Below are 121,896 nucleotides of genomic sequence, written 5' to 3' on the forward strand. Positions count from 1 at the left end.
TGCTCACCTGCAGAGTGGGGGTGACACGGCTGGAAAGATGGCGAGAAAGCGCCCGGCAGACGCCCGACCGTGATGCACGCTCCACGCACGGCAGCGTTGCTGCCACCCCCGCCGCCGTGCTCCCCGGGAGGGGAAGGGGCGTCGGGAAGGTGCGTGTCCGGCCGCCCCGGCCGCTCGGAGGCGGGTCCCCCCCAGCGCAGGGCTCCCCGCAGCACGCGGGGCTGGCGTCCTCACTCGGGCGGCGTCCCCGCCGCTCCTCTCCCCGCCCCTCGACACCCCTCACCGGCCTTGGGGCTCCAGGCCGCTCCTTCGGGCCGACGGTGGGGTTCATGAGCCTCAGGTGCAGGTGAAAGTACTCAGCAAACTGCTGTAAACCCTTCATGACTGTGACGCGTCCACCCGCCTCGGGACCCAGGGGCCCAGCTGCCGGGACGCCGCGCTCCCTCGCGCCGCAGCTGTCCCGCCGTCTTTCCGTACTTGCCCGGCTCGTGAGCGCCGGCAGAGCCTCCGATTCCTTGGCTTCCGCCGCGGCCGTGAGCGCGGCCCCGCCACAGCGGGGGCTTCGGGAGACCCCGCAACCGGATCCGTGTGCCGGAAGGCCGGGCCCGGAGGGAGGACGGGCTGTCCTGCGTTTCAGTGTTTCCTTCTCTGTCAAAGCCGGCGCGGGAGGGGCGGGCGCGGATGACGCCTCCCTGCTCTCCAGCCTGGCGGGCGGGAGCCTTCGCCTCCACGAAGGAGGCCGGTGTGGGGCTCAGGGCACAGAGCAGCCCCGCTCCCGGGGTCAGAGCAGGGTTCCCGCCGTGCAGTCCGGGCCGGCGTGTCCCTCCTTCTTGCACAGAGCCCCCGTCTTCCTCCCCGCCTCCCCTCTCCTGCACAGCAAGCTCAGGCTCCGCAGAGGAGCCAAGCCTCCAGGCTCGCGGGGGGCTCTGTCCCCTTTCCGCGGGGAGAGCCAGGACCCCCGCGCCTCGGCCGAGCGGGGACACCAGGCCTCGGGGAGGGCTGCTGGGTCACCCCGGGGTCTGAGCTGGGGGGCGGGGCCAGCTGCCTCTCCTGAACATCAGCCTCCTGTTTCCAAATTCCCGACTCGGCATCGTGCTAGGAGGCCTGGCGACGTGGCCACCACGACGGGCTGAGGCGAGGCGCACGGCTGCGTTGCCCAAGGCCCCACCCCCTTTTAGACGCAGCTCTGCCCCCACCCGAGCCCCACAGGGTCACCCTCTTCTGGGCTCGCATCGCAACCTGGGCTTTCCCCACCACAGCAGGACTGCGTTGGACCGTAGCCGCCTGTTTGCGTGGCAGACTTCAGCCGGTAGACGGCTCGCTGGAATCTTGCTAAGACGCAGGTTCTGATGTAGAAAGTCGGAGGGGCCGGAGACTCTGCATTTCTGACGCGTTCCCAGGCTGCTGGTCCATGGGTGACACTCTGAGTCGCAGAGAGCAGTCGCTGTCACCTTGGGCAGCGATCAGACTCTCTGGGCGTGCGGTGGTACCACGGCCCCCACGCGGGCCCCGTGGCACCAGCATCTCTCGGGGTGGTTCCCAGGCATTGGGGACGTTTAGACGCGCCCTGGGCGGCTCTAGATTCCAGCCAGGGTTCAGAAGCCCTGAGCCGGGCCGTGGGCTCTGCGGGGCGGCATCCGCCTGCCTTACTCCTCGCTTTTTTCCCAGCTCCATCTCCGAGCCTGGAGCTGGCGGGGCAGGTATGGGACGTGTGCTCACCTGGCGGAGACTCTCAGCCTCACTCTGGCCGGTCCGGAGCCGGCTCTGGCCAGTACCGTGTGCTGGGGAGGCGAGGGTCAGACGGCTCCTGATGAGGTGGGTTTAGGAGGCCCGCTGCGCTTGGACTGCGGTGTGGCTTCTATACAGGGACGGACCCCGATCTACAACTGATTGGAGTCCATGAGGAAGACACCGTCCCAAGAAGCCTCTCCGCCCCCTGCCACGTCCTCTCTGGGTCCCGCTGCTCCCTGCAGGGCCCTTCTCAACACGGAGACGCACCCCCGGCGGAGTTCACGTTCCCGCCTCCACCCCTCCTGCCCATCCCCCGCCCTCAGGCAGGTGTCCCCCACAGGCTCGTCAGGTTGCATGCTCACTGCTCCGGTGGCGGGGGGCCTCTGTCTTCTAGACGGGAACCCCCCAAGGGCGAGGACGGGTCACGTTCATCTCCGTCTCCCCTGGGGGGCACAGTGGGTTGCTGAATGAATGAACGAACGAATGCCCCCCCCCCCAAGCGAGGGGGACTCCCCGGGAGGACGAGGGGGCCCCTCGCCGTGGCCGGTCAAGACAGCTGCCCGTGCCTGACGGGGGAGGGAGGCGGCGCCTCTGTCCAGGCGGCCTGCCGCCCAGGGCGCCGGGCTTCCTTCGCCCGTCCAGCCCAGCGGGGTGGACCCTACTGCCCGAGGCCCCCCCTCGGAGCCGAGGCTGCTGCCACCGCTGACCCGCTCTCCTGCCCCCAGAGCCCGCTCTGCTGGCGGCACCACGGCCGCAGGCCCCGCGGGGCTGTGGGGGGATGGGCGCCTGCGGGAGGAAGGCGCTGACCCTGCTCAGCAGCGTGTTTGCCGTGTGCGGCCTGGGCCTGCTGGGGACCGCCGTCAGCACGGACTACTGGCTGTACCTGGAGGAGGGCGTGGTCCTGCCCCAGAACCAGAGCGCCGAGACCAAGACGTCCCTGCACTCGGGCCTGTGGCGCGTCTGCTTCCTCGCAGGTAAGGGCGCCCGGGGCTGGGACCGCCCTGCCCCCCGGGGAGGAGCAGCCCCACCCCAGCCCACACCCTGGGGAAGCGATGTCCCTGCTGGAAGGAGGCAGGTCAGCGAGGACAGTGCTCCTCAGCTCTGGGTGTGCTCCCTCCAGCAGCCAGGACCCGCTCCGAACTCCAGCCCCGACTCCTGTGTCCGCTTAGGCAAGTCCTCTCACCCCGGGACCAGGGTCTTCCCACCTGGAAGACGCATGTGCCCCCCCTCCCCAGCCCCACGCCTCAGCTCCCCGAATCCTCCATCCCAGCGCCGCCCCCTCGACGCTGCAAGGCAGGCCGTTACCACGTCGGCCTCACAGATGGGGACGGGCAGACGCAGGGATGTGGCACGCAGCACGGTCCCGGCCTGGCGAGGGCCCTCTTCCCGCCTTCTCCCTGTGTCCTCACGCGGTGGCAGGGGTGAGGGAGCTCTGGGGGGTCTCCTGTATAAGGGCACTCGTCCCATTCACGAGGGCTCCACCCTCATGACCTGAGCGTGAGGATGGGAAATACGTAGCCCTTGCTCTGTCCCCACGTCCATGAAATGTCAGGGAGAAAACGCAGGTGCAGGTCTTTCCAAATCTGCGGGCGGGTGCAGGCTTTGGGGCTGCCTATTGGGTCCCCCCACCCGCGTGCGGGGCTTCTCTGCAGCCCTCGGAGTTGCTGCTCCCGACCGCTCCGTCCTTTATCCCTTCTTCATGGCCTGGAACCAGGTGGCACGAGAGGAGCCTCTCTGTGTCCTGCGGGGCTGGCCGGAAACACCGCAGTGAGGCCACGGAGCCTCCCTTGGCGGGCTCTGTCAGCCACGTGTGCACGGGGCACAGGGACACTTGGTCCTCCCTGCCTCGTGGTAGGGCTCTGGTGGTTGGCGCCCACCGGTGTTTAGCAGGGAGGACACCTGGAGGCCCGGCCTCCTGGCAACACATTGAGTCTACTTTGGGCACGGCACCCACCACTGGCCTCACCTCCCACTGCCCTAGACTGTGTGGCATCCGTCTCTGCTTGCATCTGAAGCAGAGTTGAAGTCACCATGATCTGGTTGCCAAAGTGGTCAACAAGGCTTTGAGGGTTCTGCTCCACGACACCCACATCGGGGCACCTAAGCCAGCCCCGCTCCGTCCTCGGTGGAGTCTGCCCCAAAGCCACAGCGTGGCCACCGGATGTCTGACTCCACCTGGAGTTCGCAGTGCTGGTCATTGTTCGTGCAGCTCTTGTCACGTCTCTGGGAAAGATGTGCCATCGGGATGGGTGTCCACCTCCGCTGTGGGCCACGCGCCGCAGAAGGGCCCCCCAGGCTTTGGATCCAGCCCAGGTGTAAATACACAGAGGGTCAAAGATCCTAGAAGCACTTGGAAGTGCCACTTGAACGTGCTAACTTCACATCCCTGTTCAGAAGGACCCGGGGTGTAAGTGGCTCTTGTCTCCGTAGGTGAGGAGCGGGGACGCTGCTTCACCATAGAGTACGTGATGCCCGTGAGCACCCAGCTCACCTCCGAGTCCACGGTCAATGTGCTAAGTAGGTGCCTCTGAGTTTCCAACCTGGGCCACGGGCTGGACAGGGCAGCGCAGGGCAGAGGGGAGAAGTGGGGTGACCGGCTCGTTTCTCACAAGCTGATGCCCCGAGACTCAGCAGCGTGTGCTGGCCGGAGCTCACAGAGCTTGCTCTGCCGATTCTTTATCCGGGCTGGTGAAGGTTGCTGGAGTCTCCCAGTGCTGTGACCTGAGCAGGGGATAGGGCATGCACACCCAGTGTCTTCCTCTGCTTGGGATGCTCTAACAGAATAGCACAGACTGAGCAGCTCAGAAACCAGAGAGATGTGTTTCTCTCAGCTCTGGAGATTAGAAGTCCAAGATCAAGGCACCAGCATGGCCATGCCCAAGATCAAGGCGCCAACACGGTCACGTTCTGATGAGGGACCTCTTCCTGCCTTCTTGCTGTGTCCTCACGTGGTGGCAGGGGCAAGGGAGATCTGGGGAGCCTCTTTCCTAAGGGCACTAATCCCGTAGAAGAGGGCCCCACCCTCATGACCTAAGCACCTCTCAAAGGCCCCACATCCTATACCATCACCTTGGGCATTAGGTTTAACAAGTGAATTTTGGGGGTGGGGGGGACACAGACACACCATAGCACCCAGGGGACTGAACCAAGCTCCCCGGCCTCCAGCGAGACTGACGTCATGGCCTGGGCCTCACCAGAGCTGGTTCGGACCCGTGGGAACCTTCAGTACAGTTCTGGGTCGGCACAGACCCCACAGGCTAAGGGCCAAGGGATGAAAGCCCCACCGAGGAGGGGATGGAGCCCGGGCCACTCGTACAGGGCAGGGGCTCGGGGACCAGCTGGTGGACGCTGCCTGGAGCCCTCGGCCCAGGAGGCTGAGCCCTGAGTGCGGCCCCTGGAGGCTGACGGCACCCTTCCGTCCCCTTGGGCAGAGATGATTCGCTCGGCCACGCCGTTCCCCCTGGTCAGCCTCTTCTTCATGTTCATCGGCTTCATCCTGAGCAACGTCGGACACGTGCGTCCCCACAGGACCATCCTGGCCTTCGTCTCCGGCATCTTCTTCATCCTCTCAGGTAAGCGGCGCCGTCTCCGCTTGTCCGTGCTGCACTTCTGACACTTGGTTCTGAAACCACTCTGCTCTGGGAGGCTCTGGTCCCAGTGGTGAGCCAGTCCCCGCACGGGACCTGCCGCGTCCGTGGCTCAAGCACAGCTGGGTCCGAGTTGGAGGAGGGTTCCGTCCAGTGCCTCTGGAGGCGTAGTGAGCTGACAGCCCCCGGGGCACAGCTGGCATGAGAACCCGGGGTCCTCCTCGCGCTACACCATCACCGCTGCGTTACCTCTTAGTTCCCACTGGTAACGCATATTCCTGGTTTTGAGGGCAACATCTTTGTTTGTACATGAAGAAATACAGTCTGCCTTTGGAATAATGGCCTCTTCACCTGCCAGCTCTCAGCCTCCTCCGGAGACCCCTACCCCGTACCCTGGGCTACCCAGGCCCCTTCAAGACAGACCTTTGCTTTTGGAGGTAATGCATTGAGCCAAAAGCACGGCTCTCAGGGCATGGATGGCAGGTGCCCTGCAGCCCTGGATTTGCTGATAAGAGAGGGAATGCAGCTGGAAGATGTGAGGTGGATGGCTTGAGTAATGGACAGGTGGAAAGACAAGAAGATAAACAGCTGCTGGCACCAGGTGTTCTGGTTGCCACCTGGCTTCCACGCCACTTTAGGTTCCTTTCCCCAACATTGCTTGTCAGTATAGCTTGGGAACCAGGTGGCAGTCAAAACACTTGATGCCCAAGAGCTTTTCTTTCTTTCTCCTTCCATCCTTCCCTCCTTCCATCCATCCTTCCTTCCATCCATCCGTCCTTCCATCCATCCGTCCATCCATCCTTCTCTTCATCCATCCATCCATCCATCCATCCATCCATCCATCCATCCATCCATCCTTCTCTTCATCCATCCATCCATCCATCCATCCATCCATCCATCCATCCTTCTCTTCATCCATCCATCCATCCACCCATCCCTCCATCCATCCATCCATCCATCCATCCATCCATTCATCCTTCCTTCCATCCCTCTATCCTTCCATTCTTTCTCCCATTCGTCTTTCCATCTTTTTTCCAATCCACCCACCCACCCATCTGCCATCCATTCTTCCATTTATTAATCCCTTCATCCATCCATCCTTCCATCCATCCATCCACCCAACTATCCGTCCATCCATCCATCTAACAAATGTTCATTGAGCACCTGCCATGTCCTCAGCCCACCGTCTTCACAGTGATGTTTCCACGTAGTCCAAGAGGTACAGACCCAGGTTAACCTCTTTATCTATGAACTTCACAATAGTCAAGGCCACACAGTAGCTTTGAGCACCTGAGGTTTTTCCGTGTGGGCGGCAGGACCAGAAATCTCAGACTGAGCTGGGCCACGTGAAGTGTTTTAATGACAGCAACAGACAGGGTTCACTTGGGCCAGCTTGATTCCAGCCTGAGTTAAGTGCTGAGAAAGGCTTGAATCACACTGTTTTCCTCTAACGTGCATCCTTCAAGATGCCCCAGCTTAATCATGTGAATGGAATTAAACCCGAACAGCTCAAAACAGAGTAACTGTGTCCTGATTCCGTTACAGTCACTGACTGATGACCGATGCACAGTGGCGGGAGGCGTTTGGGCCCGGCTGGCCTCCTGATGTGACGCTGGCCCGTCTGGAGGGGCTCTCTTTCCCTCTCCTGCCTAACGGTCTCAGTAGACCACACCCGTGGGCAGGTGGGCTGCACAGACCCACACGCACGCGACCACCCACCCGGGGATGGAGCCCCCGGCGGCCTCCGGCAAGGGAGCCTGTGCCGCTCCTCAGCTTAGCAAAGGCCACTTGCTGAGGTGGTGTGTCACACCCTGAGTTCACATGAGCTTTGCCTGGGGAGCGTTCACGACAACACGGTGCCAGGCGTGACTCAGAAGGTCTTGGGGGGAGGCCCAGGGGATGTGCATCTAACAGGTGGTCCTGGGGTGGGTGGGCAGGGAGAAACCTCGGGCTCCCCTGGGCTCGGAGGTGGCTGGACAGGAGCTTCCTTACCTGCAACCGTCCGCTCTCTAGAAGGTGACGGCGTAAACAGGGTCTTCAGGAGGCGGACTGCCGCCCTCCTTGAGCTCCAGAGTGAGGTCAGGGGCCCCCAAGGCCAGCAGGGAGGCGGGCGCCCCATCGGCGGCTCCCCGGCCTCCTCGCCCAGCGCCCTGCCGCCCGCAGGCCTCTCGCTCGTGGTGGGCCTGGTGCTCTACATCTCCAGCATCAACGACGAGATGCCCAACAGGACCAAGGACGCGGAGACCTTCTTCACCTACAAGTACGGGTGGTCGTTTGCCTTCGCCGCCATCTCCTTCCTTTTAACGGAGGTAAACCCCTCCCGCAGGCGGGGCGGGGCGGGGCGGGGCGGGGCAATGCCTGGCCGAGGGGGAGGGGGAGGAGGAGGGGTGGGGGGAAGGGAGGAGGGGGAGGGGGAGGAGGGGTGGGGGGAAGGGAGGAGGGGGAGGAGGGGTGGGGGAAGGGAGGAGGGGCAGCAGGAGACCAGCTCCCCCGGGACCCCCGCTCTCCTGCCCTTCACCCCGCCCCGCCCCGTCCCCACCGCCTGCCCTCCGTGCGCTCGGCGGGCGGGTCCCAGGCCAGGCCCCCGGCAGCGAGCTCCCGCCCGCCGCCTCCTCCCGGCAGAGTGCGGGGGTGATGTCCGTGTACCTGTTCATGAAGCGGTACACCGCCGAGGACGTGTACAGGCCTCACGCCGGCTTCTACCGCCCGCGTCTGAGCAACTGCTCCGATTACTCCGGCCAGTTCCTGCAGCCGGACGCCTGGGTCCGGGGCCGCAGCCCCTCCGACATCTCCAGCGACGCCTCCCTGCAGATGAACAGCAACTACCCCGCCCTGCTCCAGTGCCCCGACTACGACCAGGTGTCCTCCTCCCCCTGCTGAGCCTCCCCTCCCCCGGCCCGCGTCCCCTCCCTGCGCCCCCGGCTCCCGCGCCGCAGGATGTGGGTCCGGAGTCTGGAGCCAGCGCGCGAGCCGATTGGCTGAGAGCCGGGGGCAGCCCGCCTCTGGAGGGCCATCCCTAGGGCGCTTTCCTTCCCTGGGGGAGGTGGGCGTCCCAGCTGCGTCTTCACCCCGCACCCGCACCCGAGGACATCCTGGCCACAGGCCAAGGTCGGCTCTGCGACGCCGGGTTCCTTCCAGAGACCCAGCGGGACGCGAGTGCTCGCGGGCGAGCCTGGGCCTCGTCCTGACCTGGGCTGTGCGGCCAAGAGGGGGCTCGGATACGGAGGTCTGGCTGGTTCAGGGTCGTCCGGCAGTGTCCTTGTGAAGCCCCTTCTCCTTGGTTGACACCCACTTGCCCCCATACGACCCCCCCCCCCCCCCCCCCCCCGTCTGCTCTGCCCACCTCCCCCCCTGCCCTGCAGGCTGTGGCTCTCCTTCCTCCTCTCCCACCAGCACTCAGTTCCCCACCAGCCTTCCTCCCTCAGGGGCTAAGGGGCGTCTGAGGCCACTCTGATGAAGTCACAAAGAGGTGTTAATGGCTGATGGTGTCTTAATACGCACGGCCCTTTGATAACATATTTAACAAGGGCCTTTAATGCCTTAACCCGAAGAAGTGACTCTGACCACTAGAATTTCAGAATGTGGCTGGTCCGGGTTAGTACTACCAAGCCCTGTTTCAGGCCCAGGGATACTGTTCACACGGGCACGGCCCTAAATCTAATCCTGCAGACCACTGTCTATAGCACCAGGTAGGAGGCAGCTTTCGAAGAGGCTGCCTGGGATTTGGAGCTGGCTTTGCGGACCCCTGAGTCTAAACAAGCCCGACTCAGACGGGTCCAGCTGCTCCCCCGGGGGCGTCAGCATCGGGGTTGCCAGTTCTGTCCTATGTAGGGCAGCATCTGCTTCCGGGATGCGGGCGTCTGTAGGCAGATGGGTGCCTCCAGGAGACGAGGCGGCGTGGTGCCCGTTTTCCTGGTAGGAACCCTGAAGCCCTTCTGTGACGCTCACAGAGGGAAGCAGAAAAGGCCATGCGGGGTCTCCACGTGTCTTCTCAGCATAACCACTTTTGGATTTGAGATTTTGAGTAGCAAAGCAACGCCGGGCTCTCGGCTGTGTATTTTTGCCACACCAGCTGTTCACTCTTTCTCTTGCTCTTTTTTAAGACAGCATTCGGTGCTGGGTGCCAAAAGCCACCCTGGGCAACACGTGGGCTCAGGAAACCAATACAGAACACGGCACCTGGGGCCTGGGGGGCCTTCAGAAGGGGAGCGCGTTGGTTTGCCGGGGCTGCCACGGGCCGCGTGGCTTACACAACAGACATTCTGCTCTCCCAGTTCTGGAGGCCAGAGGTCCGAGGTCCAGGTGTCGCCTGACTTGGTTTCTCTCGAGGCTGTTCTCCTTGGCTCGCAGATGGCCGTCTTCCCCGTGTGTCCTCACAGGGTCTTTTTTCCTGCACGCCTGGTGTCAGACTGGTTAAGAGCCCATCCTAACAGCCTCATTTTCACTTAAATCACCTCGTTAAAGGCCTGTCTCCAAATACAGCCCTGTTCTAAGTCGTGGAGGGGAGGGCTTGAATATGTTAATATAGAGCTTTGTGGGGGAGGGGAGGGAGGGGAATTCAGCCTGGAGCAGACAGATCGCCTGGTGGCTGGGTGGTTCCTTGTTTCAAAGGATGATAGGAATCGAGAGACGCCGACTCTGGTCCCGGGCCTGCCACTGTCCCCGCGTGGGTCCTGGGACAGCCCTCTTCTGCTCCGAGGGCCTCGGCCTAAACTATGTCCCAGCCCCTCCCCCCCCACCCCCAACTCTAAGGATCCAGCCTCCTGTAGAAAGCTCCAGACGGCCCTCCCGTGTGACTCTTCACCCCTCACCTGCACCCTGACAGCAGCCGTAGAGCCCGCCTCCCACCCCGTGGCACCTGCCGTGACTTGTGTCCTCGGTGATCGTTTACAGATGAACACGGAAACCATGTGCGCCCCGCAGCAAAGGACTCCATCGGTGTACTTGGAGACCATTAGGTAGCATTTCCAAACTGGACAGGTGTTTAGATGTGCTTCACTCCAATCTTTGTCCATGTAATTTGCCCTTCGGATGCACTTTTCTATCCCTGAAGTACTCTTTCTCTGTCTCTGTGCCAGGCTTGTTTTCGTGCATATGGAAAAAAATAGAATCCACTCCTGCACACAAGCTGCTTGTTGACTGTGACATTATCGGTGGGGGGGGGGCCTGTATCTGCCTGGATGCTGGGCTACGTCAGGTGTCTCTTACCCTGCGAGCGTGCAGTTCACACGTGCCTTCGGGACAGGTTCTGGGTCCGTGTCTCCCCTCCTGGGGGGTGGGCTGGAGGTATCGTTACTGTGCAAGCGTGACAGTCGCTTTTCTGTTTATAAGTGAATCTCAGACCTGGGACCTCTGAAGCCTCTTCACAGTCAAAAGATTTTTATCCAACATTAAAATGTATAAACTCAACCCAGAAACCATAAATTAGGGGCCCCTTCCCCAACACACTTTCTGACCTTTTGTTTCCTCGGGCACTTTTAAAAAAAAGACGCAGTTTTATTTTTTCATCCTCAAAATATGGGCGGGAGAGACTCGTACGTACACCAAATTCTGATGCATTATGGGAAAAAAACCGCTCGGGGCCACCGGCTGGGGCAGGGGCACAGTTCTGACTTCTGCTCCCTCTCGCCTGGAGCTCAGCAGCCTCCTCCTTCCTCCAGGCCTTGGTCCGTGGCGCCCCCTCACAGACCCCTGGAGGTGACCTTCAGAGGACTGGTCATGTTCAGGGCTGCACAGAACCAAGGGGAGCAGCTGGGGGCAAGTCCACGCCAGGTTATCGCTGATGTGCCCGAGGACCACGTGGCAGGGAGCCCTTCCTTATTGTTTGGGTAACGTCCTTCCTCCCTAAATAAAAGTGGTGTATCAGGGTTCTCCAGAGACACAGAACCGAGAGGACACATGGAGAAAGAGATTCATCCTAAAGCATCGGCTCCCACGAGGGTGGAGGTTTGGAAATCCAAAATCTGCTGGGGGCGGCCAGCGGCCAGAGACTCGGGACAGGCTGTCCTTTGAGCGGGAGGCCACCCGTGGGCAGGTTTCCCTCTTGCTGGGAGAAGGTCAGCCTTTGTTGTGTAGGCCTTCAACTGAGTGGACGAGACCCGCCACGCTACGGAGGGCGATGTGTTTTACTCAGAGTCCACTGATTTAAATGCTCATCACGTCTAATAACACCTGCGCAGAAACAGCCAGGATACTCTCTGAGCACCATGGCCCAGCCACGGTGACACGTATACTTCACCACCACAAGTGGATAAAGGGCAGCGGCGGGCAGTGGAAGTAGCAGCACGCCACCTGAAGGCTTGCGGGGCGGGTGGCAGGCGTGTGGGTGGGGGAGTCCACACAGCCGTGTGCAGCCATGTGCAGCCGTGTACAGTCGCGTACAGTCATGTACAGCCGTGTGCAGCTGTGTACAGCCGTGTACAGCCAGGCACAGCCGTGTGCAGCCATGCACAGCCATGTACAGCCGTGTACAGTCATGTACAGCCAGGCACAGCCGTGCACAGACATGTACAGTCATGTACAGCCGTGTGCAGCCGTGCACAGCCGTGTACAGCCAGGCACAGCCGTGTGCAGCCATGTACAGCCGTGTACAGTCATGTACAGCCAGGCACAGCCGTGCACAGCCATGTACAGTCGCGTACAGTCATGTACAGACATGTACAGCCAGGCACAGCCGTGCGCAGCCGTGCACAGCCGTGTACAGTCGCGTACAGTCGTGTGCAGCCGTGCACAGCCGTGTGCAGCCAGGCACGCCACACCGGGGCGCTTCTCCTTCCCAGGCTGCCCCTCCAGCTGAGGCCATTTGCCTGATGAGTGTGTGGAATCGCCTGCAGCTCCCCGTCTTGGCTTCTACCCCGCACTCAGCGCGTGCACCCTCACATGCTAACCTGACGCTTGGGAGGTTAATTAGCCTTTGGAAGGCAGACGCTGCACGGTGAGAGCGGGTGCGGAAGTGGATGAATGAGTGGACGCTGCCGAACGCCCCTGGGCTCAGGTGCAGGCGGGCCAGGGCCCCGCGCGCCCGGCTCGGCCGTGGTGCGGAGGCTCCCCGCCGGGCACAGGGCGCTGAGCCCCAGCCCCCCCAGAGCCCCTGCCCTCCTGGCAGGGCCGAGGTGCCTGGATTCCCACACACCCCTGCGCTGGGATCCTGGGCCCCTGCTCTGTGAGCGTCGGCGGGTCACAGCCTCCCAGGGTCCGCCTGGGCTTCCTCTCGTCTGCGCAGAGCCAGGGCTCCGGGTCTGCTCTGGAGGGAGGACCTTCTGCCCAGGTGGGGCCCTCTGCCCTGCTCCTTCCAGGGCAGCAGCAGACCCACCGGTGAGCGGCCCGGGGTGCCCTCAGGGTGCCACTCGACCCACTGTGTTTGCCAGCAGCTGGGGGATGTCCGCGTTTTCATTCACAGGTTGACAGCATTGGATAAGATCGTCCCCGTGCTCCGCCCCCGGGCGCGCTCTCCAGCTCTAAAGGCTGCAGGTGTTAGAGGGCAAAACGCAAGCAAGCCCAAGTGATTCCCCCCGCCCCCCGCCGTCCCCACCTCCTGCTTGGGGCACGCAAGACAGCACCCCAGAGAATGTGGAATGTACTTAAGAGATCAGGTCCTTGAGGACCCCAGGGAAGAACAAGATGGCCTGTAACAGAGCCAAAGGCAGCCCCAGAGCAGCAGGAGGGACGGGGAGGCAGGGGCCAGCAAGGCCGCCCAGCTCCTTCCTCTCAGCTGCGGGGGCAGCGGGAGGGGGCGTCTCCATCCAGTGTCTGCTCCCCCGCACACCGTTACGGGGTGTACGGCCCTAGTTCAGCCAACTTCAGAGGCTCAAGAGCAGGTTCAAGGTCAAGTAGCACCACTGTCACTCTGTAGGAAGGGCAGAAAGACGCTTCCTGGCCAAAAGATAGCCGAGACGCGACCGTCTTGTTAGGAGGTGAAAACTTCCAGGTGGGAGTTGGGTGAAGGGAGGGACCCGGTGGTTCCGGGTAAGAGCTCAGCCTAGAAAGGGGGTGAGGGGCTGAGCCTCTGCCTGGACCCGCAGGCCAGGTGCTGGCCAGTTACCTGCTGGGCTGAGGGCCCGGGGGCACGGGGTCTGCAGCGTCCTCTGCCGAGCCTCTCCTGGCCCTCCTGCGGGCCGGGGCACCCCCTCGGAGCCGGGCTTTGAGCCTCCGCAGCCCCAGCCCCTCCCTCTGGGCCAGCTGGTAGGCGGCCCACTTGGAGCCTCAGTTTTTCCATCCACAAGATGGGCAGCTTCTACAGGCCCCCTTCCCTGAGACGGAGTGAGTCTCCGTGAGAACCCCGATGGGGATTCTGCCGGTGCCGGTGGGGGGGATGTGCTGACCAGGGCTGGGCGCCGCCGCGGAGCTACCACCTCTGCGACCCGAGCTTTCCTGACGCGTCACTTGGTGTCAGCCAGGCCCTCATCCTGCTTACGGCCTAGGAAGGGCGTTCTTCCCCGCCCTCGCTCTCTCCTCACCCGCCGGAGGAGTGGTTTGGGGCAGAATACCTGAAACCCCATTGCCCATTGAACCTGGCCTTGAGATGGTCCCTTTTGAAAGCTGGTGGCGACTGGCTTCTGGCTTTTGCAACAGATAGGACATTTCAACAGTGAGTAACAGTTCGACTCAAACTGTGTTCGATGATAAAAGCACTGATTTTCTTCACGTGAGGAAGGGCAGGGGTTGCGAGGTCCGTGCCTCGGGGATGCCATCCAGCACCTGCTTCTTTGCTCCCCGTGGCTGCCCCATCCTCGGGGCAGCAGCGAGAGGGCGGCCGCCGTTCCAAGAGTCACATCAAGAAGCAACAACATCAGAAGGAAGAGACTGTGTCTTCTTCTGTGTCCTTCTTAGGCGCGAAGACAGCTTTCCCAGAAGCAACCGAACCATAAGGCTCTACCTCAGGGCAAGACTGGGTCACGTGCCTGTTTCTAAACCACCTTCTGGCAAGGGGAGCGGTAACTGTGCCCCGGTTACCTCTTGATACATAACACATTATCCCAAAATGCAGGCGCTTAAGGCGATCACAACTGTATCGTGATTATTCCTGACAGTTTTAGGGGGTTGCTGGGCTCAGCAAGATGGTTTTTACTCAGGACCTCTCAGGCAGGGGCAGAGGCCGTCATCCCCAAGGCTCCCTTGCTCACCTGTCCACCAGTGACACCCACTGGGACCTCGGCTACGGTCAGCGGCTGGAAAGGCACGCGCAGTCTCTCCTCGAGTCCTGGGCTCGGTCAGAATATGGCTGGTGGGTCCCGAGGGATAGATCGAAGCCTATGCCTTTCCTTCAAGCTACCTGGGAAGCGACCTGGAGTCGTTTCCATCGTAATCACCAGAGCTCCCAGACTTAAGGGAGGGAACAGAGGTCCTGCCGGTTCATGGCCTGAGGCTCCCATTCAGAGGAAGCAGGAGAGATGGGATCCTCACAGCAAACGGCCTGGGAAAACAGGAGCGGCTGCACCACGACTGGCTTTGTTCTCCTGGCCCCGAGATTCTGATTTTGTTCTGAGGTGAAACCTGAGTCTGTTTCTCAGGGCTCTGAATGCAGAGTTTAAACCAGTCTTCACCACTGGGCTTTGAATAATTCATCCCGTACTCAGCACTTGTCAGAGCAAGACTTGAGGGCTTTGGAGGTTTCTGGTCGGACAGCAAGGAGACCGTTATCACAGTCTTCTCAGCAGACTGGACCTGGGTCAATTTTTATCTTAAATCCACTTACATTCACACATCAAACTCCTACCACATTTCAGATACAAGAGAATCTGCATGAAAACATTATAAAGTCTGTTTTTTTAATGTAAACTGTAAAGTCCTCCTTGGATTGTTATTTTTGTAACAAAATGGTACCAAGACTAAATTAAACCAACCCCACAGGAGGCTCTGGGTGGGTACCACATATTAAATCCACAGCAATTCTTGGCGCCCTAAGTGATGAAGGACGGGTAGGTGGCTGTCCCACAAGGTCAGTCACAGGTTTGGGGAAAACAGATTCACCATCGCGAATCCACACTTTTCTGCAACATTTCATTTTCTTGTCCGTTTAGACACCACGACTGCAGCGTCAACTCCAGCAGACGGGCATCACCAGGTGCCTTCATCGTCAAGAGGCATGTAAAGCCCTAATTAGAGAGCCAGGCACATGGTAGGCGCTTTGCAAGCGTTATCTTAAACACTCTCAGTTCCGCACACAGAAGGACACGGACACCTAGAGGGGGCAGGGACGTGCTCACGATCACACAGGCAGAAACATTCGCAGTTCCCTGCAAGCCCTGTTTCCAACGGTTGGCGTCTGCAGGGCTCAACGCCCAGCGTGGCCAAAGCACCCACTTCCACAATCAGAGAAGTAGTCCAGGTTCCTTCCAAAGACAGAGGAGGAAAGCTCTCCTTACGTGGGAAAGAAGGGTGAGGCTTGTCCCCCTGAAGCTGCACGTGCATCCCGACTCCCGTCTCCCTTCCCTCCTCCTTCCTGTGTGGGGAGAGCTCACTGTTCCTTCCTGACTTACACACAACACTTCTGACACCAGATGGGTGGGGTTTTTCCGACACCAAACAATTCCGGGTGACCCTAGCTGGTTATCCTACAACTCAATTCACTCCTGACACTCACTGGTGTCAGCACAGACCCCGCAGGTTGAGGACCCGGTCCACAGGACTGCCCCCCACTTCAGACGCCAAGCACAAGACGTGGGTCCCCACGTGACCCACAACGTCTGCCCGACGTGGCTACCAGGTAGCCGTTCCCACGACTCTTCCTCGGAGCCGATCGTTTGCTAGAACAGCACACAGAACTCGAGGAAACGCTTACTTACATTTACCAGTTTATTATATAATAAAGGATGTGATAAAGGATTTAGACACATAGCCCGACGAAGAGATGCACAGGTGAGATCTGGAAGGACCCCGCGCACGCGGAGCGCCGTCCCTGTGGAGCTGGGGTGCGTCGCCTGCCGGCACGCGGGCGGTGCGCCGACCGGAAGCCCTCCCAGCCCCGCACTTGCGCATCGTTACGGCAGCCGCATCCTAAGGCCTGATGGGTCAGGGACGTAGTCTTCAGCCCCCCTCCCCCTCCCAGAGTGGAGGCGGGGGGGCTGAAAGTTCCAGGCTTCTGATCATGGCTTGGCCCTTCGGGTGACCAGCCCCCATCCTGAAGCTACCCAGGAGCCCACCCAGAGTCACCTCATTAGAACCAAAGACAGTCCTGTCGCCCAGGAACTCTCAAGGGATCTAGGAGCTCTGTGTCAGCAGCTGGGGTCAAAGACCAAATATCAGAACAAAAGATGCTCCTGGTGCTCTTATCACTTAGGAAAACACACGGGTTTTAGCAGCTCCGTGCCAGGAACTGGGGGCAGAGACCAGCGTATGTATTTCCCATTGTTTTGCACAACCAGGGCTGGAAGTGACTGCAGAACAAGTCCAGGGTTTCTGGACAAGGTCCAGTCAGTGGTGGATCCTCCCCTCGCCCTTCCTGCTTGGTAGCGTGTGGAGGAGGACGCCCAGCCCGCACGTGGACTGACCGGTGAGCGTCCTCCCAACCTGACCCGGGCGTCGGGCTCAGATCCTGGGGGTGAGCTCGCGGCCGGCTCTGCCCCCGGACCCCACTCTCCCAGGACGCGGGGGCACCGGGCCAGCGGCAGTGCGACCGCGCCGCGGGAGAGGCGGAAGGAACATTTCCATTTGCTCAGCACAGCATTTCTGGAAGCACCGCATGTGTGAGCTCTCGTCTTGGTGCTGCGTGAGGTGCAAAGAAAAAAAGTAGAGTGTAAATGAATTTCCCTTCACCACACTTAAATGCGACAAGTGTCACCTTGTTTTTCTAAATCAGATTAAATCTAACTCAGCTGGGTGGTGAGAAATTCAAAGTCCCCAAGGGCAGCTCAGAAGTCCAACGGGGGGTGGGGTGGTGGTGGTGCAGAGGCAGCCAGGTAGCTGGGACTCACAGCCCCACACGGGGGAGGCGCGGGGGCCTCAGAAACACCCCAGGGTGGTCCCCGCCGCCAGCCTCCAGGCCGCGAGGGGCTCTGGGAAGCCACCAGCTACACGTCCTGGCCCACTTCCTTCCCAGCATGGGGACGGTCCCCAGAGTCGAGGACCTCCTTCCAACCTGCCCCCTTGGGAAGATGCTCCATTGTCACTCTCAGTGGGTCCCTAGAGACACAATGGTGGGTATTTTCTTCTGTTCCTTCCCCTCCCTGTAAGTTGGTAGGTGGATTCTGAGGTCTGATGTGGTGCAGGTCTGATCGGCTGGCAGTGTCTCCTTCAGGAGGCGTGGAAACCAGCTCTTTCCCCCGAGACGTTAGTGGCCGATGACGGCCGTGGCCCGGGTCCATTATTTTACTGGGATGGCTGCAACACGCTGACCTGCTAATGTCACTCTCTTCTCCGTGACGAGCTGGAGGATGGCTGTCCAGGGAAGCTGCCCTCCTCCGCGCCCGGTCTCTGTCCCTCGGTCCTCTACCCGCAGCCGCACGTACCCTGTTGTGCAGAGGTGCCCGGCCCCCTGCGCGCGGGCACCTGAGCTTTTTCCAGCAATAAAACCAGGAGCAATACTGCGCCGCCCCTCCCCCAGAAGCCGCCCTTCCGTCGGATCCTCATTTCGGAGATATTAACGTGTTGTTCTCTCCAGCCGCCGTGCTTTCCCTCTGCTGCACGGGCATTAGCCAACCACATCACGCACTTCCCCTAAGAAGCCTACCTGACCACATGGCCCGGGAATGGCTACTTCTCTGTCAGCTTTTGGAGTGGCCCAGAGCAAGGCTATGTCATCCCCAGGGAGGCGGGGCAGGTGTCAAGTTCGTGCCTCCCAGGGCGAGGTTGCCAGGGCCCCACGTGCCCACGGCTCCCGCCCCCACGTGGAGAGGGGCCTTTCCTGGAGGCCCCCCCAGGTGTGAGTCACCAGCTCCCGAGTCCCCAGCCCCACAGGAAAAATGCAAATGGATTCTGGTGAAAGGGAACTAAAGCCACATCTGTGTGGGAGAGGATGTTATAATATCAGGCTGTCGCCAAATTAACGTCATTAAACAAATGTGCAAAAATAGCAGCCGTAATTACTCCCATGCAGTCGCTGAATCTGGAGCTTCCTCCTCTGGTCCTTCCTCCTTCCTTCTCACCAACATACTGCAGAGGAAAGAGGCCCCGCGCAAGCTCCCAGAACCTCTTTGTTTCACTGGGAAAGAAGAAAAGGATGGGAACTGAGATTTCTTCCGCACCTGCTACGTGCCAGGCCCTTTACACATGGAACTCCGCTGACTCTCAGAAAGGACGGCTGTTCCCATTGGACAGAGGAGCAAACTGAGTCAAGAGAAGTCGTGGAACCGCCTTCTGGTCGCCGGGCTTGAAGATATGGAAGCCTGCCTTTGACCAGCCCCAAACCGTGCCCTTTGCCCTTTGCCCTTTGCCTTGCTGTTCCACGTGTCCCCGAATGATGCCTCCCCGAGCTCCCCTCCCCCTCTCTACGAGGCACCTGCCCGCGGCCATGGCTTTCAAAGCTGGCTGGGTCCCAAGCAGGCCCCGTGTCTCCCTGCTCGCAGCCTGTCCACTGCTTCAGCTCACCCCACGGCCGGGATCTCTCCCAGGAGACCGGGTAGCGGGGGGAGGGGAGGGGGCCCGGGCAGAGGCTGTCCTCCTGGCAAGTTGGCGAGAGGACACCAGGTCATGGCCGGGGGACAGAGGCTCGGAAAGGGGTGGGCACAGATCTGCCTGGTCACCCGGCGGGCCTGCCTGGAGAGGGTGGTCCGTGACGGCCGGCGCGGGTGCCCTCTCCTCCCTCTGACTCAAGCAAGTGCCGTCACCTCTCTGAGCCTCCACCTCACCCATCAGACGGGAGTCAGACGCCTGCCTCTAGGTTACGTGTTAGAAACACAGCAGGTGATTCTGCCAAGGCTGTGTGTCTACGACAGCTCATTTCGGGGAGATACACAGGCCTGGCTGTGCGGGGCGGCTCGGGTAGCTATAGACCGTCCTCCTCTGTTCAAGATCTCCCTTGAGGGCCCTGGAAGGAAAGCACTGAGCCATGCGTTCTTAGGACAGGACCTCACATGGCTTCAAAGGTGCAAGTGGTTAAACTGCATTCTTGAGAGATGAGGGTGAAAGCGTGGAAACTTTTATTGACGTTCAGTTTTAAAAGCTTTACCCCTGTGGTACGCCAAGAGCAAGGGGCGCCTAAAGAATTGATTCAAAAGTGCAGCACTGGTTGCTGGAGACCGCCGTCGCCCTCTGCGTGGGCCTTGTGCCTTTGTCTGTTTGGTTTGTCAAGAAGATGACACAAACCTGTAACCTAAGGTGTACCCAGGCCTTAAGCCAATCTTTAGCAGCCTGTACCTGTCTCAAACTATTCACTTGTCCATTCAAACCAGAACTTGCACCCACAAAGAAGCTTTTTCTTTTTTCAAATTTCAAATGCTTCTCTAATTTTATAAGGAAAAAAGCTAACAACTCTGCCCTCTTATGGCCAATTTATTGACATCCCTCTCTTTAATGCGTTGCCTTGCGATAGAACGGAACAAGCTAATTCCCTTTGTGGCTTTTTCACTGCCTTACGTGCCTTTGCTTCCGAATAACATACGCCTGCTTGCAGAAATGCAGAGGAAACTGTGGACATTGGGGTTGATTCCAACAAAAAACAGCTACCAGTAGCATTTTGCCAACCCTCCCCCATGTTCACTTTCTTATCTTTGATCTGCATTTTCAAGACCTGTCTCCGAGCCGTGAATATCAGTGTCCTTTGGCTTCCTGGTCCCTTTGCTCCAGGGCCATTAAACACGTCACGAGCTTCCTCTAAGAAGCCTTCCCTGGTTACATGGCTCAAGAACGGCCACTTCGTTGCTAGCTTTGGAGAGCCCATCGGAGAGCAAAGCTGGAAGGCCATTTCCAGGGAGGCGTGATAGCAGCAGCCTGATAGAGGCTGCTGTGTTTCCCTTAGATTTTACAATATCCTGCGCACCCCTGGGGGTTCACTGCAGGGCTCTGTGGCGCCACAGTGCACAGTGTGGGAACCGTGGTCCTGGGCCAGTAAATCGGTGACTTGATGCCCTGTCACCCTCGAGCTCTTAGTGTGCATTTCCTGCAGAGGCGACGTTGCCTTAGCGCAGTGCAATCGTCACCGCAGGGAATTAGCAGTCACACGCTGTCACGACCGCTCAGCGCCAGCCTGGAGGTCAGTACACAGGACCACAGTGGACGGCGGAGGGGCCCGGGGGGCTGCTGGGACTCTTTGCTAAGGGGCGGGTGAGTGGGGGCGCCCTGGTGGGACGGGGCTTCCTAGCGGAGCCACGCAGGCATGGGCAGCGTTGTGTGTCGGGAGTCGGGAGTTCACTGGGGCACAGAGACTAGAGACGTAGGCAGGGGCCAGAAACTAAAGAACCCTGAACTCCAGACTGAGGATCCTGGACTTCCTTTTGGAGGCAACGGGGAGCCAAAGAGGCTTCAGGGAGGGGTCGGTCAGGCTGGCCTCAGGTTTTTTTCATTGAGGTACGATTGACGTAACATTAGAGGCGTTTCAGGGGTGCCGTGTAAGGACCCGATGTCTGTATACCCCGCACGACCATCGCCACAGTAAGTGCAGCTAACCCCCAGCACGACACAGGCATAAACGCGCTTTTTCTGGTAGTGAGAACATTCGAGACCCGCTCTCCCAGCTGCTTTCAAACATGCAATAGTGTTGTCACCGTGCCGCACGTCGCGTCCTTGGGACTCCTTCATTTCATAACTGGAAACTCATGCCCTGGACCCTCCTTTACCCACCCCTCACCCCGCACCGTGTCAGCCACCGATCTCTTCTCTGCACCCGTGAGCGCGTTCCTTTTTGCTTGTTGTCTTTTTGGTTTTTGTCTTGCTGTTGTTGTTTTAAGTTCCACAGTAAGTGAGATCACACAGTCTTTACCTTTTCCTGTCTGACTTACTTCACGTAGCACAATGCCCTCGAGGTCCATCCACGCTGCCACGATGGCATGATTTCACTGTTTCCTGCGGCTGAGTGATGTTCCGTTGTGTGTAGAATACACCACGTTTTCCTTATTCTCTCATCCATTAATGCACAGCTAGGTGGCTTCCATGTCCTGGCTATTGTAAATAGTGCGCAAATGAACATGGGGATATATATATCTTTTCAAATTAGTGTTTTCATTTTCTTCTCATAAATACCCAGAACTGACATTGAATTCCTGGATTTGATCTTAGTCTTATTTTTAATTTTTTGAGGAACCTCCGTCCTGTTTTCCATAGTGGCTGCACCAACTTGCATTCCCGCCAACGTGGTTCCCTAAGGAACTAAGGTTCCCTTTTCTCCACATCCTCGCCAACACTTGCTGTTTGTTTTTTGTTTTTTTGTTTGTTTTTTAGATAACAGCCATTCTGTCAGATGTGAGGTGACCATTCACTGTGGTTTTGATTTACCTTTCCCTGATGATTAGTGATGCTGAACATCTTTTCATGTACCTGTTGGCCGTCTGTCTGTCTCCTATGGAAAAATGTCTATTCAGATCCTCTGCCTATTCTTTTTTTCCTGCTGTAAATTGTGTGACATTTTTGACAATGGTCCCCCAGGCCACAGCCCAGATGGAGGGAGGAACAGGGAGAGAGGCTGGGCTGAGAGACAAGAGCGAGGCTGTTCACCTGCCCGGGCGGAGCTGACTGGAGGCCCAGTGGGGATGGAGGGGTGACCCCCCCCCCAAAGAGCCGTGTCCTGCTGACTTCTCCTCCCACCCGGGCCCATGAGGATGGAGTCCCGTCCTCTGCGTCATCTCACGAACCCCACAGCTCGCCTCACAGCAAGAGATGCTCCACACACACCCTTAATGATCTCAAAGCAGACCTGTCCAAATGCAGACCTGAGGCCTAAACAGAGCAGCATCGAAGAGGCCCCCCTCAGGACGCATAACATCGCAGTTAATTCTGGAAGCTCTGAGGTCAGACGTCATCACACCTCTTGAAAGATCCGCGTCCTGACGAAGGGGTGACTTTCATCAGAGGCAACATAAGGACCAACAATTTGTTTAATCAGTAAACTCTCAGGAAATAGATGGCTGGGCTCGGCTCTGGGACCTTGGATGGAGACAGAGAAGGGGCAGGGTGGGGAGCTAAGGGGCGGAAAGATTCCAGCAGGGAGGCTGGCGTCCAGCACCCAGCAGAGCGGTCAACAGATGCTTTGACTCGAGGGGCCGGGCTGAGAGGCGGAGACTAAGGAGAGGCCGTGGGTGGACCAGGAGGTACCGGACAGGACAGACGGTGTGGGTGGAGTCAGGAGAGGCTGGCGGACGTGAGTGGGGGGGAGGCAGTCACGTGTTTCCATTCGCTCTGAGCACAGGGGACCTTCCTGCTGATTCCCGGTGTCCTCAAAGGGGAAGGGCTCCCAGCTGGGGTTCAGGCTCAGGGTGGACCCACCCCGGGAACCTGGGGAGAGGAGAAAACGGCCCCAGCGAGGTCTCAGCTCCCAGGGAGTCTGCTGGTGTGCACCCACACGGCGGGGGAGCGGGACAGGCGGGAGGCCATGCTGCACCATTTCCTGGCTGCAATCACTCACATGCTGCTCACAGGAGAAGGGGCTTTCCTCTGGGGCCGCCGTCCAAAGGTGATTACACTCATTTCTTTAAAAGCAGAAGCACCAAAAGCCCATCACAGTTCAAACGCATTTACCTAAACAGAGGGAAAATTTTTAGCAGGGAAAAAAAAGATAGCTCACACACACACACACACACACACATACACACACACACACACACACACACACGCAAACACTTCCCCCGCCCCAAATGCCAAGCTTCTGAAGGCAGAGCAGGTGTGCCCCGCGGGGAGACGGTGCAAGCAGGAGGCTGATCATGAAGCTGCAAATATGTACGGAGACGCTTCTTTGGCCACAGACCATTGCAGGTTGCTCTGAAATCCCATCCTCTCTACAGAAAGAGGAGACATGTGGAGACTCTAGCAATGACCTCCCAAAGCCTACCCTGTGATGGGCAGAGGGGGAGGTCGGGAGAGGGCAGGCCCCAGGCACCAGGTCTGAGCCAGTGTCTGCAGCAGCGGAAGGGGAGGCAGGGAGCGTGGGGGTGGCGCGCGTGGGGCTGCTGCAGGCTCTCCCATTCGTGGCTCACAGCCTCGGATCCAGAGAGGCACCCACCCATCCCCTCCCGCAGTCTTTCTGTCTCTGAGAATGAATTTCTCGACAGCAGAGAGATCCAGATCTATGAATTCACAAACCAAGACTTCACGATGAGTTCCTGCCTTAATAGAGGCACGTCTGTGATTAGCTCGGGGGCCGTTTAGAGAAACAAATGCTCTGCACCAGGGCCCCACTGGTTGCCATGGAAACGCCCAGCGCACAGATGTAGGTTCTGGCAGGTTCTGGGACGGAGCCTAATGGCCCTGCTGTTCTGATGCAGCCATCTTGGTGCTGCAGAAACTCTGACTGCGGCTGAGAACCAACCGCTTCAACTGTCAGATACTGTCCACCAGCAAGTGCTGGATCAGCCGGTAACGGGAGAGCTGGCGCTGCGGGAGTGAGTACTAATCTCAACAGCTGAGCCCGAAGAGGCAGCCGAGCCAGCGGGGCCAGGGATCAGGGCAGGCTTCCCCGAGGAAGCGGCACTGACGCCCAGCCCTGACCAACAGGAGTCCCCGGGACAGGCCTCGCACAGACGCTTCTAGACGGGGACCCGCCCGTGCAAAGGCTCTGAGGTGGGCTTGAGAAGCTGCAGGAAGCCCAGGTCAGAGAGCAGGAAGGAGGGCGAGGACCCTAAGAGATGGAGGTTAGCGTGGAGGAAGGATCCGGACTATAATAACTGGGCACCTACCTGGCATTTTTTGGAGGGAAAAAGCACTTTGCAGAACCATTTTCCATGAAAATGGTCAAGTCAAAACTGCCCAGGTCAGACAGACCAGTTCCCAAGGGCCCGTGTCATCCTTCTCTACCGTGCGTTCTGAGTCAACTGTTTCTGAACAAGAGAACTCAGCAGAGAACAATGCTGTCACGTTTTTGGTGTCACATGTTGTGTTTATTCTGAATTACTGCCCCAGAAAAGGATGGAGAATCACTGACATGTGTTAGCTGTCAACCACCTGCCACGTGCCGGAGGGGCCACTTGAGGTGCGTGGTCTCCAGCCTTCTCTCTGGCACGACCCGATGAAACAGTGACTGCTTTTTCCATTGCAGTCACGAGAAGCTGGGGTTTTGAAGAATCCAAATAACGCTCCAGGCACCCGGCCAGCAGGTGGAGGATCCTGATGTTGGAAGTCAGGTCTGCCTAACACCTGTCAAACCCCCAGGTTCACCTGCCACCCCCAACTAAGTTTTTTTACTGAGTTGAAAAATAGTTGAGACGTCCCTGGTGGCGCAGTGGTTAAGAATCTGATGCAGGCCACACAGGTTCGATCAAGATCCCACATGCCTCAGAGCAACTAAGCCCATGTGCCACAACTACTGAGCCCACAAGCCACAACTACGGAAGCCCGAGTGCCGAGGGCCGGTGCTGCTCAACAAGAGAAGCCACTGAAACGAGCAGGCCTTGCCTAGTAGCCAATACATAAGTAAATAAACACATAAACGGATTGATTTTTAAAAAAAGAAAGAAAGATACCTGTTGAGCGCCCGCCCTCCAGGAACCCGCCCTCCAGGGCCCGGGGTGGGGGCGGAGCCGGTCACACCTTGGCAGCGAGGCTCAGGTGCCGCGAGGCCGTAACACAGAATGGGGGGGAGGAGGAGGGGGCGGCCCCTCGGAGGGCGTGACCTTCGGGCTGCGCCCTGTCCAGCAGGGACTATACGGAATCTGCTAGCAGGAGAGGTTTGGGTGAAGTTCAGAAAAGGGTGGCGAGCCTCTGGGCGCGGAGCCAAGGTCAAGGCGGCCGCTCGGACACGCGGGGAGCGCCGCCATCTCGTGGCCGCACTCCGCAACTGCACGGAGGGCGCGCTCAGCACCCGCCGGCGCGAGCCAGACCCGCCCTCTCTGAGCCCCTGCAGCTCAGAGACGGCACCGCGGGGCCTGCAGGTGAGCAACCCCCTGAATAAGTAAATAAATGCGATCGCCAAGCCTCACACGGAACTGCACGTGTGTGCACGTATTTTATGGCCACGTCTAGGCACCACTCGTAATGTTAATATGATTCACATTTTTTTCTGTAAACCAACTGACTTGTTTCCTGAAATGCATTTTCGTTTAAAAGAATAGTCTTTGTCAGCCTCGTACCGTACGTGGAAATCCAAATCATGCACAAAAGAAGTAGAGCGCATGGGTTCATCGAGGGGAACCCGTGGAACGTCCAAGCTCCTGGCTGACTTCTGGCTAGGTGCCGCCGCCTCCTGAGCGCTCGGGGCTCCAGGCTCTGCTCTGCTGCACGGGAGACTGGCGAGCGCGGCAGGGATGTCAGAGCCAGAGGAGCAGGACCGAGGCGTGCCTTAGTCGGAAGGGATGAAAGACACGAAGAGGAGAAAAACCTTCTCACTGGGAGAGGGGGTGTTGTCTAAGCTCACACCCTGCTCCACCTCACGTTCCGGGGTGCACCGCCCCGGGGCTCCAAAACACACGACCGTGCGTGTGCCTCTCTGGGCGCGCCGTCTTCACGGACGGCCACTGGACATGGCCCCGGTGACCACAAGCCAACCCCCCCTCCTGCCCAGGCCCTGGGAGGTTAATTGAGTGCCGTGAACCTGAAGCAGAAACTAGGTCTCTTTCTCTGCACCTGGGGAGGCGAGTGGCATCCACGGAGGGGAAGAAAACCCTCCTTTAATACAACTTTTCAGTCACTGAGAGCAGCTTTAAAGCATATCCAGATGGGATGTGTGATTCTTTGGGTACTTTTCACTAAATGTGTGCATTATGATTTGGTAGTCAAGGGGAAAACAGAGGAGAAATTATGACCCCAACATAATCTTTTTTCATTTTAAAATTTTTCAGTTTTTAAATAATAGCCTATGTTTTTAGAGCAGTTTTAGGTTGACAAATAAACATACATTTCAAAGTAAATTTTTCAGAAAAGTTATCAAGAGCAGTTGTTCTTCAAAATTCTTTTCACGACCTCATTCCTGATCAGTCTGTAGAAACAGGTATCTTTCTGATGCACCTGGGGACTTGGACGGGGTAGCTGGGTGCCGCCGCCAGAGTGGCAGCCTGGAGCAGGATGGGACCTCCTAGCAGGCGGCTGTCATTTGCAGACACGCTGCAGGATCAGATGTCGCCCCAACCAGTCACTAGCCGGCTCCCATTCTTGGCCCAGTTGCTCCAATTCCAGAAGCAAAAGATCTGCTTATAAAAAATCTGATTGGGAGTAAGAACAGGAAAAGTTGACCCAGCCTACAAGGTCAGGAAGCTAAAGCTGAGATTCCAAAGGCTACAGGAGGCCGGGTGGTACGTCTGCTGCAGGGTTCTCCGAGCACTGGGGACGCCATCCAGACCCAGACTGGCTCTCTCCCACCTTCTGTGGGTGTTCTCCAGTGGAACTCCGCAATCTGGCAGCCGGAAAACGAGATTTCCACATCACCCTGCTCTGTCTGCCCCTCTGTCTGCCCAACTGTGTTCTGAAAACACAGAATCTAAAAGGACAATGGCCTTGACTTCTCTGTGGGGGACGAGGGCAGGAGAGGCCTGTGAAGACCTCACATTTCTCAGCTCTGGGACTCGGAGCTTCCCCGACTTGGAAGGTGTCTTGTTTTCTCAGAGCACACATCCTAGCGGCTGCATGGTCAGTACATGCTGACTGAGGATGTACAGAGTCCCCTGAAAGTGACTATGAATTCCGCAGTGCTTTGGAATATTCACGCGGTTGATTCCTCACACCAGCATCCACACAATTTCAGAAGACAGTCGTCTGTGCAGAGGCAGACCTTGCTGTACTGCACTTCACTTTACTGTGCTTCACAGATATGGCGGGTTTTTTTGTTTGTTTGTTTTTTACAAACTGAAGGTTTGTGGCAGCCCTGTGTTGCGCAAGTCTGTTGGTGTCTTTTCCCACCAGCATTTGCTCACGTCACGTCTCCATGTCACATTCTGGTAGTTCTCGCCATATTTCAAACTTTTTTGTTATTACTATACTTGTCGTGGTGAGCTGTGATTGGTGATCTTTGATATTACCACCAGCAAAAAGATTACAGCTCACTAAAGGTTCAAATGATGGTTAGCATTTTTTAGCAAGAAAGTATTTTGAAATTAAGGTATGCACATCTTTTTAGACATAAAGCTATTGCACACTCCATAGACTACAATATAATGTAAATTTAACTTTTATATGTATTGGGAAACAATGTTTATCCACCCTGTACATAATAGTTTGCATCTGCTAACCCCAAACTCCTAATCTCTCCCTCCCACCCCCTCCCGCTTTGGTAACCACAAGTCTGTTCTCTGTGTCTGTGAGTCTGTTTCTGTTTTGTAGATAGGTTCATCTGTGTCGTGTTTTAGATGCCACATGTAAAATCATGTGGTGTTTGTCTTTAGTGTCTTTTTGAAACTCAGGGTTTGTGGCTCCAGACTTTGAGATCCAGCAACTGCTTTGGATTCACGGGATTAAAGAGCATCTCCTCAGTGTCCTTCACTTGCCTCTAGGACGCCGCCCTCCCTGGGCCACTCCCTCTCCCGAGCTGTGTCCCTGTTGAGTCCTCCTCCTCTCCAGAGCTCTGAATACCAAGGTGTCCCCGGGCTCAGTTCTTAGAACTTTGCTCTTTATACTTGCTCCTTGGGGACCCCATCCGGTCTTACAGATTTACGTGCCACGTACGTACGTGCCCTGGCACCTCCCAAATGAATGTCTCCCCCAGGACTCCTCTCGTGAGCTCTGAACCCCCACTGCCTGCTGACATCTCCACTGGGAGTGCGAGGAGACAGCACTTCTGACCCGCCCCCCCAGGCTCCTCCTCCTGCTCAGCCCCACCTGGTGACATCAGCACCATCCTTAGAGCCACTTTTAGCTCTTCTCTCTCCCCCACCCTCCCTCAATCCAGTCCACTTTGCTCTGTCTTCAACATACCTCCAGAAGCTGCCCACCGATGGACGGATGGTGAACAAGATGTGGTTTACCCACGCAATAGCATATCATTCAGCCTTAAAAAGGAAGGAAATGTGACATGCCACAACATGGATGAACCTCGAGGACATCACACCACGTGGATTCCACTTATATAAGGTCCCGGGAGTAGGGGCTGGGGGAGGGGGAGGGGGAGTTAGAGGGTTTGCAAGAGAAAGAGTTCTGTGGGTGCATGGTGGCGACAGGTGCACAACAGATGGACTTAATGCCACTGAGCTGTACACTTAGAAATGGTGGAGATGGTAAATTTTATGTTGTGTGTATTTTACCACAGTGAAAATTTAAAAAAACCCAACACCCAGAACCTGAGCGCTTCTTGTGCATTCTACTGCTACCACCCTGGTCCCGGCCACCACCATCGCCTTTCGGGCCAGCTCTGCCCAGCGGCCAGAGCACCTGGGCGCACCCGCCTCCCGCTGTGCCTCCCGCTGCGCCTCCCGCCTCGCTCTGGGTCCTGGTGGTCTTATGACCTCAGGGCTCGGTTTCCCGGGCTGTCCCCAAGCACACAAGTCCAAGGCCTGGGTGGGACGCAGAGGCACAGAGAGGAGCCAGTCCCAAGCCTGCACCTGCGCCTCTGTGATCTCCTTGACCTCCTTCCCTCCCCTCTGGCCTCCGGGGGGTCCTCCCAGCCTCGCAGCCCCTCAGCCTGCCCGGCCCAGGGCCTGTGCCCCAGCGGCTTCCTCTCCCGGAACCTCTTCCCACCAGTGTCTGCCGGGCCTACCGCTCCTCTCACCTCCCTAGGTCTTTCCCCACCAGCCTGGCCCGCTTTCCTCCTGGCCCGTTCCAGCCCAGACCTGCTCCTCCCTGGTCGAATTCCCTCCATCTTCCAGCAAACTAACGCACGCGGCTTCCTAACCCTCTGTGTCCACGGTCTCCCCCTCTAGAAGATAATAAGCTCACAGGCTGGGCACTTCGGTCGAGGCCGCTCCAGGAAGCGCCCCGCGTGCCCGGCAGATGCCAGGCGCTCCGGGAAGCCTCCGTAAAGGAGAGAGCGGAACCGGGGCGAGCGACCTCGGCCCGCGGCGCTTCCCTTCGGCCGCCTAGACCCCAGACCCTGGGCGGCGCTGCAGAGACCCTGGCAGGAGTCAGGAGCACCCGGAGAGCCGGCTGCACAGACTGCTGGACCGCACCCCGGAGCCTCGGGTGCGGGAGGTCGGGAGGAGGTGGGTGTCGGCGCCCCGAGGCAGCGCCCGGGCGCGGCTGGGGTGGAGGGTGAGGGGCCGGCGGGAGCGGCGCCCGGAGAAGCGGTCCCTCCCGGGCATCCCCGCGAGCCCCTGGGCAGGGGGCGGCGGAGGAGAGGGAGGCTGGGCAGGGCGCCCTCCGCGCCGCCTCGGCTCGCGGGCCCGGGAGAGGGAGCCCCTCGCCCGCGCTGAGCCCGGGTGGACGCGAGAGCGGCCGGGGATGCGCGCCCGGAACCGCCCGGCGGCCGGACCGACTGCATCCCATCCCGGCCAGGACGCGCGGGCAGGACGAGGGCCCTTTGCGCGCAGACAGCGCGACCCCGGGAACTGGATGGGAAGACGCCCCCCAGCCACTCATCGCCCGCAAAACCCGGCGGGTCTCACGTTAAGCGGTTCTGCACAGGCCTGGGTCCCCGCGCATCGCAGGCTCCGCACCTCGCGTGCGTTCTTCCTGCTCCCCACTAATCTCCCCTCCCCCCTGCTCCGCACCCCCTCCCCCTCCCCTCCCCCTCCTTCTCCCCTCCCCTCCCCCTCCCCTCCCCCCCTTCTCCCCCTCTTTCTCCTCCTCCCCCTCCTCTTCTTCCGCCTCTCCTCGCACACACGAAGGGCGCACACCCCTCGTCCCTCTGCACAGAATTAAATGCAGCAGCACAAACCCTGGCGTCTTACACCCTTGACCCCTCCCCACTACCTGCCCGTCTGCGCAGAACAGGAGGGGTCTCGTCCAACCTCTCACCCCACAGACACCCTCAGACTCCTCCCCGTCCAGAAAGACACACCCGCACCTCGCAGACCTCTCCCCTGTCTCCTCCAGGAGCTGTCGCTCCGATTTGCTCTGACAGTTTGAAGGCACAGGTCACAAGGAGACTTCCCCACGAAACCCCACGTGCCGCCCACCCCCACTCCTACGGCCTGGTCTTCCCACCTGGGCATCACCCCCTCCTTTGGGGGCCCACCACAGAGAACCAAGACCTCTCTTCAGGACACGGTCCAGGAGCAGTTAGGGCGTGGCCTTCTCGGATCAACCGAGTTATTTCTGCTGGTGTGTGGGCACCGGTGTCCTGAGCTGGGCCAAGCACTGTGCTGGACCGCGGGCAGGCCCTGCACGGAACGACCTCACCGTCCAGCGCGGTGGGGGAGCAGCTCTGGGTGTTGGATGCTCTCACACAGCCACCGGGTACCATGGACACCCAGAAGGGGGTCGTCAGAGATACCTGGGTGGGTCGCAGAGGAGTGGATGCTTGGGCTGGACCAAAGGGAATGGGCAGCCATGTGGCCAGGCCGGCAAAGAGGCCAAGACACCCCAGTGGCAGAGGAAGGACAGAGATGCAGGTGGCAGCCTGGCTGGGGGCGGGGGCAGGTGCTGAAACCCGGATCTCCAGCCCTCCCCCAAATATTCTGGGTTCTGCGTATCCCTCCAACAGGTTTTCTTCACTTCAGTTCGTCAGAGGAGTTTTTGTTGTCTTCTCCCCTCAAAGTACCTTCCTTCCAACTGTGAAACTAAAACTCTCTTAAAAAAATAGTCTTTAAAAACAAAACAAAACATCTCTTGCTACTGCTACTCTGTCGGTAGGACATACAGTAGTGAGCACGGTGAGATTTCAGGGGTGCCTGCTGTCTCTCCACCCTGCACACGTGGGAGGAGGAAGTTGGACTCCACAGCCTGATTTGCATGGAGAGAACTCAGCTGAGGGAGGAAGGGGAGGGCGTTCACGTGGTCACGGTTGTGGATGCCACTCCCAGCTAAAGCTGGTCAGTTGCACCTTCCTTCTTCTGTAGTCACAGAGCCCTGTCTCTTTGTCTGGACACGTGACTGCCGTGAATAAAGACAACATTTCCTAGCCTCTCTTTGCAGGAAGGCAAAACCCATGTGGCTAAGTTCCACTCAAAACAGAAGTGGAGTATGTAATTTTCACTTTCAGGAATTGTCCTTAAGTGGATGGCATGTGTTTCCTTTTCCCCTTCACGTCTTCCTCCTAACTGGAATGTAGATGTGATGCCTGGAGCTCCAGCAGCCATCTTGGATCACAAGGTGACTATGCAAATGGAAACCATTTATGGAGGAACAACTAGATAGAAGGAGTCCGGGTCCCTGTGACCAAGAAAACCACACTAGCCATCCCTCCAGATTTCCTAACTATGAAAGAGAAATAGAATTCTACCTTGTTAAACTATTATCTTGGCTTTTTTTCCTCTGTTGTTGCAGCCAAATCTAATCCTTGGTATATCCATGGGTGCCTCTGGGCCTTCCTGTCTCTAGTCGTGTTCCCATTCAGTCCCTCCTTCCCATCTCCATCAGTGTGACCCCCTCACAACACAAACCTAATGACTTCCAATGGCTCTCCTTTGCTCACAAGATATGAAATAAACTGGTTGGCTACTCATGGCCTTGGCTTGGACAAAACCAGTTTAATTCCCCCTCCTTGCCTGAGGCCCTGCTCCAGATGTTGGTGAAGGTGGTAGGGCTGGGCACAGAGCCCCTAGCTGATCAGGGGGAATGAAGATGTAAGATGAATCCTGGTGTGATCAGGGAGAAAGGGAAGCCACGTGGATGACTTGGCCCTGACAGGGGATACAGCGGGGAGAGAGCCCCACCCATCAGTGGGGAGTCCTGCATGCTTGGGCTCCTGGGAAGAACGATTCCTTAATTGGGGTGAAGCTAATAGCTTGTTAGATTACTAAGAAAGGAAATCACATGAGCCGTTCAGTCCCCACATCCTTTACTCTGGCATCTTAATTAGGTATTTGTGTGCCTGGAATGAATACTTGGGAAATTACAGCCACGACCCCGAGAGAGTGGATTTTCTGTTCTCATCCCTCATTCGGGGTGTTGGTTCTTGGCCTGCCTGGTGAAAGGGGCCCCGTGGACCCCTGGCCATCCTTTGGTTTCTTGGCGGTTGCTGGCACAGAATGCGAGCTGCGTTTCTAAAGGCTACTTGACCAGTCTGTCTGGGACAGAGATCCGATTTTATTTACTGTCCCAGGAGCCACGGGGGGGCCAATAAATGTCTGATGAGTAAGTACTGTTACTCACAGGTAACGATGGTAGCGTAGAGGGGGAGGAAACCTCTTCCACTCGCTTGCCCTTCCACTCGCTTGCCCCGGAGCTGCTCTTAGGGAGGGAGGGTTAGGAAGACACCAGGATGGGGTGGGAGGGGAAGCCTGGGGGATGATTAGAGAGCGATCACAAGAGCCAGAGAGGAGCAGAAGTCCAGGGTGGGTATGCACGGAGGACGGGGTGGAGGACCCCGGCAGGACGATGTAGCTCGAGTTGGTGGAAACAACCAAGAGACCATTTAAAACAGCAAAGTCAGCTTGCAGTGATCTTTCTGGAGGTGCTGAGATGTGCCTTCCTTTAGCCACACCCTTCATAGCCCACAGAAGTCTGTGTCATAGGGTGGTCCCCACACGTGGAAGTGTGAGAAGGACTCCAGGTAAAAGGGTAGTACACCACGGTGGGGTCAAGTTCAGGGTGGCCATCCTGCCAGACAGCAGGGGGAGACCAGGGGCTGGAAGAAACTTGCAAAAGGCTCGGAAGTGAGATGGAGATTCGGGTAGGTCTCATCTTGATTTTAAGGGGCAGAGAAGTCGTCAGTGGGACTGGGTGTCTCTCAGGAGAGCAGGTGCTCAAGATCGTTTCTCCAGGAGGATAAAGCGAGGTTGGATGAGCTGGGCTGGCATGGGACAGGACGCGTGCACACAGATGGGATAAGCCAGCAGGACTCACGCGCCTGGTCTTTTTGGGACCAAGCGTGCACGCTGGGGAAGACGCTGGTCTAGATTGGAGGAGCTTCCTGTGGTTTGAAGGAAGAAGAAAGTTAACTGGGCCATTCAAGCGCTGAACCCATGACCTTGACCTGAAGTCTGTACCTAACTCTGTCTATAGACAGTTCCCGCCTCCGAGACAGGTTCAGAGCTTAGAGGACGTTTTCCAGTAGAAATGGCCCCCGTACAAGATTCTTAGGTTCCCTGAAATCGTGGGTTGTGTCGAACCCGCAAGACCGGCATGAACTTCCAGTGTGTCTGGACCACGGAGCTAACAGGACTCGAGGTCCTGACTTCGATTTGACATATTTTTTTCCCACAAAGGAAAACCCAGTGGCAGCTGTGATTTCAAAACCAAACAAAGAAACGAGGAATGTTGCTTCTCCTAGCCCATCGTGCACGCGGGCACGTCCAGGCCCTCACTGCCAGCTCTCACGCGAGGGACAGGCGTGTGGACTCATGGAGGGAGACGTGGGGACTCGGATGGAGCGGAGGGCCACACGTTAAATCTGTGAATCAGTAAAACGGGCGCGAACGACCCCACAGGTAGCTCCACCCTGGCGCTGCTCACCTAGTGACGGATCCGCAGAGGGAAAGGCAGCAGCTCTCCTCCCACCCCCTCGAATCCGCCTTACACGTTCTCACCAGCTGGTCACTCAGCCTCTGCCTGAATATCCCCAGGGACGAGAGACTCACTACCGCGCCAGGGAACAGCTTTCTGCTCTGGAGAGCCCCGCGTGGCCGAAAGGGAACAGGAACACATGCACCACACTCCCTAGGCTCACGCTGCCCTTGGAGTTGGAACCCTCCAGCCCCTGGGGTTGGGGGACGAGGGGGAGGATGCAGGTCTAGGGTGGAGAACCCAAAGTCAAGGTGGTTCTCAAAGACCTGAACGTTGGGGCCCCTCTTCGCACCCTAACACATGCCGTGTCCCACAGCACTGTGACCGCTTGTCTTAGTTTGAGCTGCTGTAACGAATACCTTAGACTGGGTGACAAACATCAAACAGTCACTTCTCGCTGGCTGGGTGCAGGGTGCCAGCCTGGTCAGTTCTGGGGGGCACGCTCTTCCTGGATTCCTCGTGCGGTGGAGGGGGAAGGCGCGCTTCTCTGCCTCCCCCTGTAAAGGCATCGAGCCCATCTCGCGGCTCCAGCCCCACTCCCTCACCCAAATCTAACTACTTCCCAAAGGCCGCGTCTCCACATGCCATCGCACCGGGGTAGAGGCTTCAATATGTGGATTTTGAGGGGACACGAACATGCAGTCCATAGCATGGCTGTTTATTGCGCAATTAGCATGTGCTAACAGTTTAATAGTTATTATATGATAAATACGCGATTATTACATGCTCAATAGATACAACTATGTTTCCATTTGACAGATGAGGAAAAAGAGGCCGATGAGGTGTAGTCCCTTGCCTGAAGTTTGCCCAGTTAGTGAGGGGCAGAGCTGCTGGGGTCCCACGTCCACACGCTGGACCACGACTCACAGTCCTGCCAGGGCTCCCTCGCTGGCCCGCGACCCCTCCTCCCTCTCACCCGGCCTCCTCCTCTGTGTCGGCAGGCAACGCAGCGCGCTCTGCTCACGGGCCCAAGAGGACCAGCACCGGGCAGGGTCATCGCTGGCCTCTCTCTGCGTCCCGGAGACTCTGCAAGCTGTTCCTGTGGAGGGAGAGTCTGGTTTCTGGGCAGTACAGGTTGTGGCCACGCTTTTGTGGTCTTGCCTCCACGAGCGGCCGCCGCAGAAGGCGTAGGGCAGGCAGGCGGACGCAGACAGCAGACTCAGGCACAGCTGCTCCGGGCGGCGTCTCCCTGGAAAAGAAGGGGTCATCATTTTTTCTTAATAAATAAAAAACCCAAAGGAAACCAACATCTTCAGAGGCATTCTGTGTGCTGTTCTCAGACGTGAAAAGATTTGAAACTCCCACTTCTTTCCTCTCCCGCTCCCTCTCCCCCTCCCTCTCCCTCTGTGTCTCTGTCTCTGTCTCTGTCTCTGTCTCTGTCTCTCTCTTGCACACACACTCCCCCCCAGCCGCACCCCCTCTCTGGAGCTTGTTGGGGATGCTCAGCCCAGCAAGGCTGTCTTCTGGGGTGTCTAGACTTGCTATCAGTGGCAACACCAGAGGAATGTATTCTTTTCGTACGCTCGTGTGCTCGCGTCTCTCCTGAGTGAATAGATGCCCGCTAGTCCTTGCACTGGACCAGGCTCCTCCGTGACAGCTTAGCATCCTGTTTGTTCGCCTTAGAAGAAACCCTTCTTGGCTTTCATGCAAATTTGCGTCTGAATGATTTGCTTCTGGCCTGTACCACATCACGCCTGCCCGGGGGTAAGAGCAAAGCTGCTAGTGTGGAGGGTAGCCGGGCCCCAGGCTGTGCCGGCTCCCTCCCTCCCTCACTCCCTACACCAAGGTTTCCTGAGCAGCTACTGTGTGCTCCGCACTCCGGGTGGGGGAAACCGTGTCCGGGTGAGATGTGCGTGTCTCTCCCGCTTGGGAAGGAACGGCTATGGACCCAGCACAGCTCACGACAGAGTAAATACTTGTCAGATAAGTGGCTCTTCAGTGTCACTCTGTGGCAGCTTGTGGAAAGGACCACGATTCCCTGCAGCGTGTTCATCACAAGGTGACGTCATCGGTTCGCTGCCCCCGAACCTGGGCTGTCTTGCCTTGCTGTGAACAGCGGAGTGTAGTGAAAGTGGCCTGTGGTCTCGGGCTTGAACTTCAGGCGGCCTGGCACCTGCCAGTCCTCCACTCCTGCTGCCCGTGGAACCCTTACCCATCCTGTGAAGGGGTCCAGACGAGCCCCCCGGATGGTGAGAGACCCGCGCGACTGCATCGCGCCAACCAGACGCCAGCTGCTTCCGGAGACCGCACCGCCTCGCTGCCTTGCTCAGCACAGGCACCCAAGTCAGCCCAGCCAAGGCCCGCCGAGGCTCACCTGGCTGACCTGTAGCTGCTGAGAGAGATTCGTCCAAAAGGCCAGATCACAAAACTGTGGCCCAAAGAAATCATGATTGATTTTTAATCTTTAATGAAGTTTTTCCCAGCTTCTCAATTAAAAAAGCAACACGTGTTTATAGAATACTTTGAAAATAGAGTACTGCTGTAAACGTGGTAATCTTAGTTTTATGCCTGTGTGGATATATCACCTTTTCAAAATAGGATCACATTCTATACACTGAATTGCATCTTATTTTTTAACTTAATGAATTATGAACTTTTCTTTACAATAAAATACTATTTTGTACTATTCTTTGTACTTAGCTGCATGTACTCCATTACGTTGTTGTCATTTCCTGAAACAGTCCCCGGTGATGGGCATTTGTATTGTTTTTGTATTTTTCTATCTGAACCAGCATTGCAATGAATATACTTACAGAAATCGTTTGAGATATATTTCTATTTCCTTGGACAAATTATTTTAAAATGGAAATGCCGAATTAGAGAAAAACTCCATCTTCAAGGTTTGGGGCCATATCGTCTCCTTGCATTTTTCAGACTTTCTGATTTGAGGGCCTTTTATGCTCTTAAAAATTATTGAGCCTCCCAAAGAGCTTTTGCATGTGTGTGCTATTTCTATCAATACTGTCTTAGAAATCAAAGCACAAAGATTTTTAAAATATCAATTCACTTAATGACAATAAACTCATTAAATGTTAACATAAAAATACATCTAATGGAAAGTAAACATTTTACAAACAAAACAAAATTACTGGAAAGAGTGGCGCTGTTTTGCATTTTTGCAAATCTCATTCACATGTGACTTGACGAAAGATGCTGGATTCTCATACCTGCATTTTATGTTGCAACATCACAGATCATGAAGCCTCTGGAAGACGCCGTCGTGCACTAGTGAGAAAATGAGAGCAAAAATGTCACACAACACCTTAGTGTTATTATGAAAATGGTAGTATTCTGACCTTTCAGGTTCTTTGACAGGGAGCTGGGGGATGGGGTGGTTCACACGACATTATCTTTAAAGAAAGAAAAAACTATTTGTTAAGCAAGAGTAGGGTCTCTTTGTTGCTACTTTTAACCTTTATTGAGATATAAATTACATACAATAAAGCACCCATTTGACGCATATAAATCATTATTGTTTTAAACCACTAAATTCCAGGGTTGTTTGTTACGCAGTCAAAGCTAACTGATATAAATTGTATATTAATATTGACAGTGAAATAAATGTGTTGAATAATGCATGAGATAAATGGCTTGTGTGCAGCCAAGACAACTAAATCGAGACGTGGCAGTACTGTTGTTATTATTACTGTTTGTAACAGTCAAATATGTATTGAGTTTCTGCTGCAAGCATTTATCATTCTCCATCTTGTTCAGCTTGCTCAATAACCACCCTGTGAAGGTTTTGTTGGTTCAGTTTCGGTGCCCATAGATTTTAAGAAATAATTACTGTGCATTGCAGGCGGGCTGTGGGGAACCCAGAGGAATTAGACGACACCGTCTCTGCTCACAGGAAGTGGGTGAGGTGTACAAACGTGAAACGTCTCAAGAACGCCATCTATCCACTCTCCCGTTTATTTATTTTGTAAATGTTTGTTGAGCATCCACTTTACACAAGGCTCCGTGCTAGGCTGAGGGAAACAGAGACCAAGCGTGGATTCCCGTCCCCGCACGGCCCGCACCTACTCCCGCCTTAAGGGGTCTGTGTAGTGGTGGTCTTCCTGCATAAACACCAATCACACATCACAACACGGGGGGATTCCAGGAGAATAAAGATCAGCGAGGACCACGCTGGCAACGCAGATGCAGAGCACTATGATTTCAGACTCCAGACTAGGAAACCGAGACAGTCAAAAGGCAGGGCCGCAAACTCCCCACTGAGGGCAGAACTCTTTCACCTCAACCAGAAAATAGCCTACAAGCCAGTAGGAAACGAGCTGAAGGCTCTGATCACTGGAAAAGGCACTAAAAGTTCTCATGAACCTGCTCTCGTGACATGAGAAAAATTATTTTGATGCATCATGTTTCACCTAGAGGATGGGCAAAGAAGTAAAAGTTTGAGTATACGTTTGGAGACACTCTTCTGCAGTGAAGTAAAATGGTAGAACCTTGTCTAGATCAATGCGGCGACATCGAGGGAGATTATAAACGCACTTGCCCCATCGGCATTATGGTCGCATGCATGTGAAACGACACGTGCACAGGACAACGTGGCGTTATTTGTGCTGGCTACAGGTTAGGGACAACTAACGATAGGGGCTTAAATAAAAGGTGGTACATCCACATCACGGAGTAACACGCAGCCATTGAAAAGGAACCAGAAAGGTCTTGCATACAGAAATCAGATCACTTACAAGATATTTTGATAAGTGTTTTTAAAAAGTAAGATGTAGCATATCATTTATAGTGTGTTGTTATCTTTCTTCCAAAAAAGGAAGAGAAAAATATATTTGCTTGTTTTTAGAGACTGGCTCTGAAGGATCCACGCAGCACTCGGCCTCCTAGTGACAACCAGTGATGTAGGGATTACGTCCTGATTTGTAAATAGGGAAACTGAGGCTCGGAGAGCTTAAGGTAAGGTCAGGGTCCCACGGCTTGTGTGTGGTGGAGCTGGGATTTGAACTCAGGGCTGTCCGGTCCCAAAGGCGTTTCTCTCAGGCCCACTGCTCAGCAGCCACAGCTCTGACGCCTGTGTGTGTTCAGAGATGAGGTTTCTAGGAGGGGGTGCGTGTCCTCCTCAGGCCTCGTGTGGAACTGAATGCACTTGGCAGAAAGCTAAATGTCACTGGCCCTGGCCCTCGGTGAGATGTGAAGGTCAAAATCACGGCCTCAGGCATTTCCTCCAAACTGGCAACTTGAAGTGGTGCGGTCTCTCAGAAACACAGCTGCCCAAGCTTTTGAAAACGACCGGGACGTCTGTGCGGGCAGGTGAAGAGAGCGGGAAGGCAGGCCTGCTGTACGTCAACACCATGGGGCAGCTACTCTGTGTCTCTGCTGCGAGAGCTCATCTGCGCTCGCCGGGCGCTGTTGGGAGTGAAGGACCCCCAGACAGAGCATCAGCACAGCTCTCCGGCCCCAGCACCAGGACCCATTCCAGCCGCTTCCAGCTGGGAGGGGTTTATGCAGGACTGTTATGCAAACCGCAGTTTCTGCAGGAGGCCAGGGACTCAGACCTGCAGGAGGCAGCCGTCCCATCAGAGGCTCCCGGTGGAGATGCTCTCGCCACCGACACAGGCACCTTGGCTCACACCACGCGTGTGCTGGGTCCTGCACCTCCGCGCCGCGGGCGCGCCACCTCTCCCCAGCAGAGGGCAGCTGCGAGCAGGGCCCTCTGTCGCCTGATGGCTGCTCGGCCAGCGGAAGGCCCAGGCAGGCGCGTCTGGGTGTGGAGTCCGGGTCACATGGAGGCACTGGCGCTGCAAGGGAGGCTGGGAAAGTGAGTTCTGGCTTCTACCTGGGGGTGGGGGCGGGGATCTCATAAGGCGGGAAGCTCTCCGAACACGGGAGGGGCAGTCTTCACCAGGACACACGGAGGGAAGCCTAGAGACCGCACGGCGCCTGGCACTTTCCAGCAGCAGGTGAGGAACTTGAGAGCCGGGGAGACGGGATTGGTCCAGCATCACACGGAGGGTGGACGGTCACGACCAGCATCTTCACCCGTCCTGACTCCTGGGCAGTGTGTTCGGGTTGCGTCACAGTGTCTCTGTTCATTCTTTCAGCAAGAGCTGAGTGAACGCCCGTGGCAGCGAGGCCTCAGACACGTGGCTACGCGCATAAGGCCAGTGCTGAGATGGGGCCCGTTTCAAATGCAACCTCACCTCTGCCTCCAGGAAGCCGACCTGCCGTGGGAGGACTCTGGGTACGTGAGCCGCCGGTGTCACGTGCTAAGCCACCTGGCCTTATCCCATGACCGCTGAACACCAGCTCCCAGCCCCCTCCTCTGGGAAGCCCTCCTTCACCTGCTCAGCTTGCAGCCCTGGTCTCACACAGTTGCGCCTTCTTCAACCAGCATTTACCAAGCACCACGCATGCTCGGTCATGAGACGACCCTGGAAACCACTGAGATGCCTGATGTATTTACAGGTGCCAGGACGGCCCATAGAGGGGCTTAGAGAAGGACAGGAGGGGAGGACTGTGTTCTGCTCCTGAGGGTCTGAAGTCTTTCCCCAGAGGAGCTGCTGCTCGAGCTGGCACTTGAGAGATGGAGAGAGGTTTCCTAGGCAGACGGGTGAGGAAGTGGTCCAGGCAGAGGGCACAGCACGCACGGGGCAGGGGTGGGGAATGGCCTTCGATTCCACACCTGTCGTGTGACCCTTGGGCAGACAGTGCCCAGGGCTGAGGGCCTGTTTTTCCAGCCCCTGGGGCAGGGGTGCCCCTGTTATTCACACCTGGGGACACGGCTCTGCACGTGGGCCTCCCAGATACCTGCCTGTTGTCCACGTGGGAGATGATTTGGAGCCTCAGGGAGCGGCGTTCTCCTTTCCTTTCCCTTTCATGTAAAACCTGTCACCACATTGCCGCAGCCCCAGTTGCTTTCTGGTGAAAATAGATAAATAAATAATTTTTCACAAAACTAATTAGCAGAGAGGAAGATGCTAATCTGTTTCGCCAACTGTCTCTCTCCCCGCTCGCTACCAGCCGTGCGGGGTTGGGAGGGGCTCGGGCTGCGGGAGGCGGCGCTGTCGGAGACGGCAGGCGCCCCAGCCCACGGGCCCTGGACTCCCTCCAGCCTCCGGCCGACCGTCCACCTGCTGGCCAAGCGGACTCTGCCTGCTCGTTGGATGAAACCTTCAGCTGGTGGAAAAACCTGTGACAGGACAGAGCCCTGGCTCTGGAGTCAGACAGAGCTGGCTGGATGTCAGGGCACCGCCTTAGCCTCAGTGTTCTCGTCTGCAAAACGGGGTTGCTGAGGACGCCAGTCGCCCAGGGCTGTGGTGAGGACGCAGGGAGGTGAGGCACGGGAAGCCCCAGAGTGCCGCTCGTGTGACCTCCGTCTCTCAATTGAAGACCCCGAAGGTCTCGGGGTGACATCGTACTGTCGGGAGCGGTGATGGGTCTCTAGGTCTGCCTAGTGCAGTCCTCGAGGTCTCGCACTGAACCAGCCTCCAGCGTTACAGAGGAGCAGGAAGCCTTCCGCAGCAGCCCTGGGCCTCAGCTCCTGCCCGCGACAGAGGGCGGCAGGGGGAAGGACAGCTCCTCTCCCTCCGGGGCAGACTCGGGCGTCCCCCCCTGAGAGAGCTTCGGATTCGGGAGGCGTATTTCCCGCCTGGCGCTGGGACCTGGGGAGGACGGGGCCCACCCTTGACGGCAGGAGGTTCCTGGGCGACCTCGGGCGGAGGGCGAGGTAGGCCCCCCGGCGCTCCGTGAGCAGCCCGCGGAGGCCGTCTGGCTTCTCTGCCTCGCTGGCGTTTCCCGAGCTGGCCGGGTGATGGGGCCCAGCGCGGGGGGGCGCGTGCCTAGAGGTCGCCCAGAAGGTCATCCTGTGCACGTGTCGCTTCGGTGACTGTGTGGAAGCTGAGGCAGGAAGGGTCTGGCCTCCTGCTGACGCGGACCGTGACGGACGCCCCCCCAGCACCGTGCTGAGCCCGGAGGACGGCGCCACAGGCAGGTCCTGCACTCACTCGCACATCATGGTGAGAAACCAAGGCCCGGAGACGCGGGGACTTGCCCAGGGCCCCACAGCTGGTCCGTGGGTGCAGAGCCGCGATGCAAGCCCAGGCGGTCTGACCGCAAAGCTGACACCCCTCCTGCACCAGCAGGCGGCCTTCCCAGGTGTCACCCCCCCGGCTACCTCTCCATCGTGAGAAAGGAGAGCTAAAGGCCCGGCCGTTCCCCTCCTGGGAAGGAAGAGGTGAGACGTGTCATCTACACAAGGCTGTTCATTGCAGCGCTGTTTGAAACAGCACACCAGTCTAGCCGTCCATCTGGAGGGGACTAGTTAAGTCAGTTATGCTGCACTCATACCATGGAGTGAGGTGCATGTTTTAAAATAACTAGGAAGCTCTCTGTGTGTTGAAATAGAAGGATTTCTAGAATTTAGTGTTACGTGAAAAAAAGCAAAGTGCAGGAGGGTATGTTAACATACCGTTTTTGTATAAAAATTAGGGGAGAGCCCTCACCTCCATTTGCGTTTGCGTGTGCAGAAACAAATTCTGGAAGAATGAATGAAAAACTAAAGAGGTCTCCTGGGGAGGCCGGGGGCAGGCACAGGTCTGTGGGTAGGCCGGGGAGGCAGAGGGAGATCTGTAAGCTTTTACCTTTTCCTCTAGAATTGTTTACCCCCTTTTCTTAGCTTTTTATTTTGAAATAATTATAGACTCACAAGGAGCTGCACCAACAGTGCAGGGACGCCCTGTGAACTCTTTATCTGGCTTCCTCTAAGCAGAACATCTTACGTGTGGGTCCTACTTTATCAAAACCAGGAGATTGTACCTTTTCCCCCCTCTATCTCCTTTAAGAAAAAAAAGGGAGATTTTAAAATATTGTTGTAAAAGACACGTAGTGTAAAATTTACCATCTTAACCTTTGTTAAGAGCACTGTTTTGTGGCATTAAGGGCTTTCACACTGTTGTGCAAACGCCACCATCTTCCCCAGATGGCTTCTCTTCCTGTAAAACTGAAGCTCTGCACACGTCACACACTAACTCCCCACCCCCATGCCACCCCCAGGCCCTGGCGACCACGTCACACTTTCTGTCTCCGTGGGTTTGACGTGTGAGTGGACTCGGGCGCGACTTGTCCTGTTGTGACGGCCTCATCTCACGGGGCGTGATGTCGTCGAGGCTCACGCACGTGTCAGGGTCTCCTTCCTTTCCTGTGGATAAACCGCATCTCGTGTGTCCTCTTGTTCACGGATGGACACGTGGGTTGCTCCATGTCGGCGACGGCCAGTCCCGCTTCCCCGTTACCCACAATGACCCCCCGGGGTGGCAGTTCACCCTCCCTCCTTCTTCGCTTCCGTATGTAAAGGAATCCCCCGCTCCCAGCCGCAACTGATCTACAAGCCCCTCTGGAACTGGCAGCCTTCCCGCTCCTTCTCTCCCATCACCTAGAACACGGTAGATGTCCAGTTCCTTGCTGAATTAAGTGTCCTCACCCTTCTTCTTGAACTCGGTTTTTTTCCCCTGGATTCATCAGGGACCCATTCTCTGCCTGGACTGTTCTCTCTCTACTCTGCCAAGCCTGGACTGTTCTCTCTCTACTCTGCCAAGCTGTCCTGCTAAACCACCCCCATCTCCCCAGATGTCACTTTAAATGTGCCCTCCCCGGGAGGCTTCCCGGCCGCTGGGTCGGCCCAGCTGCCCTCTGTGTGTCCCACGGCACTCATGGTCCCGACCTGTCACGGCGCGTTTGCTGCCTGTCTGCCCTGCTTGGTGCTAACAGAGGTGAGACCTGCCATGTGGATTACCACGCGCCCTGTCCTCTCTCCCTGAGGACCGCGAAGTGGATGGTGCTGTGGGAGGTCACAGAAAGCCGCCTACCCTCCGGAGAGCAGAGCATACGGCCCTGGGCTCTGCCCCTGTCTCTTGGGGAGCCCTGAAGGAGCCACGTACAGGTGGACATCTGTACAACGCGGTGTCCCCCGATGCAGGTTCCTGGCACTCATGCTTCCTTCACGAGGGGCGCCGCCAAGCCCTAGCAGAGGCACAGCCCCGCCCCCGGCGCGCGGCGAGGTGGCACAGCCGCCCCGAGGGAGACCACGGCTGCTGGGGAGGGGCGCTGGCTGCTCGGGGCGGGCGGGAGGGGTGGGGCGAGCCCTCCTCTCGCAGGACGCAGCCGGGGCCTCCTCCCAGGAGCTGCCCCCTCCTCCCCAGCAGCACCGCGCAGGGCCGGGCACGATGTGGCCCCCGAGGGAAGGCGGTGGCCGCTCGCCGGTCATCCTCTGGGGCCTGGGAGGCCTGGTCCCTCTGGAGACGGGCACGACCTCTCGGCCGCGGCGGCGGGGAGACCCGTGCGGCGGGCGGTGGACACCTGCTCCCTCTGACCGCTCAGCAGGCTTTCGAGAAATGGCCTTCAACACTGACAACTGGGGACCCCACCGGACCCAGAGGAGCAGGAAGGGAAGGAGAGAGGGAGGGAAGGAATGAACACGTCTGACATCAGCCTGTGGACCACGGATTCGATGAAGACCTGTAACAGGACCCCGTGTGGGACCCAGGAGCCCCGGGAAGCCACGCCAGGGAGGCAGCCGAGCGCCAAGACACGGACGCTTACCCTGCCGCTTTGCGGCTGCGCAGCTCGGGGAGCCTTGCTGGCCCCTGTGTGCTCTGGCTTCTGTGCCTGGAATAGGAAGGCTAACCCGGTATTGGGTTATCGAGCTGTCGGGATGCTTAGAAAAAGCGCTGACTCGTGAAGAGCACTCAGGCTGTCTGCCGCTACGTCCATTTACTCCTGGGCCTCAATTTGCTCGGCTGTAGGATAAAAGCTTTGGATCAAATGGTCTCTGAGTCGCCCTCCGGCTCTGGAATTCGTAACTCTGTACATCAGTTAGCTTATTCTGGTTGCATGCAGCAGACCTGCAACTCTGGCTGAGCTCTGCAGAGAGGGATGGTGGAGGCACTCACAGAACTGAGCGACAAGAACCAGAGAGGGTCTGAAATCAGGGCGGTGGACCCCACTGACGCCCACCGCAGGGAAGAGGCCCCAGCAGGCGGTCCACGTCCTTAGCCTCGGGAGACCCCACTCCTTGGCACGCAGAGAGCAGGGCACCCGGATCCCACTGGACCCTGCGGCTGCACCCAGGGGAGACCAGGTCCTCCTGGGAAGGTGGGGTGCTGTGGCCCACAGAGAGGGGAACGAAAGCCCCGGGAGCAGGCCCAGCAGACACCCACCCCCGGGGCGTGTGGCAGAGGCCGGGAAGCACTGACTTCTGGTTCTACCTGAGATGATGAACAACCTGGGAAATCTAGGCCAGCCGCTGTTGAGGCTTTGAGATGCTCTCTCTCCCCATGGTCACTTCCCGTGGGTGGGTTTTCCCTCAGCGCCAAAAAGCTCTGTCTGGGAGGATCCCACTTGCTGGGCGTTCCTGGAGGTCAGGTCTGACCCAGTGTCCAGCACATGCAGGTCCCTGATAGAAGCTGATCGATGGCGACGGTCACGTCGTACCCTGCAGATGAAAGCCGCAGACTGACAAAGGGATGCGGCAGTGCCCTGCCTGGAAGGAGAGGCGCCTCTGCGGGGGACAGGAGACGAGCTCTCTGGATCCACAGGGGGTCGCTTCCCTGATGCTGGTTTCTGAGCCTGGGTGTTCAGCTCTGGTGATTGACTTGCTCTTGTGACCTCAACTGCTTCACCTAGAAAACGGAGACTATTACAACACCTACCTCCTCAGGGCTGTTGTGAGGTTTGATGAGTGAATTATTCACTCCACAAATACTTGTTGAGAATCTCATAAGTTGGTCACAGTTCCGGGTGCTTGAGATACATCAGTGATCAAAATAGAGACACCCGAGTTCACGCAGCTTACATTCTAATGGACGCACAGAGCCACAGCCACCAGGTGGGTGCTCTAATTCTTACTAAAGTGTGAGTGACTTTCAGCACGGTTGGCTGGCAGCTCCAGCCAGCCTCTGTTGGGATGCGTTCATCACGACTGTTCACAAGATTCCACCTCTCTTTCTGGGCACATGAGACGTGCTTTGGCCGAAGCAGCATGAGTAGAAGTGACGGGGTCCTGGGTGGAAGCTGCAGGAGCCAGTGCACAGCCCTGGGTCTCACGGATGCTGTGACCAGGGAGGTCCCTGGTGACAGAGAAGAGCAGCACCCCTGTGGGTGCTTCTCCGCTGCCCTCCCTGCTGGCATTTCAACTGGGCCTGCAGCGTGAGTGAGGCGTAGGTTTTTGTGGCATGAAGCCACTGAGAGGTGAGGGTTGCCTGTGGTGGCAGTGTGACTGAGCGGCACTGACACATAATGCCCTCCCCTCCCCGGGCCTTGCAGAGATCTGCACGGTCTCCTGGCCGTGTTAGCAGATGCACAGGCTGTGGAAACGTAGGTCACCAGGCGACGGCGCAGAAATCCTGCCTCGCGACGTCTCTCTACCCGCCCGGCACGCGGACGGCTGCCGCGTCTCACATGCGGTCTGTGTGTAAACGGTGGCTACCGTCCCAGCAGCCCTGGCTCCAGGAGGTCACGTGACTGCAGACTCCAGCACGGCCTGGAAGTGGCTGGACCGGTACTCGGTACCCCTCCCCCTTCCCCCAGCCTGCCGATGTCTCCCACCGTGGGTCCTTCCTGTGAGGTCCCTGATCCCTGTCCCCCCCAGGACACCTCCTGCCTCTTTGCCTTCCCTCGAACCCAGCCCGTCTCCTGCTCTCTCTCTAGCTCCATTTACTGGGGCTTCCTGTGGCCATTATTTCAGGAAACAAACTCCTTTGCCCCTCATCCCAGCCTCCTCAAAGCCAGGCGGCTTAGATAGGGTCCAGCCTGGAAAATGTAAACCATCCCGAATATTTAAAATAGAGAGAATTGAACCCAGGGAACTGGTTTCACGGGAGGTAGAACTGCGGGCAAGCCCACTGCACTAGTCGGGGCGCCCGAGGCCAGCGGAGCGGGCTGGAGGATGAGGAGCCTGGCTGGGGTCACCTGGGGGAACCTGGGGCCAGAGCAAGGACATGCAGGCCCTGCACAGAGAGGAAGCGGAGGAAGACCCCACTTCTCCCTTCCTCTCGCCCGCCAGGCACCTCCAGTGCCTCCCGTGGGTGGAATGAGCTGGGAGCCAGGGAGACACAGCTGTACAGAGCAGGGAAGGGGCACGCGGCGGACGGGAGGCAGAGAGACCTGGAACCAACGTACCGGGCACCCTCCACCTGGCACCCATGTCCCCATAACCCTGTTGGGCAGAGGCTGCTTTCTGTCCACGACCCACTCACCCCAGGACGTGGGGCTATGCCTTTTCCTCTGAACCTTTCCATCGCGGTTGGTGGCACTGCTGACTCGACACCCACCCGCAGTCGGCTTCCCCCTTACGTGCCTCTGCTGTTGGTGCTGCAAATTTAAAACCTCACGTTTCCAGCCTTCTTGCCGCTAAGGATGGCCACTGACCTATAGGTGCAATCTTCTGGAAACTTTGTTTTTCTTTTTTTAAATTAATTGCTTAATTAATCAATCAATCTACTTTTGGCTGTGTTGGGTCTTCGTAACTGCATGTGTGCTTCCTCTGGTTGCGGTGAGCACATGCCACTCTTCGTTTCGGTGTGGGGGCTTCTCTTGCTGCGGAGCACAGGCCCTCGGTACACAGGCTGTGGTAGTTGTGGCTCACGGACTTAGTTGCTCCGTGGCATGTGGGATCTTCCCGGACCAGGGATCAAACCCGTGTCCCCTGCATTGGCAGGTGGATTTCTTAACTACTGCACCACCAGGGAAGTCCCAAACTTGTTTTTCTCCATTAAAGGGAGCAGACATGGCTGTGACCACCTCTTTCCCCTTCTACCTGTCTTGAATGCCATGAAAATGTTTGGAGCTACAGCAGCCATCTTGCAACCATGAGGTTAAAGAGCCAATACATTGAGGATGGGGAAGCAGAAAGAAAGAAAGAAAGATCCTAGATCTTTAATGACACTATCTAGAGGTTAAACCAGCCCTCGGTGGCTCATCTCCAGACTTCCTGGTGTGCGGGATAAGCAAATGCTTTTATTGCCTATGTCACTGTTAGGTTTCTATGTCTTGCTGCCAAAAGCATTCCTGCAACAGATAGGGGCGACCTTACCTATCCAGCTCCCCAAGCCAGGATCCCAGAAATAAAGTCCACCCCTCCATGTCTCACAAGTCACCGAGGCCTGGAGACGTCTCCCCTTGGTGTCGGTCTCCCCTCCTCTCCTGGCCACACTCACCGCCCACATCATGGGTCAGGTTCTCAGGCTGCCCGTCTCCCTCAGAGTCGCACTCTGCTGTCGCCAGAGGGATTGTTCGAAAATGCATACATCGCACATTGAAGCGTGTCCTTTTTTGGCTTCAGAACTTGTACAGGCTCCCCATGGCCCCCAGAATAAAACCTAAACTGCTTAGCAAGCCGGACACAGCCCTCACGACTTGGGCCACGAACCGGAGCCACTCCTCTCCGTGAACTTCTGCTGAAGGTTCCCTCAGGTCTTCTTGAGGGCGTGCGCCCCAAGCCCTGGCCCCATGCAGGGGCCGGCGCAGATCAGGCGGTCCCTCACGCCCTCCTCCGGACCCACTTCTTCTGCTGGTCGCACCCTGCCCTGTTGCTCTTCTGCTGGCTTGCTTTTCTCTTCCTCCCTCAGCAGAAAGCCAGTTCCTTGACAACAGGGCCGTGTGGGTTATTCATCTCTGCGCCCCGGTGCCCGACACGCTGCAGGGACTTGATAAATGCGTGTGGAGTAAGGGAGTGCGCGAGGGAGTGAATGAACGGGGCCGTGCACCCAGGAGCCTGGGAAGTCAGCTGCTGGGAGGAGCTGACGCTCTGCGTCTTTGCAGGCGGGAGAGAACGGCCATGGCCTCAGCCTTTGAAAACCTGCTCAATAACCCGGCCTCCTGGAACTTCGCCCAGCAGCTCTGGGGAGCAGAGCACCCTGCCCACGTGCAGACAGAGCTGAGTCCTTTCTCCTGAAATAAATTCTGTCTCAAGCCAGCTGCCATCAGGGAACCATCTTGAAGCGTGATTTTCCCAGAAGTGTTACCATTTGCCTTGGAATGCCGGAGGGGAGGTGGCGGTGGTCCCGGCTCGTCTCTGAGGTTCCTCTGAGGCACCCTGTTCCCTCTCCGTCTTCTCGGAAGGGTGGACGGCTCCAGGTGCTCCGAGGTGCACGTGCCCGTCTCCGAGGGCAGAGGAGAGTCATGGGGGAGAGCTGGGGCCCCTCGTAGTGCCACCTGGGGCCCCTCGTCCGGCCGGGGAGCAAACGGTCCTCGTGCGGACGGCACAGCCCTCCTGTGACGCAGCCACACAGCCCCAAAGCCTCCCCGTCGCAAAAGAAGGCATAAGAAAGAGTTATGGGACCGGGAAAACGAACACTGGAATCCATTGGTTCCTTTCAGGTGAGAGCTGCTCATAGAACATCTGTGGTCGTAGCCGCGCCGTGTGCGTGTGTGTGTCTGTGTGTCCGTGTGTGTGTGTCTGTGTCTGTGTGTGTCTGTCTGTGTGTCTGCCTGTGTGTGTGCGTGCGTGTTGGGGGCGGGGGGACCTGTTTTCTTACCAGCGGCCATCGTCACCCTCTAAGGAGCCCCCCCTGCAGCTCACTGCCTCCCCTTGGCGGGGTGCAGGCAGCGCCAGATCAAAGGCGTGGGGGTGAACTCTAGCGACAGTCCCGGCAAGCCCAGCGCCACCTCTGTGGAAGCATTTGGACGCTTGGAGGGACGTGCTTCTCCGCCGCAGCTGCAGAGTCAATGTGGTTTTAGGTTTCGCGGAGGAAACCGTAGTTCCTTAGCTGACGTATTCCGCCCGTGAGATGCCAGCGGTCACTGAGGCCACGCCAGCTTCCTGAGCACCGGGCCCAGGGACCACGGGTCACACAAGCGTCAGGGTGGTGTCGCCCACTCAACTCCCAGGGACGCGTGCTGAGAGCTGGAGCTGGGTGTGACGATAGACACGGCAGGTGCCCTGGACCAGGAGGCAGTGAGGGGGATCTGGGACGTGCGGGGCAGCTGACCCTCTGCCGTTTCCTTCTTGGTTTGGTTCTACGGAGACCTCTGTCCGAGAGACACTCCCAGTGCCGCCCCCGCCCCTGCCGAAGCTCAGGTCTGCCCCCACCCTCCGTCCCCACCGCCCCGCCCAGCCCAAGCCAGCACCTCCTCCCGCCCGGATGCCCGCAGCCTCCCAGCTCAGGGTCTCCTTCTGGAACCCTCTGCTCTCTGCTCCATGCTGATGCTAGCTTCGGCTCTCTGAAATGTTTGCTCATGTCACTCAGTTTCTTGCTTCTAAATTCCTTCGATGACATCCCACCCTTTCAAGAAAAGATGCAAAATGCCTTGCGACGCAGCTCTTGAGTCCGTGACAGCCTCAGCCCTCTCCCCTCCTGCCAGCCTGCCCCCCCCCCCCACACCCCAAATGCTCCTCCTTCCCTGCCTCGAGCAGACCTGCACACACGCCGAGCACCAGGGCCTGGACGGCGCCCCTGCGCTCTGCTCATGTGGGGGTTTGTGTAACTGTGCCCGCCCTCCCCACACCTCCACCCTGTCTAGAAGCCCTCAGCCCCTGCCTTGCCCATCCCAGCACCTGGGTGTAGAATTTGTGCTCACCCATCTGTCTGTCTCCCCTCCTGGCTGGGAGCTTCCTGAAGGCAGACTCCAGCCTTCGACAGGTGTCGGTAGCTCAGCGTAATCTCTGTGTGTGTTACAAACGCAGGGAAGGGGCTTCTGGCGTCCTGGGCCCGGTGCTGCAGGGTGCAGGTGAGAGCGGGTGTGAGCCAGGTGGGGACAGGAGAGGAAGCCCAGGGGGAGAGAGGGACCCCAGAACCGGCAGCAATGCCAGACCTCTCACCTGCATCCTGCTGTTCATTTTGGCAACCACAGGATGACTCGGGAAGCGGTCTGGCTGGGAGACGACCCAGCTCTGGAGGCGGCCGCGAAACGCCGCCGCCCAAAGTGGCCGCTCCCCAAAGTGGTCGCTCCCCAAAGTGGCCCCCCCCAAACCCCAGAGGTGTCCCCTCTCGGGAGAGCAAGCCCATCCCAGGACTGGTCTGAGGAGGACCCTTGGGGCCTGTGGGGCAGAGGTTGGGATGGTGGCTCAGGAGTTGGCAGAGACCTGGGTTTGAATCCTGACTCTGCCTGGAAAACGGCTGGACCCTCTGAGCCTCGAGCTTCTCGTGTAAAATCAGAGCAACGCGCACCCGGCAGGGCCGTCAAGGGGTTTAAAGGAGGTCGTGCGCGCAGAGCAGGCGCTGTGATGGTATCTAGGGGGAGGGGTTGACTCGCATGCTGTTGTCTCCGTGGTGACGCAGGAACCCGGACACGCGGGGAAAGGAGGGACAAGGCAGGGCCCAGGTCGTAGAGCCGCAGAGGGCAGTGGGGCCTCGCTCGCAGGGGTTGAGGGTCCCCCAGGGCAGTCACAGGAGGAGAGAATGCGCGCCCTTCCTCCAGGCCCACCTGTGGGCCCCATGGCTTTGGCGGAGGAGGTCTGCACTTGACCTCCACCTTCCCGGGCCCAGCTGGCGGTCCTCCTCTGACCTCCCACTCGCCCACAGCCCTTCTGGCGGCCCAGCAAACGCAGACACAGAGCTGGAGCCAAAGCCCTGCCCACGCCCCCGAGCAGCCCCAGGCCCCGGGCGCCTGCCGCGCAGAGGCCGCTGCCGCTGCGTGGCCCGGCCGCCCCGACCCCGGGGGCGGCGTTGTCAGCAGCTGAGAAACGAATACCTGCCTCTCTTCCTTCTGGCTAGGAATGCACTCCCTGCTTTTCTTCTATTAGAAAATAACGGCAATGATGCCCTACATAATCAATGTTTGCAGTTCACGTTTAATCTCTGGAGGGTGGCAGGCCCAGCGCTCGGCCTGTGGCCACGGCTCCGTTTCCTCCCCTTTCTCCGGCGGGGCCTTGAGGGGAGGCACGTGCGGCGGGGCCGCGGAGTCCGGGACTCGTGGGAAGCGGGCCGGGCAACCCCAGGGGCCCCGACGCGGCGGGCTCGGCGGGGAGCGCGCAGGGGAGGGCGACCTGCTCGGCCCCGGCCCCACCAGCTTGACTCTGATCCGCTTGGCTCTGGTTTTGACGTGCTCTGCTTCGGCCTGCTTTCTCTGGTCGGGGGTTCATCAAAACACTCAAACCCTGCCCGGGCCGCCCTGCAGCTCTCGGGGGAAACGGCCGCGGGCTCAGCGCCCAGTGTCTCTGCGGCCTCCCCAGCCCCCACCCCTGCTGGCCCGTCCCCTCCCCGGCCCGGGCCGTCCTCCCCCAGCCCCTCTCCCACGGCCGGCCTCGCATCCACCCCCCCCGGAGGCCCGGCTGCCCCCGCTCTGGACTGTGACCCTGCGGCAGGGAGGGTGCACAGCCCACGGCCTGTGGCCCCCGGAACGGGCGCCAGGCCTGCCCTCGGAGTCCCAGGGCTGCGGAAACGAACGGCCACACGTTTAACGGCTTAGAGCCACGCGGGTTTAGCATCCCACAGCCGTGCGCGTCCGAAGGTGCCGGCAGGGCCGTGCCCCTTCCCAGGCTCTGGGGACGTCGTTTCCAGCCCAGTCCAGCGTCCGAGGCTCGCCGTCCCTTCACCTTCAGAGGCAGCGGCGGGTCCAGCTCTTTCAGCGTCACCTCTCTCTGAGCGCCTCTTCCGCCTCCCTCTTCCTCTTTCAAGGACCCCGTGATCGCTCGGGGCGCCCCCAGGAATCTAGCTGTCGAAGGGCATCTGGTTAGCAACCTCCACTCCATCCGCAGCCTTCAAGTCCCGTATCTTGTGGCGCACACGTCCACTCACGGGTTCCGGGGATTAGGGCCTGGGCGTCTCTGCGGAGCCGCTCTTCTGTCTCCCACAGCGGGGATTCCATACATGCACATTGAATGAACACAAAGCGTGAAATGAGCTGACAGACCCCACAGACCACCACCCACCAACAGCCTTCAACACGAACATTCCTTGTGCCTTTTTGTCGCTTAAAAGTGCTTCTTTAGGGGCTTCCTAGGTAGCACAGTGGTTAAGAATCCGCCTGCCAATGCAGAGGACACAGGTTCGATCCCTGCTCTAGGAAGATCCCACATGCCGTGGAGCAACTAAGCTCCTGCATCCCAAAAAAAAGAAGTGCTTCTTTAGACGCACACGCTCCACAGATAGTCTGCTCTGAGGAAGCCAGTCGAGGCTGGGCTGTCCCCGCACGGGGACCCCCGCATTCCGCCCACAACGCGGCCAGGTCAGGGTGCCGGCCCCTGCCCTCCGGCCGTAAGCAGCCGCTGTTCCCCATGAGCCCCAAATGCACCGTCGAGAACCACCTCTGAGGTTTCACTGCCCCCTTTGATACTTTCGGTGAACTCTCCGAGCGCAAGTGGGTGGATGCCACCCTGGAAACCATATATAGATAAAAATCTGAATTTGCTGCCAGAGTCTTCTAGAAGTCGATTACTCATGAGCAAAGGACCTGTCACCGGGGCGCATCTTAATACAGGAGCCGCATTAACCTGTACCCCTTTGAGAGGGTCAGGGAGCCTTGTCGGGTGGGCATCGAACATCCTGCCGCCCACAGGAACCAGGAAAGCAATAGAAACGCCAGCTCAGGCTGGGGAAGACTGTCCACCAGCTCAGGCTGGGGAAGACAGTCCACCAGTCAGATGGAGGCAAGCGTGCAGACGTCACTTTATGCTGGTGATGTGAGGCATTTCACAATATTGTCACTAATTCCATTTGGACAGCACCTTCTCTCCAGCGTGGACCAAAGTTAGCTGACTCCTTTTTTTTTTTTTTCCCCTCTCCTCTTTCTACGTTTTCCTTCTGGGGGAGAAGCAGGACCAGTTGCTATAGCAACCAATTTGTTTCTGCAGGAGCATTTTAACTTTCATCCAACGTTCTGTTGGACAGGAAGTTTCTCCTTCTGGGGGACTGACTTCCGCAAGCTGGCTCCAAGCCTGCAAACCCTTCTCCTTCAGCTGCCGTAAGGGTTAATGCACATGCTTGCTCCACAAGGAAAGAACAAAGTTTAAAAACAAGGCTTTTGGAGGAGAGAGAAAAACAAAGTAATTACATTTGCAAGCCTGCTGTCATAAGATAATAAACTTGCAGGATCTCGGGAGAAGTTTGCTACCTGAGCGGGGGCTCTTCTTTTCTCCTCCCCTCTCCCACGCGGCTCAGGGAAGCTATTCCCTTACCGTCTCACTCAGCAAACATTTCTGGAGCATCCTCTCTGCCAGGCCCTGCATTCGGTGCTGGAGAGTCAGAATCGGATAAAACAGAGACGGCCGCTGCCCTCCTGGGGTTTGCCGTGTGTGCAAAAGACAGATGTGACGCGCTTGCCCTAGTCACTAAGAGGCGGCGGCGATCAGCGCCGAGAAGAAAGGCCTGAGAGGAGGAAGAAAGAGGCGCTCAGCCCGGGCCGCACGGCCCAGAAAGGCCTCTCGGAGGAGGCGCCACAGACGTTGGGACCAAGAGCCGAGACGCGTGGGGAGAAGAAAGAACTTGCCAGACAGAGGGCGAGCGGGGCGTGTGGCGGCCCTGGGCCGGGAGAGAGCTTGGTGCGTCCGGGAGGGAAAGGGGGCAGCACGGCAGCTGCGCAGGGAGAGGGAGCCCGGCAAGATGCCAGGCGGCGGGCGCACTGGGAAACCTGGGGCCTGGTGCCCGGCGAGGAGGTGGAGTCACCAGCGTTTGTCCAGAGCCCTCCGGACGCCGAGGGAGCGGACGGGAGAGGACGCGGGTGCCAGGGCGCCGGGGAGGCACGTCAGGCGGAGGAGGTGATGCTGTTCGGGTGAAGAGGCGGTTCCGGAAGGAGGCGGGCTCCTGGCGCCGGCGCTGTCCTCGGAGCCCTGGGCACACCATCCCCTGCGGGTGGTCTCCTGCCCCCGGGCAGAAGCTCCGCGAGGGCCGGGCCCCCTACCGAGTTCTGACCGGGGAGCCCAGTGCCTCCCGCCCGTGGGCCTCACACGTGCCCCGTGTCGGTCTCCTGGGCTGCAAATGACCACAAACGGGGTGGTGTGACACACGTGCATTTTCTCACATTCTGGAGGCTAGACGTCCAAAGTCCAGGTGTCGGCGGGGCCGGTTCCTTCTGGACACCCTGACGGACAACCCGTCCCACGCCTCTCCCCCAGCTTCCACAGCTGCTGGAAACCTTGGCCTTCCTGGACTCGCAGCCGCCTCCCGCCGTCCTCCGTCCTGTGTCTCCCCCGTGCTCTTACAGGGACATTCGTTACTCAAGTGCCCTCACCTGGGTTGGTCTTATCTCAAGGTCCTTGATGACATCTGCAAAGATCCTTTTTCCTTACAAGGTTGCCTTCTCGGGTTCTGGGGGTGAGGACATGGACATACCTTTTTTGGGGAGCCACCATTCAACCCACTACATCTGTCACCTGAGTCAATGGATAAGTGCATCACATTCACTCTGCTTAATCACTTGTCATCGAAAAGGCAACCAGCCCGGGGCCAGACACCAGGAAGAATCTGGGGGACACGGTCGGCTGAGGGAAAAACAAGGTGTGAGTCAGACGCTCCCGCAGAGAGCAAATCCTGATAAACCACAAGGTCCTCCTGTGCAGCACAGAGACCTTTATTCAGTACCCTGTGATACACCGTAATGGAAAAGAATATTAAAACAGGATGTATATTATATTATATTATATTATGTATGAAACTGAATCACTTTGCTGTACAGCAGAAATTAACACAACATTGTAAATCAACTCCATTTCAATTAAAAAAATAAATAAAATATAAATGACGTATTACTACCAGAGAAAAAGAAAGAAAAAAAAGAAAGCAAGTCCTTTGCTTTTCAACCAGCCTTACTTTCAGGGTGTTTTCAATTCATCACTGGTTTCTCTAAGTTGATCCTTTAGAAATGTGTCCAGAATCTAGCAATTCTGTCTGGTAAAACTGACCCACAGTCACTGTACAGGACAGAGCTTGACTCAGAAAGGCAGACTTCACGTCCCGCTGGTGCACATGGACCCAGCCCGTGGCTAAAGCTACTCTTCCTGCCGAGACAGAGACAGAGGAGCAAGCGCCAGCTCTGCGTCCAGCCTCAGGCCCTCCGGGTCCTGCATCCTTCTGGAAGCAGTTCATAGTTCTGACATCTGCACTTGGAGGACGAGACAGGCCGTGGTGGTTAATTCTCTGCACCACCTCGACTGGGCCGAGGAGTGCCCGGTCAGCTGGTTAAGGACAGTTTCCAGGGGTGTCTGTGAGGGTGCTTCCGCAAGAGAAAAGCATTTGTCAGGAGACTGAGTAAGAAGAGCCACGCTCATCAAGGCAGGTGGACATCATCCAGTCCGCTGAGGGTCCGGATAGAACGAAAAGCTGGAGGCAGGGTGAACTCTCTCTCTCTCTCACTGAGCTGGGACATCCATCTTCTCCTGCCCTCAGACACCCGCGCCCCCGGGCCTTGTGCCTTCGGACGCGGACCGGTGTATGCCACCAGCTTTCCTGGTTCTCCAGCTCCCAGATGGCCTATCGTGAGGCTTCTCAGCCTCGATATTTGTGAGCCGATTCCCGTGATAAATCTCCTCTTACACACGCATCTACAGTCATCCTGCCGATCTGTCCCCTGGGGAACCCTGACGGATCCACAAGCAACGGGAAAGGCTCCTCCAAGTGTCTTGCTCAAGGTCCCCGTGACCTCCTCTGCGTGCTCGGGGACAGACATCCCGTTCGTCTGCGGCCTCCTCCCCCCACGGCCCCGACCCCACATGTGTGCAAGGCCCTCTCCTGTCACGACAGCACCGACTGTGGAAACCGGAGGCTGTCAGCCGCTCTGGAGCGGAAGGGTGGGGTGCGCCCACCTCCCAGGAGGGAGGCCCCAGAGCACGCCTGCCTTTCCAGGTTCAACACTCCCCGCTTTTCCCAAGGAAGTTCTCCCCAGGGCTTTGTCTCCTAGAGCCCCTGCCCGGCCCGGCGGCTGCCCCCAGGGACCGCCCTCCCCTCCGGTGTGAGAAGTCCGCCTCCCGTGCTCTGAGACGGCGGGGAGCCAGGCCCTGGGGGCCAGGCAGGCGCCCCTGCAGGAGGCCAGGCGGGCGAGCACGCGAGGAGCCCACGGGCCTCGTGGAGCTGGGAGCACGGGCTTCTCTTGCCAGGGACGCACAGGGCGGCAGGGGGGAGGCCAAGGTGGTCTCCAGACCTGGGGGGGCCCTCTCTCCCTGGGGGGGCCTGGGACTGCTGACGCCACCGCCCGGCCTTCAAACGCCCTGTCTCCCCCCAGCCGGGTCCCCCCACCCCTGGGGCCTCCCAGCTCAGCTGTGCGGCGCTCTCTGCCTTGTGCGGGCGCCAGCCTCTGTGAGCGCCTCAGCCCCCAGGGCCTCTTTACTCTCCCCCCCAGGGCTCCCCTAAAAGCCACTTCAGCCTGGGCCCACTTGTAGTCAAGTCCCAAGGCAGCCGGGTTTAAAGGCACAGTTCTGGGTTTAAAAACACAGCTCTGGGTGTAAAGACACAGTCCTGCATTACGAACAAAGGGCAGCCGGCGTCTGCGCGTGCCCCGCGGCCTCTGTCGGCAGCCCAGGCGGCCCGTCCTCTCCCCCGGGGCCCCTTGGTGCTGCCAGCCTGAAGCAGGGGTGGCCCCGGCTGCCCTTGCTGGGACCCTCCCACGAGGTGACAAACGCTGACGGCCTGCTTCCCCCGCCTGTTGGCGGCCATCACGAAGATGCCCCCAAACGCATCCCAAACGGTGAGGTCTTTTTTTCTTTCCATTTTTGCTTTTTTTCAAATATTTATGAAGAGACTTTCCATTTATCCTGACACATCTTCTCCACCGTGGGTGTCAGCTGGAAGGACTCAGACAACAAACTCCAGAAGGTGTTTTCCCCAAAGCAGCATCTGGCCCCGTTGGCAAGTGCAGCGGGCGGCTTGCTGGGAATCGGCCGAGGCAGAGGGAGGAGGAGCCCAGGGCGGGCACCACGCAGCCGCCGGCCCAGGTGCCCGGCTCTGGGACGCCCTGGTGCGTGACGTCCAGGCCTCCCGAGAAAGCAGGGTGCATCCATCCCGCGACATCCTGCAGCCCGTGGGAGCCCACGCGTGGGACCCGCAGAGCAACCCCACCTGCCTCTCATCCCGCAACCTTCTGGTCGGATGCCAGGTTCCCCCACGCCTCCAGGTCAGCCTTGCGGGTGGGGACCAGCTGCCTAGTTACCGGCGGGGCAGGGTGCTGGAGGGGCTGGGGTGGCTCCGTCCCCATGCTCCAGGCTCTCCCATCCCAGGAGGCCTCCTGGAGGCACAGCCTCAGCCCCCCTTGCTCTCCCCAGGAGCGGTTCCCACCTGCCAGCTGGGAAGGCAAAGAGCAGGACAGCACGGCCCACCCTGGGGGCGGAGGGAGAGCCTCACAGAATCTCCCAGTCGCCCCAGACTAGCAGCGGCCTTCCCCGCTGCGCCGAGGGCACGGCCGGCCCAGCTGATGCCAGGACCGCCCCCTCCCCTGCCCTGCTAGTTACCGCAGAGCCTGAGCCAGGCTGCAGGTGCCAGCCGTGAGTTCAGCTGAGAAGCAGGCCCCTTCCAGGAGGACGTGGGTCCAGAGCCGTGCTGGTCCCGTGCCCTGAGTCTGTCCCGGGCTGTACATTAGGGATTCCTTGGTAGCCTTAAAAAATACGGATGCCCTGAGTGCCTCCAGAGTGGTCAGGATCTCTGGGAGTGGGGCTTGCATTTCTAAAGTTCCCCTAGGCCACTGTCAGGGATATCCAGGGTTGAAACTATTGAGAATGCATTCTCCGGAGACAACCAGTCCTAGACTGGAACCCTAGCTCTTCTACCTACTTGTTTTGACCGTGAATAATTTACTTGGAGCCTCCGTTTTATGCTCTATAAAATGGGGATAACATCTTTCTTGTCACAAAGTGCCCGGCACATTAACTGTTCAATAAATTAGAGCTTCTGTTAATCAGACTCCATCATGAACCCATCTTGCGGGCCAGAGCTTGTTGACGTTGGACACGCAGAGTAGCCCAGCAAGGCCGCGCGCGGGTCAGGGAGCTGAGATGCACATGACCCTTCTCTGCAGGACTGCCTCCGGGCAGAGGCTGAGGGCGGTCAGTTCAGTCCCCACGCAGTGCCGTCCCACGGGTGACAGAGCACCAGCCCAGAGAAGACTTTGCTTTGAATTTTCAAAGATCTAGAGCATTTAAAATAGCTCCCGTAGGAAGTCAATTCATTTTCCATCCTCTGTGTATCTGGAAACCGTCTGTTATCAGATTCAGCCCCGGAGCCAGATGCAGCATCCGAACTCACTCTGCCTGGAGCTGCCTCGGGCCAGGGCAGGCGGAGGAGGCCTGGGGGGCACAGCCCTCGGGCCGGGAAGCGGGTCCTGTGGGCAGACACGCCCAAGACGACCCCAGTGATTCTTTGGACCCCTTCAAGAGCGCCCAGAGTCTCGGCTGCCTTGTTCATGCACACGATAAATGTTACGCCTCAGTTCCTATTACGTGCATCTAGCAGTGACGTCTGCTCAGGTCAACCCTACTGGCCTGGGTCGGCTGGGACCACACCCCTCGCACATCATCTTCTTCACACCTGACGGCAGCTCCACGAGGAGCTGTGGCTCTGCCACCTGGTCGCGGAGGGGGTCTGCGGGCCACACCCCGGTGCTCCTCCCGACTCCACTGGTGGCCACCGGCCCAGCGCTCTGGCCACAGGAAGGTCTCGAGTAGGGTTTCGTCAAAGGATGGCAATCATTTTAATCATGTCTTTGTCACCTGGGAGCTCCAGAACCACAGGTTCCTACGGGGACAGAGTGAACCGACGGAGAGGCCCCACGGAGGAAGCGCCAGCGTTTCTGGGTTGGATACGTTCACGGGTGACGGTCTGGGTCAGAAAGGGAGCGTGAGTCCGGTGAGGTGGTGAGTGTTGATGAGGATGCAGAGGAACGTAACTCGGGTTTTTAGGGAGTGTTGACAAGCAAGATAAAGCGGCCGCTTGTTTAGCACACGTTTCGGTCAAAATCACACATGCGGCTTCTGGAGCCTGCCTAGCCGAGGGGCAGAATCGGGCTCCCTCCTGCACAGCCCTCAGAGAGCGGTTTACCTGCCCCGAGCCTTCATTACCTCTTTGGTTAAATAAGACCAATCACAGGACCCGCCTCCAAGAGGTCTGCAGACAGGCGGCTGCGCTCATACACGGTAGGGCATTTAGAACAGAGGCTGGTGCTCACCAAGCGCCGAGGAAGCCGCGTCGCGTCGGTGCCTCGTCTGGGCGTCTCTAATCTGGGCAGCAATCCCACACGTCAGACGCTTGGTTCCCCCTTTCACCAGGGCCCAGAGAGAGGCAGACACTAGCCCAAGGCCACACAGCCCCACATGGCAGAGCAGGACTGGAAAGCTCCAGCGACCCGACTCCTGTGACCTCCCCTCCCCCCTTCATAAGAAACAGCCTCGGAGAGAAAAGCAGCAAAGACCCAGCAGCTCCTCCATACCAGAGAGAGCGGGAACCGCCAACAGAGGAGGCAGAGTGCAAACGTCCGCTTGACTTCGGCGATTCAGAAAGACCTCTGCAGGATAAAGCAAGCGCTCCTGCCCAGCGGCCCGCGCAGCTCCGCCAAAGCGGCCGCAGCCCCCGCCCCTGCGGGCAGCCCGGAGCCGCAGGAGGCGGGAGATGAAAAGGAAGGTGGTGTCAGGGGTCGAAGGTAGCCAGACCTGCCCAGATCCAACGCTTTCATTCCGCAGCAGGGCACTTGGCAGCAAAGTTCTGCAGGCAATGCTGCCTTTTCTTCGCGCTCCCGCACAGGGCTGTTATATTTTAGGAATTAAAAGCTGCGCTTCGGGAAAAGCACAAACGATCCAGGTTCGCGGCAGAACGCGCCGCCGTCGACGGTCTCCCCACCCGCATGCTCAAACGTTTGCACCTCCCGAGCTCCTGATCCCGTCCTTGGAGTCCTTCTCAGCCCTTTGAGCGTCCGCTCGGTTTCAGAGGCTGGCCAGGGATGAAGGAGGCTCTCAGCCTGTTTCTCCTGTTGAGCATTTTGAAAGGAGTGTCTCAGAATAACCACCCGCCCGTCCGCGTGCTGGGCCGGAAGCTTCGGCCAAGTCCAGCTGTTAACATCTGCCCGCTCATCAGCGGGGCTGGCTCCGAAGCAGTCTGGCCGGGACACCGCCCAGCACGGTGACTCCAGCGCAGGCCTCGCGGGGTCTAGTTTGCAGACGCACGGGCTCGAATAAGCCCACACGTGCCGGAGGGTGGCAGTCCAAGGCCAGGGCTGTGGCAAAGAAGCCACTGGTCCCGAGCCAGGGGTGGCCCCTGCCCTCCGCTCAGGCCAACTGGGACAGGCGTTGGGGGTAGGTGGGAGGGAGAGGAGGGGGGCTCCTGAGGCTGGGGGCTTCCGTCACCTGCCGTCAGCCCAGCTCACCCCCACCTTCCCGGGAAATGCGGATCTGCTTAGTCCCGCCTGGGTTGCAAGGTGCGGGCCTTCCCTGACCTCTTCACCCCCATGTGGCTTTGACCTTGATTTCACCTGGATAAATGCCAGCAGTGGGGGAGGAAGCACATGTGGGCAGAGGGCCTGTGAAGATCCCGAGTTTCTGCCGCGCCCCCCCGGAAGTGGGTGGCGGCGTGACAGCGGACAGAGCCTGGCTGTGCCCCAGGCAGAGCAGGGTTCAAAGCCCAGCTCGGCGGCTTATGCTCCGTTTCGCTGCAGGCCCATCGTCTGCAACATGGGGGGAGGCCGCCACCGTCCACAGGTGCTGCCATGATTAAATGAAGGGGTGCACACACGGGCACCGGCAGGCAGAGGGCACTCATCACGGCGGCATCCGTTTTCCCTGCCCTCCTCGGGGCTGGGCTGGCCTGGGCACCGCCAGCCGGCCACTGCTCTACGGGGGCAGAGCTGAGAGAGAATGCCTCCACCCCAGTCACCCTGCCTGGGACACAAGTGACACGCAAACCACACGGAATAAACTCGAATACATAAAGCCAAGTGCTATTTTCTGATCTGCCCTCTCCCTCGAAGCATCCTGCTGAAATAGTGAGGAAAACAAAAACAGTCATTCTCGCGGTGTGCCTAATCTGATGGGGGAGGAGGATGTGCCTAATCTGATGGGGGGAGGCTGTGCCTAATCTGATGGGGGAGGAGGATGTGCCTAATCTGATGGGGGGAGGCTGTACCTAATCTGATGGGGGGAGGATGTGCCTAATCTGATGGGGGGAGGCTGTGCCTAATCTGATGGGGGGAGGCTGTGCCTAATCTGATGGGGGAGGAGGATGTGCCTAATCTGATGGGGGGAGGCTGTGCCTAATCTGATGGGGGGAGGCTGTGCCTAATCTGATGGGGGGAGGCTGTGCCTAATCTGATGGGGGTAGGCTGTACCTAATCTGATGGGGGGAGGCTGTGCCTAATCTGATGGGGGAGGAGGATGTGCCTAATCTGATGGGGGGAGGCTGTGCCTAATTTGATGGGGGGAGGCTGTGCCTAATCTGATGGGGGGAGGCTGTGCCTAATCTGATGGGGGAGGAGGATGTGCCTAATCTGATGGGGGAGGAAGATGTGCCTAATCTGATGGGGGGAGGCTGTGCCTAATCTGATCGGGGAGGAGGATGTGCCTAATCTGAGGGGGGAGGAGGCTGTGCCTAATCTGATGGGGGAGGATGTGCCTAATCTGATGGGGGAGGAGGAGGTGCCTAATCTGATGGGGGAGGAAGATGTGCCTAATCTGATGGGGGGAGGCTGTGCCTAATCTGATCGGGGAGGAGGATGTGCCTAATCTGAGGGGGGAGGAGGCTGTGCCTAATCTGATGGGGGAGGATGTGCCTAATCTGATGGGGGAGGAGGAGGTGCCTAATCTGATGGGGGAGGATGTGCCTAATCTGATAGGGGGAGGCTGTGCCTAATCTGATGGGGGAGGATGTGCCTAATCTGATGGGGGAGGAGGATGTGCCTAATCTGATGGGAGAGGAAGATGTGCCTAATCTGATGGGGGAGGAGGATGTGCCTAATCTGATGGGGGGAGGCTGTGCCTAATCTGATGGGGGAGGAGGATGTGCCTAATCTGATGGGGGAGGAGGATGTGCCTAATCTGATGGGGGAGGAAGATGTGCCTAATCTGATGGGGGAGGAGGATGTGCCTAATCTGATGGGGGGAGGCTGTGCCTAATCTGATGGGGGAGGATGTGCCTAATCTGATGGGGGAGGAGGATGTGCCTAATCTGATGGGGGAGGAAGATGTGCCTAATCTGATGGGGGAGGATGTGCCTAATCTGATGGGGGAGGAGGCTGTGCCTAATCTGATGGGGGAGGAAGATGTGCCTAATCTGATTGGGGGAGGCTGTGCCTAATCTGATGGGGGAGGAGGATGTGCCTAATCTGATGGGGAGGAGGATGCAAGGACGCGGATCTGGAGGCATTCTTCTCGGATTCCGAGCACATTGGATGCGTTGCAGATGAGCCTCCATACTGAGCCAAGCCCAGGAACCGCCTAAGACTCATCCCCAGCCCTTTGCTATAGAAACTCAAAATCACTCTATGCCTACCACCTGAGATATCTCCCAGGTCCCCCAAATACCCATTCAGCCTTGTGAAATCAGCCGAACCATCTGCTTGGGGCATGGAAATGAGATATGACAAAAAGTTGCCACACAAGGTCATTATTTCTGGAGGACAACAGAGGGGATCAGAGCTTTTCATGAAGGCTTTCAGAGCCGCTGCTGCAGGACAAGGACCGAGCGCCCCTAACCAGCCGAGGCGTCGCCCTTCCTGCTCCCCTTCCTCTGCCCACGCCTGCAAATGCAGCTTCCTTGCGGCTGGCATGCACCGCAGGCAGCGGGAGCCGCCTGATACCGTATTCCTCTCCCACAGCTCACCCTGGGGTTGGGATTGTCAGAAGGTTCTGAGCTCATTAAAGCTTTGTCTTCACAGCCAAAGGAAAGCCAAGAATTGTAAGAACCACCCAAATGATCTGCTGAGGGGGAAAGAAGCCACTTTGTGTGGAAGAAGCCAGCTTCGGAGGGCTGGTCCACACACCTCTGCCTTCTCAGCTGCCCAGAGAGGTGACGTTGTGCGCCAAGAGCTGTCCCCTCCCCTGGCAGGAAACCGTGTCCTGAGTGGCTCCCTCGGGGAGGATGCCAAGCGTCCACCTCTCCAGGGCGAGAGACTCCTCCAGAGCCAGCGAAGCACCCAGCCCCCCTGGATCTGCAAACGTCACAGGGGGAGACTCCAGGGACCTCAGGAGGGAGTAAATACTGCCATTTAGAGCTCTCGAATCCGGCTGAGCAGAAACTTCCAGATCTAAGCTGTGCTCGCCCAGGCATGGTGGGTGGCCTCAGACCGTCCTGAGTTTGCCCCAGCTCCCTTCACCGGTGGTCAAGTCCTTATCTGAGACTCCACGGGCCACACCCTCAGCATGTTGGGACGACGCTTGCTCGCCAGTTGGGTGTCCACAGATAGGGAGGCAAACGGCCGAGCCCCTGCTGGAGTCCCCTCCCCCCAGTGAATGAACACGTGAAAACAGCACGGTCAAGCAACCCTGGACAAGAACAGAGAGGCTGTCTAGTGTCCTTGGAAACATCTGGCCTTGATGTCATTGATCGGGGTCTGAGCTGGGATCGTCCAAGGTGTGAGACCCTGAGCAGGTTACCGTCTAGGGGATGTATTTTACATTTGCTGTTATTCTCCCTATTTTCTCACTTGCAGCACCACAGGAATCCGAGGCACAGAGAAGTGATTTGCTTGGTGGTCTCCCAGGAAAGGTACTCGTTCCACGTAGGGTTGCTAAGTGGATGCGGTGGGCAAGCCTACTTTATTTGACCCTTAAAACAGTTCTGAAAGGGGAGCTGGAGGCCTGTCTTTCTCCCGGTGGTTCTGGCTAGTCCAGGATCAGTCTGCTAGTTAGTCGTGGAACCAGCACGACATGGGGACTGTCTTGGCTCCTAGTCTGGTGCTTTGTCAACTCTCCCACACACTCCTCTGAGAATGGCAGGGTGGGAGCTGGTCTCACAGGGCTCCGATGAGCAAGGAGTTCTGTCTCTGTGGGATTAACCCGAAGGTCGCTTGTTTGGAGGAGGACCCCGCCATCCAGCTCTCACCTCTCTGGCCTAAGAGGAGATCGAGGGAAGCAAATCAGATCCACTTGTCTCACTTTCGTGCGTTCCCCTCAAAGCCCCCAAGGAAGGGGCAAGCAGAATGGAACAGAGGGGTTGTCCCCGGGTGACCCAGGAGCTGACTAAAGGTGTCAGTTTTCACACCATGTTTCGTGGCCGCCTAGGTTCACAGGGGTGCTTTGGGGGCTGCCGGGGGTGGTGTGGGTGGGTGGGTGCCGGTACCTTGCGTCCCCCATTCAACCAGAGCCAGCTCTCACCTTCAGGCCTAACTGGTGGGAGACCTGACTTGTTTATGTTGGGCTTCTGTTTAAGATTTAATTTGAAGCAAAGATGGTCCTTTGGGAAGAACACTGGATCTCTAATTTGTTGCTTTTTTAAAAAAGGAGAGAAAGAAGAAGAAAAGAGAAGCTTGAGACCTACCTTTCTGGGAGTTTCTGAGGACAGAACCCAGAATTTATTCTTGTTGGTATTAGGGACAGATACAGGCAGCCCTGTTCTGGGCCAGAGCGTGTGGTCTCACGCCTGGTGCACACACCTTCAGACACACATTGGGCACCTGCTGTGTGCAGAACCCGGGACCAGGTGTCAGGTGGGTGAAAGTGAAATACACATGATGACTCTTGTCCTCTGTGACTTGGAAGAAGCAGAACAAACACTCCAGAGGCAGGAGAAGAGGCCAACAAATGCTAATTGATGCAGTTATATTATCTTGGAATTCCTCCCCCTTATTTACATGCTCTATCTTCCTCAATCAAACTATCATTTTCCAGGGGGCCAAGAAACACTTCTCGCTCAGCAAATATTTCTTAAACACTACTCATAAATGTCAGATATGGGAAAGGCTCACAATCTCATGGAAGAGAGGCCAATAATTCTAGCATGGGATAATTAACTTTCTTTGGGTAGTAGGGGCCACGGAAAGTGCCAAAAGGAGGTGAAATTTGCATTTTGCAAAGAAGAAAGCAGCTCTCTGTAGACCTCCTTCCTGGGGTCCAGGGCTGCATCCCGCAAGACACCCATCAGTGATGCCAGCGATGTGAGCTTTGGGAGGGATGAAGTAAACGCACGCTGGACACCCAGGTGCTGGCCTCTGAGGCCTCCTGGAGGGAAGAGTGTGGAGCCGGGTTTAAAGGGAGGAGGAGCCTGGGCTGGCTCTGGAGAAGGCAGCTGTCCAGGCTGGGACCCTGCCAGCAGCAAAGGCCATTAAGTGAAGCCAGCGGGGCCTCAGGCAGAGGCGGGCAGAAACGGGAGGAGGTGAGGGAAAGCCAGTTAAGCGAAAGGGAAAAAGAAATCAAGGTATTGAAGAGGGAGCTGGGTGAGGGAGGGAACCAGCTGCGGGGGGAGATGTTTGAATCCAGTACAACCGGGGTGTTCCGGGACTGGTAGTAATGTACCACCAGAAATGCGACGAAGGGGAGAGCCCCAGCTTCCACCACAGCCTCCCCACAGGTCTGTACAACGGGGATCCGATGTTCTTCCCAAAGAACCGCTGGCTGACACCTCCCTTCTCCTCCGGGCCCTGCCGGCGGCTCTGGAGGAGCTGGCAGGGGCCACAGCCGCCTACGTGGGGGCGGGGAGTGACCGGGGCCTGGTTGGGCCGCCAGCACGCCTCCCAGCTGTGACCCACATCTGGGGCTTGGGGAAAGCTAACCTGAACACTCCCACTCCCACACTCACGCCTATGCATTCGTCGCCAGGTACACGCGAGCGCGCGCGCGCGGACACACAAGCACACCACATAGTCAAGCGTCTCCAGGGCCATTTAAGGAAGGCGGGTGTCCTGGGCTGGGGGGACGGGGAGGCCGGCGACGCCGCTCCCCCCCGGCCCTCCTGGGCACCCCGTGCCTCGGCTCGCCGCGCTCTAACGCGCTCAATGGGCCCGGGAAGAGCGCGGAGCGCGCGGGAGCGCGGAGCGCGCGGAGGCGCGGAGGCGCGGAGGGGGCGGGCGGGGAGCGCACCCGCGCGGGGGCCGAGGCTCCGGGGGCGGCGCCGAGAGCAGCGGGGCGCGGGCCGGGAGCGCGGCGGCGGCGGCGCGGAGGGCGCGGCGCGGAGGCGCGGGCCGAGCGCGGAGGGCGGGCCGAGAGGGAGGAGCCGCGGCCGCCGCCGCCCGCCCGGCGGCCCGCGCAGCCTGCACCCGCCGCCGCGCCTGGGAGTTTGAGCCCCGGCGCGGCCCGAGCGCGCGGCGCGGCGCCGCCCCCCGGCCCTCGGCCCCGCAGCCCCGGCGCCCCCCGGCGCCCCCGGCGCGGCGCGCGGAGGGAGGAGGGCGGGCGGGCGCGGCGGGCCGGGCCGGCGGGCGGCGGACTATGAGGCGCCCACCATGGTGCGATGCGACCGCGGGCTGCAGATGCTGCTGACCACGGCCGGCGCCTTCGCCGCCTTCTCGCTCATGGCCATCGCCATCGGCACCGACTACTGGCTCTACTCCAGCGCGCACATCTGCAACGGCACCAACCTGACCATGGACGACGGGCCCGCGCCCCGCCGCCCCCGCGGCGACCTCACCCACTCGGGGCTGTGGCGGGTGTGCTGCATCGAAGGTACGGCCGGCGCCGGTCCCCGGCCTCACGCGCCCGCGCGCCCCACACTTCACACACACACACACACACACACACACACGCCCTGCTCCGGGCGCCGGCCGGGAAGGGGTGGGCGCGGCACCGGCTCCGCGCGAGACACAAAGGAGCCGGAGCGGGCGGGCGGGTCCCCTCGCGGCCAGCTGTGCATCACCTCGCGGTCCCTCCTGCCTGGGGACCCCCCCCCAACACACCGATCCCACAGACTCTCCACTGGCGCACGCACACCCCCTCGCACACAGACACAATGAAACGCACCGAAACTCACGCGCGCGCGCGCAGCCCGAGACCGGAGCGATCCCGAGGGGCCGCGCCGGCGCCCCCGGGGGAGGTGGAGGCTGGCGAGGGGGCGGGAGGAGGCTGGGGCTGGGGGGGAGCGGACGCCAGAGGACGGGAGGGAGGAGGGGGAGAGGTTGCTTGGCAACCGGTGTCTGTGCGATTGCTATGGGAACTGGCCATCCTGGGGCGGGGCCGGCCGGGGGCGGGGAGCGCTGGGGCCGCTCCGCGCCAGCTCCAGGCCCGGCCGAGGGGTGGAAGTGGGGGCTGGGCCCGGAGCGGGTCTGGGGTACCCGGGTCGCCCGAGCCTGCCGCCTGCCGAGACCCTGCTCCGCCACCTGCTCTTCCAGGGGGCCACCGGCCCGCTCCTCCCCCCTCGGTGGGGAGGGGAGGGAGGGGAGCGTCACCGAGCCTCCCGCCGACCGGGGCAGCGAGCCCTCCGCCGTCGTCCGAAGGCTGGGTAGTAGAACTGGGGTGCGCAGGGGCGACCCGCGGACCGGGAACCGCCTGGGAGGGGCGTGGCCGCCGGGGCCGGGCAGGAGGCACGCGGCGCTGCGGCCCCCGGATGCGCGGCCGGGCCCAGCAGTAGGTGCTGTGAGGATGGAGCGCCTCTGGGGGCCGGGACTGCGTGGCCCCGGGCTGTGGGGACCGCTCCCTCCAGGTGAGGGGCCCGGACGCCTCCAGTGGCGACGTGCGCGCGACTTCAGCGCCTCCCGCCCGCCCCGCTGCGGAACTTGAACTAACAGGTGGCTGTGTCGGGGCAGCCTGGTCCCCGCCAGGTTGTGGGCGGGTGCGCCGCGGGGTCCTGGCTTTCGGCTCGGAAAAGGGGAGGGGGAAGTTGGCGGAGGGCTCCTTTCAAAAATCCTCGGACAGAGTTTCCTCTTTCTGTTTCCGTAACCCTTCCGCGCGTGTTAACTCCGCCGTCCGTGGTTCGGGAAGTTCTCCCGCACACCCAGCCTTCCTTCCAGCAGTCCAGCCCCTGCGAAGGGGTCGGCCTGGTTGGGTCTTCGTGCAGGTTGGCAGGGAGCTCTGAAAGAGATGGCCCTTCTTCTGGTCGCATTTGGGGTCATGTAAAGGGAGGCATTGTAACGCAGGCTCGCCAGGTGAGGTGGCACTTGCTCCCCGCCCCCCCCCCATCATTCCTGTTCTCATCTGGAATCCCGCCCACCTCTGACCCCCACTTTCTCTCCCAAACGAGGCTGCTTTGCCCTTTGAGTTGGAGCTTATTGCCAGGGCTGAGTGGAGCCTTCCAGGAGCAGGGATGTGCAGTCAGTAGTTTGGGAAACAGCCACACAAAGGATCCGCGGGCCCACGATCACACCCTCCTCCTTTCTTTCAAAAAACATCATTCCTGGTGTGCAGTTGCTCAGCTCACGAACACCTACTCCTCTCATCTGGAGGATGTATCCACATCGCTACCTGCCACGGCACCTGAGTTAGACACAGAGCAAGGGCTGCTGGGCCCCCGTGTTCTACCTCGCAGGCCCCACTGGGCGCTGTGTACATGGTCCAGTAAGTCAAACCACTGTCCTCAGCAAACCCACGCAGGGACCCCAGGCTTCCAGTTTCCCAGTGGAAGTTGGAACTCACTCCTGCACGCTGGCAAGTGTCGCCTCTGCAGGGTGGCTCGAGTGCCTCCTTTATTAATTTCTCATCCTAATCAGGACTGATGCTGCACTAAGCATCTTGCCAGCTGCCTGGAGCCGTTTGCACTCGACGTTCATCGAGAGAGCCCCAAGCTGATCTGGGCAGCTGGCTCCGCTGGCGGAGGGAGGGTGGGGAGTCATCCGGGGGACTGCACCCAAAGAACCGGGCTCCTCTGTCATCCCCCAGGAGCTCGGGGGTTCTGGGGCCCACACCAGGGCACCCCCAAGGGCCAGGACATCCTTGGACCAACCCGGGGCCGGGAGAGCTGGTTTGGGACCCCTTGGTGCGCTAGAACCATCTTGGCAGTCCCTCAGCCTGGGTGGAAACTGCCAGCTTATCTCATAAAAGCACATCGCAGAGTCCGGCGGCCGTCTGCCACCTATGCTGCCTCCACCTGCCGGAGAGCATCCAGGCTGAGACCTGGGCAGCACACGAACCCCAGGCCACTCCCTGGAGACGTGGTCACCTCGGCATTGGCTTCTGTGTGTTCAATGCATTATTTCCACCTGCTCTCTAGCAAAGTACCCCAAAGCATTTCATGGGAGAAAAAAGAAAAGCTCAAACCTCTCAGCTGACACTGAAGAAACACAGCAGCCGGCAGCTACTAAAACACCAGTTGTGACAGTGGGACTCTGAAGGGTTTGCTGGCATCTCACAAACGGCAGGTTTGGTTTGCTGGTGGTTTCCCAGGAATGGCGTTGCAGGCCGGGAGAGCCCAGCCCTCTGAGTACCCAGGGTGGCCGTGCAGTCTGCCTGCAGAAGACTGGTGCTCCCGCCCCACCACAGCGGACAGCACCCTCTGCTGCCCCCACAGCCAGGTCTCCCCACTGCCCCTCTATGAGACAAGTGTCAGAATCCTCCAGCACACAGCATGCTCGCAACAGCCCCGAGAGGGTCTTCACTCCCACCTGAGCCGAGGGAACAGAGGCTCAGAGAGGGCAAGGCGCTTGCCCAGAGGCACCCAGGTAGGAGGCTGCAGGGCCTTTGTCTCACTACAAAGCTCTTGCCACCGTGTCATCCTGCCTTTTCCCAAACATCTTCTGGGTTACCATTAAAAATAGAACCAAGCAGTTGACTCCCCAGTGGAGGAGCCCAGCTCTGAGGCTGGTTCGTGGCAGCGTGAAGGCAATTGGAATTGAGAATGCACAACTGATACACAAGTTGCATCACACACTTTCTCTTCTCGTCTCTCTCTATTTGTCTCTGTGTCTCTGTCTCTGTCTCTCTGTTCCCACCGTGTTCTGGACTAGCCTTTTCCCACCACAGTCTGCCACCTGCCCCTCCTTCCCCTAGACATCTGCCTCCTTCTTTCTGTATATCTTTGGTGACACTCAGCCCAAGGCTGGGAACACAGGAAAGGAGTAACAAAGCTTTGTGGACTTTTCCGTCAAAGCTACCACCAACCAACATTTGTTCAGTCTCGAATGCGTTTTGGAATCAGGCGAGGTATAGCAGGTAAACAGGTGTTTTGGAGCACGCAGCATGTGCCAGAGACAGGAGAGCTCGTGTCGACGCCGGAAGGGCGGAGGAGACTCTGGGCCCCGAGGGCCGCGGTTTGTGTCAGCAAAGCCCCCGTGCCCACCGGGCGCGCGGGGTGTTCACGAGGGCTGCCAGACGCCAGGGGCCGTGAGTGGCCCCGTCCCTGTGCTTCCGTCAGGAGAGCTCTGGACCCAGCATGCAGGGTCCTGGCGACGTTCAGCCCCAGCAGCGCACCGCCCGCCGTGTCCCCCAGGCCCCCGTAGGTGGAGCCGCCCCCAGCACGCTCGCAGTCCTGCCGGAGCCTGAGGCCTGCACGTGGATGCCGGGGTGGCCCGGGCTTGCTTCGCGTCAGCTCTGTCCTGGGCGCCTGCTGGGGATGGCGTAAGGAGACCCTGGACCCTGCAAACGAGAGGCTCCTTTGCCTTGTCACGCTCACCCCACCCCCGTGCCACCCCCCGCCCCCCCCACCGGCAGCATCTCTCACACCCGCGAGTGTGCCCAGACTCCGCTCACACTGCGGCACACAGAGGAAGAGACGGTATTTGCACCGCACCCTGGGGGCAGGGGAGCAGAGGACAGCCACCGGGGACTGGTGACCACCCCGGGGACACCAGCCTCCCCAGGCCCCGCCCAGTTCCTGGGGTGGGGGCGCACGTGCTTCCCGCGCATCGGGAACCCTTTCACGGCTGGTCCGCTGGGAAGCTCTGCCTTAAGCCACAGTCCGGATGCAGGCCCTTCAGGGCGGTTTGGATCTGGGTACCGTCCTCCCCCAGCCCCACCCTGCACCCTCAGGCCAGGCGCTGGGCTGGCTGCTCTTCCTGTCTGTGTCTGCTTTCATTTTCTCTTGCAGTAACTTGGGGGCAGCCCCTGCAGTCAGGCCCGGGTGGGAGCAAGCGGAGAGCAGGCCGCCTTTCCGCAGCACCCAGCCCGCCACTGGTCCCCTTCCCGAGGGCTCTCCTTTGCCCTCCAGGGCTGCTCGTCGCAGCCATCCCATCCACCTCCATTCAGGACTTAACATCAGTTCCTGTAATTGCCAGCAGGTCTGCAAGGCAAATCTCAATTATCTGCCTTTTATAGGTGGAGAAAATGAGGCTTACGATGGCCACAGGTCCTGGGTGTCAGGGGTACCGGCTGCTGTCTGGGTCACAGTGAGGCTGAGCAGACGACCCAGCTTTCCGCTGGCCCGCGGATGCCCTTAGCTTGAACCACACAGATTTGGGAACGGGTAGGTAAGGGGGTTGTCCTAGTCAGCGTGGCTGCTGTGACAAAATGTGGTAGCCTCAAGGGCTTGAACCACGACATTATCTCCTACTGTTCTGCAGGCTGGAAGTGCAAGATCAAGGTGCCGGACAGTTCTGTTCCTGGTGAGGCAGCTTCCCGGCTCTCAGACGGCCACCTTGTCCCTGTGTCCTCATGCGACAGAGAGAGAGCTGCGTTCTCTCCCTGCAAGGGCGCTAATCCCACCATGAGGCCCCACCCTCGTGACCTCATCTGTCTAGTCACCTCCCAAAGCCCCACCTCCGAGAGCCGTTGGGGGTTAGAGCGTCAACATGTGGATTTGGGGGGGGGGGGGGGACGGGATTGCTCTGCCTGTGTCCCTGCTCTGTAGTGGTGCCCACTCTGTCAGCATCCAGGAGGGACTCCGGCCGTCCCTCCTCGTGTCTGCCTTCCTTTAATGCCTGCTCCGTCTCTTCACCCTCCACTGTCCCTCACTCGTTTCTCTCTTCTGACAAGAAAAACCCAGCTGGAGCCAGCTGACTTAGTGAAGAGAAGCTGGGCATCTTGGTGGACCCCAGCCTGACTCAATGGTCTCATCGCTGGCTTTGGAGGAGCCCGTGTCAGGGGCTTCAGAAAGGCTCAGTAGGAAGCCAGCAGCTCTTTAAAATAAATCTCCTGTGACTGTCTCCTCAGACAGCCAAGACCTGGGGATTTCTAGGACATAGTAACAGAAGCAGAGCAGGAAGGGGCCTCCAGTCACCAGATCCAGGGTGCCTGCGAGCCTGGTGGACCTCTGTCTCCTCACCTGAAAGTGGGACCTGGCTGATCCGGAACATTTCTCCCGCCTTTGACTTTCCACCACACAAGCCCCAGAGAGCCCCGCCCGCAGCCTCCAGGTAGAACCAGGTTGTTCCGCGTGGCCTTGATGTGGGCCCACAGGAAGCCGGGTTCTCCAGCTGGGAAGAGCCTTTGAGATTAGTTCAGTGGCTCTCAACCTTATTTCTGCTAAGTCACACATGTAAGGGATATGTCACCTGCCTGCTGGGCACGCCCCTTCCTATCCATCCATCCATCCATCCATCCACGCTCACGGAGCACTGCTGTCTCAGATGTGTGGGGCTCTGAGTCACGGGGTTGACGGGACAGACGTGGCCCCTGCTTTCTTGGAGCTGACATTCTAATGGGGGAGCGGACGCTTCCAGGTACCGATGAGTGTTTTGACAAAAACAGAGCTTGGAGTGGGGGGGTGGGGCAGGTGGTGGTGGGAGAGGCTGGGGAGGGTGGCCATTGGCCAGGGGGACAGGAAGAAGCTGTCAGAGAAGGACTGGAGGAGGTGCTTCCAGGAAGAGGAAGAGGCAGGCGAGGCTTGGAGGCGGGAAAGGAGGGTGGAGGAGCGAGAGGAGGGGGAGGAGGAGGTCGGAGGGGTGGGCGGGGCTCCATCACCGTGGGGATCCTGGGAGGGACTTCAAGGTCAGGGTCAGGGCCCTGCTTTATCTGCTTTTTATGACAAGGGATCTGTGCTTTGAGGGGCAGGGGTGTGGGGCGTTGGAGTCTGGTTTATGTTTTCAGAAAGTCCGCTGGTTACATGTGGAGAACGGAGACTGCAGGAGGCAGGGAGGCCAAGAGAAGACCAGTGTGGACGTTGCTGCAGGTCTTGGACTGGAAGCCTGGGGCCAAGTGGCAGCAGCAGAGATGGGGGGACATGGGGGAAGGATGGGGAGGGGGAGGAATGGAGCGTAACCGCCTGGACCGGGGATCCACGTGGGGAGAATGCAGGAAGGGGCAGGTCTGGGAAAGGGAATCAAGTGTGAGCCCGTGGGGGCCCCGATTTTCACACTGCCCGGCCCCCCACAGCCAAGAGCGTGTCGGGAAGTGCTGTAGAGCGTCACTCAGGGGAACCACAACATCTCCCAGCGGTCCAGGTGTGGCAGGTTCCCCACCACTGCCCCTCATGAAGGGACGGGCTTTCTCGGCCTCGTACCTCTGACATCTTGAGCTGGATCACTCGTTGCTGCGGGGGCTGTCCTGGGAGTTGCAGAAGGTTTAGCAGCGTCTCTGGCCTCCACACGCTAGAAGCCAGTTACAGCTCCTACCCCACCAAGTTGTGACAACCGAAAGTTATCTCCAGACTTTGCCAAATGTCTCCTGGGTGGTTGGGGGCGGGCGGGGGCGGGCAGGAAAACTGCCCGCCGTGGAGAACCCCTGCCCTAAGGGAAGTGCCATTCAGGTGGAGGGCAAGGGCAGACCTGATTCTCGGTAACGAGGAGGTGCATCCCTTATTTCTCTCCGCTTCGAGAAGACACACGGAACCTCAGTGCGGGGTGGGGGGCATCTCTGTTAAGGGGGTGACCTGGCATCTGCTTTAGGGGACCGTGGGTGTCAGTGGCATCTGGCCCCGTCCCTTCTGAAGAGTCGTGAATTGCAGGCGACCCTGCCCGCAGCACCCCAGCAGGTGTCCACACGGGTGGGCGCTGCTGATGTGGCCGGATCCTTCCAGTCTGCGGGCAAAGGAAGCCAAGGCTGGAGAGGACAAGGGACTTACTCACACAGCTCGTTAGCGACAGGGCCGGGAGCAGAAGCAGGCGGGGGGCTGCCTGGTGGGGCCCCTGTCCGCCCAGCCTCCCTGTGAGCCAGCACCTGGGTGAAGACCGGGCAGCCGGCAGCCACCATAGCGTGAGGCGGGCAGCAAGAAACGCGGAGAGCCGCGGGAGGCCCCTGCCCCGGGCCCGTCTGTGCCGTCCTTGCCCCTTGGCGTCTGAGGGCTCCCTGAGCATCAGGACAGGGCTGGGGCCCAGACCGCCCTCTGAGTGACGCTCCAGGGTCTTTGGGAAGCAGACAGCGCCTGCCCTCAGAGACCCTGGGCTGCCCGCGAGCCCCAGGGTGTGGGGTGGGACGGCACACGTAGCCGCGCCTGGACTTGCTGTCATGCCCCCCCCCGCCACCTCCCTGGAGCCAGTTGGAGGCAGGGGCGCCGTCCTGGTGGGATGCTGGAGCCAGAGATGTGCTTGGGGCAGAAGAATCCTCCGGTTGTTTTTGCTCCCCGAAAACCTCGGGGCCTCTGCGTCACCCCCTCTTCTACCCAGCCCCCACTTCTGTCTCTTCTTCACCCACACCCTCCATAACGTCCACCCCAGGTCCTTCTTCGGGCTCCTCGAGCATTTCTGTCCCCCAGCCGCGGAGCGCCTCACGGCCCACGGGCCTGAAAGGGCTTTGGATTTTAATTGGAGCTGCTTTCGCCCCTCCCCCACATGTCACTCCACTCCCCACCTCCGCGACTGCAGACCCACAGCAAGGTCTGTACTGTCACAGCATGCAACCCTCTGTGCCTCCAACCCCAGCAAGGGCTGTTCATGTGTCCTCCCCACCGGCCGCAACCCCCACCCTGCCATTGTCCCATCTCCAGAAGAGAGTGCGCCAGGGCCCAGGGGCGTTTCTGGGCTCAGCCCGGCTCCAGAGTCTGGAAGAAAAACAAATCCAGACTGTCAGCCTCCCTAGCTCCCCTGCCGTCGGCCGGTCACCTCCTGGCCCCGGGGAGACAGACAGGGGCTGTGTGCATGTCTCAGCGCACCTTTCCCCGTCTCTGTGAGTCTACATGGAAGTGGCAGCATCAGGTGGCTAAAACAGAAGTCACATGGACCTGGGTTTGAGTCCAGACTCTGCCATTAGTCAGCTGTGTGTCTTCAGAGAAATTACCTAACCTCTCTGAACTACCGTTCGTTCCTTCTCTGTAAAATAGAGGCATCATCGAATCAACCCTGGGACTGTTGTGAAGGTTTCGTGAGAAAATACATGCCAAATAACCCTCACGGTGCCTGGCATGTTGTAGATATTCAAGGTATGATTGCCTTCCCCTTATTTCCATATTTCCTGAAACCTGGAAGTTTTCCCAGGAAAAATGTCACCCAACCTTTGCAGCTGAGCTGAGTGGGGTCCCAGGCCAGCTCACTGGCCTCCAGGCTGGAGGAAGCTGAGCATCCCCAGGGGTGCTCAGGCCGGTGGAGAACGTGGGGCAGTTTCGTCACCTCTCAAAGGCAGGACCACATGAGCGGCTTCTGTGAATCGTAACGTCAGAACCCAAGGGCTCTCAATTAAGCGTTGAAACAGGGTCTAGCGCCAGGGCAGTGCCCAGGGTGCTGACAGCAGCCACCCGGGCTGCGGGTCCCCCCACCCCACGTCCTGAGGCGCCGGAGCTGCAGCTGTGACCTCCAGTGTCGCGGGATCAGGGCTGTGAGAAAGGAGGGTGGGGTGCCGAGTGTGGAAACACTGGGGCAGGAGTCAGGAGACCTGAGCCTGGTCCTAGTTCTGCCACTAACATCTGGACAGTCTTCTTAGATTTTATTTTATTTTTAAAATATTTATTTACTTGGTTGCACCGGGTCGTAGTTGCGGCAGGTGGGCTCTTAGTTGCGGGATGTGGGATCTAGTTCCCTGACCAGGGATTGAACATGGGCCCCCCGCATTGGGAACACGGAGTCTTATCCAGTATGCCACCAGGGAGGTCCTTGGACAGTCTTCTGTGTATCCCTTTACCTCCTAGAGCCTCTGATTCCTCGGCCATCAAATTGGCAAATGATACCTGTCTTTCCCTCCATCCTTCTCTCATCCCTCCCTCTATTCTCCTTCCAGCCTCCCTCCGTCCTCCCTCCTCCCTCCGTCTCCCTCTTTCCCCCACCCTTCCTCTCTCCTTCCATCTTTTCTTCCTCCTCTTCCCTCCATCCTCCTGTGTCCTCCCCTCCTCTCCCTGCCAGGGTCGTGTGAATATCCAATAAGAGGTTACTTGGGAAAGCGCTGTGAAAACCATGGTGGCTGTGCTCCCACAGAAGCACTGCAGGGGGTACAGGGTTTCAGGCTCATTTTCTTGGAAACACTTGGCTTGGCCTCTTTTCACCCCGACACCTCAGTGAGGACCGCACGCTGGTGGCAGCCTCACCCATCGGAGGCACTGCTGCAGGCTAGTGTGTTCTCACCTCCAGAGAGTCAGCCCGTCTCTCCCAGCCACTCCATCTTTAGTTCTCAGGACGCACTGGTGACCTGCTTTGTGCTCGGCCACCGCAAAGACGAGACAAAACCCCTTTCCCACGACATCCCCGCGGGATTCCTTACAGCGCCCCTGCGCCCAGACCCACCCACGGCTTCCCTCCACGCGGCTCCCAGCTGCTGTGGTGTCTCGCCTGGATGCCCCAAGGAGTGTCCTGACCGGTCTTCCCGCCCCAGCGCTCGCCCTTCTTCACACACAGCCAGAAAGATCTTGGAAAAATATAAATCAGATCACGTCATTCTCCAGCTTGATGGCTGTCCATGGGGCCACATCCTGCTTCGGAAAACGTCGGGGTCCTTCCCGGATCTACGAAGCCCCACAGAGCCAGCCCCGCGCACGTCTGACAGCTCCCACCAGGGAGTCAGGGCAGGTGACCTCTGAACCGGGTCTGACGGGTGGTTAATAGGATGGGGGCTGGGGGTGGGGTGCGGGGGTCAAGGAGACCTGCGTGTGAACCCTACGCGGCCCTCTGTTAGCTCTGTGACCGCGGGCAGATTCCTTCGCTTCTCTGAGCCTCTGTGTTCTCATCTGTAAAACGGAGATGCAAGGGCAGACACCCCCAGGCGATGGAGCCACTCCCCAAGACACAACCGAGGAGGAGCGCCCTGGGGTGGGGGACAGGAGACAGCTTGGCTTCCGGTGGGCCGAGTGCACGGGGCTGGGGGCCGCCACCTACAGGGCGGAGGTGGGGCCGGCCGGGACACAGGGACGTGGCGGTCACCTGCTGAGTGGATGCAAACAGCTCCCCTCGTGCTGCGGGGTCAGGCTGTGACCGTTGACCCCGGTGCCTCGGTCCCCCGATGGGTCAGATGTCCCTGGGGCAGTTATAGTGTCTGAACCAAAGTTTCAGACAGAAGAGCAGAGGACAGATTCTCTCCTGATGTTGTATATGATACAGGAGGTGTTACTGAGATCCTGAAATGTTGGCATTCTTAGATTCTGGGGGAAGATGGCGGAGGAGGAGGAAGAACGATCTAGAAAATTTTCTTTAAAGTTATTAATTTATTGGCTGCGTTGGGCCTTCGCTGCGGCATGCGGGATCCTTTGTTGCGGCGCGGGGGCGTCTCTCTCGTTGCGGCTCAAGGGCTTAGTTGCCCCGCTACCTGTGAGAGCTTAGCTCCCTGACCAGGGATTGAACCCACAGCCCCTGCATTGGAAGGCGGGTTCTTTACCACTGGACCCCCTAGGGAGGTCCCCAGAAAATTTTAAATCAAGACTGCCCTAGAAACACCCGAACCCTAGTAGCAGGTCCTGTGCGAAGGGCATAGAATGGTTGTCACCAGGACTGTGTCCGTGCACCGGTCACACCGTTGCATGCTCTGCTGTCTCCGTCTCGAAATTCTAAATCATTTTTGAACACGAAGACCCACGTTTTCACTTTGCGCTGGATCCCCAGATCACGTAGCCAGGCCCAGGAGCCCTGTCCTGCCTCAGGAGAGGCTCTGATTGGAGGAAGGGTAAGCAGAGGCAGCTGGGCCTGGGGGGACGGGGGAGGCTGGAGGGTCCTGAGTCTGCACGGAAGTTGGCGGCTGCAGTGGGGAGCGGGAGGTGTGGGGTGCTGGAACCGCCTCTCTCTTGTTTCTTCCGAGGGCCCCACAAACAGTCTGTGGAGGCAGGCTGCCTTGGAGACTGGAGGGCCCGTTGTTCGCATTTATGGGGCGCCTGCTGAGTACCTGGCTTCGTGCTGGACACTGTGGGCACAGAAAGGCTTTGGTGGGGAGTGGTTACTGTCTGGTTCTGGGGAACCCCCCAGCACAACGGATGTCAGGGCCTCCCCGGGGGATCCGTTAAGGCCTGTCTCTTAGGGGCGTCCAGAGGACCAAATGGAAAACACGTGCGCGGCTCCACATCCCTGGCCTCGCGGGAGACGTGAAACACACAGCAGTGCGTCTGGGTGGCCTCGTGGAGGCCGCCTGGGGGACGTGGAGGCGGCGGGCCCGGAGCCTGGGGGAGTCGGGGTTTGAGTCCAGGCTCTGCCTCCCGCTGGCTGTGAGACCTCAGACCAGCCATTGTACCTTCTCGGAGCCTCCGTTGCTTTCTCTGCAAAATGGGTACGTTAGCAGCACCTACTGTGCAGATTTGCTGGTGGGAACCCACATGAGACGTCGGCGCTTGGCGCGGAGCTGGAACACAGCGCCCGGTGCCCCCGAGGCTGCCCTGCGCGAGGCGCTGCGGGAGGGCCCACCGCGAGGGGGGGGTCCCCAGCCCCCAGCCCACCCCGCAAGAAGGGAGGGGTGCGTGGCTCCCCGAAGACTCCCCGAGGACATCTCAGGACACCCAGGCTTCCTTCCAGGGGCCGGACGGTCCAGCCAAGGCCGTGTCACCAGCCCGTCTGGCCGTGTGGTGGGGGGGATGCCCGCGCTGGCTTCCGCCCGCTAACAAGCGCACATTGACGCCGGCCCCCCCGGGGCAGGCGTGCCGTTCCTCTCGCATCCCAGCCCTGGCCAGAGACATTTTCTCGCTTCAGCGGTTTGGCACGTCACACAGAGGGGCTCTGATTCCTCCTGATGTCCGACTCCTCTTGCATGAAAAATAGCTTTTGTTATCTTTCTGCCCACGGATTCCTGCGTGTGCGTCAAGGCCAGATGCCTGGAGGGGGACAGGCCCCACTGGCTTAACCATTGGAAGGGTCTTCCTTCCCCCACCTTGGCGGCCCCTGTGGCCGCCGCCGCAACCCTGGCACTCGGTCTCTCGGGGCATCGCCTGCCAGCCCCTGGCCTGGCCCCGACCTCCACGCCGGCCGCTCCTCTTCCCACGCAGCGGCTGTGTGCGATGTGTCCCCAGGGTCCTTGCTCGGGTCGCCTCCACCCCCCGTCCCCACCATCATCCCGTCCTGCCTCCGAAACCCGGCTCCTTTGTTCCTGCCCGTCCCCCGGTGCGTCCCCTCTGCCCCTTCCGTTTCTTCCTTTCTCACTTGTGTTTCTGACGATTTCTCCCCTTCTCCTTTCTCGTCTGCCGTATTCAAAGCACACAAGCCCCCTCCTCCTTCCTGTTCAAGGCAGTCTTTTGAATGTTCTTGAGACATTTACTAGATAAAAATGTATTCTTTTAGCACTGCGATTATTGGGAGGGTTATTAAGCATGAGGGGGATTCTATTAAATAGCAAATTGAGGGAGTCAAAAACCCACAGATGTGAGGCCTCGGAAGGTCACGTGGTACCACATAGATGGGAACATGGCTGTGCCTGTCCTCCCAGGCCTGAAAAGAATACTGAGGAGAAATTCACCAAGGTGGTTTTTCTTCCTGATGGTCATGGGCATGCCGAGTGGTTCATGTTATCTCCTTCTGTCTTTCTCTAAGTTTTTACTATGTCGGGGGGAGGGGGAACGTACCGCAACCTGACATTTAATTTTAGAAAGCGCCAGGGCCAGTCTCCCGCCTTCAGGCAGGTGAAAGGCTTTGTGGGTTCACCCAGCACCCACCGTGTCTGCTCTCGTTCTGCGGAACCGCACCCAGGAGCGCACCCCAGGCGTCACGCCCAGGCGCCTTTTGTCAGGGTTGTATTTTGGGCCACCCCTGACTTACGATCGCATTGATTCCTGGATGAAAGCCCTTTAGAGCCGTCCACCGTCGAATCTTTATTTCCTGTAAGCATAGTTTACACACTGGGTTTCCACCCCTAGAAATCCATCTCACATTATGAAAGTGCCCAAAGTGGCCGCGACAGTAAGGGAAAAGCAAATAAAACCCAGATATATGCTCCTGCAAACTTTGATCACATATGTAAAACCAAGTACACTACTTAATATGAAAGCTCGGCCATGAAATCTTCCTTTGGGGGAATTTTTCTGCCTGAGCCAGACTGGCCAAGGTTTCTTAAAATACGAACCCAATGAAGTTTGAACAGAAGATGCTTGCTTTTTTTTTCCCTTGAAAAATCACCCCGTGGCACGTTTCAGCATGCTCCGTTGCACCAAAAAGTCTTCCAATGCTTTAAAATAAAGGATTCTTCTCGCTCAGAATTTTTCCATTGCCAATTCATTTGTGTAAATTCTGTAGAAAAGACCTTCGCCTGGCGGTTGTTGGAGGAAAGGCACTGTGACTCGTACCGCTGCCGGAACACCCCCTGCCCTTCGTGCCGGCGAGTCCGTTGGCCGACCCGCTGTCCGCGGATGCTGGGGCGTCAGCTTCCGGGGGCCTCGTTGCCAGGTCAACGGTCCCTGTTGCTCAAGAGTGCTGCTCTTAGCCATTAGCAGCAGTTGTGCTTAAGATGAAAGCGCCAGTGAGGCAGGCAGCGAGGTCCACGTCCGGCAGCCCGCGGCGGAGATGGCCAGTCCTTAAACTACAAAGTTCTCTCTCCAATCTCATCAGAATCTCTGTGCCTCTCATGGTGATGTCTGTTGCTCCTTGTTCAGTCTTTCCTGGAGCTGAAAACAAAGCACTCATCTTCAGCCTTAAAAGCTCTTCATCTTCTCGGAAGTGGTGTTTATCCCGCCTTCGGTCCCCCCATCTCTGGGGGATCAGGAAGGAAGTTTCCCTGGTTTTCTTGTTCTTTGCTTTCTTTCTCTAGCTCGTGTCTGGCTTTCAGTCAACAAGCCTTTGGGGCGTGCCTGCCGGCGCAAAGGGCTCTGGGAGGTGCTGGGGTCCAGAGACCCGTGGGAGACCCTCTTCTTGTCAGAGATGGGGCATCGAGTTGCCCAAGAGCAGGAGCGTGGCCAGGCCAGCCCTGCTCAGCCCTCACACTGCCCTTGTTCTCCCCCTCCCCCTGCCTGTCTATCCATCCCACACCCTCCTGCCCACTTCTCTGTGTAGGACCCAAAGCGCAAAGACTTTTTAAAGTAAGAGCAGATACCTGGTGAGTGCTCACCGTGTGCCAAGCGTGATGTGTGTTATCTCAGGAACTTTCCACATGTTATGTCATCCTCACAACAGCCATGATTTAATACTATTTAATTATTTATCAAACTATTAGTTATAGTTTGAGCTGTTACTTACATGGCCTTTACGATGTGCTGGGCACTGTCCCAAGCATCAGATAGATGGACAGACAGACAGACGGATGTCGTTAATCCCCAGCCACCCTGTGAGTGAGGTGCCATCACGACTTCCGTTGTGTACGTGGGGAAACTGAGGTTCCGCGAGGTGGGCAACCTGCCCGAGGCCCCAGAGCCGACACGTGTTGAGAGGCGGCTTCAGACCCGGGGCGTCCAGCTTCAGGTGCGCCCTCCTCCTCCCTGGGCTGTGACAGCAGCCGCGGTGACACCTGGAAATCTCTCCTGTGCAGGCACGTTGCGTAGCTGGTCTCATCCGTGCGACACAGCACGGGGAACCTGTCCGCTGTGGGCGGTGGGGAGCCTGAGGCAGGCTTACCCGCCTGTCACAGCCAGCACGGGAGCCCCAGTCTCTGACTCCAGAGCCTGTCCCCAGCTGCTTCTCCAGTCTGATGCTAGCAGCGCCCCCGCCCGCTGCACGGCGGGGAGAGACGCGGCCTCCGTCTCTGTGAGGAGCGGCTGCGGGGCAGCTCAGGGTCTTGTACGTACCCTGAACGTGCCGGGGTGACGCCGGGAGCCCAGGGGCCACACCGGCGCTGGCGTGGGGCGCGGCGAGGGGCGGAGGGTTGGGTGTGACGACGGAGCGAGGCCCGTCCCCACAGGTGCAGCCCCGTGGTGGCCGGACGCTGGCTCTGGGCCAGGCTGGCACGACGGGCTTCTCGGAAGAGGTGGGCACAGCATCGCGGCCGGAACAGAGCACGTGCCGGGCCCCGGGGCTGACTCACGCAGCCTGGGAAGGAAAGATTCAGCTGTCAGACCGAGGGCGGCTCTCAAGATGGGGTGCTCTCAGCAGAGAAGGTTGAAAATCGTTCTGCTCAAGACAGCTCCTCTGTGGAGGCAGGAACCACGCACGTCAAACCCCCGGAACCCACGTTTTGCAGGGGATGCCACCTGTCCGCAGGCTTTCACGCCCAGATTGCGATTGTGGGCATTCACGTGGTGACTCCCGGCTCACAAAAGGCAGATAGAAAAGCAGCGCCTGATCCTACCGTATGCTTCCATTCACATCAAGTTCAAATGCAGGCAGAACTGATCTAGGATGATGGAGGTCAGCGTGTGGCTGCCTGTGTCGGGGTTGGCTCAGGGAGGGCAAGACGGAGCCTCCAGGGGTGTGACATGGTCCACACCGCGATCTGGGTGGTAGTTAAACAGAGGTGGACTTGCAGCCATCAAGCCGCACTCTTAGGATTTCTCTCTGTATATTATCCTCCGTAGAAATCAAAAACAGGCAAATATGGGTCTGGAGTGACAGAGACCGCTCAGGTGGCCGGCCGCCAGCCCTCACCTGCCCCATCTCTCCCCGCCGCCGGGCCTGTGTCTTCTTCAGTTCTCGTCAGTCCCACAGATGCTTGCCGGGGACGTGTGTGCGTACCCGTGCTGAGTTCTCAGGACTCAAGGATTCAGTCATTCAGCTATTATCTGGTGCCCGGCCTCTTGGGCTCGCTGCTCCACCTGCTAAAGGAGAGTCTTCCTGTTTCCGTGAGTCCCGTGTTGCAGCGCTGCTCGGAGTGACAAGACCTCCCATGCGCACCTGCCCCTCTGGGAACCCTCGAGACCCCTCGGGAGACCTTCTCTCTTGGCCCAGCCACCGTGGTTTTGAGAGACTATTTGGTACCCTGCCCTGGGGAGCTCAGCCGCCAGCCCTCATCCTGCCCCATCTGCCCCTGGCGCTCCACCAGTATATTTTTTAAGTTCCTATTCAAATCCAGCAAATACGCATTGAGAATTTAAAAACCAGACCCCAGACTGAGTCATGGGCGCCCAAAGATGCCTTCATTTATTCACTCAGCAAACATGTACGGAGTGCCTGCTACTTGCCAGGCAGCCTGGTAGGTGGTGGGGAAAGTTTCTTTCACAACAGAAAATAAATAACCAGACAGCAATTCATGGAATAATTGTATCGTCACACAGTGATGGAGAAAGACCGGGAGCGTCCGGGTGAAGGTTACAATGACAGAGTGGCCCGGGGCGGGGGTGGGGTGGGGCTCGAAGGGGACCCTGAAACAGGTGAGGAGGTGAGTTTTGCGGAGGTCTTGGGGACGATCGTGTCGGACGGAGGGACGGCAGGTGTCACGGCCCTTCCAGAGCCTGTCCCAGGCCTGAGCCGCTGAGCAGGCAGCCGGAGATGTGGGTCAGAGAGGTGACTGGCGTCGCTGGTGAGGACTTGGCCGTTCACTCTGAGGGAGGAGCCTTGGAGGGCTTGGACCAGAGGCCTGGGGGGCTTTCACCTGGATTCCAAAAGGATCCCTCTGGCTACCATGTTGACTAGGGTGGGGCCTGCCCTCGGGGGGCTCCCACGTGGATGAGGCTCTTCTGGGATCCTTAGTTAAGAGGAACTTGTCATGGTGCTCTCAGTTCCAGGCAGAAGTCAGGGAAGGCTTCCCAGAGGCGGTGACATTTGGTATGCGTCTTGCAGAACCTGCAGGAGTCTGCAGGCACGGGGAGTTCAACACGCGGAGTCACGCGTCTCCATCCATTCACACGTTCGTTCCCTCATCTATTCATCCTTTATTCATCCAGAGGACAGGAGGCGTTATTGAGCATCTGGGTAAACATAGAATCCGGCCCTGTTCGTCGAAGGAGTCGGCGTCCAGTAGGAGCGGGGAGACAGAAGCACAGCCAGATACGTGGCACGTCCACGAGGGGACGTGGCGGTAAACGCAGAGCCAAGGAGCCGCAGCCGAGCGTGGGAGGGGGCCTCCGCCGCACGGGGTGCGGTCACGGGAGTCTGTCTAGTCGACCGTCACCTGAGCCAGTGCTGAAAGCTGGGCAGGAAGGAGAAGAGGTTACGGGCAGAGCACGGGCACGGGCCGCCCGCGTGCCAGGTCCTGAGCGGGCACCACGGAGCGCAGGGCACGGTGCGTTGGAATGCCGAAGGACTTCGGCTCTGCCGAAACCAAAGCCCTGTGTGGGAGGAGGCCCAGGAGCCAGGGTTGGGAGGAAGGTGGCGCCGGAAGCTGGGGTCCTGCGCTCACGCCAGGCGCCTGCCCTGAGCCCCCGGCAAGAGCTCCTAGTGGAGGGCTTCACCCGGGGCGGGGGGCACCCAGATGCCGTGGCTCTACCACAAAGGACGGGGCGGAGGGACCCTGGCTGGAGGCGGGGAGACCTGTTAGGAAAATGCGGGGAGAGTCCGGACCAGCGGTGATGAGCCCTGAGGGAGGACGACGGGAGGGAGGAGAGGAAGCATGTGAGGTCCGTCCTGGAGACGGACGGACGTGGAGGGGAGGGAGGAGAGCCCATCACCAGGCGGCCAGCGGATGGCGCGTCACCGAGCAAGACGGGACACCTGGGAGGAGCAGAGGACCTTATGGGCTGGACCTCATGAAAGTCCCGCTCCAGGGCAAAAGCCTGGGGCCCGCGTGGGGAGCAGCGGGGCGCCTTAGAGCAGCCGGCTTATACGAGAGCAGACAAGGCTTCCCAGTCTTACCTAATCTCTTCACTATTTAACTATCCCCATCTCACAGACGGGGACACTGAGGCCCAGCGGCTGACAGTAGCTCTCCCAAGCGGCAGCGCGTGTAAACGGCAGGGCTGGCACTGGGCCTGGACCCCGAGCTCCTGACCATCAACCACGTTGTGAGGCAACCCCAGGGAGGCCCCCGCCCCCGGGATGCAGGGGGAGGGCGGGAAAGGTCTCCGGGAACGGCCGGAGCTGTGCCTCCGCAGGACAGGGGTCGCCCTGCACCCCAGGCCCCCGCAGGTGTGGCCGCAAAGAGACGGAGGTTCCCACTGAGGCTTCCTCAGCTGTGCCTCCAGCTGGCCTCCCCGCACTGGGCACCTCTCCATCCTGCGGTGCTCGCTGGGGACGGACCCTCGCTCTCAACGCTCTCGAATGACGCCGCGGAGGACCCGGGACACGGTGACAAGAAACACTGCGGCACGGATGAGCCGTGCCAACGTCGCCTTGAGGGGAAGAAGCCAGGCACAGAAGCTGGGGCTGCTGTACACAGCGCCGCTCTCGTGGCCCGAGCCACAGAAACGCCTTGTCTCGGTTCTGGAGGCCAGAAGCCCAAGGTGTCAGCACGGCTGCTTCCTTCTGCGGCTGGGAGGGGGCGTCTCTCTGCCTCTCCCCAAGCTCCGGCGGCCGCCAGCGGTCGTAGGTGTCCCTTGGCTTTTTGATCTCCTCCTTCGTCTTCGCAGGGCGCTCACCCTGTGCGTGTGTCTGTGTGTAAATGCTCCCTTTTTAAAAGACATCAGCCACGTGGATTAGGGCCCATGCAAATGGCCTTCTTAACCCTCTCGGCAATGACCCCGTGTCCTGGGAGTTAGGGCTCCACATGCGGATTTGGGAGGAAAAGGACACAACGCAACACTTGGCCACACATCGTGCTATTCCTTTTACACAAAATATCGACATGGTCACAGAAACGGGAAGCAGATCAGCGGTGGCCAGGGGCTGGGAGCAGAGGGCCGTGGGAGTCACTGCGTGGTGGGCGTGGGGCTTCTATCTGGGGTGATGGGCGCCTTCCGAAACTCGGCAACGGGATGAGAGAGACGAGGTGACGCGCCTGCAGACAGACAGCTGCTCAGTGGGTACGATGAGATTTGCTCCGAAGCTTGTGTTCTTTCTGCTACAGCTGGGCTCAAGTGGACAAGTTATGAAGCTCTCTGAGCCTCACTTTCCCCGTCTACGACACGGGGTCAGTGCTTCGGCCCCAAGCTCCACCCGTGTGAGGGCTCAAGGAGACCGTGTGTGAGTGGCGGGCGCATCTTCAGTGCCCACGTGCCCACTCCTCCGCCAGTCAAGGTCCACCCAGGACAACAGAGGCCGCTCTGTGTCTTTAGACCCAGGGGCGGATGACCCAGGTGACAGAAGAGCTGCGACGCCACTGGGGGAAGCACGGGCACCAGACGTGCGTCCGCACAGGAGGCCCTGCCTCCCCCGCACAGGGAGAGGCCAGGCCACTCAGCAAATGTTCGGATCACGGAGGAAGCTGAGCCCCTGGAGGGAGGGACTTTCTGGAAGGAACAGGGCTCCCAGGAGACGCGACGCTGCCACGGACACCGCCCCAGGGAGGGGAGGCCCTCAGGCTTCGCACCTCCTCCCACCGCTCCCACCTGTTGGCCAGACGTGCCCAGAAGTCACAGGGCAGGGAGTCTGCTGAGGTCAGCCCCGGCCTGGCGTGGGCGCGCCTCCCCTCTGGGCGCGCAGGGTGTGTGCAACCGCACATAGTAGGGCCACAGGGCCACCAGCCCGACAGGACACAGCCTGGCTGCGGGAGCCCCGCAACGGCGTGTGGACGGCGTCTGCTGCAGCCCATCGCGTGCGGCCGCTGCGGAGGAGGAGTCGGGCCAGGGCGTGAGCCGTGAGGCTCCGGCCAGGCTGGTCGCCTGAGCCGCTGGACCGATGCGTCTTCCTCCCGTAAACTGCCCTCCGTGAGAGAGAGGACGGGCAGCCGGGAAAGAGGAGAAGGCCTCCAGAATCTGCAGTGCTAGCTGCTCTTTGAAGTGAGGAAGCCGCTTTTCTGTTTTCCTTGGAGACCCAGCTCCATCATTAGGGATCTGGCCGCATCTGCCTGTTGACTTTGCGAGTCGACCGGGCCTCCCACCGGGCCTGCCGCCCAGTGCCCGGCCCCCGACTCCCGTCGCCTCTGCATCATTTGGTCCTTGTATCTGTTGGGCAGCACCGAACAGCTCACGGTCTCTGCCGCTCTTCAGGGGGTCCCCAGCGACACGGGACATCGAGGGGCTCTTCACCTCTTGCAGGACAGAGTGTTCGAGGAAGTCCCGGGGGGAGGCATCTCGTTTCTGGTTCTTTCACGTGAAGGCACTGGAAAGGCAGGGGATGAGAAGAGAAAAGGAGGACGCTGAGGGCTTTTCACTCCCAACGTTTAGCATTGGGCTGTGAGGTCAGTTGAATCATGTCTCCAAACAGACAGCTTGACGTCCCAACCCTGGAACCTGTAAATGAGACCTTGTTTGGAAACAGGGTCCTTTCAGATGTAAGCAAGTTAAGAGGAGGTCTTAACCAGGATGGGCTTTAATGCCACAGACCGGCTCCTCGGAGGAAGGAAGGGACACACGCAGGGAGAAGGCCCGAGAAGCCGGGGGCTGAGATGGGAGTGATGTGGCCTGCAGGCCGAGGAGCTGGCCAACGGATGCCAGGAGCTAGAGCAGGAACAGGTTCCTCCCCGGTGTGCAGAGAGGGCAGGCCCCGCCAACACTCTGACTGTGGACTGGTAGCCTGGGCGGTAAGAGAACACGTTTGTTTCTGCTGTTTTGATCCCGGTGTGTGGTGCTTTGTCACGCGGCCCGAGGAAACGAATGCAGGGAAGTGTATTCGGCCCTGCAAACAGCTACCGAGTTAACCAGCCCCCGAAATGCCGCCCAGCTCAGTCTGCAGCGATGGGGAACCTCGAACAAAGGGAAGGTGATTTTGTGAGCAGCTGCGCGTTGAGAGCTCACCACGTGGGCCCCTCCGCGCCCCAACCCTGCGACGGAGCTGCCAGCACCCTCCCCGCTCACAGGTGAGGAAACTGAGGCTCGGAGAGATGAGATACTTTTCCCAAGGTGCCATGAATATTGGCATTTCTTTCTGGCCCAGTGGCTATTTTCAAGGCTGCCCTGGGCTGCTGAAGGCAAAATGCACTTGTTTGGGTGAGAAATATACTTGCTTCCTGTGGTTCCTAACAGATTACCACGAGCTTGGTGCCTTAAAGCAGCAGGCGGACTGTCTCACAGCGCCCACGGACGCGGGGTCTGGGCCCGCTTGGCCGGATCCTCCGCCCCGCAGGGTTGTAGCTAGGGGCCTGCGTTCCTCCCTGGGGTGGGCTCCTCTCCCCAGCTCGCCGGCGGCTGGCAGAATTCGTTCCTTGCGGCCGTATGACCGAGGCCCTGCTCTCCTGCTGCCCATCGTCCAGGGTCCTCTCAGCTCCCGGGGGGCGCCCGCAGTTCCTTGCCGCACGGCCCCCTGGCCGCTCGCAGCCTGACCATCTGCTTTCTTCCAGGCCAGCGGGAGTACCTCCCTGACGTCGTCTCCCCTCCAGCTTGCCCCGGTGGAGCCTTACGTAACGCCACCCAATCATCCCACTCACAGGGCCGCCCACACTCGAGGGGAGCGCACCGAGGGCTGGGGTTCTGGGAGCTCTGCTAGGCGTCTGCCTGCCAAGCTCAGGTGAACTTGACTTGGAGACCAGGGTGAACGGGAGTCCTGGCTCTGTCCCTGACTTGGGGTGTGACCTTGGAGAATTTCCTCCCACGCCCTCTAAATCTGACTCCGTATTTATAACAGCGGCTAATAACCCGAGACTCCAAGGGATGCTGTGAGGGTTCGACGCGTGGAACCACCGAGCGTCGGTCGTTGCTAGGAGCTCGGCGAGTGGCGGCTCCGCCACCGCCCCCACCTCTGCAAGGGTGTCTCCTTCACTCAGGAAAACACGGGTGGGCAGAGCCCGCGGAAGGCGCCTGGCCCTGGGGCCGGACGTCCTGGCCGGGCTCCAGCCTGATCCCGGGCGGGGCCGTCTCTCGGTTTCTGCTACCCCTTCCCCTTGCTCCCAAACGCTGAGGATCGCTGCAGCTTTGTCTGTAAAAGTGAAGCTGAGGTGAGATCCCCAGACCAAACAGCCGCGTTGGAAAGGCCGTCCTCCCCGTGCAGAGTGGAGCCCGGCTCCCCGCTCCCCAGAGGCAGGTCCCGCCGAGGGAGGGGCGCCGTCCCCTCCAGGCTCCGACCCAGGCAGTGGGGGGAGGCTGGCGGCGGGCGTCTCCCCTCCTGTGTGGTCACTTGTGCGTGTGGCCCCTTCAGCACGCGACCCTCAGGAGAGTCTCGTATGGACCGGGATCCCCGCCGGCACGGGGCGCGGACCTCCCCTGCCGGCCCCGGGCACCAGCCCCGGGGAGGACCTGACGGCTCCCGCCCTCGCGACCGTGGATGATCCCTGGGCACGTGGAGAACCAGCGAGACGTCTTGCCACACGAGGGCCAGATGCCTTGTGTGTTTAGGGCCTGATCTGGCCCCGAGGTTGGAGCGAACAGAAATCAAAGTACCAGGGCACCGTCGGCAGGCCGGGCTTTCTGTGCCGCGGCAGAGGAGCGCTCCCGGCTGCCACCCCGCGTCTGCTCTGTCTCACCGCCCTCCGCGCCCGCTGGGATGCCGCGGGGTCCTCCCGGGGTGGGGGGAGCCACCTGCCCACCCAACTCGGTCCATCCCCAACGCTCGCCGGGTGGCGGCCTCCCCCACGACGCCTGGACCACATCCATTCCTTTGTGCGTGTGTCCGACCCAGCAGCGATGCCCGCAAGCGCAGGGTCTATGTCAAATCAGAAAGCCCTCCCAGCTACACGAAAGGGACCCGGCCCTGCCCGCCACCGTGCCCGCCCTTCTCAGACTGAGGGCTCTGTGTTCCGAAGCCGACTAGAAGCAGCCCCGCCGTGGGTGGGGTGGGAGGGCAGAGAGGAATTGCCTGGGGCATCCCAAGGCTCCCGGGAGCCTGGCCCAGAGACCACCGGGCTGCTGGGGGCCCCCTGAAAAGGCGGCACCTGGGAGGGGCTGTGGGGGTTGCGTGCCTTTCTCCGGACGACACCAGCACGGGGCGGGCTAAGCCTGCTGCTTCAGAAGCCAAAGCGTCACGTGCTGCCTTGCAGGGGCCCTTCCTGTGCTGGTATGCTGTGTGTTTGTAATTGCATGCTCTTTTTTCTTCAAGAGGGTCTGTCTGACTCAGGGCCCAACAAAATCTGGATCTGTCCCCGTGGGGGCCATAGATGGAAACGTGGCAGCACCAGGAGGCTGTTTATGGAAGAAGGTACAGGGGCCCAGAACGTACACGCACCCCTCTGGGAGGAGCCCGCGATCCCCCAAGAGGTCTCCCTAGATCAAGCTGTATGGGGACAGGGACGGGGGCTTCTGGAACTGAAACGGGGCTGGGCCCTCGGGGTGGAATCGGGGATGCCTCCTGGCTGAAGCCGGCCCGCTGGTCCTGTAGCCTCACTCCCCTCGGACCCCAGACCCCAGACCAGGTGGGGGTCTCCCAACAGGGATGGTGGGTCTTCCCTCTCCGTTCCCTGATCTGCGGACCCGCAGGCGTTTGCAAAGCACGCTGGCCGACCTTCCGACTGCGGCTGCAGGCCTCATCCCCGTCAGCAGACACGGGGCCCCTGCTTGGCTCCTCCCACCTCCCCAGGGAGACTCCTCCCACCTCCCTAGGGAGACTCCTCCCACCTCCCCAGGGAGACCCCCAAGGGGACGCCCGCCCCGCGGCCAGCAGCCGCGCGTGTCAGCAGCTGGCCGGGGGCGCCGGCCTGGGCACGGACGGGTCAGAAGGGTCCTCGTGCCGGCCTCGCAGCCCGGAGGCTGCCTGGCTGGGTCCGTGGGGGCCACGCGGCACCGGTTCGGGGCGCGACCCTTGCCACGCGGTTTCCCATCATTTACGGGTGAGCGCTGGCAGCCGCCTGGGACTCAGGGCGCGGCTCTGAGGGGCTGCGCGGGCCGCGCCTCCGGCTTCCGGGGCGCTGCTCACCTGCTCTGTGCCGCGCCCGCCCGCGGGTCACCCCTGGGGCGCCTGTGCGCTCAGAGCGAGACGCGTGCGTTTGGGGGCAGAAGGCTGTTTCTCGACCCCACCGGGGCCGGGCCGGGCCCGCGCACGCCTGTCCACCCACCTCCCCCCATCGCCGTCCAGCCGGAGCTCCCGGGCATCCGCTCGCCCACACGCCTGTCCGCACGCAGGCAGCTGGGCACGTCCAGTGCTTCGAGGACAAGAGCCTTTTAAGATCAGGGCTCACGTTACAAAGTGCTTTTCCCCTCGGGGCAGGCTCCCGTGGGGAGGGCACATCAGGCCCTGAGCCCGTCCTGGCTTCCCCGCATCCTCCCCCGCGGGGGTGGACCTGGGATCACCCCGGCCGTGTGGAGCAGGGGAACAAGGCACAGGGGGCTAAGCCACGTGCTGATATGGACAGAAATGGACTCGGCCGGTGGCCAAATGGGCTCCCCGGGTGGCCGGTCCTGGGAGCCCTGGGCTGGGTGTCCTGTCAGTAGAAAGCACGCGCTTTGGAACCACATATCTGAGTTGAAGTCCCAGCTCCCTCCACTCGCTCTTCATAGCGCTTCCTGGAGCCTCAGTTTCCTCCTCTGTAAAATGGGGACAGGCCATAAATAGAACAGCCGCGAGGCCGGGCCGCACGCCCAGCTCTCGGCTTCCCTTCTTTCCTTGTCAGAGGCCAGAGGGTGAGAGAAGGAGCGATAGTTCCGGGGATGCTCGGGGGGGTGGTGAGGAACGGGGAGTCAGGGCATCGACGTGAGGGGGGCGGGAACACCCCTCCCCCCGGATTATCCAGAGATTCATGGCCTTGTGAGCGCCGGCGGTGAGAGCCACTTTGCAAAGTGCCTCAGACGCCATCTGACATCTTTATTTCTCTTTAACAAATTTCCCCGGGGGCCGATTTCAATCAGGTTTATTCTGGTATCGAAAGGTGTAAAGCCCATAACTCAGAGGCATTAGATGTGAAATATTCAGGCCTCCGCGGCGTGGTGCTGGCTCCCGGCCTCGGCGGCGCTGCTGCCCTCTGGGTCGAGGCACCTGGACGAGCTTCGTTTTCCGGCTGTTGCTTGAGGCCTGGACGTGGGTGTCCCGGGCTGCTGTCCACGGACGGGAGCGTCCTGCGCGGTGCCGAGGGCGGGGCTAGAGTGGGAGGGGAACGCCTCACTGAGGGACCGTGAGCCCGCCGTCCCGGGGCGGCTTCTCACGGTGCCGGCCGAGAGCGAGGCGTGGGAAGGGCGGGGTGGGAGGCCCAGACCCCCCCAGGCCTGCCAGGGTCGGGATTCAGGCGTCCACGCCTCTCCGTGGGGTGTTTCTTCTGAAACATCAAGACTCAAGGATTTAGGACAGTGTGTGCTGTGTTGAAAATGGGATCCAGACAGACCTCGGGGTTCTTGCTTTTTCCTGAGGCTCTCCCTTCAGGCTTTGGTTTCCGAGCGGATGAAACGGAGCTCGTCTGACGGCCGTCGCGCTGCCTCCCGGCTGTGGTCCTCAGAGGCGGGTCTCCGGGGGAGTCTCCGCCAGAACAGTCGTGTCCATCACACCCCCGTGGGCTCGAGCTCCTGCGGTGAAGCGGTGGCCCAGGAGGGTCGACGACACCGGTGCTGTCACGGGCGTCTCGCGAGCAGAGCCCGCCCACGTCCTCCCGCGGCTCCCCGGGCTGTGTTTCGGGCGTGCAGCGTGGGCGCTCCCTCCAGCTTCCTGGGTGGGCCTGCAACCAGGGGCCAGGAGAGGGCAGTGCCCCCCGACTTCCCCAGCCCCACGGAAGCCCCCGCTGGCAGCCTAAGTTCAGTGCAATCTGACCAACATCAATCTGGCAAACGGGAATAGGAGCTGGAGGTTCAGAGACAGTAAGTCTCAGAGCTGGCCTCCTGGCTCAGGGGGAGACACCACTTCAGGACAACGCAGAGAGCAGCAGTGATTGGGGAGCGCACGGAGCATGATGGGTACGCAAACGGGAAGCGGGAAGCAGGTCCAGGAGGGCTTCCCAGGAGCGCTGTCCAGGAGGGCTTCCCAGGAGCGCTGTCCAGGAGGGCTTCTCGGAAGCGGTGGCGCTGGCCCTGATGACTTGGGGAGTTCACAAGGTGCAAGGGGGAGGAGAACTCCAGGCCGGGGCTGGGGGGGGAGCCAGACGCAGAACACGCTTCGGAAGAGCATGACGGGAATGAGGACCCCTGCGCAGCTCCGTGTTGCTGGGGGAGGGGCCCCCAGGAGATGCGGGGTCCCCGGGAAGCAGCCCGTGATGGCTGCCGTGCCCGAATGCGATCCCGGGCTGGGGTGCGGGGGAGGTCGAAAGTCACCCGTGTGCTGTGGTCAGAGTCCCGTGTCACCGAGTTACCGTGGCAGGAAATTTCGAGGGAGGCAGTGACGAGGATACCAGTTATGAGAAAGGGCCCGCACGCCCAGACCAGGCGAGGTCATGTGGGTGCAGAAGGCGGGGGTGGGGTGGGGGGAGGCGGTCGCGGCATCTTGAGGAGGTAAAATTGCCGCACGATTGGCGGACGGATGAAATCCAGGCAGGATGACGGAAAAGTCCCCCCAGAGGGCGGGGCAGGAAGACAAGGAGAGGAGGTGGAGGGTCACCCAGGGCAGGGTGACGGCCTGGTCCCTGTCGGACACCTGGGTGGCAGTGCCCACCGGGCAGCTACGGACTGGGTCTGGCGCCTGAGGCCGGAGCAGCTGTGGGCGGTGGGTGGGAGCCCCCAGAGCGGTGGAAGGTCACGGGGGGCGTGGGGGGCGGTGTGAGGACAGGACGTGAGGGCAGCAGAGAAACTCTGACACCCGCCCCCCCAGGAGGAGGAGCCCGAGAAAGAGCCCGAGAAGGACCCTCTGGGAGAAGTCAGGCGCGCGAGGGCGAGAAGGGCCACAGGAGCCAGGAAGGGAACCGCGTCGGGAAGGACACGCAAGGTCAGGGGTGCTGAGCCGCTCCCCTTGACCGGCCAGGGTCCAGGGCACTCGAGGGCTGCCCTGGACAGAGTGTCCCTGGGGGGGACGTCCAACCGGAGGCCCCCGAGCCGGGGCGTTCCCGCAGTCAGCGCTCAGAGGCGGGTTCGCGTGTGTTCTTGAGCCCCGGTCGGTCCTGGTCCTTCCAGTTCATGCGTCCACTTCCCTGAGTGTCCCCCCCCTCCACCCAGGCAGGCCGCCTGCGTCCTAATGCCAGCTCTGGGCAGCCCTGGGCACGTCACCTGGGGCCTCGGTTTTTTCATCTGTAAAACGGAATCAATGGTAATCGCAGCCCCCCAGGAGAGGCTGCAGTGCGGACGAAGCCGCTGGGGTGGGGACGGTGGTAGTTGCCCTAGTAACAGGGGTAGTTGGCGTGGGAGCGGCCGCTTGACCCCTGAGGGTCCCCTCGGCGGACTTTCGTCCCGGGTCCCTTGTGCGTCTCCAAAGTCTGGCAAGAAACCAGAGCACCTGCAAACTGTCAGGCCGGAGGAGGCTCCAGGTTCAGGCTGTCCGCCAGGGAGTCCTCTGGGAGCAGGGCCTTCCGCAGATTTAGGGAGAGACCTGCGTCTGCCCCCGACTTCCAGCGGGCCTGGGACAGAGGGGTGAGTAACAGATGAGGAGGACCCCGGGGATGAGACACACCCGAGTGACGTCCAGTCACCGACTGCTTCCTGACCAGTGGCGGCCGGGCCCCCCTGGAGCAGAGTCCCGCGCGTCCCCAGCCTCTTCTCTTCTTCGTGTCTCTCGGCAGCATTTCTCCTGCGTAACGGTGAGGAGCCGCCGTACGGCTTCCCGTTAGCTTTTATCCTCCCCGTAAAGGGCCTGCTTGACTCACAACGACAGTTGCTCAGCTCTGTTCCCGGGGGTTTCTCTGGCATCCTCTCGCCGCCGGCCAGCCTGTACCTGCCGTGTCCCGGCCCACCAATGCCCTGCGCCAGCCCTGCTGTGCCCTGGAGGGAGGGAAGCCGCCTTCTACATTTTGTTTACTTTTTTCTTCTGCATGCAAGCAAGAGCCCCAGGCCTCAGCTCCAAGCCTCCTGGAGGAAGCGGAGCGACCTGGAGCTGAGCCGGGGAATGAAAAGGCCTGGAGCCGGGGCGAGGGCACCTGCCCTGGAACCCTGAGTGGACAGCAGACCCGGGTGCGGGCCTGGCCTCTGGGACCGACTGGGAGGGGCGCAGGGGGACGAGCCAGGGCTGGTGGCCGCGTCGCCCAGGCCCCGGGTCGGCACAGCCAGGGGGAAGGGGGCGTGGCAGCCTAGGAAGGCCGCTGGGAGAGGCTGCCAGTGTCCCTAAGCCAAGGCTCTCTCCGGGCGGACGGGCAGTGAGTCTGAAGGTGGGCAGTCTGCACTCTCTGTCTCAGAGCCTGGGTGCCAGCTGCCTCTCTGTCCCCCAACCCTGGGGAGGGACAGACCTCATGAACATCCCGTCTGAGGGCTGGTTGAACACGCCTCACGGTTCCCTCTGACTCCAAGGCCCCACCACCTCCCATCTCCTCCCATCGCCTCCCCTAGCCTTCCGCCTCCAGCCGCGCTTGACCTTTCACCTCCTCGGAAGCACGCAGACCTCCTGACCTCTTGCCTCTGGGCCTTGGCCGTGCTGTTCCCTCTGCCTGGAACGTCCGCGCCGTCCTCTAGGTGCCGGGTCCTGCCCGTCCCTCAGGGCTCGGCCCCTCGGGCAGCTTCCCTGACCCCGGGAGGGGACCCCCGGCACCCGGTGCCACGTCGGAGGTTCTGGTCGGCTCCCCGCTGCAGCCCAGCGCCCGCCGGCCGCCTGGCACGCGCGGCCCGGAGCGTGGGTGCGGACTTGAATTGAGGGGGGCTGGCCGGCCGCGAGTCCGCGGCGGCCCTGCCAGCACCGGTGGGGGGGACGAGTCCTCATGGGGGCGGGTGGTGGGACTGACACGCTCTCTCTGGCTCCGGAGAGAATGGAAGGTGTGAGGTCCTTTCCTGGAGAGCCGCCAGACAGCGGGCTGGGCACAGGCTGGACGGCGGGCGCCCTGGGGCTCGGGGACAGAGGGGCGAGGTGCCGGGGGCCGCTTGTTAGCCCGGGTCCCGTCTAAGCCCACGCCTGGCGTCCCCTGACCAGGCCCCGGCAGCCTGGTTCCAGCAGGGGAGGGAGGACTTGCACCTGGCGCTCTGGGCGGCGGGTGCCGCTCTTGAAAACTGGCTTTGAACCCAGCTCCTGGCTGCCCGGGAGGAGCTGCTCCCACGCTGGGGAGACTCCGGGAACCGGTAGGCTGCAGCGGGGGGCGGGGAGCTCTGGGTCCGGAGCCGGACGGGAGCAGGTGAGGATCCCGGCTCGGCTGCTTGGGGCTGGGCTACCTCGGGGAAGTTACCCGCCGCCTCGGAGCCTCGGCTTCCTTGTGCGTAAGGTAGGTTCCCAGCAGCTCCTGTTTCACAGGTTATTTTGAGGCGTAAATGAGAAAATGGGACGAGCTTAGCGCTGGGCTTTGTGGGGAGTCAGTGGCCAGGGGACGCCAGCCCTTGTCTGCCGGTCTGTCGGCGACAGCACTAGGGGACAGCGGTCATCTTGCCGGGCCTTCTAAGGGTCAGGGGCTTTGCACATTCTGAGCTGCAACGTCACGGGCATGTGAGCACAGGGAGGAGTCCGTGTCCGTCCTGATAGGGCACGGAGCTGGCCCGCACCCCTCTGCTAGGACCAGCTGCCTCCTTGTCACTAGAGCAGGGCTGATGATCATAATAGCAGCTTATGTGCTGCCCCAGACACGGCGACATTCACAGACTGCACTGACTGGTTTAATCCCCCAACAGCCCTCGGAAGTTTTTCCCATTTGCATCCCCATTTCACAGATGGGGAAAGTGGGGCACAGAGAGGTTAATTAGGACCAAGATGGCACAGCCAGTAGGTGATGTCAGAGCCAGGACTCAACTCAGCAGGATGACTTTAGAACTGACCATCTCCATGGTATCTGGCCTTGGGATACTCGAAAGGGTCCATCTTGACTGGCAGACACAATCAGAGAGAAAGCACTGTGATCGATTAGCAATGTCTGCCGTGGGCTTGGGAGGGGAGGATTCAGCTCGGTGCAGGCCCCTCAGGCACCGTGAACCACAGCAGTGTTGACATTCTGGGCGCCGTAATTCTTTGTTGGGGGTGGGGCTGTCCTGTGCATTGTGGGCTGCCTGGCCACATCCCTGGCCTCCGCCCGCTAGCTGCCAGGAGCACCAGTCCCCCCCCTCCAAGTTCTGACAATCAAAACTGTCTCCAGATGTTGTGTCCTGAAAGGCAAACGCTCCCCTGGTTGTGAACCCTTGCAGGCAGTGGGGGATGGGCCAAACGGCGTAGGGCTTGGAGCCCAGAGACCAGGGTTCTAGGCTTGGCTCTGGCACCAACCAGCCTGTCACCATAGAAACGGCCCTTCGTCTCCCCAGGCATCAGGTTCTTTATGTGTGACGTGAACAAGGTGACGTAGACGGTCCCGAGGGTTCCTTCTAGAAGTTTATGATTGCGTCCCTTGCCCGAGCCCTTCAGTTAAAGCTCTCAGGTTATTGGAGCGTGACTTTCCAGAGATCTACAGAGCCAGGCCAACAGGAAAGCCTGCAATCTGCAGAGCTGTTCTGCCCCTCGGAGCTGCATATTTGCTCATTAAAAGAAAGAAACAAAGAAGAAGAAAAGACACCCCGAACCTTGGTACTGAGATTTCATCCAAGCAGCAGTTATCAAGCAGATTCAAGTAGAAAAATCAGGAGACAATAACCGCACGCCCATTTCCCCATGTAAGGAGGGAGAACGAGCTCTTGGGGAAATCTCCCCGGCTCCGTTCAATTACGAATCTCGGCAGGAAGCCTGGAACGTCCTGGCAGCTCCGGAGCAGCAGCGAAGGGTTGGAGGAGGCGTGAGGCTGGCGCTGCGGTTCTTGAGGAACTTGCAGGGTGAGACAAGGGACACGGATGGCGAGAGAGGGAGGCGGCGTCCCGGCTGTCGCCAAGCGCCAGGGAGCTGGGCCGCGAGGAGGGGCTCTGGGGTCCCCACAGCAGGCCTTCCTGGACAGGGCAGCACGTCTGCGGGGGAGACTGGGGGCAAGGGCGCCCGCAGGTGGGAAGGCCCTGTTCCACGGGGACGGAGGGGAAGCCACCCTGAAGGGGACCTGCTCCGTGCTGGCCACACGTGCTCCCCGTGCTCCTCAGGGCAGCTGCGCAGGCCTGTGGGGATCCCGCTTTACAGATGAGGAAACCGGAAGTGATCACCTGACCAGCGAGCGTTTTCCCAGGTGACTGAGATCTCCAGAGGCTGAAATTCGCAGGCCACGCGGCCTCCACGGGGCGGAGGCTCGGCTTTGCTGCCCCCCAGTATCCTGCCCCCCTTCTCCCCCGGGGTCCGCGGTGGCCCAGAAACCTGTACTCATTTTCATGCCTCGTGAAAGCATCCCAGACCGGCCCTGAGGAACGGAGTACGACCTGGGCCCGCGAGGACGGGGCTGGAATCTCTTGGTCGGAATCTCCGAGGAAGGTGTGGCCGGCTGGGGGTCAAGGCTCTCCCCGAGGCCGGAAACCAGCTTCTTCTGACTTGATCCTAATGGAAGCCTTTATCAGAAGGATGTGGAGGGTCCCAAGGGCTTCAAAGCGTCTCACCGCCGAGACTGAGGAAGGGGAGAACCGGAAGCTTCCGTGGCTGGCCTCGTGCACCACCAAGAACGCCCCACGCGTGAGCGTCCCAGAGTCCCTTTGCCCTTGGGTCTCCTCGGCTTCTGATCCAAAATCCAAGTTCCCGAGAGTGCATCTGATTGGTCCAGCTCGGGCTGGATGTGAGCCCGGGACCCCCGGCCGGGGCGGGGCCTTGCGGGGCGGCCGCTGGGAAGGGGGTGCTCTGCGACAGACCCGCTCCCAGAGCAGGGGGCTCCACGGGCATCGGAGCCTCCGGATCGGCGGAGCGCCAGGCACCGGCCCGCCCTCCTCTCCCCACCTCCTGCCCCTGCCCGCCTGTCCCGGCACACGATCCTGAGTCCAGAACCTCAAGAGAGGCCTCCTGCCACCACACTGTCATCTCTAGGCTCCAGGTTTAAAGAGACAGGATGTGGGGGCAGGAGTTGTCTCCCTGTGAATCGCCCTGCCTGGGGGGAGGAGCTTGCACCGCAGACCCCGGTCCCCTGGTGGACACGCAACCAGAGTCCAGCCCCACTGAAACGGCACCATCTCTCTTCTGTTGCTGATGCCGAGGGTGACTTCAGCGCCTCCACGAGCCCCACTCCAACCGTCCCCTTGGGGGAGAGGCCCTTTGGACCTAGTGGCTCCCCTAGACTGCTGGGGACGACGGAAGGATCTCGGAGAGGGAGCCCCTGTCTGCCACCCGCTTACGGACTGGAGCCGAGGGCGGGTCCAGGTGTCTGCAGAATCCTTTCTTCTCTGCTGGGTCTGAAACGCTGCTGCTCAAGACGCGGCCTCCTCGTGCCTGACGGTGAGCGAGGGGGGAGGCGGGCTACCCGAGGTCCCCGCCCCCCGGCCGGCCCTGCGCTCCCGGCCGCGGCGGGTCCTGGGGCTGCCGCGGTCCGTCTGGCAGCTGCGGCAAGCGGCGGGCTCTGAGCCGAGGTCCACGTGTCCCTCCTCCCCGGCGCTGCAAGGCGAGGGGGGCCGTGAAGGAGCTTGTTAGTCCCGGGGGAGCCGGGCCTGCGTCTCCCAGGCAGCTGGGCTCCTCTGGGACCAAAATAAGATGCTCAGGGGGCCTCATGGTGGGGCCGCAGATGTAGCAGTGCAAACTCCACTGAGTCAGGCTGGGAGTGGACTCACAGACACGCTGGGCTGCGGGGGACAAGAGGTCACTGCCGTAGGCGTGGGGACACGCTTCCAGCCGCAGAAAGTCACGGCGGCACCTCGGCGCCGCCGGCCCTGAGCCCAGGCCCCTCCCAGCGCGATCTGGGCCGCGCCTGTGACTGCTGGCCTCCTCTTTCAGCCTCAGCCGGTCCACCCACCCCTCCCCACCCCCACGCCCCCTGCACACTCTCTTCCAGAAGCTCGCTCCCCGGACAAGCCTCTGGGCTCCCACCTCCCCGCCCCCCCCCCCAGCTGCCACCCTCACTCCTCTGCTCTGTGCGGACGCAGCCCTCCCCCAAGCTGCCCAGACGCCTGTCCAGCGCGGACCCCACGCCTGAAGCTCCCTGAACCCCCGGCTTCCCCGTAGACCGCATCGCTGGCTCCCTGTGGAGGCGATGTGGGTGCTTGCCGCCCCAGGCAGGCACTGTGTCAGGGCCCGGCCTCAACAGAAGGACGCTGAGTTCCAGGAAGGAGGAGGCAAAGGGCTGCAGGGGTAAACGCCGTCCGCATCGAACGGACAGATCCCAGAGGGACGAGGCCCTTCGGTGATGTGACGAGCTCCTTTCAGAAAGGGGAGAAGAGCACCGGGCCGTGGAGAGGATGTGGCGGCTCCTCCCCAAACTCCGGTCGGAGCACAGTCTGGTCCGAAGGCAGCTCCGGGAGACGAGGCGTTTATATAGACTCACCGTCCACATCGTCAGGGTCGAGCGTCTCAAGGTGCTGTGACCAGCACGGGCCCCACGTCAGCTCTGAAAGGCGGCAAAGATGTTTCCCATCTTCCGGACGAGGAGAAGCGCTCCTGACCTCTCCTCTGCAGCCTCGGATGAGGTGAAGTTGTGAAAACTCTGGACTTCTCCTTTAGACCCCTGTCCTCAGGTGTCATTGGGTGACTGTGTCCCTGGAAGCTCCAGGGCAGCAGGGACCGTGCCTGTCTTATTGATCACTGCTGTAACGGAAACGCGCCACGTGTAGAATGTCTGAAACAGAATCGAAGTGGACGTGCTGCCCGTGATGCAAAGTGGGTAGTCCTCTTTGGGGACGGCGCTCCTCCATGAAGGGTTCAGGGACCTAGGCTGTGCCCGTCTTGTGGCTCCACCACCCCCTGGGCTGGCCGGGGGAGGCCATGAAGAGGGAGAGGTGTCCAGGAAGGATACCCAGAACTTCCGCTCACTTCCCATTGGCCAGCTGAGTCACGTGGGCCACGTAACGGCAAAGAGATTCCCATGCAACCATGAACCCAGGAAGAAGGACAGTGAGCAGACACTCTGCCACATCTGAGTCCCCGGCACCTGGCACAGAGCAGGTGCTCAAAAACGTGAGCTGGATGAAAGAACTGAAGGTCATGATGGCTTCACGGGGTCTCCCAGGGTCACTTGCAAGCCAGGGAGCTCAGGCTCCACCAGGAAGGTGCAGCCCAGCCCTCGCTGCCTCTCCAAGCCTGGCGATTCTCTGTGGGAGCCTGGGGAGAGGTTTCCAACAGCCTCCTCTCGCGACTGGAGAGGGGCCAGCTCCCGGAAGAACAGCAGCGTGTACCACTTGGGAAATCAGTTATTAGGAGGGTTCTTTGGAGATAAGCACGGAAGTGGAGGGCTGATGAGGGGGCCCCAGGGGGGAATTACGGGGAGCTGGAGGTGGGGCAGGGCAGGAGGCTGCCTGGGACGCCCGGCCGGTGTGTCTGCCCCGACCCTGTGTCACAGGCTGAACTGTGTCCCCGCAAGTTCATATGTTGAAGTCCTAACCCCAGTGCCTCAGGATGTGACTGTGCTTGGAAACAGGGTCTTTACAGGGAACAATCAAGTTAAAATGAGGTCATTAGCATAGGCCCTGATCGTACAGGAGTGGTGTCCTTATGAAAAGGGGGATTTGGAGACAGACAGGCACACAGGGAGGACACCGTGTGACGAGGGAGGCGGGGGTCTAGGTGATGCTTCTATAAGCCCAGGGATGCGGGCGGTGGCAGCAAACCACCAGGGGCCGGGGGTCGGGGAGAGGTTGCTCCACGGAGCCCTGGGAAGGAACCCCCTCTGCCCGCACCGTCGTCTAGGACTTCCGGCCTCCGGAACGGTGAGGCCGTGAACGCGTTTGTGGTGCTTTGTGACGGCGGCCCGAGAAACAAACACGCCCTGCCCAGCAGTGCTGGAGTGGCTGCGGTCACGTCATCTCCATCCTGAGTTCTGGTCCCTCATCTGCAAACACACCCAAGGACAGGGGCCAGCGTCCCCCCCGAACAGGTGGGCTGCTCCCCGTCGTCCTGCGCTGCCTTTTCCTCTCGCAGCTCCTCACCGCCCTCACCCCGGGCAGCTGCCTTCAGGAGAGGCCGCCCCAGAGCCTTCCAACCCCGTCAACCTCGTGGCGACCGAGCAGTGAAGTCTCATCTCCTCGGCCTCCCCGCGCGTGGGGCCCCACCCACATCCCCGCCTCTCCTGCCCCTGCCTCCCGTGGCCACTCTCCCTGCAGGCCAGGCCGCCCAGCGTCCCAGGACACGCGAGCACGGGGCGGCCTGCCTGTCCACTTTGCCCTCTTGCTCTCGCGGACAACGCGGCAGCTGCTCTGCGCACATCGGCGCCTCCGCCACCTCTCCCTGACCTCTCTGTCCTGACTGGAGGGGACCCTGGATTGCCCTCCCCCTCTCGCAAACCTCCACTTCCAGCGAAAGGTTAACCCAGCCTCGAACATGAGCCGAGAGTCTGGGAGAACACGTTTCCCACCAATAAAGAGTGTCGAGGACGCGTGCTTGCCCGTCACACGGCAGCCGACGAGAACTACGTGTAGCTCTGAGAACGCGCCACGTCCTTCTGCCTCCAGAATGTGGGAGGTAGCAGCACGGACTCTGGAGCTGGGCACGTGGTAGCAAATGATGTTTGTAATTGGATCTGCCTCCCAGGGTTAGTACGAAGGCAAAGTGAGTTAACAGATGTCCGGGGCTTAAACAGTGCCTGGCCATACAGGTGCTACGTGAACCCCTGATATTATTGTTATCGTGAGGGTAACGCTCTCCCCCCACCTCCTCACCCGTCAGCCCAGCCCAAACCCTGCACCCCTCAGTCACCCACCTCCTCCACAAAGCCCTGGGTCCTTTCTGGAAAGGCCTGTATCCTCCCGGGAACGTACAGGGCTCCAGGCCTGCCGGGCTGTTTCCACCCTCCCCGTGGGAGGTTAGGGTCAGAGGCCTGGGCTCCTATAGGAGCAGCTCTGGGAAAACACTAGAGGAGTCCAAGCAGGTCCCGGACCCCAGGGCGGGCTCTGAGCTCCTCCCACTGCCCACCTGAGACACAGACGCGGTCCACTTTGCCCTTGGACCAGGTCTGCGGCTGGCATAGACAGCCCAACTGAGAGTGTGCAGTCCGGTGAGACCTCCCTGATCGGAACTAGTTAGGTCATGGCCACCTCGAATTATTCAGTCCAAACCAATAGCTATTTACAAAAATTAATGTGGTTTGATTATTTTCCAACACATAAGAGGATTCAAACGAAGCTCCTGGGCTGTCTGGTCCACACGTGGTTCTCACCCTCACCTCCTCCTGTCTGGGTGGCCTCCATCGGCAGCGGGGCCTCGTCTGGGCTTTTCCATTTCTCTTATTGACCAGGGATGACGGGGACGTTCTGAAGTCACGTGTCTGAGCAGCTGCTCCCCCGCCCACCCCACGCCCGCAGAAGCATCTGCTCCCGGATGCGGGCCCCACACCTGAGCCCCAACCTCGGCTTTGAGCTCAGCCCCAACTGGAGGACAAGAGCCCAGGAGCAAAACCGCCTCACATCCCTCTGCTGCTGTCTGGCTCTTGGCTCCCGTGGAAATAATGCCGACTGAAACCCACCGACACAGGGGGCCGTCCCAGAGCGGAAAGGGGCCTCGCCGGCCGGCCGCCAGCTGCCCCACCGCCCGGAGCTGCCTCTCCCAAAGCCTGGAGACGCTGTTGCCTCCTGCGTGGCCGTCAGGAACGCGTTCTCTGAGGCTGACCCAGCGCCTGCGGGTGTCACCCGTGTTTGCCTCCTGTCGTGTCCGGGGGGGACCCACGCTGCACCAGGGCCCTTGCCCGCGCTCCCGAGGATCCCCGGAAGGGGGAAGAGCACGTGGTGAGCCGCCAGGAGCTGGGTTCCAGCCGCCGCTGCCCCTGAGCCTCCTCTCCAACACGAGGCAGAGACATCTTTCTCGTGTGGCCTCAGCGTTGGGCCTCCGCCCTGGGGCTTGGGAAAGCAGGGCTTCTGACACCTCTGTGCCTCTTCCTTGCACCTTCAAAGGCGCGGTTTTACAGAGCTGAGACGCAGTGAAGAGCCCGAGCTGGGGCCTGCGCGCAGGCGGGGTGTCCCGGGGGGCGGTCCTGGGGAGCAGGTTGGGGGGAGGGGGGCGGGAGAGTGAACCCAGGTGGAGGGAAAGCCCGTGCCCTGAGCGGACCACCAGCGCTTTGGTCTTGCTGGGAGCCGCCCCCAGAGGCAGGCAGGATGGGCCTGAGGGGTGGGGGAGGGGCGCACGTGTCCCCCAGCAGCCAGGCTCCTGCTCGGCGTCCCCGGGGCTTGGGGATGCCCACCGCCCGAGCCTCCAGCCCCACATGCGGGCGAGCGGGCGTGCAGTTCCCGCGGGGGACCTACCCGGTGCCATGGGAGGAGCAGGAGACACTGGAGCCGCTGAGCCGGGGCCTGGGCGGGGGCCGCGCAGGGAGCCGGCTGTGCGCTGGGGAGGGGCCGAGTGAGGGTGGGCAGCCCCGCCAGGGGGCCTGAAGGCGGCCGGGCGCGCGCAGTCGGTGCCGATGCCGCTGCAGCGCTCGTGAGCGGCAGGGAGGGGACGCCGCGCCTGTGAGACGCTGGGCCAGCGGGGAGGGGCTGCGCGCAGGCCACCGTGGCCGCTGAGTCCCCGTGCGAGCTTTTCTTCCCCAGGGTTCCCTTGATTACGGCCCACCTGTGAGGTGGCCGGCTGTGGCGGCTGACGTCACACCTGAAATGACCCGTAGGGTGATCAGCTCATGCTGGTGGGCCTGCGACTCTCCTGGGTTTGACACTGAAAGCCCTACGCGCCCGTCCCTGCCTGTCCTGGGGTCGGTCACCCTCGCTGTCTGTCAGAGCGTAACCCCAGGGCCTGACCGCCACCCCCCAGAGGGAAGCCATGGGGAGATTCACCCACGGGGGCCAAGATCTCACCCACACACGTGTCCCCTCCCCCGGGTCACCCCCCCTCCCCCAGCCTCCACATCTGGCCGGTCCTTCGGTCCCTGCAGACGCAGCCCTACGTTTTCCTGAGTCGAAGATCTGGTTTCTTTTCTTTCTTTCAATAAACTTCATTGGTCCATTTTCAGACTTTGTAGACGATTTAGAAAATACAAAGAAAATGTATAGAGGAAAATCTGAATTCACTCAGAAATAAAACCGTGGACACGGTTTAGGGTATTTCTTTGCAGCTATTTCCTAGGCCTAGAGAAATACCTGTAATATGATGTATGTAGGTGTACAGATATAACATCTGCACGCACACCTGTACCTTTTCTCCACAAAATAGTCCTAGAATCCTAGAGCAGGAGGGACCCTCTTGGGCCCAATTCCTGAGTTTTAACAGATGAAGAAGGAACTCATCTGGGGCCACGTGTCTCATGAAGCCTCTTCACACAGCGGTTTCCTGACCCCCAGAAGGAGAGGACCCCTGTGTCCCCGGGAGCAGAGGCCACGACCCTGGGAGCACGGTGATGTTTCTGCAGAGTGGCCCATCCACCATCTCAAAATTAACCAACCACCCTGCGCATCACTTAATAGGCAACACAGCAAATGGCCCGATTACCGAGAGAGAACACATGTGAAGTGGACTCGAAATGGCTTTCTCTCTCACTTCTCACATCAGCCATTAATTTTCTCCCTGTTAAATGCCTTGAGGCCAACACTAACAAAATTAACTTTGACAGGGATAAATGTGAAGTCCTTCGGACTAAACACTCCACTCGACCAAAACAGGTTGGGGCTGGTGAGGCGGCTCTCCCAGGGAACACTTCCCAGGAGCCTGAGTCACAGGCAACAGCCGTCCCGAGAGCAGAAGCGCGGGATGCGGAGAAGGGACGGCAAGGCTGTGCTCTGGGCTCGTCGGACCCGGCCCGGAACGCGGGGCTGGTGGTGGGTACCGTGCTTCGGGGCCAACCCAACGCAGGGGGCTAGGCTGGAGGCGGCTCTTGGAACCATCGTGGAAGAAATGGCTGAAGGAAATGGGGCTATGTGACCTAGAAAGGACATTCGCTTAGGAGAAATACCCACGTTCTCGACTCAAGAGGCAGGGAGCAATCTCCACGCTCCAGGTGCCCTTGTCCCCCACAGCCCCCACTCTGTAGACTGGGGATGGGGGGCTGATTGGGAGGGGTCAGGCTTCCAGCCTGTTATAAGGTCCAGCCAGGGACGCATCGGGCCTCCACCATTGGCAGTGTGCCAGCCTCCTCCCGCCCTCGGCCTCCAGCCTCGCTTTTTGTATAAATCCTGGATGGCTGCAAAACTAGCTTGTCCTCCATCCTGTTGGACACAGTTCCTCTCTTGAGTGATCTGAAGGGTTGACACATGATAGGTGATGAATTCTTTTATTCCCAGGGATTGTAAGTAAGACCCGCGATGGAGTGTTGTGCAGGCAGATGACCTCTCAGGGACCTGAAGGTGAGGCTGTTTGGAACAGAACGCCTTGGGAGGGGCTGAGGTCCCATCACTGGCTGGAGGTATAAGGAGAGGACTGCCTGCCTGGTGGCGAACCTGCTCTAGGGGCTTTGGGAGCTTAAGCCTGAGAGATTGCAGGGGTCTCTTTGCAACAGAAAGATGCTTCTGCAGATGCAGTACACGCGGCTTCTTAGATGTCTCCTGTGGGCGCCTGCAGCTGACGGGAGCAGGAAGGCCCAGCACGGCTGTTTGCCTTCTTGCAAGGCTGGCCTCCAGTGAATGAGCTGCAGTGTGTTGCAGTTCCTCACACAGCAGCACACCTGCATTAGTGTCCTAGGGCTTCTTCAACAAACTTGCACAAACCGGGAGGTTCAGAACAACGGAATTCTGTTGCCGCACACCCAAATCAGGATGTCAGCAGGCCCTGCCCTCTCTGAGACTCTGGCTGGGCTCCTTCCCCGGCTCCTCCCAGCTTCTGCTCGCCCGCCATCCCTGCACCCCTTGGCACGCAGACGCCTCACCTCCAACACGGCCTTTTCCCTTGTGTCCAGATTTCCCTCTTCTTAGAGGGACACCCTGGGTCAGTGTGACCTTGATATTCACTTGATTCCATCTTCAAGACCCTGTTTCCAAATAAGGTCCCATTCACAGGAACCAGGGGTTAGGACTTCAGCATACGTTTGGGGGGTGCACCGTCTAACCCAAGGCCATGCTCATGCCTTCAGTCTGTGCAGAAGAGCTTGGTGTGGGGGGAGGAAGGAGAGAAGTCAGGAGAGGAGAGGGGTCGCTGGTGGGGGGCGGCGGCAGAGTGCAGGGCCCCCCGCGGTGCAGTCCACAGTGTGCACACACGGCCCCAAGAAAGGGCCATGTCTCTTCCCATCGTCCAGCTGGATTGATGAACCGTAATTACGCACGGTTACGCAGCCACTAAAAAGAGTGTGTCAAAAAATGTGTTAGTGTGTTGGACAGTGTGATTCTCATTTACAGTTTCTATCAAATAGAAAATATCACCCTAAATGCAGAGTGGCGGGGAGCCACATGCATTGGAAGGGCATTTGGAACTCATGTATCTACATGGAAGCTAATGTTTCAAAACCTGCTTTGTTTTCAGGTTCAACATGTAGATGCGTGGTTTCCAGCCAAAGCGAAGTTTTGTCATGAAGCGTGCTGGAGCGGGCTTTAGCCCCCTAGTCCCTGTGCTATTTCCTTCTGAGATTTTCAGCAACTTTTGGATTCGTATCAACTTATTATTTTTATGAAAAACAAACAAGTTTTTTTAAAGCTACGTCTCTAGGTATTGACCTAGAGACGTGTGTATCATTATTAAACGAAAAAAGTAGGTTACAAGGGAAAGTGTATTGTATTATCCCTTTCTCAAAAGAAGGGATATAGCCATCCCGGAGAACAGCCTGGAGTCCCTGTGACAAACGTGCAGCTGTCGCGTCACCCAGCAATTGCACTGCCGGGCATTTAGCCCAGAGAAATGAAAACTTACATTCACCCCCCAAAAACTGTTCATAACAGCATTACTAGAAATAGCTGGAAACCACAGGTAGTATTAGTAATAGCTGGAAACGATCTGGATGTCATAGACTCTGGTACGTCCAGGCCGTGGAATATTTCCCTGCAACCAAAAGGAGCAAACTACTGATACTCACCACAGCTCGGGGGATTCTGCTGGGTGAAGGAGCCAGGCCCGACAGGTTACGTGCTGTGCGATTCCGTTTGTAGAACCTTCTCAAAATGACAGAACCATCCAGATGGAGGTAGTCTTAGTGGTTTCCCTGGGTCAGGGTCAGAGGCTGGGGACGGGGAGGAGGTGGGTATGGCTACAAAAGGGCAACAGGAGGGGTGTTGCAGTGTTGCCCTGGAATGTTCCGGACGGTAGCAGTGTCAGGGTCCTGGCTGGGACGTTATCACTGGGGGAAACTGGCTGAAAGGCACATGGGATCTCCCTGCAGTGTTCCTTGCAGTTGCGTGTGAATCTACAACTACCTCCAAGTAAAAAGATTAATTTTTAAAGATCAGGGGGACGCACACGTGCAGCGTGAGGAACGGGGGAAGGGGCACCGCCGAGCGCTGGCCTCTGCGGAACAGCGCTTCTTTTCCAGCCTCTTCATGTTCGTCCTCACAAGTGCGGGGGACTCGGCGGTTTCGTGTAGACCCACACGGCAGCCCAGAGAGGGTGCGGGGCGGGGGCCCGAGGGCGCCGCCTCGCCTGCCTGCGTCTCCACAGACAGCTGGGACCTGGGGTGCCGCCTGGGACCCCTGCCTGGGGCTCACAGAGCCGCCCGGCTCCCCACCGACTCGGCCAGCAGAGGGAGGCCCCGAGCCCAGGAGCGCCGGGCGCCGTGGCCGGCACCTCCCGCGGCTCTGCTGGCATCCGGGCCGGGCCCCGCACCCTGTCCCGCTCCGTCCCTGGCCCAGCCGCCCGCCGCCTGCGCCGCCACCGGGAGGCCGGCCACGTGCCGGGCAGCGGCCCGGGGAGGAGGCGGGAGGCCGGCCTGGGCGGGCGGGCAAGCCGGAGCCGGGCCCCCCGAGCCCCCGCCCGTGTCCGCCTCCGCGCCGGGCGCTCCCTCACCGCGGGGGAGCGGGCCGGAAGGTTCCAGAAGGGAGGGCTGCGCAGGCCTCCCGCTGTCTCCGAAACGCCTCGGGGTGTCCTGCGCAGGCGGCCGCTCCGACGGGCGGGGAAGCCAGGCCGTGGAGGGATGAGAGCCACGAGGCTGCTGCGTGCAGGCCCGGCCTGCCGCTTAGGCGGGGGTCACCACAGCCGTGGGCTCGCGGGAGCGGGGCAGACGGGCAGACAGACAGACAGACAGACAGCCGCCGGGGAGAGCGCTCTCACACTCACCCGCATCCCCTCCTCTCCCCCGGCTCCGCCTCAGCTTGGGGCGCAGGACCTCCCACCCTCCCCTGCCACGCCCCCGCCACACCCCCTCCCCATCACACCCCCTCCCGTCACCCTCCCCGGCACACACCCCCGGCACACACCCCCTGTCACACCCCCTCCCCCGTCACACCCCCTCCCCATCACACCCCCTCCCCCGTCACACCCCCTCCCCCGTCACAGCCCCCCACGCCCACCCCCGCCGCCCTGCGCGGCCCTTCTGTCTGCCCGGCACCCAGGGCCGGCACGCGACAGTGGGAGCCCATGGACGCGGGCGCCCGCCCGACACTCACAGGGTTCTCTTGCTCTCGTTCCCTCCAGGGACCCACAAAGGGCACTGCTTCCGCATCAACCACTTCCCAGAGGACAACGATTACGACCACGACAGCTCCGAGCATCTCCTCCGTGAGTGGCCAGAATCCCTCACATCCTTCGTGTGCGAGGCGGGAGTGGGTGGCGGGTAGGCGGCGGAGGAAAGAGAGGTGGGCCCCGTGGGGGTGGAGGGGGCTGGTCCCCGGGAGCCCCCGCCACACCCTTTCTGACCCAGAATTGTTAGCGCCGAGGGTGGCGTGTTGGACAAGGCGGCCACGACATGCTGGGTGTCCCCGCGGAGCGACTTGGCTGATAGGACCACGCCCGGGTGGGGCCTGCGAGGACGGGGTGGGGCGGCTGTCTTCAGAGGAGCCGATGGCTGCGGCCGGTCCAGAGGCAAGGCGGGTGCCCAGGCCCAGCTTCCTGGGGGTCTGTGACACCCCAAGGACACGGCCGCCAGCACTGGACCTGCCCACCTCTCCCACCCCCACCCAGCATTCTATTCTTGAAAAATCAGATGAAGTCACGCACTGAAACAGCCGACGTGTGCCAGGCAGCCTGTGGGAGAAAGCGAGGAAGGTGGCAGGACCAGCCTCGGGTCTGTGGGCCGGAAGTGTCTCCAGCACCAACTGGGAGAGCCCACGAGCTGCCCCTGCCTAGGTCCTGCGGGGGGCTGGCCGCCAGACGGGAACCCGGAGGTCAAATGACAAACCCAGCCCCACGGCCTAAGTCCAGACACCTCCCTGGAGGAAGCATGGAGCCTCAGGCCAGGGAGGAACCTGGACGTGGAGAAAGCAGCTCCGTTTTGTGTCATTTTCCCCTTTGCATTAGCCAAGACACACGCAGGGCCGCTCCCAGCAGCTCCCCCAGGGGCTCGGGCAGCGTCCCTTACAGAGGATGGATAGCAGCGCCCTCAGGGAGCACCATTCACGCTGCACCTGCTCACGGGTGGTTTTTTCTAAGAGGAAGGATGTTTGTTCTGAGTCATCTAGTGACACGGAACAGTGTGTGGCTCCCATGGGGCCTGGGGCAGCGTCAGGCTGCTCTGGCCAGGCCCAGAGCCTGAAATAACTTAGCCAGATCTGCCCCCCATTCCTCCTCCCTCACCTTCTCCTCTTCCTCCTGCCCGTCCTCTCTTCCTGCTTTCTGGGGGCCATCACTGAACCAAGCACATGATATTCCATAGGGCTGCCACAAATGGTTGTGCAGGTTGCACACTGCACAACTGTAGGGATGTCATTTGCATAGACTATGGTATAAATAACACTCTGAGTTGCACAGGGTGTGGCCTGCACAGCCATTTAGGGCGGCCGCTGGAGCCCAGCCCAGTGGGAGGCTCACCTGAAAGTCAGCCCTGACTCAGAACCTCCCCTTGTCTGCCCACCCAGGGCAGTCAGATGGTTCTGAAGCCTATGAGGGCAGATTTGCTCCATGGACCACCTTGCGACTGTGGGGAGGAGGCCCTGGAGAAGCAAACCGTTCCCTCCCCACGTCCCACCTGAGCTTGCCTGAGGTCGACTGACGCTGGCTCTTCCTCTTTACTCCCCTGTCCCGTCCCACTCATGGTCCCCGGCGTGCCGGGGTCTCTTTCTGGATGGACCTCATGACACATCAGCCCAGAGGTCAGACGATGTGGCTTCCCGGGGTTCCAGCAGGAGTCAGAGGGGATGCTCAGACGGGATGAAGGAAGGGCATCTAGTGAAGGACGAATTACAAAGGTGTGGGCAGGGCTAAGGGAAACCTAGAAGGGGCGGTGAGCACACCAGGGCTACCGGGAGAAGGGCCCCTTACAGCCCCTGGCCTGAACAGGTGGGAGAGGCAGGTGAGGGCTCCTGCACCAGGGGGGCTGTAAGGACCGGGCCACTTGGCAGGGGCTGTGGCCTTTATGAAGGAACGCAGCCCCTCATCGTCAGGAAGGAAGCCAGGGGAAGGGCCGTCTCCCCGGCACTCTCCCCCCAAGGCCGACATCAAGGGACCCCGATGATCCGGTCGCTGGCGTCAGCCTCCCAGGGCCCAGAGCAGGATGGAGAGCGGTGGTCTGGGGATCAGGGGTGGCAAACTGAGAGTGTGTGCACGCCGCCGCCGCCGGGCCAGCTGTCCCCAGACCCCAGCAGCGGCGCCTGGGGCGGGGCGTGAGGGCTGGGAGCGGCTGTTCTCCCAGTAAAACCATGGCAACCGCACATCAGCGATGAAAGCGTATCTGGGGAGGGAAGGTTTCCTCCATCGTTCACCACGGGGAGGCCGGGGGCTCACAAAGGAGCCCAAGGAAGAGAAGGGGTGATGGCTTTGGGGCCTGAGATCTCGGCTGCTGGTGGACGTGGGGGGAGGGCAGAGAGGACGCTCCAACGAGGAGGTGGTTTTCTACTCAGGGGCTGCAGAAACAGCGAAAACAGGCCCTGAGGTCAAGCTCCAGAGGGCAGGTACCCGTGAGCTTGGAGCCAGAGGGAGCAGGCCACACGTCAGGACAGGCGAAGGCCACGGTCACCGCGGCCACGTCGGCCTCAGTTTCCCTGATTCCCTGCCGTTTCTCTGCGCCGACCCCGCTGGCCTCAGGGGCTCCTCTTGCTCTGGGCCTGGTCGCCCTTTTCCAGGCTCCGCCTTTCGGGTTCCGTGGGCGGCTTCTGTGCTAAGCCTCAGAGCGCCGGGGTCAGGGCTGCGGGAGCCCTCGGTGTGCCTGGGGCCGAGTCAGGATGAGATGCCTTTCCTCTGGGCAAACGCAGATCCTCGCCAGGGCTTCACGTGGCCAAGGGCGTGGGCTGGACATCACCCTGCTCTGTGTAAGACCCAGCCTGCACCACAGTTGGCTCCTGCAAGTCCAGAGCTCGGGGATGAGCCCAGGAGGCAAAGGACGGTGTTCACGTGACGTACGTGGGCAGGATGGACGGCTCCGGGCCAGGCCCGACCTTGGCGATGGTAGAGGCTCCAGGCTTCCCTCCCTCCAGCCCTTCTGACCCACCTGCAGAACAAGGGCATCAAGCGGGCCCAGGTCCCCGCGTTGCTGGCCAGCACAGATCAGAGGCGCATTTCAAAAGCCCACAGGAAACCTCCTCCCAGAGCCTGCGGCTGCGAGACTGCGGAGGGAGGAGGAGGAGGTGGCGGAGAGAAGAGCTTCATTTAATGCCCCAAACAAACCCCTCTCTGTGCAGCAGGGCACACACTGGTGGGCTTACAAACAGGGAGACAAACGCTGCCTTCAGAGGCTGAAAGACCACAAACCAGCTCAGCTGGCTCAGGAGGTGGGCCTGTCAGCGCTCCCCGACCCACTGTCCCCTGGACCACCCTGGGGCCACGGAGCCCGGATTTCTACCGGGCTGGGAGGCCGAGCTCGGGGTCCTGCTCACACGTCCCTTCCCTTCCTCCTGCCCTTCCTTCCAGGCAGATGCTCAGGGAGGGGCCCACATCCCACAGGTCCCTACTAAGCGCTTCCTGTACCTCATTCCATCACATGCTCACCACAACCCTCGCAGGTAGTGTATTCTTTTCCTAAGCCCGCCGCAATGAATTACCACAAACTGGGGGGCGCAGAACAACAGAAATCTGCCCTCACACAGAGTGGAGGCCAGACGTCCTCCCTCAGGCGTTGCCAGGGCGGTGCTCCCTCCGAAGCCTCTAGGGGAGACTCTCTCCCCCCTCTTCCAGGTCTGGCGGCCCTGACATCCTTGTCGTGAGCTGTCTCGCCCTTTCCTCCGCCTGCGTCTTCACACGGCTTCTCCGCACGGGGCTCTTCTGCTGTGTCTCTTCCTCTTCGTAAAAGGGCACTTGTCACTGGATTTAGGGCCCAGCCTAACCTAGGGTGGTGTCATCTTGAGATCCTTAACTTACATCTGTAGAGACTTTTTTCCAAATCTGGCCACACTCATAGGTACCGGCAGTTAGAACACGGACACAGCGTGTGGGGGGCCACAGGTCAATCCCTGCAGGTAGGTATTACTATTCTCCCCAGGGTATAAAAGAGGGGCCTGAGGTGGTCTGAAGCTAGGTGCCCTGGTCACCTCACTGGGCACTACAAAGGTGCAAGTCTAGCTCTGTGGGCCCCACCGTCCATGGACGTCTCCTCTGTGCAGCCACCTCCTCCTCGGTGACCTCAGGAGGCCCAGAGCGTCCGCGTCCGCGCCGGTCACCTGGGGTCGTGACGATGTAGACGCAGGCTGTCAGTTAACTGGGTGCTGTGGGCAGGCCCTTTGCTAAGCCTGTTAGACGTGCAGAACCAATCCTAGACGTAAGCCTATTATGAAGGGCATTCCACTAACAGGGAAACCCAGCGTTAGAGAGGGTCCACCTTGACCAAGGACACCCAGCCAGCCTGTCACAAAGCAGCGTGTCTAGGCCCACCTAAGGCAAAGCCACCCATCTGAGCTGCCTCTCTCGACCCACGTCCCAGCTTTCTGGAGGCTTCACAGAGATGGTGTCCATGAAAGGGCTTCGTGGACTGTGAGGGGTCATCCAGCAGCGTTTTCGTGGCCGGTATTGTGGCCTCCCTGGTGGCACCGAGGGGCTCTCCTGTCTGGCTGACAGAGTATGACCCATACCCAGGGAGAGCCTAAGTGAGACGTGGGCAGAAGGCCACCTGGCGTCCAGGGGGAGTGGCCAGCAGGCGGGGGCCATCGCTTGCTGGTCCACCCTGCCCCACCCTAGCTCCCTACCCACCTCTGGTCTCCAGGGCGGGATAGGAATCCTCAGAGTCGGGGCAGGGCCTCGAGAGCTCTGGGCTCCCCCCAACGCCCACGGCCCGGCCCAGGAGCACGGCCGGTCTCACGCCTCCCCTTGCCTCCTGCTGGCCAGGCATCGTGCGCGCCTCCAGCGTCTTCCCCATCCTCAGCACCATCCTGCTCCTGCTGGGCGGGCTCTGCATCGGCGCCGGGAGGTTCTACAGCCGCAAGAACAACATCGTCCTCAGCGCCGGCATCCTCTTTGTGGCCGCAGGTGAGCCGCCGCTCTGGTCCCCGCCGCACAGACCGCGCCTCCTGTGTGGGGGGTGCGGGGGGGTGGGGGGGTGGGGTGGACCAGACTGTGACATCGCCACGGGTAATTCCCATCAAGAGTCCAGGGGCCGGGCAGGGAGTGGGGGCCACTGTGATGAACATGTTCCGGAACAAGCAGAGGGGCTGGCTGCACAGTATCGCCAACGTACGAAAGGCCACTGAACGGTGCACTTTAAAGGGTTCATTTTATGTTACATGACATTCACCTCCATTACAAATAATAACAATAACACGTCCAGGTGCACAAAATGCCACAGAGGGGCGGCACGGGTGCCTCCCAAGGCCGTCTCAGGGGAACCTGGCTGAGGGGCCCGGGGGCACTCAGAGGCCCTCTCTGAAGCCGAGCCCTGAGGGAGCGGAGGCGGCACAGGCGAGGGGAGGGGCACGGGGCTGGCGAGGGCGCAGGAGCCGAGGAGCCCGTGTGCCGGGCAGGGTGAGCGAGGGGGCTCGGGTGGACCCCCCACCCATCCTGCCCGCCCTGTCTCCTGGCCACGGGGCGGCAGCAGCACCTGAGTGCCGGCCGCAGCGCTGTGGGTGACGGGAACCCGCTCCCCGCCCGACGGGTCCAAAACGGCTTCACGCGGTCGCTCCCCTGGGCTCGGCGGCAGACGGTGCACGGCAGGCCTCGCTGCTGCACGGGGAGGAGCCCAGGCCGGGGGTGGGGCAGTGCTCGCACCTGGTCCGGGGAGAACCCGGCGGCCGGCGTCGCTGGGGGTGCAGGGGCCTCCCCGAGCTTCCGGGTGGCCCTGGCGGGGTGGAGGCCCGTGCAGCGGGGGCCGTGCTGGCGGCCGGGACAGAAGCGCCTGACTTCTCGGGCCTCGTTCCAGTAAATCAGCGTGAGAGATGTCAGGGCTCCGAAGTTCTTTCCTGAGTTGTTATCACAGCTCCCTGCGCTGTCCGAACAGCCTTCTTGCTTTAAAGAGCCCTTTTCCTTACTCCAGACCGGTGAGGCGCAGCAGCAGCGTGGCGGTGGCGGCCGGAGCGCGGCCCCGGCCCTGGCCCCTGCCTGCGCCTGGTCCCTGAATCCCGAGTCAGCCCAGGGGCACCACGCGGGTGACGGTGGGGGTTCCAGTCACTGGCGGCCGTGCCTCCTTCCCTGGCATGGGAAGGGGCCTTGCGAGGGTACCCAGCCCACACAGGTCCCCAGAGGCCACCTCATCCCCACCTCTTCTCACGCTTTCTCTGGAGAAGGAAGGTGACCTTCATTTGCGTCGTGGAACTGAGGGCCAGAGCAGCTCAGGGACCGGCTCCCGGCGGCCGTTCTTGTGCTTTTCCTTCTACCCCTCTTCCGTCTCTGCCTCCTTCCAGGGCAGCAGCTATATGTGTGTGTGTATCTGAGGGGAATGTGTGCGTGTGAAGAGCGTGTGCGTGCGTGAGTGCACGTGCATGTGTGTGTGTGCACGCATGTTGGGAAGGAGAGTCTGTCCTTAGGAAGAAGCAGGACCCTCCTTCCCGGCCAGGTCCCTGTCCCGCCCCTTCTCCTCACCGTAGCCCCGAACAGGGACACACCCCATCCTCTCTCCTCCTTTAAGCCGTCAGATTGCTCCAGCTGTGGACCGTTAAGGAAGCCCCTGCTGTGGCGTTTGAATACCGTCCCCTTTCCTTTCTTGAGGAAGGAAAGACCTCCACCCGCAGCAGCGCCCGGTGCTCCGTGTGCACCACCCCGTCCTCCCAGCCCCCAAGGAGGCGGCAGGCGGCCCAGGGGGCTTCTCTGAAGTCACACGGTGGCAAAGACACGGCTGAGCCCAGGGCCATCAGCCTTTAAGCAAGGTGCCCCCTGCAGCTGCCTGTTCCCCCAGGAGGAACCATTTCAAAGGCATCTCCAGATGCTCTGGGGCACCAGGGGGGCTGCAGCGCCCAGGTCCAGCCAGAGAGCAGAGGACGTGGCAGCAACAAAGCCCCATGGCCGCGGCAGGCAAGGGGCTGCTCGTTCGTCCCCGTTTGCTCCCTGGATCATGGAGGTCTGATCGTGGGCCCCGCGTCCCGTGCAGGGCCCAGCAGTGAGGTGAGACAGGCCCGTGAATAATTCTTGGTGGACAACGATCAGAGCCTCAGGACGAGTACAGTCTACAGGCTGGGAGAGTCAGGAGCAGACACCAGTAACGTCCTTGGGAACGTGGAATCAGTTGGGATGTGATTTACAGAGCATTCTTACGACTTGTGAAGAAAAGGGGAAGGAGAGACAGAGCTAGGAGGCAGGGAGAGGAGGGACGAGAGAGGTGGGACGGAAGGAAGTGGACTGTGACGGTGAAAACCCACGTCTGTGGGGGTTCTTCTGGAACACAGTGGAAGGGGCAAGGAGTCCGAACCTACAACTGGATCCCTGCTCCCTTAGCAGGAACGATGCTAACCCATCCGCTGGGATCGGTGCAATAGGAAGATGGACATAGAACCTGGGCAGGGCACAGAGGATACAACACATCACTTCATGATACAACAGTAGACTGCAGTAGAACTCAGGGCACGCTCTCCACGTGCTGGGCGCTGTGCTTGGTGTGTATGAGCTCACTGAACCCATTCGCCCACCCGGTGCAGCGTGCACCACTGCTCTTCCCGCTTAGTACGTGAGGACCCTGAGAGGTGAGCAATGTCCACAGAGTTCCGGAGCTGAGACTTGGTAGAACCAGGATTCAAGCCCACGCAGCGCAGCTCTGCTCAACCTCACTCACAGTTAGAGAAAATCACAGAAATACACTAATGGGTGTTACCTCCCAGACTGGCAAAGATCCGGAAGTCTGAGACCATGAATTATAGGTGAATAAGACATCTTGTGCCCCTGTGGAGGGTGCTTGGGCTGGACTCTGAATTCACACATAATTAAACACAGCTCAAGATCGTGGGACAGAAAAGGACATTAGTGGAGACCCCAGGGAGAGCCGAGGAAAGTCCAGAGGGTAAGTGGATAGTAACATACCAGGTGGGCTTCCTGGTTGTGACACATGTACACAGTAACGTAGGAAGTTAATAGGGGAACTAAGTGGGCAGTTGGAAAGAGGCTCTCTGCACTGACTTCACAACTTTTCAATACATCGAAAACCATCCCCAAACAAAACTTTGTTTTTAAAAGCACACACCCCAGGAGGCAGAAGTTTCTCTCTCAAGGAATTCATCACATTTTTACTCACGTGTGTGTGTGGCATGGTGTAGACACAAGGCTGTCTCACAGCAGAGGGCTGGAGGCTCCCTGCACGTCCAGAGCAGAGGCCTGGTTCGATTCCCCTGCGGTGGGGTGGGTGCCCCGTGCGGTCAGACAGCTCTTCCTGTCCTGATAGGGAACCGTCTCTCCTGCGGACTGTGGAGTGAAAAGCCAAGGGGCCAGAGAGTATTGTGCAAAGGAAAGAATGGAAGAGAGACAGAGAGAGGGAGGGAGGGAGACCGGATATGGATATAAGAAGGCTAGACGAAAGAAGATAACAGTAGCTGCCTTCAGGAGGGGAACTGGGTAGCTAAGAGCCTGTGTTTTATTGTATACGCACCCAAACTCTGTGCTTTATTACCCGTTCAAAATTAACTACTTTTACCTAAAAGTTAGGAACCAGAACAAAGACATACCCACTAAACAGGGGAGTGGCCACCAGCCCCTGCTCCACCCCCAGCCCCTGCCCCGCCCATCTGCTCCTGCTCCTGCCCCGCCCCGCCCATCCGCTCCCTGTCCCGCCCCTCCTCCCTGCCCCGCCCCGTCCCGCCCCCATCCCCGCCCATCTGCTCCCCGCCTCGCCCACCTGCCCCTGCTTCGCACCCCAGCCCCTGCCCCGCCCCCTGCTCCTGCCCCGCCCCGCCCATCCGCTCTCTGTCCCGCCCCTCCTCCCTGCCCCGCCCCGTCCCGCCCCCATCCCCGCCCATCTGCTCCCCGCCCCGCCCTTTCCGCCCCCAGCCCCGCCCCGCCCATCTGCTCCCCGCCCCGCCCCGCCCACCAGCCTCTGCCCCGCCCCAGCCCCGCCCACCAGCCCCCGTGCCCCGCCCCTTCCCGCCCCCATCCCTGCCCCTGCCCCGCCCATCCGCGCCCCGCCCCGCGCCCCGCCCCTTCCCAGCGGCGGGACTGACCTCTGCCTCTGTCCCTCCCCGCCCTCCCGCCTCCGCTCCAGGCCTCAGCAACATCATCGGCATCATCGTCTACATCTCCAGCAACACGGGCGACCCCGGCGACAAGCGCGACGAGGACAAGAAGAACCACTACAACTACGGCTGGTCCTTCTACTTCGGGGCCCTGTCTTTCATCGTGGCCGAGACCGTGGGCGTCCTGGCCGTGAACATCTACATCGAGAGGAACAAGGAGCTGAGGGTTAAGAGCAGGCGCGAGCTCCTCAGGGCGCCCGCCGCCTCGCCCTACGCCAGGATGCCCAGCTACCGGCACCGGCGCCGGCGCTCGCGGTCCAGCTCCAGGTCCACCGAGGCCTCGCCGTCGCGGGACGCGTCTCCGCTGGGGCTGAAGATCGCCGGCGCCATCCCCATGGGCGAGCTGTCCATGTACACGCTGTCGCGGGAGCCGCTCAAGGTGACCGCGGCCGCCGGCTACAGCCCGGCCCGGGAGGCGGGCTTCCTCCAGGGGCACGACTTCTTCCCGCCGGACCTGCGCGAGGGCGCGCACGCGGGGCTGCTGACCCGGCGGACCACGCCCGTGTGAGCGCGAACCCCCCTCTGGGAGCGGAGCCCGGCGTGGCGGGGCCGGCGAGCAAGGCTCCAGCCCCGAGGGGGCCCTGCCGGCCGCCCCCCGAGCGCCCCGGGGGCGGCCCAGCCCTGACCCCGGGAAGGCCGAGCCCAGCCCTTCTCTCCTCTTGGAAACGAACCTCGCCCGAGGGACCGGCTCCCCGGGGCCCGCGGGGGCCTCCGCACGCGGGTCGGCTGCTTCCGAGCCGAGGTTCCGGCGTCTGTGAGCCGGGGGCCGGGAAGCCGCGGCTTGCCGCCTTCCCGTCTGTCCGTCCGTCCGTCCGTCCGTCCGTCTCTGGCGCGGGCCGGTTGTCGAGGCGACGGAGAGCCTGAGGGGCGGGCCCGCGGCCCCCCGGTGCCCGGGCCTTGGTGCTGTCCTGGGCCGCGTCCCTCAGCCCGGGGACACCGAGGCCTGGGGAGGAACCCGCGGGGTCTGGGCGCCTCCGCGGCCGCGCCAGAGGCAGAGGCTTCCCTCTCGCTTCTGGAACGTCTGCCTCGCGCGGCGGCTGTACCCGAGAGGCTGGAAGGTTCCACGGGTCAGAGGACGGGTGGCCGGGTGGCCTCTGACCGTGCCCCTCCCGCGGGCCTGAGGAGCAGCTCTGTCCCTCCTGGGGGACCACGGGGACAGACCCCCCCCCCCCAGGTGTTTGGCAACAGGCGCCTGAACTGTGCGCAAGAAAGGGAGGCCCGAGGGCGAACAGCCACCAAACCATCAGAGCAAGCCCCCGTTTCCTGGGTGGCCCCTCATCCCGATTTCTGCAGAACTGCCGGGAGAGCGAGTTACCCTCTTTCCCTCTTAAAAAAGTAGCAGCAGCCCCTGCACCAACCGCTGTGATTGTCACTTATTCTGCCACCACCCGAAAGTGCTCCGCGAGGACGTGTGGATGAAAGGGCCGAGAGGACACCTCAGCACCTGGGGCGCGAGGCCGCAGGGTCCATGCCTGGCGTTCTCCCAACCGTTTCTCCCCTCCGGAAGCAAGCAGAGAACCTGGAAGCGTGTCTGGGCTCAGGAGGAAAGCTTTCCGGAGCGCGGAGCTGACCCTCTTTTATATCAACGTGTGCTTTCTAAAGACAAATCCTTTCTTACTTTTTGAGACTTGGTAATCACTCGAGCAGTTGTCTGTGATCCCGGTAGCTGTCGTACTTAGAAGTGACGAGCCAGTTCTTACCTCAGCCACCTGCTCACCGACCCCCTGGGCACACTCAGCCCCAGGAGTTCAGACCCGGGTCACGGTCATTGCCATCCTTCGCCGCCCCCCCAGGGGGGGTCCCCAGCGTCCCGCCCCCAGCGACCATGTGCCGGGGCCCCTCCGCGCTTGCTTGAAACCCTTCCCTCCTGTCGAGGTTGGCTTTGTGTGGTTCGTCCAGGCATGTACAGCAGTGAGTGCTGGAGGGTCCGGGCTCCTGGCCCGCGCCTGCCGTGGGCTCTCCCCGCCGGCCCCCACCCTGTGCGCCCTCACCCTCTCCAGGCCTCGACACCACCCTACCAGGCTAGAAGGATGGGGGCGAAATCTGGGGACCTGTCCCTCAGCAAGGTCACTTCCAGACGCAGGCAGCCTTGTCCCTTCTTCCACATGAGCCACCTTCCCACCTGCTGCCCTGGAAGTTCCCATCATTTCGTGGAGAAAGCTGTGTTCCAATGAATCCTACCTCTTGCCCAGTCCCAGGCAGAGAATGCAGGGCCCACTCTTGGGACCAAGAAAGTAGAAAGACGCGACAAGGAGGGACGGAAGAGCAGGGAGCAGAACCACCTCAGCGCCTCTGGTCCTCACAGCCTTTCTCCCACCGCCGTCCGGGTCTGGTCGCCCCGCCTCCACGCCCGCCCTCGCTCTGAGACCTGTGCCCACGGGGCACCGGGTGGCCTGTGCCCCCTCACACTCCCCCAGCCCCACCCTCTCCATCCCGCCCCTGTGTGTTTCGCCCGTTAAGCGCCTGTGAATCCTGTACCCACGACTGGTTTGGGGTTGTTAGTTCTGTCTTTTTTTAAATTAAATAAAAACGTTTTTAAAATGTTCTCTTCTTGATGTGGGAGGGAGGCGGGAGAGTGCCCTCTTCACGTCTTTGTGGGCCCTTAGTGTCCTCGGGTCTGGGAGGTGCCGGGGACCCTCCAGGAGAAGGGGAGGGTAGAGCAGACGCTGCGCCGCTGGTCAAGGCCGGCTTCTCTGGCTTTTGTCCGGGTCACTGGCCGCCTCCCCAGCACCAGCAGCCGGGTCAGACTCCTGGGTGGTATCGTGGAGGTGCCTTCTCACTGATGAGCCAGAAGAGGGACAGGCCACCCCCAGTGC

At 60.1% G+C, this 121,896-nt stretch overlaps 2 protein-coding genes across 2 annotated transcripts; both read left to right on the forward strand.

The window, feature by feature from the left end:
• Positions 1–2,509: 2,509 nt before the first annotated feature.
• Positions 2,510–8,198, forward strand: CACNG5 (calcium voltage-gated channel auxiliary subunit gamma 5). Its single transcript, XM_057716491.1, has 5 exons — positions 2,510–2,705; positions 4,162–4,248; positions 5,163–5,303; positions 7,482–7,627; positions 7,941–8,198. The coding sequence occupies exons 1-5, from the start codon at positions 2,510–2,512 to the stop codon at positions 8,196–8,198; spliced, it is 828 nt and encodes a 275-aa protein (XP_057572474.1).
• A 58,890-nt stretch (positions 8,199–67,088) lies between these two features.
• CACNG4 (calcium voltage-gated channel auxiliary subunit gamma 4) lies at positions 67,089–119,588 on the forward strand. Its single transcript, XM_057716303.1, has 4 exons — positions 67,089–67,308; positions 109,992–110,075; positions 114,765–114,905; positions 119,050–119,588. The coding sequence occupies exons 1-4, from the start codon at positions 67,089–67,091 to the stop codon at positions 119,586–119,588; spliced, it is 984 nt and encodes a 327-aa protein (XP_057572286.1).
• Positions 119,589–121,896: the final 2,308 nt, after the last annotated feature.

The sequence above is a fragment of the Hippopotamus amphibius genome, chromosome 17 (assembly GCF_030028045.1).
Source record: "Hippopotamus amphibius kiboko isolate mHipAmp2 chromosome 17, mHipAmp2.hap2, whole genome shotgun sequence".
NCBI lineage: Eukaryota > Metazoa > Chordata > Mammalia > Artiodactyla > Hippopotamidae > Hippopotamus > Hippopotamus amphibius.

Bases quoted from the DNA above. Each gene is read 5' to 3' on its own strand.
- CACNG5 (XM_057716491.1), top strand. From the start codon at position 2,510: ATGGGCGCCTGCGGGAGGAAGGCGCTGACCCTGCTCAGCAGCGTGTTT. The intron at 5,304-7,481 runs GTAAGCGGCGCC...TGCCGCCCGCAG, and splicing joins CATCTTCTTCATCCTCTCAG to GCCTCTCGCTCGTGGTGGGC. The intron at 7,628-7,940 runs GTAAACCCCTCC...TCCTCCCGGCAG, and splicing joins TCTCCTTCCTTTTAACGGAG to AGTGCGGGGGTGATGTCCGT.
- CACNG4 (XM_057716303.1), top strand. From the start codon at position 67,089: ATGGTGCGATGCGACCGCGGGCTGCAGATGCTGCTGACCACGGCCGGC. The intron at 67,309-109,991 runs GTACGGCCGGCG...CGTTCCCTCCAG, and splicing joins GCGGGTGTGCTGCATCGAAG to GGACCCACAAAGGGCACTGC. The intron at 110,076-114,764 runs GTGAGTGGCCAG...CCTGCTGGCCAG, and splicing joins CAGCTCCGAGCATCTCCTCC to GCATCGTGCGCGCCTCCAGC.